Here is a 144,179-nt window from a genome sequence, read left to right on the forward strand (position 1 = left end):
CTTTACCATCATCTATCGCTATACCTCTTGTTGCAGCTGAATAATTGTGCTGATGTCTGAAACAAGTAATTAATCTAACCAGCTGCTAAATCGAGGCTTCGTTGGTTTGCTGAATGAGCCCCCTCATATCGGCCATCCTGTCTAAAAGCAGGTATCTGCCGAGAAGTAGCATCTCTAATCCTTTAAGAGGATAAACTGTGAGATCCAGAGGGAGGGATTCAGGATTCACCGACTGTCTACGGTGGCCGGCACAAGGCATTTCTGCCAACTTAGCAGACTGAGTGTGTGTCTGGTTGAAACCTGCTGCTGGAGTCTTTATTATTATGCCTTCATGGAGCAGGAAGGACGATGCAGGCTGAGGAAAACTCAGTGCAACTTGAATCTGAGAACTGATGGAACGGGGAGTTAAGGTGAGTCAGAGACCCTTTTAAAATAAACACTTTGGGTTCAAAGATATGCACCCAATTTTTGAACCCAAAGATTGGGTTCACCCTCCACCCCCACAGAATGATGTTGTTACTGTGTTGCCATAAACATTTGTTTTAAAGAATTTCAATAGAAAAGGTTGATGGGAATGTTGTCAGCAACATTTGAAATAACTTCCTTAATTTTGCAAAAATTAAGGAGATTTTGCAAAAATTAAAGAGACTCTTCTCTTTTTTTGTAAAAAAGTTTTCACTTGAAGGGGTTTTTGGCTTTTCTGAAAAAAAGCTGATGTGGTAAAGAGGAGACAGAAAAACATTTGCTAAATAAGCTCTGACGTAACAAACTTTCCCATCCACTGGTGGGTCGGTGCCTAACCAAAGGCACGAAACTCCAAACCTAAGTTCTAAGTCCATGCCTATTATTGAAAATGAGTATGAATCTTCCACAACTGCAGTGCATCTGAAAATTTATCTAAAATTTTCTAGAAAAAAATTGAAAATCTGAGTTTGAAAAGTCGAAAATTTGCTAGAAATAATTCAAATTTTGAGAATATTCTCAGAAAACACAAGTATATTTCTGAGTCAAAAGTTTTAAACTTTTGGACTTTCAAATTTTTGAAACTCAGAAATTCACTTGTTTTTTTTCTAGAACATTTCAGAGTTTTGGCAGGAATTTACTCTGTAGATTTTTTTCCAATCTACAGTGGCCTTAATACGTCATTATACATTTGTGTGGGTTAGTGTGGATGAAAACCGGTCCGAAACCGATTCTGTGTGTATTATATTAGCTTTTAAAATTCATCCATACATCTATTTTCCTTACACCCTTGTCCCTCAGTGGGGTCAGGAGGGTTGCTGGTGGTGCCTATCTCCAGCTATCGTTCCGGGCGAGAGGCGGGGTCACCCTGGACAGGTCACCAGTCTGTCACAGGGCAACACAGAGACAAACAACCATGCATACACACACTCACAGCTAGGGGCAATTTGGAGAGGCCAATTAACCTGATAGTCATGTTTTTGGACTGTGGGAGGAAACCGGAGTACCCGGAGAAAACCCACACATGCACAGGGAGAACATGCAAACTCCATGCAGAAAGACCGGGGCCAGGAATCGAACCCAGAACCTTCTTGCTGCAAGGCAACAGCTCTTGGCTCTACCAACTGCGCCACTGTGCAGCCAGCTTTTAAAATTATGTGAAGAAATTGTTTTTTATTCAGGTGGGTGTGTACATGGCCTGGGGATCTGATGAGGTCACAACTGACCAATTAGATTAGAGCGTTTTGAAAGCCTAAATATATTTTTTATATTTCCCAAAAAAAAGCTATATTGTAGTCTATATTATAGGTGAAATTTATCATCTTTTAATCAACTATATGACATCAAAACATGCCAATACTAATATATCTTTGTCCATGTCCAGTCTTACGTCCATCCAGACTGCCATGCCTGCATTGGAAGTGATCTGCAGCCTGATTGGCTGGCTGTGCCTCTACCTGTTGTTCTGCTCCACCTTCTCTCAGCGAGGGCCTGAGTGGAACTGCCGCTTGGTCACCTTGACCCATGGGGTCATCATAGTGCTGCTGACAGCATACGTTGTGTTTGTTGACGGTCCCTGGCCCTTCACACATGCAGGTCAGCAGCGCAAAACACAGAAACTGTGATGTGATGATTCAGTTTGAAGGCAAACATGGCGGATTGCTACTCAGAACAACAAATCCAAAGCCAATTTACGATGGTTCTCTTTGTTTAAACCAAATATTAAGTGGTTTTTATTAAGAATGACTGAGATCATTTTGGAAGTCTTATTCCCAGATGTTCAAAAAGACCAGAAACCATTCTGCTGCAGTTGAATCTGTAGACATGCTGAGAATGGACACAAAAACCGGTTTGGTGGGTGTAGCTTTGCAAATAATAGGGGTTAATAGTACCACACTAAACCTGTAGATCTCAATAAATGATTTGGAGACAGATGTTATCGGTTAAATGGTAACATTAAGACTTTTATATATATATATATATATATATATATATATATATATATATATATATATATATATATATATATATATATATATATATATATATATATATATATATATCTTCTCTGCAGGTACAGAAAACACTGACCTCCAGATATTTGCCCTGGCAGTTTGCCTCGGCTACTTCTTCTTTGACCTGGGTTGGTGCGTGTGCTACCGGAGCGAGGGCCCAGTCATGCTGGCGCATCACGCCGCGAGCATCTTGGGCATCTTCCTGGCGCTGCTGATGGGCGTGTCAGGCTGTGAGACCTGCGGGGTGATCTTCGGTAGCGAGATCACCAACCCGCTGCTGCAGAGCCGCTGGTTCCTCCGCCAGCTCGGACTCTACGACAGCATGCTGGGCGACGCCGTGGACCTGCTCTTCATCCTGCTGTTCGCCACGGTGCGTGTCGGCGTGGGGACCGTCATGTTTTACTGCGAGCTCACTTCGCCCAGGACTTTGCTGATAATGAAGCTCGGCGGCGTGGTCATGTATTTGCTAGCCTGGGTGTTCATGGTGGACATCGCCAGGTTCGGCTACAAGAAGACCAGGGCCAAATACAGGAAGTGGATGGAGAACCACCAGCTCAAAGGCACGAGCGAAGAAAAACCAGTTGGGCACGCAGACAAGAGTGATTGAAAAGACTAACTCAACCGCTTTCACATGTTTTTAACACGCTCCATGTTTTTTTGTTTTTTGTTTTGCCCGCGGTACAGTGGATTGCAACTTTTTTAAAGTCTGTGGGGGAAAAAAATCTGAAAAACCTTGATAAGTACGTTTATTTTGCAAACCAACTAACCATTTAGGGCCCATGTTCTGTCAGATCAGCATACGTTGTCAGAATAATATACACGCAATGAGTACGCATGCGCATTAAGAGGTCCGACCTTTAGAGGAGCTGCCATTTCAGCATACGACACCAGGTCTTTGAGTTAGCTAAATATTTACATTGCAAACTAAGTATTAGTCGGCTTGTAATGTGAATATTTAGTTTGCCAACTAAATATTTAATTTGAAGATAAATATTTAGCTTCAAGCTAAGTAGCTAGCATGCTAAGTATTGCTGATAACAGAACCTCACTTTAAGTCTTCTGTATGATTGCTATTATGGTGCTAAAGGTGCTATGTACAGCTTTGGTTGACATAAAGATGATAAATAGTGTCATACTTTCATTACTATAAGCTTCTATTTGCCAAAATTGTTTTATGTCCATCTTGTGGAATCAAACACGCCCTGAGTTTTAAAATATTTGCCAGCAGGTTGATTTTTTTTTTTTTTTTGCTACACAGCAGATTTCAGAAGACTAAAGTGACCAAAGGGTGAAACCAAAACCCAAAAAGGGACAAGGATGTATAGAAAATTGATGGATGGATTTTGGACATTTAAGCAAACCTTTTCATACCCTTGTACTAAACAAATGGCATTTGTACTTGTTTTTGTAATTCAAAGTGCAGCAGGTAAGTTTTGAATCCGACCTAAAGAACATGCCCAGAAAATGTTGAAAAACTCATGTCCGAGCCAGAGCAGAGGAGAAACTACTGTTATATTATGAAAAACAATAAAAAGCAACACTTGTGGAACAGCTTAAAACAGTTTGATAATAAATCTTCTTTAAGTAGTTTGTGTCGATACATTACATGACATCATGGTGCAAAACAAGGAACAGTGGATAAAACCACGGAGCTGATACACTTTAAGCATTTTACAATAAACATCTTTACAACACGTCTCTCCTCAGTCCATCTTTGCTTTATCATCCAAGAAGTGAAAGCCACAGTGTGATCGGCGCAGTCTTGGGGCCAGTGAGTCCAACCTTTAAAAAGAAGTAATCAACCAAACACATTAGAGGGAGCCAGTAGCAAAAACAATGGAGTTTAATTAACTCCACGCAACTGGACAGGAAGTAAACGGCATCACTGCAAAAACACAAAATATTACTGTTTGTTGGTTTTTTGGTCTAGTTTCTGGTGCAAATATCTTAGCACACTTAAAACAAGAAAACTAACTTACTAGTAGGAGCTTGTTGTAATTAAAAAAAACTTAATACATTATAGCAAGACATTTCCCTGTTATATGTTTTGTCTTCCAGTGGAACTAGTACTTTTTAAATCAATATTAAGGAATTATCTTATTAGCCCCCGTATCTTCCTGAAAAGCTACTTTTAAGTTAGTTTTGTCTCATTTCAATTTATTTGTAGTAGAAACCAGACCAAAAATATCTGGTAATATTTTGCGGTTTGTAGTATTTTATTTTGTAGTACATTACTAAGACTGCACTGATTCAGGATTCTGCTTCATTTGAATGCCTAAAACCAGCCAAGTAAATATAAATTGCTTCCAAATGTGGAATGTACAGTAGCTGAGACTTTTTCCGACAATATTCATAAGCTAGAATGCCTAAAGTTTTCTTCTCCACTGTCACTGCATGCTTGTCCAGGAGGAGTAAATGCAATTTGCCGGGTTTTTTTACACAGAAAGTTTTTTTAACTACCGTAATTTGAATGCACTGCAAAAATCTTACCAAAAATATCTTACCAAATATTTTTTGTCTCGATCAGGGGTCTGCAACCTTTATAATCCAAAAAGCCCATTCTGGGTAAACACAACCAAAACAAACGTACATGTCCAGCTCTAGTGGAACAAATGATTTGTTGTCTTTTACCAACAACAAAAGAGAAATCCTACAACTGCTAAAATCTGACGCCACTCCATTTTTGTTTATATTTTGTGAAGAAGAAAGTTGTGCTCAGTGTCTTCTTCAGAGTCTTTGTGTCATTTCCTTCGGTGGTTCTTGGTGCAGCGCCACCACAGGTGAGGAGGGGAATATGCTTTTCAAAGGAAGTGTAGAAGAGAATCACAGCAGCTGAAAATGTAACAAATGTTGCAATTTTGGTCCCAATCAATCCAAATATATCAGACTAGGAGGTGTAAAAAAAATCAGTGAAGAAATGTGGAACATGCTGGATCAGTTAAATTAGTTCTGGAAATGGGATTTTTCATACAAAAACCTGGAAATGTCCATGTTTTGTCATCGGTGCTCGTTGTTTGTTTGAACGATTTCACCAAACCAAACAGTGAAATAAAACATCCAAGAAATCAGAGTTTCTGTTGGACATGAAATGCTTTTCACAGTGACTCTCATTTCTGCTTAACTCAATGCATTAAAAACAATATTTTAGTTTGTCTGCCTCTCAGTTGTTGAAAACATTTGTGGCTTGGCAGTAACATCTGAGTATCTTTATCTTGGAGGAAATATCATTACGAGATAGCACTTTTACTTCCATGCTGTTGAAGCATCCATGGAGTCCTGAACGCCTCACCATACCTCCCTTTTTCCATTTCATACATCCAGTGTTTACGATCAGTTGATTGTTTTTATAGGGAAAAGTCTCTGCAGGTAAAACATGATAATCATCCTTTGCCCAGTAGAGCTTCCATTATCGGTGGGTTAAAGTGAAGTAAAATCCCCCGTTTGACTCAGATCGGGTCTACGATCACTGCAGTCCCTCTGAAACAAAGCAGACAGGGTGTTTGATGACAGGTGGAATAAAAACAGTCACATGTATGCAAAGAGAGCTGAAACCCACCGTTGTTATCATCTGAGTCTGTAGATCTGTTGTTGTGGATTTGCTGCAGTTCGTTGTACTTCAGCTCTACTTCCTGCAATAACATAAATACAACAAAACACTGTTATAAAAAAATCATCAACATAAACAACAGGATCCAGCATGCGAAGATGCAGAAGCTACATGAATATGAAACTGGACACATTTTCTATTTCAAAATTTCAGGTGTTTTGACAATTTTAAAGAAATAGGGACCAAAATGTTTGGAAAATTCTATTACCTCAGACCTATAAAAAATATTTTTATGCAGAAAGGTAAACATAATGAAAAGCATGTTTAATACCTTCTTAATTTAATAAATGAGATTCACTGGAACACATATTAAAATGTATTGAATTTGATTTAATATAATAGCACTTTGCACCAATCTGATGGTTAAGTAACCATCAGATTGAAAACAATAAATATCCTGATTGTTGAGCTCCCATGTCTATTAATTCTAGTTACATTACACTACATCAACAATTCATTTTTTTATATAAAGAAAAATATAAGCAAAAACATCCTATTCATTCATTTTTCAAATCAAAGCAATTAGACCAAACTTAAACACTGCAGGTAGCTTTACTACCAAACAGGGTTTAATCAGTTGAAACACATTTAAAGATTTTTCCATCATATGATGGAGGTCATTTTAAAACAAACCCCAGTGTGTTTTACCTGCAGGTACTGCAGGTCAGCCTGCAGGAGACGCAGGTGGGTCATCAACTGCCTGCTCAGATCAGGACCGTCGCCCCCTGCCTGTGAGGAGGAGGACAGCAGCTTCCTCATGTCAATTGCGACATCGTCGTCGGTGCTGCTCTCCCCAGAACCGGCTTCAAAGTCCAGACCCGCAAAACCACCTGGTTAAAGACCAGAAGATTTCAGAATCTGGACAAAAACATCTAAACTTCATTAAGGATGCGTTTACACCGGTCCTGTTTAGTCCACTTAAACCAAACTCAAGTCCATTTGTCTAGAAAGTCTGGTTTGTTTGGGGAGATGTGAATGTGTAATTGAACTCTGTTTTGGACAAAAAAGCAAACTCTGGTCTGCCTATAAACCTCTGTCTCAGTTCGGTTGATGTTAACTCGAGTGTGGTTCAAATGCCAATGTGAACGCCAAGAGGACCAGAGACCACTTCACAAGCAGGAAGCGGACTACAGCGCAGGGCATTTTCAGTAAATACAACCAAAATATGGTCTTAGAGCTATCAATAAACTTCGTGAATGCACTGCTGAAAGCGCTAATGACAGTCGAACAACTTACTAACTTACCGTTATAGGAAAATAATTATCTTGCCATCAGTGGTGGCTATGCTAACTAGCCTTAGGATTTAGTACAGGCTCTGCTGACAGAGTGAACACCAGTATGACTGACAGCATGACTGACTGGCTCTGATTGGTAGTTTCTAGTTAGCAATGGGAGCATTGAGAGTAAGAAGAGGAGCTCGACTTTGACACTTTTAATGAACTTTTAGTGCAAATTTCAATAGAACTTTGTATTAAAAGGGTCATTTTTCGAATGACACTTTATGACAACAATTGTAAACATTCATGAAGACTCCTTCATGTTCATGACCATTGTGTTATGTCATGTTTATGAAGGTGTCACGTCAGTCTTATGCACACCCCTTCAAATAAAGTGTTACCAAAAAAAGTCTCTGGGTCTCAAAGAATTTGGTCCGTTTGAGAAAAAGAACTACAGCAGGTAAAAATGTATCAAATGTTGGAACTTTGGTTTCCAAATTGAACCAGGCCTATCATACTATCAGGTGTAAAAATGGCTTCAGTCGCTGACTCACCATTAGGTTGTGCTGACTCAGACACCCCGGTGAGGCCAGAGCAGAGCTGCAGGTCGTTGTTCTCTGGTCCTGCAGAAGACGGTTTGTTCTCTTCTGTCTCCTTCTCTACTTCTCTGCTCATCATGTGGGAGTAAAGCGTCTCCTTCAGCATGGCCACTGCAACAGAAAACTTTGGTTATTATCTACTGGCTTTTCCAGTTTGGAGTTTAAAGGATCACTGTCAGCTTACGAGTCCGCAGAGCCTCTTCAGCTTTGGAGGAGGGAAAGTTTGACTCCATGTCCTCAACCGGAAGAGCGATGCCCTGGCGGGATCCTTCCTGTAGGAGTCTGTCGGTCAGCTGGCCATCCAGGAAGGCCTCCAACTCAGCTTCGTCCACCTCCTCTTCTTCCCCATTTTCCTCCTGCCTGACAGTAGCCGGCAGCTCCTCTTCCTCATCTTCTGATTTCAAGCCATCAAAGGGGTTGATGGGAGATTGAACATCAGGAGAACATGGAGCGTCTTTGTCTAGGACACAGAACAAAACTATTTTGAAGAGCTTAATAAAATAGTAATTTATTTGTTATAATAATATAGTGTCCAAACTTTTTGCCATGGGAACCAAAACTGGCAGATTTAAACTGACAGGTGAGCCACACAATTCATTAGATTAGAAATGCAACAACTAATTTACTGTGATTTAAAAATCTTTTTAAATGACTGCTGACCCAAAAGGCTATGATTGTAACTAATAGGAAAATTTTACTGCAGTAGCCACCATTCAGCCCAGAGGGGCAGCAGTGAGTTGGTTTTAGGCCAAACATTCTTTGAACAAAAATGTCATAAAGATGGCATAAGACCCAATTTATACAGCTCATCTACAAAAAAAGTTCAATTCGGGGTGTTATTAGTCTTTAAAGAGCTAACTTCTAGATCAGGGATCTGCAACGTGTGGCTCTTAATAACTTCACCCAAAACTGGTAAAGAATTTAGCAATATTTTAAAATGTAAAGGTAATTAAGCTAAAATGATATCTTTAACAGTTTTTCCTAAGTGTTTTAATGCAATATATGCATAATGTTTTTTTCTAAATAATGGCACTAATAAAGTAAGGAACATTCTTTGTTTTATGAAATTAACTTTGTCGTTAAACCACTAAACAAAAATAAAGTTGTTTAAAAATCTGAGCAAATTGCCTATAGTGGGTATTATAAAAACAAGTTATCTTGTCTGGAGGAGTCATGTTGCTTTTGGGTAATTAAAATATTTTAAATAAAAAGAAATTTGTGACACTGTAGTATCTCAGCGCACTGATTCTTTACACGTTATTGACTGGAGTTTACACAGCCAATCCAGGAGCAGCATTTAATTTTCCTGTCGCTGATTGGCTGAACCCTCAAGAGTGGAAATAAGGATGATTGTGGATGTTAGTTTCTGTGGTAGCTAATATATTAATCCCTATTAAGGTATATTTGTTGTCTGCACTATGAAAATAGTCAGTTATATACATTTTTATTTTTTATTTCTGCCACAGAAATCGGATATTTATTAATGCAGATTCCAACTGATAAGTTTTCAATCTAATAATAAAGTGTTAAAACTGAACAGTTTTTTTCTTGGATCCACAGATACCAGCTGAATGTATGGTTTCAGTCAGCGTCTCGCTCTGTTTGGGCATCTCTTGGTTCAGGATCTCAACTGCAACCCGTTCGGCTCTGAAACCAAACCAAACAAAAACATACTGTGAGCAGAGACAAACAAACATCACCATGGAGAGTTGAGGCGGATTCAGTGGACTCACTCTGCCTGAGCTGGAGGCCTATCGCTGGGGTGAGCTTTGGCCTTCATGGCGTCAGCGCACTGCGTGATTAGACACTGCCACCTGGATGAGCAGAGGTGAACCACATCCAGGTGAGACAGAAAAACTTTAAAAGTGAAATTTTGTCTAGGATGAAAACTCACGTTCTCCTGTCGGACACCTTTTGCGCCATTAGCTCGTACATCTGGACCCCATTCTCTGACATGGACAGGACAAAGAAGGCCTTGTTGTCTGAAGACGACAGCCAGTCAGTCAGTTATTTCTCTTCTAAAATTAAAGAACAAACTGTGCTACCTGCACTGCTAATCTGCATTTTTGAATTATGTTTTGGGGGACAAAAATCCAGTTGGCAGGAGAATACTCTGGTTCCTTGAAAAAACAAGCAGAATATCAGTACATCTATATACATATACTACCATTAGCATCCTCCAGGGGGCGCTGCTGACTCCTCTGCACCAGGAATAACCAAAGCCATATGCTCTGTATTGTTAAATTTGTAGGCTGAGCTTGCAAATTTGAGTCAAAAAAATCAACTGAAACGTCTCCCGAAGTCTGACTTCCCACTTTGAGAAACTCTTGAGATCCAATATGGCCGCTCCTTCAATCAACAATAGTTAGCTGAGGTGGAAACATCTTTATTTTGCAAGACAGACTTGTAAGAGAAATGAATGTTACATGACGCATTTGCAACTATAAACTAAACCAGCAGTAGGACTCCAAAAAAAATATTTCGGCTCAAAACTTTTGTTTGAAAAATTAATTGTGTTCACAAATTTCAACATGTTAGAATTTATGTAATTGATTAACCAAAATTAACATGTTTAAGACCTGGCACTAAACTAAAGAAATTAAAAGTGGTGTTTGTATGTGGAATGCACACCTTAAAACAATATTTATAAGAGGTAATATGAGCAATGACTCCTTGGGTGTTGCCATATCGGAATCCCGACTACTCCAACTATGCTAACTGGAACGTTGTTAACTCGGGCTTTTGAATCATTGCAAAAATTCCAGGTATTTGAATTTAAGGTATTTGGATTCAAGGTATTTGGATTGACTGACAGCCTTACCGGTTGCTACAGGACGAACCAGGACAGTGCTGAGCTTGATGACAGGGCTGAAACTATGCTTGGCGTCCGGAATGCTGGTCAGGTTCTTCCCATGGAACTTGAGAACCAAACGCTCATCCTGTTTCTGAAGTAGAACCATGATGTCCTCCAAAAGAAGTGTGTAGAGCTCTGAAAGGACGTCATGAAACCTCATTTTCATTTTTAGAAGGTTTCGTCTTTGACCACTAATTTAAACACAAATAAATCTAACTAAAGCTGTATTCTCATTTAAGGTTGTTTATATTTACCAATGGTCTTGTCTTTATTGACTTTCCAGGAGAGCGGGCCCTCATATACCATCTCCCTCTTGGTCAAATCCAGATTCTGCAACAAAAAAAAAGTTCATAGTAAATACTTTCATTGACAATTAACTGATCTACAACAGTGGATCTTCAATTGTTTCTTTAGTTCATATATGAAATGAAAAGCTGTTTCACAAATTAGTAATGACAAAGGTCTCTTTTTTATTATATATTGTTGAAAGTTTTCCAATGTAAACAAATGCACCTAATTAAGGTTTCAATATTAGCTATATATTTCAAAAAATCATAGGCTCAGTTCTTTGGTTGATCTATCATTGCCTTGAAACATTAAACTAACTGAACAATTAGGAAGATGACACAAAAAATCTGGAATAAATGGTGAAGAAATGCCAGATTATTTATTGTGAGTAAGATGGGCATGTTTCAGCTGTCAGTCACTCTTTGTTGATTGAAAATGGACTCCAATGGCAATATGTACTGGAAATCCAGAAAGGGACCCAAGATACCTTGAGGAACCCTAAAAGTAAGTGGAGACTGATGATATAAAACAGGCCTGTTTTTGAGTAAAAAAAAAAACAAAACAATAAAAATAGTCTTATGGCTAAAATCCATCAATGCTTAGACCTTTTTTCATTGACCAATCGTTTCTCACCCTGAGCTCCAGGATCATGGGGTTTTCAATTTGTTTCAGAGACGAGACGTCAAGTCTTCGCTGATAATCCACTAGTCTCTGTTGAGATAAAACAGAACTCATTAAAAGTTAGTACTTACATTAGTAGATCAAATTTATTTTGTCAAATCGTAGAACTGTTCTTTTTAATTTATTTATTGTATTCTTTTCAAATTAAATCAAGATACTTTGTTTTTCTTTTTTCTTTTACATTCAATTGCTTAATTGTATATATTTTGTCTTATTAATTTTACATATATATTTTTCCTATTAATTGAGAAACAATTAGTGAAACATAAATCAAGTTAATCTGGGATGAAATGGCTACGAAACACAAATAACACCCAACCAATACATGTAAACTAAAAGAAGGAAGTGATTCAATGAAAGCCATATTGACAATATAGTTTAATTAATGTGAAAATATGACTTTTACTTTGAAAACAGTGATAAGTGACAGATAAAACTCCCCCTGCTGATTACTGAATATGTTTCATGAATATTCTGATGTGTTAACCTGTTTGTTTTCAGCCTCTTTCACAGCCTGGTTGACGTGGTTCAGGATCTTCTTGCAGCATTCTCCAGCTTTCTTCACCTTTTCCTTCTCTTCACCATCCTCTGTGAAAACAGACAAAATAACTTTACAAAGAAAGAACCAAAAAGTTCCCCTATTAGAATATATATGTATCATATTCATACCAGTGTATTGTGCAATATTGTCCAGTAGGAGCGGGTACTTTGTCATTCTTTGCATTTCTACAGGAATTATGTCTTTTAGCTGCAGCCTGCGACACAAGCGGTTGCTCTCAGCTTCCTGAAAATCAAAGATTGGTAAAAATATCCTTTACAAAATAAATATAGTAATACTTTGTTTAATCAGAAATAAAGCCAGCATCCAAGGAAACCACTGAGGTGATGATGTTGTGCTGACCTGCATGAATAGGTTGAACCTCTGGTTTTTTTTCTGCCTGGTCTTGATGAGCTCCAGGGCATACGGCTGGTTGCTGCAGAACGTTCCTGTCGCTTTTTTTATCTTCTCCTCTTCCTCCTCGCTGAACTAAAGCACATTTATATTCAAATCATTTAATGCTGCTGCATTTTATGACACAACATACCATCATTTTTTCATGGGGATCTTAAATGTTTCAACTAAAACTTATGGCAAAAAATAAAGTAGGTCAAAGTTACTTCAGTGGAGTTTGACGTTACTGTAAAAAATCTTTTAGATTATTTACACAACTGAGGTCACTTTTTAAGAAATGAAAGGATGCTTTCTAGACGCTACTTTCCTGAACTTATAACAAGGTTTCCAGCAAAGTTGAACTGAAATATAAAAAATGCAACTGAATTAAATAAAAACAATTATTAATGGGGAACAACCACATTCCGCATTAATAGAACTAACTAAAACATACTGAAAACATAGATATAATATCCTTCGTTTTTGTGTTTATAAATCTATTTATTATCCGTCTGGCTTTTTCTGGAGCAGAACTATGACTCATGTCTCACACAAACGATATAAAAGTCAGAAAAAACTTTGAAAACTATCCAAAATGTATCAGATTTAATTCCACATATGGAAAAGGCACAAATTTGATATATATATATATTTTTTTAGAAAAAAAAAGTCACATTTACCAGCTGTGTGAACGTAGCCTTACTTTCACACACAAATATTCTGCATATGTTCAGGTATGAAACAGCGCTATATTTGTTCGGTCCTAGTATTTACAGTAAATTCTAATTATTGCCAGTTGTCTCTGAAAAGGTTTTCATAAGGCCAGGAAAGTAAAAAATACTACTGAGAAATGATAATGTGAATCATTAGAAAATGTGTTCTAGTAGAAACTAAAATTCAAAAATCAAGTTAGGATTTTGCAGTAATATGTAGTGTCTGAGATTTCTACTCATTTTATATAGAAAGCACTCTGAAAATAGTATGGGACTCTGTTTTTTATAGAAGGAGTCTTACCCATGCCAGGAGATCATCTCCAATCTGACCAATCACAGAGGTCTCACTCCTCTTCCTGACGGCGGCCATTTGCTCCGTTATTGAAACTATCAAACAGTGAGAGGAAACCTCATTGTTACTGGTGACATCTTTATCAGCAAGAAATACACAAACTGCACAATACGTGGTCAAGTTTGGTTGTAACAACTTGACTTTGTAAAGGTTTTGAATGTTTCTTAGCAAGCAGAGTTGTTGAATTGAGCCATCCATCACCAGGAAGCCTCTAATGTAATAAAGTGACATTACAATGCAGCTGAATGATTTCCTCCAGGTTAATGAAGATGCGCTTTATGTCATCAGGCGGAAGGATGCCGTGTCTACTCAGTCTCTGGCAGAAGACGCCGTCCAGCACCCGCAGCTTACGCAGGTGAGCGCGCTCAGTGATGAACAGCTCTAAGAGATGGAGAGATGAACTCAGTCAGGTTTGGAAATAAACACGCTGCATTTCGGATGGTTCAGTATTAGAGATGCACAAATATGAACATGTAGATACAGTATGAATAGAAAGTGGGAGTAAATAAGTTTGTCTTCTTCCCACCTGTTTTCAAGCTAAATGCATTTTTGTTTGTGTCTAAATACAGTGTTACTATATAAAACATGAACTGGATAATTCAGATAATCTCTTTACTGCATGTATATTACTGTATATATATATATATTTTTTTTTATATATGGGCACGTATATATATTTTCTTAAGGGGAATAATATGCATTTTGTTCTTTAATATGGTTCAAAATAAAGCAATACATTAAACTAAATATGAAAATTTAAGCTAATATTGATATATAAAATTAATGTTCTGATATGGCTAACAACCAATATTTAGTAATATTACATATTTTAAGGCTGCAACTAACAATTATGATTAGTAATCGATTATTCTGACAACAAATAAGAAAAGTTAGAATTTTGTGCAGATTTTTTTATTTAACCACTTACATAGTTTTTATACAATATTAGAAAGATGCAAATAAACGCATAATTTATTTTTTTAATTAAAATAAGAAAACATATTTTATTGCTTAAAATGCAATAAGACATCATTCCTTGGTCAAGCTTGATCCTTTGTAGCAAAGGAAACACAACATGTGAAACACTCAGTCATTTCTGCTCGACTTAACATCATTGATTATTTTTTGGATTACCTAATTAACAATCGGACAGCAAAAGGTGCTGAATAGAAAACATTATCTTTATTTTGATTTCTTAAAGAACTTGAGCCAGGTGAAGTTAAAAGTGCAACTTGAAGAGTTCTGGGTAGAACATATGTTCAGACAAAAGATTTTTTTCAATCTTAAAATGTATATATTTTTTGTACAGTTCTGGCTCATTTACAGTTCAGAGTGTATTGTTCTTTCAGCAAATGGCCCTTTTTATAGTCTGTGTACTCCAGTTAACGATTAATTGAGTACTAAATTAGTTGACTATTACTTCAACAATTAATTCATCACGATTAATCAGATGAATCATTTCCCGACTATTTTGTGAAAAAAACGACTCCCCTGTAGAAACACAACAGCAACAAGATGGAAATAAACATCTGTTTTTAATAACGGTCCAGTTTTACTTCTGGGACTGATGCTGATATGTTAAAAAAACTTACCAACATTGCCTAATTCTGATGTTAACGATGCTTTATTGTGCATCCCTACTGAAAATGCTGTTGCCTCACCGTTGATGACTTCCTGCCGATTGATCTCCTTTGGAGTGAGACTTGCCAAGACGCCTCGAGGGACGAGTTTCTGCCAGTTCAGAGGGTCCTCCTCACTCTCCACCTCTCCTGCCTGGTCGTCCTCGCTCTGGAAGTCAGCTGAACCCACCGTGGGCTGAATTTCCATCCTGTTGCCAGACACAAACTATTATAGAAAACTTTACAAAAAGAAGACATTAGCTGATAAAATACTTTAGGGCTGCAGCTAATGATTATTATAGTAATTCGATTGATTATTCTGATGACTAATCGGAGAAAAAGATTTGCACATGCTGCAGATGTTTCATTTCAAGCTTGTATTATGCAAAATTTAAAATACATTAAAAGATGCAAATGAACAAATAATTCAATTATTTTTCTAAATAAGAAAATAAAAATTTTATTGCCTAAAATACATCAACATAGTATTCCTTTAACACTTGATTATTTGTAGCAAAGGGTGCATCTGCAGCTAAAAAAATTCTAACATCAGTTTCCAACTGATTAATTTTGCATAAACCGATTAATACTTGAATAGTAAAAAGTGCTTAATAGAAGAAACCAAGTGAAGCTAAAACGTCCTCTTGAGGAGTTCTGGTTGAACATATTTACAGATAAAGAAAGTTTTAATAGATTAAGCCAAATCACTTAAAAAAACCTTGCTGTTTTGGGCAACAAGTTAATGTTTGTTTGTGTCTGGAAAATGAGCCGTTTCAAAAAACCCCAAATTATCGAGTCACATTGTGCCGTTACCTAGCAACTCATTCGAGTTGCTAGGTAACTGGTCAATGGCTGCTGGAAAAGACAAGTGTTTTGTACAGAAACCACTTGGTGCATTATTGTTGGTTGTGTGGGAGGCTCCACTAATGCTTTTCAAAGATGTATGGTTGTACAACTGTACATCTGTTTGCAGCCATTTTCACGTGAGTACAAACAGAGCCCTAAAACAGCTCACTGTGAAAGGACCTCACAATGAAAAACCGGAAAAGAGCAAACACTAAATTCATTATCTAAGATTGATTTTGTGCAAAAAAAATGTAATGAACATGTTTTGCATAGTCATTATCTTTTCAAGGAAGCATGATAGATCACTTTTAAAGTAATGATATTCAAAAGTTTCCTTAAAGGTGTAATAAACATTGTCAACTTTGTCTTAGGTTCACAGGAATACATGTTACCAAAAGACCTGCTGCATGTCTCATCTATTAAAGACTGCTCAGGGGAAAACTTACCTGAAGGCATCCTGGTCGTCCTCTCGGTGGTCAAGACCGGACGGGCTGAAGTCAAACTGAGTGCTGATTGGACTAGAGAGGCCGTCCTGGTGTTCTCCAGCCTGCAGACCGTCACTGAGACTCGACTGGATGCAAAATGGAGAGACACCTGCATGGAAAAGATAAAAAAATACATAAAAACCATATGGTCCAGAATGGGTTTGTAGCTTCTGTTTTATTAAATAATATCACAGTTTTTATTAACCAAAGAACATTAACTTTAGCATTGATGTAACTGCTGTAATCTTCTGTAACTCAGAAAATTACAAGTTTTCTTAAACCTGCAAATGAACAAGAAGCAGAGAAATCTTACTGGAGTCTGTTTCTTGTCCAGTCGAGTCGGCGGAGCTGGGACCCAGGGAGGCGACAGAGATGGTGGACTGGGTGCTGGTGTCCGACCCCTGGCTGAGCTGATTCGCTCGGCTGCGTCCAGGGTTCGAGGCAGGATGGTCGGCTGGTTCAGGGATAACAAAGGCCGGCTGAGAGAACTTTGGAGAGCGCTGCTTATTGAGCTCCACAGACTTAACCACTGCACAGAGACAAAACATGAAAACAAGTAGAACTGCAGTATGTTTGTATATATTAATAATTACAGTTAATGAAACCAATAAAAAAAGTTTTTCCTTACCCAAAGTGGAGTCTACTCTGCTCAAACGTCGAGGAGGAACAAGGATGTTGGGAAACCGAGGCTTCTTCCAATCACCATCTTTTTCAGGTTTGCTTCCTCTCTATGTGCAAAACAATAAAAAAAATAAAGATCTGATCATAAGACCGTTGAATGAAAAGGTGAATTCACTTTCTTCACTGAATCAGTGAAAATTATGAGAATAAGGAGGTTGTACCTTAATCTTAGGCAGGAAGGTGATGCGTGCACGTTTTTGTTCAAGGCCGCGAGGCTCCTTCACTTTCACCCCAAGATGCTTCATGTAGGTCAGAATCACATACTGCATAGCTTGGCTGCACAAATCAGACAGAAAACACAATGTTAGGTAATATACGGAAATCAAATACTGTGAAAAAAAATATTTGTATCTTTAAATACTGTTTTTACTGTTTTGACACTTAAATGTTTCAAATCATCAAAGATAAGTAGAGTATCCACAAAGCCCTGTTTTCAAAGTTTATGTAATTAGATTTTTATCAGAAATCAAGGAAAACGCACACATTTATTTGATTCTTGTTTTGTAGCGCAGGTTGTTTTTCTATTAGTAGGGTCCAAAAAACATATGACTAGAAGCTCAAAATGTCTAAAATTTAATTTAATGTTAAAAAACACATTAAATAACTATAGAAAAGACCAAAAAATGGCCTAGTCACATAATTCTGTGACTGTCGTAGCTGTAATGTGACTGTAGAGACCGCTGTTTCTTCTGCAGAAAAAAATAGAAAGACAGACAGAACAGTAAAGCAAGGGATAGAACAAATGATAGAAGAAACAAACTATATAACAAACAATCAAACACTGGCAGAACTAATGAACAACAGAAAGAACAAACAGATAGAAAAAAAACAATGACAGAAAGAACAAATGATGGATAGTGGAAAAAAGTGGGACTCTTTAAGCCTTTAAGAACCTCCTACTCTTTCCCCATTCACATCTCCATCACTACAATGCTTGTCCATGATCCCACAGCTGTTCTTAAGGACTCACCAAACTTGGAGTTCCACCAGGTGTTAGCTAATGGCTGCTGCCACTAGTCTGGAGGAGCTGAGTGTGGGAGTAATGGTCAGCGAGGCAGAAGCCTCGCTACAGACTGCAGGTCTGATGGAAATCTTTGTGTAAATAGGCAGCACTTTGTGAGAGCAAGCGCTTAGGCACCCCAGAATGGTTGCCATGGAGATTAAAGGATTTCTCAAACATACAGGAAAGAATCAAGGCAACATTCCAGATACGTTTTTGATGCAAGGCTAAAAATACTTCATTTTACATAATAGCCCTCATTAAAAACTACTGTTTTCTGTTAACTCAGATTATTTGTGTAATATTGAAATATTTTTGTTGATCTCAAGCATTTCAGTGTGATAAAAAAGCAAAAAAACCACTCCTTTCTTTAAATTTTTCTTCTGGAGCGATATTTAGCTGGAATTAAAAGTGCTTCTGCACAGCACTGTAGACCAATATATACAGGTAACATACACAGGTATTTATAAACAGGCATTTCATGCATAACAAGATAAAATTTGCAGCGCCTCAATTAGAAATGAAAAAGCAGAACAGAAACTAAGATACTTCGCAAAAACAGATTTATCTGACTGCCCAGCAGCTGTCTAATGATGCATGAAAAGAAAAAGTCCCTGATCTCACCACTTCTCCTCTTCTGAGGCTTGAGTCGTGGGCCTGCAACACCACACACACACACACACACGCACACACACACGCACATGCACACGCACACATACATACACATTAAGGTCTGAGGATAAATGAATGTTTTTTTATAGAGTTTACACTCAGACACTCACAGGATATCCTCAATCTTGGCGAGGATGTGTTCTGCACAGGCGCATTCCTTCTCCAGCGCCGGCTGGTCCGTCCCCCGCTCCAAGTCCAGTTTGGACAGCTCGTCTTCAGCCAGGGTCAGACCCATGCTGCGCTTCTGTCTGCAGCGCAAAGACCACCGGTTTAACTCCTTCTGTGTCTCTGAGGGAAACCTTTCCATTTCTCCTGCAGATGTTACCTGAAGTCCTCCAGGTTCTTGAGCAGGTCTGACAGAAGAGAGTCTTGTAACACCTGAGTGTATTGTTTACACAGATCCTCTGGGATCAGCTCCAGTCGTCGCTTTTCTAAAACACAAACAACCAACAAGAACTGTCAACAGTCACATCAGTCAGGTTGTACTTTCACAGAAAGAACTGGTGAGGTTAGAACGTTAAATGCAATTTTTGGGAAGACAATGCACTCATCCATTAGGGAGGCAACATATTTAATCAAATATTATGTAAAAGTCAAATTTTGCACATTTTTGTACTTTCATTTTGGACTCCACTTCTTCTAAAAATAACCAAAACTTTAAAAAAAAAAAAACACCCAGCCATTTTTTGGCAATAAGTTAATGTTTTGAAGTGAATGTTTTGCACTGTCACATAGCAACCCAAGTCCAGCCCCATTAACTAGTAACACAAGCTGAGCTACAGTATGTTTGGTCAGCTGTTTTTACAGATGTATGTGCTGTACAATGGCTGCTGGAAAAGACAAGTGTTTAATTGTTGACTTGCCATACAGAAACCACTTACTGCATTCTTGTGTGTTGTGCAGGAGGCTCCATTTCTGCTTTTGTAAGATGTACAACTGTATAATTACGCATCTGTTGCAGGAATTCTCACGAGCGAGTGCAAATGTTGAGTATGGTAAGTAGGAACTTGGATTTAAAGTGGCAAGATGCTCTAAAACATCTCATTCTGAAATGAGCTCAACATAAGCAGAACTGAGCAGACTCAAATCTCATTGTCTAAGAATGATTTTCTGCAAAAAAAATGTAATAAACATGTTTTGTGTAGCCCATAGATCTACCCTAATTTGTTCAAGGAAGCATCCTTTAAACTCCAAAAAGTTAATTTATGATTTACCAAGGGGGGAATTACAAACATTCCAGTTTTTTGCAATTCTGCAATCACACAAATAAATGCAAAAATCAACAGAGCCACACAGTTTTCTTCACTAATAGATAATTTTGATATTATTGCAAATTTTCCACAAAAATGATCAAAAACATTGGATTTAAGTGACAGCTAACGCCCACCTGCAGAAGGCAGTAGTTCTTACTTCTGCTACACTGCTGCCTCAGCCCTACTTGATGCAACTTATAGTCTGTGATCGTAATGGAATGTGACCCATTTAAGTTCTTTAAAAATGTCTGTCTGCTTGTTATTTTCTCATCTTTTTTCTTCTATAAGTAGATTTTGGAAGAGGTTTTAATGAGTAAAAAATATTACAAATATTTCTAAAGTAGAACCACAAAAACAGTGATTTTGATTGCAAAACAATCACAAAAAAGCCTGGAAGGACTTGCATTTTGTAATTACTCAGCTTATTTTTCTCTTATACAGAGGAATCCAGGTATTCATGGGGTTACCACAGCTGCCAGTAAATACCTAAAATCCAAGAATACCTAACAGTCTAAAAAAGACTTATATAGTTTAAACATCAGATATTTTTTAATATGCGTTATATTAATGTTGGGTTCCCTTACCTAATTCTGATGCTATTGTTTCAGGAACTGGTACTTTTAGATTCTGGAAAAGACAAAAATGTAAATGAGTAAGAATTATGTCAACAATCCAGAGAATTAAAATAGAAAAAAGGAGAACAGAGATTAAACTTACTGATGTTCTATCTAAGAAGAGGGAGTGGAACTCCATAAAGAAGCGCCGACTCTCCTTGGAGCTGGTTTGTTTGTGCATTTCTGCGTAGAGATAACAAAGCTGACGGGGAAAAAAAACACTGCATGAGTTTTAATTTATTCCACTTTCCAGCCTCAATTAAAAAAACACATTATGTTGTCAGGAAGTAGCATTTCTCCATTAATAATGGTCTCCCATAAGGCTTTATATATGGTACACTTACTTTTATAGGAAAATTTTAGTTCTTTAAATATCTCTGTTTAATTTGTCATTCCGGATTTTGTTTTCCAGTAATAAACCCTGGAATTTAAAAGGTGTAATTCACACATTAATCTGAACAGCAGGTCATATTTCTAGATTCTACCAGAAAAACACATTTCCTGTGTTCAGGAAATGTTTTAATGTTGACAATTTGTTATTTCAATTTAAATCTAAAATGCCATCAGGTTGTTAGTTTTACTCAGGATTTGGTTACATTATGTGTACCTCTTTATGTTTAAGCATCACAAAGTCATGCTGCACACACAATACTTTTAAAAATGTTTTCCATTAGTTATGGAGACCCAAGATGATATATATGGATATCAAAAAATATTATAATAATTGAAATTATTTAGTCACACAAATTATACATAATTATTAAGGCATTTCTGTAATCATTTTCCATTCATGGTGCTATATTCAAACTGCCATATGATTGGTCAAATCCCTCAGCAGTTTACCTGCAAACCAATCACCTTGTAAAAATCAGTGTTAGACCCGCCCATTTTAAAAGGTTAGGATGACAGAAACTCATAATATTCTGCAACACAGTTTTATAAAATTATGATATTAATAATATTCTATCCATCCATCCATTTTCTGTACACCATTGTCCCTAGTGGGGTTGGGAGGAGTGCTGGTGCCTATCTCCAGCTAACGTTTTGGGGAAGAGGCAGGGTCACCCTGGACAGGTTGTCAGTATGTCACAGGGCAACACAGAGACAGACAGGACACACAAGCATGCACACACACCGAGGGAGAATTTAGAGAGACCAATTAACCTGACAGTCATGTTTCTGGACTGTGGGAGGAAGCCGGAGTACCCAGAGAGAACCCATGCATGCACTGGGAGAACATGCAAACTCCATGCAGAAAGACCTCGGGCCGGGAATCAAACCCAGAACCTTCTTGCTGCAAGGCAACACCTCTACCAACTGCACCACTGTGCAGCCCATTAATAATATTAAGAAATTAATTAAAATTATTATATAAAAAAATTACAAATATATATCTACATAAAACTTTGGTGTGCAGTGAAGATAAATTTAGATCTTTTTTTTCATATTTACTTAGTATTTCACAAATTGATTACTTGTTGAGTATTATTGATCTACTATGCACAGTATTTATTTTTAGTCTTATTAAATTATCACATATATTCATATATGAACTTATTTAGTCATTTATTGGTGATCAGCATGTGGATGGAAACTTAGAAGTTTACAAACAAACATTGCAAATTCTTCATCAAGTTCCTTAGAAGGTCTTTGGAAAATAATGCAAGATATTCAATATAAAACACCAAGAAGCTACAGAGAATTAACATTATCATTTCTCTTTCCTTTTCAATTCAGAAAGGCTTTGAGAAATTAAAGTTTAAGGTTTTGAAATTTGTTGGCATGGAGAAAATCATTAGATTATTCTTAAGAAAAGTTTTTCTAAATCATACATTTGTCGGATGAATTACCATTTAATGTTCTACCTCTGTATGGCTTAATTTTATAATCAATTATTAATATTATTGTCAATATTCTGAGTAAATAACTGCACTGTCAAATAATAGGTAAGGCAGTGATCTGTGTTTATGAACGTACCAGAGGAGCAGCCTCGAACTGGGACACCACATGATGGAGGAAGACAGCCAGATGAGCCGGTCGAGACTTAAGCAAGTCAATACTCTGAAAACAGCTGCACTCGCCGTTAATCTGAGGACAGAAATATATTCATCAGATTAGCATCATGTGGTTCATTTTCTGTGAAACGTAAAAACAGGTTGTTAAAACTTTACCTGTTCTTGTTGATAGTCAAAGTAGTCGTCCTCCGCTCCAATTATCTGGGGGTTTAGGGTGTATGGAGGGCTTGCCACAGAAGAATGAGGACTGGAGTCCTAATTGACAGATTCAAGAAGAAATGCTGGGTTAAATATTGTAAACACACACACACACAAAAACAAGACATTCAAAAACAATGGGCACAAGAAGGTTGCATTATACAACAACTTAAAGGTTTCTTTGTGGAATTTTTAGGTTACTTTCCACAACTTTTTTCTGAATATTGTAGGTCACTCACTTTCTGAAATACAGTGGTAACTTTCCAACAATTTCCTGGAACTTGAAAATGCATCCATTGATCTTACAGGTTACTCTCATCAAACTGCAAGTTTTCGATCTTGAACCAGTTTTAATTCTACAAAGGCCAAGTACATGGTTCTATTTCTGGAACGACAACAGTTGTTTTTCTCCTAGCAGGTTACTTATATTTCACATTCCCTGGTATTGTAAATTACTTTCCAGTATGCGCACAGAATTTGTAGGACATTTTCTAAACTAACAGATTGTAGTTACTTTCTCATAACTTACAAGATACTATCCAGAATTTTTGCTGAACGTGCAAGTTACATTTTGGCCTTAAATATTACATCTTAGTTACTTTCCTTTAACTAACAAGTTACTTTCCAGAACTGCACACATGTTATATTCCAGGTCATTTGCAGAACTTGCAAGTTACATTCTGAACTAAAATGTTACATTCTACTTATGTTCTTATAATTTACAAATTACTTTCCAGAACTTCATGGTTATATTCTAGAATGTTCACTCAAATTGTGTTTTGAACTTCATGGCTACATCCTAGTTCCTTTCACATAACTTACAAGCTACTTTCCAAAACTTATGCGTTATATTCCAGAACCTTTGAATAACTTGCAAGCTATATTCTAAACTAAAAGGTTACTTTTTACTTATTTTTATGTACAAACTTAGAATGTTTGCTGAACTTGCTAGTTACATTCTGAATTCACAGGTCAAATCCAAATTATTTTCTCAAAACATTAAAGTTACTTTCCAGAACTTACATGTTACAGTCCAGTGTGTTAGCTAAACTTGCAAGTTACATTCTGAACTAATAGGTCACCTTCTAGTCACTTTTCCACAATACATAGGGTTCCTTCTAGGACTAAAAGCTTTATTTTATAGGCCATCATAATAATGAATGGATTCTGAGGATATCTGGAAAACACAGACTACATTCTGTAAACCTTAGGCACTTACAGGTTTTTTTTTATTTTTATTTTTTTTTACCAAATTTACCAGGGACTAACAGGTAACTTCATGACATTTACAGGTTACATTCCAGGACATTGAGGTTGCATTCTACTTACTATCCCATAACTTGAAGGTTATGTTCCAGAATTTTGTGGTGACTTTCAAAGAATACATACATTAATTGATAGAAATTATCAATAGCTTGCAAGTTACTTACCAAAAGATTACATAACAGTAGTTTTCCAGAAATGTACAGTAAAATATCAGGAATCTAGCATGTAAATTTTGTGGGACTAACATGTGAACAAGATGTGAGGACTTATAATGTTTTTGCTAACCAAAACTCAGCTAGTTTGTGTTATTTCATTTGAAGTAGAAAAAACAAGTTTTAATGTCTTCATAAAACTTTCATGTCAAATTCAGAATCTTCAGTGGTTTACAGTTTAAGACAATGAGTGACTTTCAGCAGCACAATTTTTTGGTTCAGGTTTTTCTTATCTTTTATTGTTATAAGTTTTTTTCCCTAAAAGACAAATAAGTAAGGAGAGTTCCAGAATTTAAACTTTCAGACCTTTAGGTGTACTGGCCACCCAAACTACTGTTTTTGTGTGATTATGTATTGTTGCCAGGGCAAACCCAGGAAAATGATTAAGCATCAGTCTGAATCACTCTTATCCCACTAATCTCTGCTCCTAATTGTTGCTGCTGATGTTTGAGCTGTAGCCTTGCAGAGCAGAGTTGCTGTTTCTTTTGGAGCTAGGCAGTGTTTGATCACTTCACTGGAGCTGACTAATTAGGGCACGCTGTGGGCTTTTCGGAAGGGGAGTAGGCTCCCTAGGTCCTGCTTTTACAGGAAGTGTGTAAATATGCAGAAGCAAATAGTACTTCCCTGGAGATTTTATGGGAACTTTCAGTTTCCTGATGTTTATATGCAGTCTGTACTAATGGCCATCATCTAACTCTATCTGACTTTCTTCTGCCTTTCTCAAACGGCCATACAGTATGTTGCACATCTTTCTGTAGATGTCAGTAATTTACATTCCTAAATTGAAGAATTAGTCGGCAACCAAACTATCTAAAGTTCTAATTGTTGTAACATTAAGCTGAATGTTTAAATAATATTACTTTTATGAGTACCACAGCAGAAAGAAGTATATTATACTACTCAATAAAGCACACAACACTAAATTAATGTACAAATATCTGCTAAAAATGATACTCAAAAGATTGAAGAATTACTGTCACATTTTCTTTTTTAATTGTTAATGTTAGATTGCATACAAGGAGCCAACTAAAAATGGCAAGTCCACCAATCCTATAATAACATGGTGTATTTATATTACATTCTTTATCACAGGTGTAGTTATTTGTTACTAGTGGTTTTCCATAAACCCCAATTAATAAGCCATATCTGTTGCACCTTCCACTTTTTTCCATCCACTCAACTTTCAATGAGTATGTTATAACTTTTCGCAATATTAAAATGTTCTGAGACATAAAATTTAGAATTTTTATTATCTCTAAGTCGCAATCATAAAAACTGTATTAAATAAAGACGTCATGAACCTATTTATAGATGAATTTCACTTTCTGAAATGAGTGACAAAAAACATGGACAGAAATGACATTTAAGTTTTTTTATTTTTACGTTGGGAGACATTAATCAATCATGTATTAATCCTCAGATTCCCTGACATCTAAATAAGCTGTTAGTGGCCACACCTGCAACCTCAACATTTACACTTGCAAGTGAAAATGGCTGCAAACTGATGAGCATTTATATAACCGTACATCTTTGAAAAGCAGGCGTGGAGCCTCCTGCACAAACAACAAGAATGCAGCAAGTGGTTTCTGGATGGTAAGTCATCAACAAAATACTTGTCTTTTCCAGCACCCATCAGTATGTGTAAGCTCATGCAGTGGTAGGACCTGCTGACCAAATGTTGTGGAACTCAGCGTGGGTTGCTAGGTAACGGGGTGAGTTCCACTGGGTTGCTAGGTAATGGGAAGTGCTTTGCTGAGGTTGCTAGATGGCGGACAGTGCCTGCTAATTTTTTATATTAAATGTGGAAGGTTTTTGAAACGGCTCATTTTCCAGACGCCAATAAACATTACAAAACAGAGCTGGGTAGTTTTTTAAGCACTTGGGATGTTTTTAGATGCAGTAGAGATCCAAATGGGGAAATAAATTGCAAAATGTGAATTTTGTAAAATTAAAAAAATATATACTCCAACTGTTGTTGAATTCCCTCACTTGCAACTCACCCTTAAGAAGATTCTCAGTAATACTGAACATGTATTTTCAAAGTTTTATTTTTAAACTCAGAATTGGGTTAAGATGGAGAAGGAGATGGGAAATGTGTGTATGTAGGTGTGTCTGAGTAAATCTTACAGTGTCAGGAGCGTCTTCAGTGTCAGGGGACGAGCAGAAATTCAGGTCATCCTGTCGGCTAACGTCTGGACTCTGAAGTGGCGACTCTCTTTTTCCAGACGCCTCTGGAACGGGAGTACTGTGTGTCTAATGCACACACACATGTATCACCACACGTAAAAAACACAAGAGCTGAACCCAAGTGATTGTTTAGTCTGGTGCTGAATACTGGGAAATCCCCCAGAGATTGCTAAGTAGGACCATTTCTTCGCTATTTTTAGATGCAGTAATAAAAGGTTTTTTATGATAAAGGAGTTTGTGTAAGCAGTGTTTCGCTTCAGAGGGGCTTCAACTACAGCTTGTGACTAACATTAGTTCTCGGCCAGCAGAGGCACCTTTTAAAAAAGTCACGCTTTAAATCTGTAGCAGAGATTGAATCACCAATGTGCCTCTGAACTTTGTCCATAAAATACTTCAGTGCAGAGCAAGAAAGAGAATGTTAATATATACAAAAAGCATTTTTTACATTTTATTTAATCAAGAAATCACTTGATGAAAGACATTTTAAATATCAAACAATAAATAAAACGGAAATAAAAACCACACACAAACAAAACCATAAAAACAAAATTCTCCTTCAAAAATTACTACTCAGAATGAAAATTATTAAGCTCATTTTTATTTATCATGCCATTAATTGATTAATTGCTTATTTATTGGGACAGGCTTATATTTACATACTAGAATATGTTACTGACTTATTTCCAGTTAAAAGCTGTACTTACAGCACTGCTGTTGGTTGGCGGCACTTCTTCACCGGTCTGTTCCTTCAGGAGAGTCCCATCATCTCGCTCGTCTTCATCACGAATCCTGGACCCTATGGTCCCGTCCTGAAACATCAACGAGTCTCAGGTGAAGCAACAACCTCCACTAATGTCAAATATGTGTTGTCATTTGTTGCCTGAAATTCACTCTCTCTCCAGAATTTATTTTATTTAATTTAGATACAGACAGTTGCTTTTTTTCAGTCTTTACAACTTTATAAGTTGTTCTATTTCTGTTTCATTTCGTTCATGATAGGTCAACTATATTATTCAGTTGTAACCATGGGCGTAGGTTTGGGTAGGGACGGTAGGGACATGTCCCGACCAATATTCACGGGATATGAAAAAGTCCCGACCAATTTTTGCCATATTGGCTCAAAGAACGTGGATCTACGATCTTTGATTAGCAGCAACAGGCGGTGCGCGGAAAGGAAGCTTCTTAGTTTGACATTAATTATGAGCCTCCGAGACCGTGTCGGAACGGTGCTGTCGGGGGGTGGGGGGAGGGGGAGTCAGTTGAATCGTCGGACGTTCTTTGATTAGCTGCAAAAGGCGGCGGCTAGCTGGGCACACGCGTCTCCTTCTGAGTCTCCGAGACCATGTCGCCACCAAAAAAGAAAAGGACAGACATTAGAAGTTATTTCGCTACGTCGGCTGTAAGTACAGTGAGTGGACCCATAAGTTAGATATCTATCACGCAACGCATTTGTTGTAAAGTCCGGTGTTTAGTAAGGTCAGCACTGAATGTGAGGTAGAATAGGTCTGTTAATTATGTAATATTTTTTCACATAGGATGCTCAGACAGCAGAGCAAGGGGCAGAGCAGAACGATGGAGAGGTGGCTGGAGCTTCAGGGCTCCAGGTGAGGTGTTAGTTCTCAGATATGAAATATACTGTGAAATTATCTCAGTAAATATGGCATTTGAAGTGTTAGTCTTAAATTAATTTAAGCTAGTGTGAATACAAACCAGGTTACGCTTTGTTTGCTCTATAGGAGGCAGTCAGTGTGAGTGCCAGTGACCAGGGAGTATCCAGAGGATTTCTTTTGATCTTACTTGTAACATTTGCTGAATTTTGTAAAGGAAAAAGTAAAGTGTTCTTGAACTGATCTGCTGAGTATGACTGTATCTGGTTGTATAAGATGTATGATATGGTTATGGTTGGGGGGAGGGGGTTATTAAGCCAATGTGGTTTCCCCCCTCTTCTCAAAAATGTTCGGTGCTCTTGGGCATTTCACTGTGCTGCCGGGGGTTGTCAAGGTTGTCAAGGTCCCCACCAAAACTTAGACCGAACCTACGCCCTTGGTTGTAACTGTAGCTTAGTTGGGTGACAGCAACTTCATTGAGTAATAACAGTGCAGTAGGTTTGTAGCAGAGTTGGATAGTAACTCTGTTACATTTACTCAGTTGCATTTACTTGAATAACTTTTTGGAAAATATGTATTTTAGCACAAATAAAATCACACATGACTAGGTTTGTTCAAGCAATAAGTCATTTAAAAACATGCCATGCCATCATCCTCCAGCGACTTTCTGTCGTTTTCTTCGTCTTTTCTGCCAGCAGTAACATCTAGTTGTTGATCACATGACTTGTGTGATGTGAAAAAAGGTTTTATGACATACACTAATTTTGATGCAGCCAAACCTCATCCTAGTGCAAAAACTTTTTATCGAAAAATATGTTGTTTTTTTGTTTGTTTTTTTGTTTAAATTGCCATATTTGCATCAAGCAAATTCATTTTCATAATTCCAATTTGCACAATTATATGGTGAACGGAAATGCAGCTACAGTCATACAGTTACCTAAAACAGATCTAATAAATAGTTCTTATTGTCACGTTTATCATTGTCACAATAGTGCAACCAAATATTGAGATAAAACTAAGTCCATATCAACCTGAGTACTGTCTCTGGGTACTCTGGTCTGTGGTTTTACACCATCAGACAGAGTGCGGTTATTGTGGTTCTGGGGGCTCCCACTCAAAAAGCTGCTCCGCTCTGCGCCGGACAGTGCAGGTGAGTTGGGGGTTGAAAGAGGAAGAGGCATGCTGACTTCTTCATGTTCTTCCTGCTCCTGCGTCTCCTCCAGGGGCATTTGGGAAAGGCCTGGAGGCCTCCCTAGCACCGTCAGCGCTACATAGGAACCCGCTGAGAGACAGTGAGGAAAACATCTGATTAAACCTTTAACAGTTAAATGGCTAAAAGAAGTATATGTAACTTGCTGCACATTTAAAATGAACAGTGTCTATATCGTATCACATAAAGTGGTTTAGATAGCTGCAAGGTGCTGAAGGTTTTCTACATGCTTAAATATATTTGAACTTCTCAGACGCAACTGAATATTTAGCATCATACTAAGAAATAACTGGATCTGTTTGTTTGATTGACTTATTTCTAAGAATAGTTTTTCTATGGAAGTGGATTAGGGCCACCAAAACAAAAAATAAAAAAATAAAAATTCTAACTTTGAGTTAGGGTTTTTGTTCTGGAATTCTGACTTTAATCTCAGAATTCCAATTCTGTGTCAATATATGTCAAAATCTAAATAAATAACAACATTCTTAGGAATATGTCAATTATTTTGTTGGTGAAAGCCTGTCTCAAATTGATTTGGTAGACTTGAGTATTAAGACTTAAATAGTGCATAAACCAGTTAAAAGTCAGAATTCTTTATTTTTTCAGTGGCCCTAATCCTCTTCTGTATTTTTCTTGAAGGGTCATCATAGAAGGGAAATAACAGGATAAATAATAAACAATAGAATCAAGTTTATATAACATAACACAAGCCAGTTATCAAATCATAACTGTTTCTTTAACCACATTTCTAGCAAGTTTATAATTTACTTGCAAGAAAATTCACTAATAGGAGACGTATACTTACATTTTATTAACTTCACAACCTCTTTGTGGTTTGAACGAGTAACTAAAGTCCCGTTAACCTGTTGAAAAAGGAAAAACTAAGAATTAATTTCTAAAAGTGCTGACTCTGATGTGCATGCAGATGCATTATTGATGCAATTACACATAAATCAAATAAAGACACGCTATAGATTTTAGCATTAAGCATATCAATGGAATAAAAAAGCCTGGACAATGAGGCTGTTTTGTTCCTCCATTCTTGTCCAAAGTGACATCATTTGAGGTGGAAATCAATTATTTATGCAACCTGTTGAATAAAATAACCTGCCTCAAAGTTAATCAAAGTCTCTGACTTTGATTAGCAAAAACAATTGAATCAAATGAGGCAACATTTAGATTTTAACAAAAAAGTGTTTTGAAAAACAGAGCTCAGGTAGGTTCATAAAAAGTTTAATTTAAAGAAAGAAAGAAAAAAATGCTAATTTCTAACTTACTTTCAGCATTTTAAACAAGTTGTTACTGGGCTGAAATATCAAGAAAAAATAAATAAATAAATAAAATCCATGAAACTAACAGTAATGATTGTATTATGTTTGGACACTAACTTATAAACAGAGTTTACTTAAAATTGGTGAATTCATTAAAAGGTAAAAGCACAAAATGGTGGAAAAGTGAAAACAGTCCTTTGTTAGGCTAACAACGTTAATACAAGCTAATGCTAATTTATTTGGTTTCTAACTGTATTTCAGTATTTTAGATAAGCTGCAAACAAATGAAATAGAAATTAAACAAAACAACATTAATAACTATCTGAAATGCCTAATTTGATTGAAGCCTATTTTGACACATACAATGTAAATAGTTTACTTGGGTTTTCTAAAATCATCTATCCATGATGGCTGGGGAGGAAAAACCCTTTTTAGAACTTGGAGAAGGAAAATGGCTTAAAGTGACGCATGACGCCCACCTTAATGATCCGGTCTCCTGTTTGGACACCGGCTCTCATTGCAGCTCCATCTGCATCAGAAAAACAAGCAAAGTGAGAGACGCTGCTTTTATAAATGTGCTGTAATAATGTTTGTCTACATCTCTTCCAGCCTTACCTTCCTTCACCAGCTGCACAAATACAGGGTTGTCTCCACTAACTGTCAGACCAAAGCCATTTTTATCTCTTTGGATAATCACACAGCGCTGGACCAGACCTGCCATTTTTACGACAAATGAATAAAAAAAATTGGAACAAATGCTACAAAAGCCTCTAAAATTAAATTATAAATTAAAAAAATCCATCCTGTATGTAGCTGAGATCCCTGGTTTTTTTGTCCCTGTGGTCTGATGGTGTTACCGATTAGAAAAAAAAAAAACTCTGCAGGAAATGACAAATCAACAGCCTGAAACAAACAGAGCTTCAGAAAGAGCAGCAACAAGAGCCACCGAGGATCAATCACACCGACATGCACTGAAGAAAGAAGTTTGCTCAAAAATGAACACCTTCAAGGTAGACTTAAACTTGCAGCTGCCTATGTGGATAAGCTAAATGTCCTATTCTTATTTCTCTAAAAAGAAAATAAACTTATTTTACATTCAAACCTGAACCGTCAAAGACATATAAAAAAGATTGCAAAGTCGCCTTTTATTACCTGCATAAAAGGCCAACTTCTTGTTAGGACTAGAGAAACTTATCCAAGTATTTATCTTTAGTCAAATTGATTACTGCAATCTCGCCTGGAACGTTAGCTGGAGACAGGCACCAGCACCACTCCCGACCCCACTAAGGGACAAGGGTGTAAAGAAAATGGATGGATGGATGGATGGATGGATGGATGGATGGATGGATGGATGGATGGATGGATGGATGGATGGATGGATGGATGGATGGATGGATGGATGGATGGATGGATGGATGGATGGATGGATGGATGGATGATTACTGCAACAGTGCCTTCACAGATCTGCCTAGAAGACCTTCAGTTGATCCAGAAAGCTGCAAAAACCATTTGAATTTTGGGATCTATGATCTCTTTCCCATTTAGTTTTCAAAAATAATATTTTTTTTCATCTGTGAGAACTTCTGAGCTGACAATTTTGGCCCATGTGACAGGACGTTTGGACACCCCTGCTCTAAACATTTACAAGTCTGCTGATAAAAAGCAAATGTCTAAACTTCCTTAAATCTACAATATAATGATTAAGAAAATATTATTTAGACAAACTAGAGCAACTGAAGGATTTCAGTTATACAGACTCCTGTGAGAGCTGAGTGGATAATTGGTTGTCTTCTGGACTCCATGAGAAGCCTCAAGACTTCAGGGTGAACAAAAGGGCAGGAAGGATTAATGTCAACCCCGTAACCCAGGCAACCACCCTAACAACGGGGCCAACACTTACAGCGTCTCTGCACATCTGCACAACAGCCTCACAGTCAAATACTGACAGATTATTCATTTCATTATTCAAACTAAAGAGACAGTGGGAAGAGTGCAATGAGCCAGTTCTTTAAAGTGAGCCGTTAAAGTAGAGTACAGAGATATATTTGTGTCTCACCTGTTGGGTCAAACTCGTGTTTAAGAGGATTTCCCATTCTTTGTGTTTTTGTCTGTGAGAATGCTCTGGGTCCTGTGAAGAAAAGAAGACAGATGAGAAAGAGAGAGAGAAAAAAAAATCAATGACAGAAACGATGTTCTAATTTTTTTTCCCAAATTAAGGCTGTTTTCACACCTGATAGTCCAGTGGACTCGGTTTGATTGGGGACCAGAATCACAACATTCATTACATTTTCAGCTGTTGTGGTTCACTTTTACACTGCACTGCACTGGGTTTGGTTTGTTGATTTGATTATGCTGTTAAAAATCTGTTTCCAAGTGTTTCCAAGAAATTAGAACCTTATTGCACTTCATCCACCCTACATTGAAAGTGAGCTCAACCTTTCTATCTTTTAAATGATGTAATTAGAGACACATTAAACAGTATTACAGTAACAATTTAAATGCATGCTATATCTTGAAATGAAGTTCCCATAAAACACTAGTTTTATAATCTGTATAGGTACTGCAGAAAACAACACAATATTTACACATTTTTAAAGTTTTGAATAATTCTTAGCAGAACAGATTTACAAAGATTTTTCTGTGTCATGAATATATTTTCTAAAACAGCTTTAGCTTAATTAGTACTCTGTGTGTTGTTCTTTCAACAAATGGTCTGCTTTAGAGTCTGTATACTCATTTAACGATTCATAGATTATTACATTAAGTAACAATTATTTTAACAATTGGTTTGTCACAATTACACAGATTAATCATTTCAGCCCTACAAAATAGCATACTATGATTTCCTGTTTGAATTACTTGATAAAACCTTAATTACACTAACAAGGACCTAAACCATCTCCATGCTCGTCTAATTTGTTGTTTAACTGACTTAACCTTTGTGAGAATTTAAAGGTGGAGGTTCATTTATTATTAGCAGAGGCTCCTTCTCTCCTCATTCCCCTTTGCTGCTGCTGTGTCTCGTTCCAAAAGGAGGGGGGGGATTTTGTTTGTCCAGCAGCTCCTCCCTGGACAATGGGGGCCCTGGACTTTAAACAATGGCTCCCACGTCAGAGCCTGCTTACTATACGGAGACTTTGTGGGACAGATTCCCGGAAACAGCGACCAGGGTTTTTGGCACGGCTTCAGCTTCCTGAACATGGGAGAAGGCTGCAAAATAAAACGGAGGGGAAGGAGGTGTTTGTGAGGGAAGGCCAAGGGCTATGCTGTGGAAATTTTAACAAAGCTTGCAGAGTGAAGGATCCTGTCTGAATGCAGGAAAGTGGAGGGAATGAACAAAATGTTGAAACAACAGATTCAGGGAATTAGAATGATTTTGTTTTGTGATTAGACTAAACATTAAGCAAATGTTTAGTCTGGATTTTAGCCTCGCAATCATAGGCCGAACCAAGCTCATGTTGGTTCGGGGAATAAAAAGGTGGTGACCTTAAAACTCAAGAGAGGCTCCTTGCTATGGCTGGAGAAGATCAGAAGCTGATAAGAGATGCAGATAAAAGGACAGACGACATCCTGCTCAGTGGGTGGCGGCTATAGTGGAGCAGCGTCCAAGACATGAAGGAAGCTTCCAGATTCATCCATTCATCTATTACAGGGTCCGCAATCTGCAGGTCCGGAGCCGTAAGAGGTTTTTGATAACTTTGGTAAAAACATAACAAAGAACCAACTTTAGGGGGCATTCCACTTTTTATCACTTCCGATACCAATATCTGAGGTTTACCGGATACCAATCCAATACAGATAAACAGTACTGAATTGATTTAAAACATTTCTGTTTTTAAACACAGACGTAAATGTACTGAATTACAAATGTATAACTCTGCACCAGTACACCACAGTTAAATAGATCGACAGCTTTACAAGCTTGATCAAACATGTAAGACCAACATAACTTGTTCAGCCACTGCAAAATAAATAAGAAACTGACACTGACAAAGACAATAGCTTGACTAGCTTGGTCAAAATTGCAAAAATAAACTGCAACAAACCTTTTAGCAAGTGGTTCAAAAAGTGTAATTGGGAATTCTAAATATAATGTAAAATAAATAATGAAGCATGATGTCACTAAGAGCACAAAGACAGGATAGATCTGCCCTCCTGGATCAACACATAGCCACCGATACCCAATCTAGAAGTTTTTCAATATCAGGACCGATACAGATATTACTATCGGATCACTGCACTATATTAGTGATCTAATAACAAATGCCAGTTTTAGCAGTTTTTCAGATGTTTTTTATTTTTTGAATAATTGCACTAAACATCCAAAACAACCAGTCATGTTTTTTAGGTCTTTTTTTGTTGTTATTTGGTCAGAAACTATGGACTTTTTCAGAATCAGCTTTATAGGCCAAAACTGTGTCCCTAAACAAGAATTTCGACTTTGATTTCAAGTGCTCACAGCGTACAGACATTAGGCATAAATACCAGACATGTAATGTGGTTGTTCGTCTGTTGGGAATAACGTCAAAGGATATTAATGAAACACAGGGCCCTAATATCTCTTACCCTTGCATGTAGAAGAACAAATAAACTCAGAAATGTTCAACTACTCCCTAAGAAATACAAAAACAAACAAAAACACAAACTTGCAGACAAACAGAATAAAAAAAAAAAAAACTTCATTTAAATTTAACTTAAGTTTACTGTAAAAATTAACATTCATGTGAATTCTGCCCCGTTTACTTAATGAATGTTCTTAGATTTAGCTTGTTGGACTTCCAGCTCTCCAGCCGTCCTTCCCTGTTATCATCCCAGAGGAATGGTTTGGTATTTTTGGCATCCGAGGCAGAAAACAAGCAAAGAGAATCAAGACCAGCAGATACAGCTACAGACTGGCACCAGGAATATAACTTAAAGTTCGTAATTATCCAAGTTCCAGACTGAATGAAGGATTTATCCTTGAATCTTTAGGACATTTTTCTCAAACATAATAACCATCAAAATGTCCAGATTTGTTCCAATTGAGTTAATCACATAATATCACCGTGATTTTATGAAATGTATTGGTTGCCATTTAATGTTGGAAAGTTACAACCAGGAAGCTTTAAACTGGTTTGATAAAATCATAATTGACCGCTTTAAAGTTAAAAAGAATTAACATTTTTTTCTTCAGGCAGAACTACAGGGCAAAAGTATTTTCACAAACTCTGAAGACCCTAAATGAAATCTGTTGCAACTAGTTGCCTTCAGCAGCCGGCTAACTAGCATGTAGCAGTAATCTGCCTTGATGTGATTTTTAATTTCATCCTGAACGTAGTTCTCACCATGAAACACAGTGGCGGTAACGTCATGCTATGGGGATGTTTTCCTACAGTCCACATACTTAAAAAAACATAACATTTTAATTAAAATATTACATCTGACCAATAAAAAAAACATTAATACAGAAATAAAGCCTCAATAATGTATGTTTGAAACCTGCTTAAAGTTTGTCAGTTTTCAAAAGGTTCTTTTAATCTGTCAAATGAGTTTCATTGGAACGGATATTTTTAATTTAATAATTTAAATGGAATGTGACTGAAGGCACTTTGCATCATTTGATGGTTGAAAAGCCTGAATAACAGATTAAAAACAATAAATATATTTGTTGTTGAGCTCATATGTTTATTTATTCAATAATTTAGCAGCAAAATTGGTTTTTTAATTGAACATTTTGCCTATTTTATCAAGGATCCACTTTAAAAAAAAGGTTTTTAATCTCAATTGGCTTTTTATGCTAGTAAAATAAAGGTTAAATAAAAATATATACATGGTTTTCAATAGAAATGTAATTCATTGTTTACAGACCATGCAATTAACTTGATTAAACATTTTAATTGAGCCCCATCTCAAGTCGTAATATGACAAACTTACTTAGATTACTTCTGTTTATTCTTAAGCAATTTCTTCACGTTCAACATTGGTTGGTTTTTCTGTTTGCCAGCTTTCTCTCGTTTATTTTTCTCCTTCCAGTGACCTTAAATCTTCACAGATTGTAATTTCAGTCATGACATTTAACAACAAAGGCTTCTAAATTAAGTAGGAACTGTTGTTTTATTGTGTTTTTGTTGCAAACTGCAGCTGCCTGGTTTGATTGTTGTCTAATTATGGATTGTCCACTCAGGTTTCAGTTATACTAGCGACATAATACGCAGCAGAAGCAGTCATGCAGGTTTTTAAATGCCATAGAACAAATACTCAGCTGCATTGTGTCATAAAAAGCAACAGTCATCTCACCAAAAGTTATTTAAAAACATATAAGTTAATGGAATCATGTCGCTGTAGTCAAGTGTGCTCATTTCCTTTGTTTTGACTTCTTGTGCAGTTTTAGTCGTTCTAATGCATCACAATACATTAGTGCCTTCTAACCTTCCCATATTTTCCACAAGTGAATTTTTCATATGAAAATGTGATTTGGATGCGAAGGACCATGTGTTTCTTTAATTTATTTTTTATGTTGTTTTTAACACATATTTAGAGTTTAAGACTTTACAGTTAATCGATTAAAAAATGTAATCAGTTTAATCAAATCAAACTCTGTAAGCTTGAAATATGAATATGTACGCAGTTGTGGTTCATGCAGGAATGCTGCCTCTTTTTGCTGCCCTCCAACCACTTAAAATTGAGCATTATCTGGGTTTAATTACAGCAGAAATGTTGTCTCTCAATACTCAACAGCAACTAAGAGAAAATTACTCCTCTACAAATGCATACAAGTAGTAGCAAATTTGTTCAGGGGACAACTGACAGGTAAGCTATATTTTGTTTTCTGGTTTTTGGGTGCTCCACCTTTGTCTGATGCCACGCTGGGCAACTGCCCATAACACCCATGTCGAAAACTCGGACTGTATCCATATTTTCAGAAAATGTTTTATCTCAAACCAAACGTGTGTAAAGATTCTCAGTTTTCCAGGTTTTTACATTCAGAAAAGTTTAAAGAAAGTAATTTTGCTCACTGAGAAATGTTCCTCTCCATTCATTTTCTATGGAACTTGTATAGCAAGGCAACAGTCATGTGGCCGACACTGCTATTATGACATCAGTGCTGGATGTGTAGGAGAGTGCTTCAAGCAAGAAATCTTATTTGAGAATCTTATTTTGAAGAATAAAAGGAAGAGTATCTCTGTTGGTGCAAAGTTGTTACAGCAGAATCAGCTGAAGCTGTCTCCAACACTTACAAATAACTGTGTCACCATTTTGGGAACGTTGGCTGAAACCAACACATTGGTGCATTTGCCACTGCACTGTACTTGTTCCATTTTCTGATGATAAATATTCAAAGTGGATAAAGTTGTTTCCCTTTATTTCCATTCTTGAGTCAAACTCAGGGCTTTCCCTAAAGACCGTGACGGTCCAAATTATTAACAGCTGGTTATAAATTAACAATGAGGTTGATTATTAGAGCTTCCCAAAATGAATGTTGACATGTTAACTCTACCATCTGACATGATGCAGCTACCACTATGAGCATCTAAATTCAATATAAGCTTGTGAACTCAGCTATAACCTCATAGAGAAGCTGTAAATCCTAGATAATCATGCTCAATGCATGAAGAGCTGGTGTTTGATCATTTCAAAGGTAAAAACAAAAAGAAAACAGAAGTTGCACTGTGTTCACTCTGAGTTATTCAGGAAGGGAGCAGATCTGATGACCCTTATGGACATTTTTCAGCTGTGATGTCACCACTTCCTGTCATGAGGAGGGGGGTGCTTTAAAAAACAAAGATCCTCTGAGCATGTCTGGCTGCCTTTGAATGAAAAATAGGATTATAGATTCAATCTGACTCCGTCTCTCTCCCTCCTCACTGACGTCTTGCTGCAGGAACACATCAGGGAGGATTGATGCGTTTTATTTATTTCACTTCATGCAGTAATTTCATTACAGCTTCCCAGAGTATCCCAGGAAGAGCAGTGGTGTCCCAGCAGGTTCAGCTCAGAGACACAAGGTGTTGACTCAGACATTAAAGGACTCAAACCTTCACTGACTAGAGAACAGTGGACCCACTTTCTATTTACAAAATATTCACTTTTTCTGAACAGCAAATCTAAAATATCTGAAAGAAAATGCAACTTCTGAATCTGTAATACTTAAGCGCAATACTACTTGGCCCACTATTGGCTGATGTTTGCAAAGCACCCAATCCAGGAGCATCATTCTTTTCACTTGGCTCTGATTGGCATAGCTTTTCTCTTATGTGTTCACTGGCTGCTTTACCTAAAGGATATCTGGAAACGATATCCTAATTGCTTGACTGACTTTAATAAATCAGGTTTGCATGAGGCATCAAAGTTGTTACATTAATAATGCATGAGTTTCAGATTTTAGACTATTTGTATGACTATTTGAGTGTGTGCGTGCTACTTTGTAATCTAGAATTTCGAAGATGTTACAATGATGTTACAATGAAGCACTCAGCACCCAGGTAGCCCCAACTCCCAAAAGCAGACCAAAGAAAACAACAAAAAGTTTACATTTGACCAAAATGCCTTCTCTCACATGTTTCCTGGATCTTCTACACTGAATGAGTCACACTAAAAACAAGACTTCTTTAAACAACGGATTTATTTCTGCCACATTAAATGTCAAATTAGTGAAGTGCATGACTAAGGGAATTTATATTTGGTAATTGCTTCAGATTTGTCATTTAAGTCACACATAAAAAGGATCTGTAATCAGATTAAATGTAACCTCAGTAACTTCAGACATAGTCATCATCAGATGTCCACACAGACATTAAATGTACATGCATACTAGGATTTTGTCACATAGCACTTGCTGTTTACCCATTTGATTGTAACAACACAAAAACCACTGCAATCGCTCTATAAACACACTATAACAACTCTGGATTTGTGAACAAATATGTATGATCACTGTTAAATATCACAAAAACACAGCTTACTCAATTGGGAAAATATGATTAAAGGAGACCTATTATGCTTCCTTGAACAAGTTAGGATAGTTCTATGGGCAATAAAAACATGCTAATTATTTTTTTTAACTAAATCATTCTTAGATAATGACATTTTAGTTCTGCCTATTTTGAGCTCCTTTCAGAATGAGCCATTTTAGGGCCTCCGCCACTTTAAATCCAAATAAGATGCTGTTGGCCACGCCCCCCAACTCAGCATTTACACTTACATGTGCGACTATGAACAGATGGGCAATTATCTATTTACAGATAACTGCGCAAACAATTTTCAAAATTATCTGTTTGCGCACTCCACTTTTGCTTTGAAAAGCAGACATGGAGCCCCCTACACATCCAACAAGAATGTAGCAAGTGGTTTTTAAATGGTAAATCACAAAAAACACTTGTCTTTTCAGGCAGTCATTGTATAGCACATACAGAGGTAAAACAGCTAACCAAACATGCTGGAGCGCAGCTTGGGTTGCTAGGGAACTGGCTGAGCTTCACTGGGGTTCCTAGGCAGCTGCTGATTTGTGATGTTGCATTCCAGAGGTTTTTAAAATTCAAACATTAACTTATAGCCAGAACCCAACTGGGTGTTTTTTTTTGTTAAGTTTTTGGGCTGTTTTTAGAAGCAGTGTGACCCAAACAGAAATACTAAATCGGGCAAAATGTGAAGACCTGACAGGGGTGAAAGTTCACAATTCAGCAGGAAAATCACGCTAAACATGCAGCCAGAGATGCATTAAGATTTAAAAATCACACGCTGAGGAAGAAATAAATTCTGGAAGAGCATTTTAAGAGTAAAAAATGTCTAGAGAGCAAGTCGTGTCAAGACTATCTTGACTATCTGAAGTATATGAAAAGGAAAATACAGAAGATAGAACATCAAAGATAGAACAAAAACAAAAGACATGCAGAGACATGGCAGCTTGTTTCATGTGAAAATAATCAACCCATCTTGTTGAGTTTCCCTGAAAATACATTACAAAAAAAATGTACAATTCTTCCAAATACGATGCGTACAAGTGGCGCAACAAATATCTCAAAAGGCCAACTCAGACTCAATTCTCCTCATGTAGAGGCTCTTGAACAAGTTCCAAACTGTGACCTAATCACCCCTGGAGTTCAGCTGTAAATGTAACTAAGTAACAGCAGCAAATCTCTGCAACATGAGCTTGTGCAATACTTTAAACTTACTTTGGCAAAATGAAAAATTCATGCAGGTATTTTTATAGATTCAGAAACACAAAAATTACTTTCTAAATGCAGAGAAGAAAAGCTGATCCTTTGAAGACAAAAGTCCAAACAAGTCAACAGATACAGACTTCTGTTATTTATCTAAAATCCCATAATGCTTCCTTATAGGCAACAAAGACAAAATAGTTTCACATCAGAGTGGTCTGACGTTGGAAGTTGTGGATACACGAGGCTACCAACAATCATTTTCCACCATGTTGTAAAGAGTCCGATATCTGTTTCCAGACGTCACAGAGTTCTGGAATGGTTGCCACACAATTCTTTATTGTTCCCTTTGTTTGTCGGTAACCTTCACAATGTGTCCAGCTGCCCTGACAGTCACTGGTTCCAACACTGAACCCCTGTGACATCTGTTAGTCCAACATGCTCAACAACATCCCAAACTCAAGCAAACCTAAAACCTGACCCCATCAAACTCCAACGTGTCCAGGTCAGTGTGTGTGAGGTTTCTCTGCTGCTGTTATTAAAACTCCAGTTGTCTTGGTTCAGTTGGGGAAGTTATAACATTGGTTACATTTCCAGCTGGTGCGGTTCACTTTCATACTGCACTGTGTCAAACAAACCAAACCCTTTGAAAAACATGTTCCCCCACTCTCCTGTGGTGGCGATCATGCAACAAGAACCACTAAAGGGAACCACACAAAAGCCTCTGAAGAAGACACCGAAAGAATCTTCCTTCATCACAAAATATAAACAAAAATGAAGTGGTGTCAAATTTTATTAGTTCTTAGATTTCTCTTATGTATTTTGGTTAAAATAAAAAACATAAAACATTTATCTCGCTAGTGGTAGACACGTGTTTGTTTTGGTTATATTTACCCAGAATGCCCTGCGCACGACTTTGATTTCTGCTTTTGGAGTGGTCTCTGGTTCGCTTGGTGTCCACATGTGCATTCAAACTGCACCATAGTTCACTTCAACCGAACTGAACTGTCGGTTTGTAGGCAGACCAGAATTTGCTTTTTTGGTTTGATTATGCATTCACACCTCCCCCAACAAACTGGACTTTTTAGGTAAATGAACTAAAGTTCAATTAAAGTTGACCAAACAGAACTGATGTGAATGCACCTCAGGGCGTTTTCACACCTGAGGCATTTAGTCTGTTGAAACTTGAGCTTCGGCACATTTCTCCACTTGGTGTGGGATCGCAGCTACCACACTAGGGTGCAGTGCAAAAGAACCATAGCAAGACCATTTCAAAGAGGTGGTCTTTGTATGGTTCCTAATAAACTCTAGAGCAGTTTGTTTATGGTGTGAGCGTGATATGACCTTAATCTAAAACAGCTACCAGGTATTTGTTGCAAGATGCCTTCTGATGTCCAGATAACTATTTGATTGTCAGATGCGGTAGAATAAACAAACAACTAAAACAACGGCGATGTATCTTTTTCTTACAGAGTAAAGCCTGATGCAGCTTTCAGGATGTCTTCTCAAAATCATTCGGTTTACTTCGCTGATAAACATGAAATAAAAAACAAAACTGGGTCAGGACACAGCATCTGCTTCATGAGTTTACATTTTGTTCTCCAGACACGGACACATCTGACCATTAAACAGACCGAACCTTCTCATGTGGTTCGTTGTGACAGGTTCTGGTCGGCATGGCATTTTTTCCGTGGGAAAAAAAAACAATGAACCATCAGAAAAGTTACACTCCTAAACTGATTCAGACACTTTAAGTCGAGGTATGAGATGAGACACGCCATTGAGTTCACCAAAAATTAGATGACATTTTTAAAAAAAAATTCAAAATTAAGAATTATAATTGTTTTGTTTTGGGGTTTTGTTATTGTTTACATCCAAAGAGTAAAACTTATACAGATCACAAACTATGTAGTAGACTGTGCAGTAGTAAACCAGCACTGACTAATCAATGAGTCCTGTTTTGATTAGTCCACATATTTATGTTCTGATGCTTGTCAAATTCTAAATTGTTTGTAATGCCAGAAAACTGTTCAACATTCTCACTTTTGTGTTTTATAAAATAGAATACAGGCTGTAATTAAATTTTACTTTAAGGAACCAGCGTTCTTCACTACACGTGCTTCAGGTTTTGAACTGGATGTTCAAATGCAGTCACACGCTAAAACCATGGAATAGCCCTTTATTAAAGCCAGAAAGTCGGCTCATAGCAGTAGTCTCCACTCCTTGTGAAACGTCCCAAAACTTTTTGGATGGATTTTGCTTGACAATCCTCTGAAGGCTGCTCATGCCACTTTTCCTACCACACTTTGTCCTTCCACTCAACTTTCTATGAAAATGCTCCAACTTTTTCACAATATTTTCAATATTTATAAGCTATCAATATTACATGAAGTAAAGGCTTGAAATATTTTGCTCTATGTGTAAAGAACCTATGTAATAAACAAGTTTCACATTCAGAAATATGTAACAAAATGTTGAATATTTTCACAACATAAATTGTTTTTTAGCTGTACATGTATAACATAAAATCTCAATAAGATAAGTGAGAGTTTGCATTTGTAATATGACCAAGCATAAAAACGTGAATACTTTTATGAGCAGCACAAACCTGTCAGGGAAAATCAGTTTATTACTGGGTGCTTAATCGCTTTTGTTAGGTTGAATTGTTTTCTCCATTCAGCTTAAGTCCGACAACCTGGAAAGAATGAAGAGACCACGACAATCAGCCTCACCTTCCTGCTTCAACTCCTCGTAAAGTTGTCTGGATCAGTACTGTCTGTACACCCACAGATATAAATTAAAGTTAAATAGAGATTTCATTCTTCCACCATGTTGAATGAATGTGTCTTGAGCACATTTTCACTCTTTTTTTATGAGCACATAATGTCTACCAGGCAAAAATATATTAAAAAAGGGTGGAGAAGCTGAAAATGAAACCTCTAACTGTTTTTCTTAGAGCTGCGATCCTTAAACGTTCCACTGGCTTTTAAAAAGCAATAATTTAATTCTACATTAGAAGGGACACATAGACATTTGCCATATCCTAACAGAGGTAATTTATGATTGAATCATGCCATTTCTTAGACATATAGAAATGCACAAATATAATAAAATAAACTAACTTGTGATGCATATATTGATTTTTAAAAATTTTTTTATCTTTAATAAAAAATTGTTGGATTTTCCTTGGACTACAAAAAAGGATCTGGTACCAAACCTTGACAGCCAAATAAATCTTTCCAGCTAAACCCAGGAAGAGAACAATTCTCCGCTGGTTCTGCTCCAGAGTCAGATCGGGACCAAACCATCCACAATCTTTATGTGGAAATGTGTGACGAAAATCAGAAGAGACCTATTGTTGTGAAGAGCAGCTGAGCGGACGACCACCGAGCTTCTTCCTCCCGGCTGAATATATGAAATCAAGTGACTTTCTTTGACTTTCCAGGGCCACCACAATAAAAATTGAAACTCCAATTTTTGGGGACTTGTTGTTCCTCTAGGACAGAATTTGACTCATGGGTTCAAAAGTCAATGTTGCTATGGTAACTTTGTAACTTTCCAGCAGACAACATTTGAGTTTGATACAGCAGATTTGACAGATGATCCACTTAACTCATTTAATTTAGAAGTGTTCAGCTCTGTCTGTGTGTCATGCTGCTTCTGTTAGGAAACATTTGATGAAAATCCACAGCCAACTGGGCTCTAATTTTTCATATTGTGTAAAACCTATGCACAAACTTTGAAAACATTTTTGGAAATGTGGAAAAACAAACACACACCTGTTTCTTTAAGTAGGTTAGCTTTGCAAAGTTCTTAAGTTAGTCATTTGAATCATCTTTGTGCACATACAAGGAGTCTTTTTTTGCTCTCAGGAGACAAACGTTGAATCCATGTAAATATGGGTGCACCAATGAATATTTGTATATTCAACAGTTCAAGTTTTAATGGTAGTGGTGCTGGAGTGGAGGTTGATTTGTTCTCATAAGACTTAAAGATGATAAACTATGGATAGCTTTTCCCTCATAGGTCGAGGATTCCCTCATAGGATGGATTTTTTTAAATGGCTTTTTAAAAAGTCCATTACAAATAAACAGCAAGCTAGTAGCAAAATAGAAAAAAGAAATCCTGAAATGTGGAACACAATTGGGCTGCAACTAACAATCATTTTAGTAATCAATTATTTTAACAATTATTCTTTGGATAAAATTGGATCAAAAATACTGGCACCTTCTACATCTTAAGCCACTTTATATGACATTAGAAGTACATTTTAAAAGATACAAATAAACAATTTAATGCCTTTCTTAAATAAGAAAAAAAATCGTATTGCCTAAAATGCAGTATAGTTGTCCTTTAAAGAATTTGAACCAGGTGAAGCTAAAAACCTGCTACTTCAGGAGTTTTGGTAAGACATTTACATGCAAAGGTATTTTTGTCTTAAACGCAAAATGTATACACCGTACATTTTAATCTTCTTAATTTAGGACAATCTTTAAAAATTGAGGACATATCATTTTAAGGAGTTATAGCAACTCACAGAGTGATATTTCGAATAGAATAGAATAGAATAGAATAGAATAGAATATACTTTACTAATCCCCAAGGGGAAATTGCTTATTTGTTGAAAGCTACTCCATCTTAGGTAATAAATACAAAGTTTGTAAAGTATATATACCTAAGAGTGATAATTTCAAAATGACTAGACATATGTAAACAAATAAACAAATAAATAACAAGCAGTCACATGCAATATATTAATCAATACATAACCTATAAATGAGCACAGATAATTTTTTTTATCAAATAGCACAGACTTGGGCATTAGAAAGCCTGATGGCAACAGGCAGAAATGACTTTCTGTGGCTCTCTGTGGTTATCAGTTCTATCTGATCCCGACTTAAAATGGAGAAAAGTGGACAAACTTATCCTCACTCTTATAATTCACACAACAAGACTAAATTGTTTAGTTATACAAACGGCTGATGATGTGATAGGGGTTATTGATCCCTCAAATGATATTTAGATCTTCAATGAATGTTATGAACATCTAAGAAAAAGAATAACAATCGAAAGTTCCTCTCCTGTTCGCTCTTTTCAGCCCAGATCTGATGTTGTTAAACTGAGAGCATTTTAATTTCTGTGTTAACATAAAACCCAAAGCACTGCTCATTCCAGTGGGGTTCTTCTGGTAATTAAATATATTAATATGCATTTAAAATCAGATATTAGCATATTTTATAATTACTATTTTATAATTATTTTATTCACTGTCTCACTAAATCAGACAATAATCTTCCAGTTCTGGGTCAGTTAGGATTACCAAAATTATTTCCATCCAGAATAATGGAGGGGAATATATTTTTGGAGATTTGTACTCTGGCAAGTTTGTGAAATAAATTTCCTAAATATTTGATAGAATTGAATGACTCGGCTCAAACGTTTAGTGTTGCTAGGATTCTGGCCCATTCCTCCTGACTTAATTGGTGCAACTGGGTCGGGTTTATGGGCTGCCATGCTCATACACAGCTCTGCTTAATCTCAAAATTGCCATAACATGTTTAACAAACAATCTTTGAGGAATGTTTTGCATTCTTAGCAGTTAGAATAAATACCGGTTAATTTACTAAAATGAACTGAGATGCAGTTGAGGGGCGAGTCGAGTCATCTTGAATCTGTTGGTGCTCATGTATCTGAACCAGATTATACTTATCTTTATTGAAACTGGTTAAAAAGAAAACCATAATTGGCACTTTAGAAGTTCCGTACTGAATGTGTTTTATTATGGCAGAGAGATGTTAAGTTACTGAGAGCTTTCTGAGCAATAAAAAAGGAAACTTTGACACATGAAGCCTTATCAGGACAAACAGATTTTTCCCAAATATAAAAGGAGAAACTGTTCTATTGTAGATTTTTTACAGATTCTGACACTTTTAATTTAAAGATTTAATGCTTTTGGGAATCTATCATGAATTAATTTAGGATGTATAACCAGGGCTGGCCCAAGATTGTACCTGAATATTTTGATTCAACCCAGATTTGGTGAATCTGGGAGAGGTTTGTAGAGTTTACCTGGTTGAGATTAAAACCAATCAGGGTTATTACGAGTTGAGATGTATTTCAAAACAAACTAAAGTTCAAACGTAAAGACAATATTGCAGATTGTAACTCTGGCAAGACAACAATTACACAGTGAAGATTATTGTGTGTACTTTTCCACAGTAAACTTATCAGTTTCTTAAAAACCTCAAATTTAAATGTTAAACAATTTAAAATATTTTAAAATGTTAAATAAAATTGTATTCTTGTCATCTGTAAATAAATATTGAAATTTTAGTCTGTATTTAATCTGTGTTAACAGGATGTTGCAATTATTTTGGGGATTTTTTGGAATCAAGATCAACGATTTTGTGGCGGTACTTTGGAATTATTTGCAATATTTTTCCTTGTTAAACCCCTTCCAAAATCTGAAAAGAAAAAAAAGTATGTAATTATAGTGTGAATAAAAAAAAAGTAAAAAAATCAACTAGCCTTAGAATTCACAACATGCTATGTTAGTTACAGCACAGCAGAGAGAGAGAGAGGGAAGAGGGATGAGCAACACCACATGGAGGATGTTTGATAGCGCTAAGACCCTCCTCCTGGCTCTGATTGGTTGTTCCTAGTTGGGAAAAGGCAAAGGAGCTTGATTTTTTCAGATTGTCTGACTTATATCATACTGTCATTGCATAGTATAATGCATACTGACACTTTCAACAAATATGTAAAAAATATATATATACATTCATAAGTTATGTACTGCAGCTTTAAACCCAAACGATTTTAACTATTTTTGCTGAGAATTTGCAATAACCTGAATTATGCAATAGCAAAAAAATAAAATAAAATAAATAAACTGCAAAGATCTCTTGATTTTCCATGAAATTCCACGAAAAACTGGAGGGACTGGCTTTAGTGAGTAGCTTAGTTTGCTTATGCCTTAGGTCGAGTCTGTGCATAATTACAAGAAATGCCACAAAAGAAACGTTTTTCTTCATCCAATGGATCAAACAATTTTAGTGTGATTAAAAACAAGTAAAAACTTATAAAATATGAAGTTTTGTATGTTAAATGTAGATGGAAGCATTTTGTCCTACCTGTCACTGAGTTCTGGCTGTGTGCCACTCATTGGGCTTCCCTTGTCAGCTTTCGCAGGCTTTCACCCAAATAACATTTTTATAACAGCTGCTTTATTTTGTCTCCATCTGCTCCGAGCACGTCTCAGTCAGCAGGCGGCTTCACCATGAAGGTCTGAACAATCCAGCTCCTTTCAGCCAGGAAGGTTGTTTTTTCCTCTAAAATCCATGGAAGCGAAAGTAGCGGTGATGCTGCTGCTGAAGATCCAGGAGAACTGTAGGGATCTCTGGGGTGTTTCAGAAAGCTGTCGCTGCTTGCATCAGAAAAGACATCTGGAAAACTTTAAGAGCTCCGATGATCCTGTATTATTTTCCCGTCCTCAGATAACCTTGGAGTTGTAAAAGAGAAAATCCTTCATTTTTCCGCAGGAAATACTTCCATGTTGACCCTCCTGTCTTTTCCTGGTGTCCCGGAGAAAATTACGTCAAACTTTGGCTTCTAAAAGCCCAAATGAACTTTCTGCTTTTATTTCCGCTGGTCTGCAGGCGTCTGGTTTCCGGACGGCTCCTTCAGCAGATGGATGGTCACTTTAAAGTTATTCTCAATGTTCAAGCTGCTCTGGTTGTTGCTCCGATAAAGCATGATGCAAATGGAAAAAAGGAAACGCTTTGTGCCCCCTCCCCAAAACACTGAAAAGTGAAGAAACCCACCTTCCTTCCGACGCATTCAGGGCCTGCTCGTATTTTTCTAAATTCATAATTATCCTTCTCTGTTGAGCTTACTTTCGGTTATGGTGATTAAACCCATTGTCTTTGCGCATAAAAAAGTGATAGAAGCAGAACTAATAATTATGTAATAATAATAATAAACGGCAGATATTTAATCTTAAAACAACTTTTAGAGTAAATATGACAGATGTTTTTTTTAATTATGTATTGTTATAAGGGATATTTAATGAATACACATCAATGTAAAAATATTAACATTTAAACACAGTAACATAAAATGTATTTAATGTTAACTTTACTGAGCTTAGTTGATATATTTTTCATACATGTTTTTCTAAATATTTTCTAAACATTTACAATTTTCATAACTGTTTAAGTTTTAATATCTTATAATAAAATTGTAACAGTACTTACAAATATTATAGATATTATGTAATTGTTTGCTTAATACATATTAATCAAACAATTACATAATAATATAATAATAAATTATTATGTCTTTATGACAAATCAGGTAACATCTATCCATTTTCTACACACTCTCATCCCTTAGTGGGGTCGGGAGGGTTGCTGGTGCCTATCTCCAGCTAATGTTCCGGGCAAGAGGAAGGGTCACCCTGGACAGGTTGCCAGTCTGTCACAGGGCAACACACAGAGACAGACAGGACACACAACCATGCACATACACACTCACACCTAGGGAGAATTTAGAGAAACCAATTAATCTGACAGTCATATTTTTGGACTGTGAAGAAGCCAGAGAACCTGGAGAGAACCCATCATGCACAGGGAGAACATGTTAACTCCATGGAGAAAGACCCCAGGCTGGGAATCAAACCCAGAACCTTCTTGCTGCAAAGCAACAGCTCTACCAACTGCACCACTGTGCAGCCATCAAGTAACATCATAACAATAAAATTATGTTTAGCAGTTTTTAGAAGTTTTTTGGTATTAAGTAATTTGTTTTCATTTTATAATTAACATTTGATACAATTTTAATAAGAAGAATAAGAAATTTTGATGAAATATTGCGTAACTTTTCCTCTTCCGACTTTTTTGTGCCTACTTTTAAATATATACTTTTATGAATTTTTATTACAAATTATTCGGTCAAAATAAATACAGAAATTTTGCAGATATTTTATTCTATAAATTTTATTGTAAATTCTAGTTTGCTGTTTTTCTTAGCTCAGTGTTTATCAATATCTTCAGTATTTAAATATCTTAAATACAAATGAGTAAATAACTGTATTTACTCATTTGTATTTAAGATATTTAAAGATATTTATATTTATACTTTAAGAAAAACAATTCCCACAAATGCTGATAATAATTTGTATCCTTTTGTCCATGTATCCTTTTTCTTTCAGTTCACAAATTTCAACTACTTTGTAGATCTATCTCATATCCCAATAACATATGAAGTCTGTGGCTGTAAAAAAAAAAGTTAAAAGAGCATGAATACTTTTGAAAAGTACCAGTCTGTGAACTTAATTATATAGGGGTATCTCAATAAATTGAAATATGTGTTCCAATGCGGCTCGTTTGTCAGATTAAAAGTACCTTTTGAAAAATAAACTTTAACCAGGTATACTTGCATTTGGCCCAAATGTCTGTATTGAACTGTTTTTATTAGTCTGCAATATTCTTATCTAAGAAATTGAATGGAAAGTTTTCAGTATCTGCAAAATCGCTCTAAATAGAAATAAAAGTTTGAAAACATCAGTCTGTGTTCAACCAGAAACCGTGAATCATACTGGTCAGTACATTAACCCACCAGTAGGTGGCAACCGAGCGTTTCGCCATCACAACAAATCCTCAGCATCTTCACGTGAAGAAGACATTTTCAGGCCAGCCGCTGAAGCTGAGCAGTCAATATAAACATTGGGACGTCTTCGGGATATTTGCGTATTTTTAGCAGTTTAGGCTTTAAATTTCTGCCTGTTTGTTACAGAATTGCAACATGACGTGGTAAAATGACCAGGTTTTCGTATCGAGTCCTGATTGTGTGGATTATAAACGCACGAAGGCCTTGATGTTGTCCTGCTAACGGAAGGTAAGAATTGATTTGGTTCATAGAAACAGCTAGCTGGCTAACCAAACGGCTAAAAACTGGTTTATGCTCAGGTTTGATTCATTGGCTGAAGACTTGTCTTGTCTTTTCCTAAATATAAGATCAGATTTTTCAATAAATGCGTATTTTCTGGTGTTTTCTGCAGCGCAGCTGAGGTTTCGAAGCGTTTTGACTCAGCTCTTATGTGGGGGTCGTTGTTTGCTGCAGAACTTCACCCATTGGATTCTATTTTTTAAATCTTTTTTCTGTGGTTTATAGTCTAACCCTTGCAAGTCAACGTTTATAAAACTGCTATTATTAGATTGTTGTGTGACTTTGGGGCTAAATGTTTTGGTTGCAGACAGCTGTTGAGCTCAACAGCGTCTCTTTGGGCCTGGTTCTACTACACCAGAGAGGCCCAGTTCAGGGCTTAGCACCATCAGCTGTCACACAGTTAAAACCTGCTGCGAGCAGGTAGCTCTTATTGTGAATCTGGGCTTTGTATTATACATGGGCATGAATGTTATATTAACTTGATTTATTCCGATCAATCTATTTTCAGAAATGGTAACATTTATTTAAATGAGCTGGTTTTCTTGACACTGAAAAGTTTTCTTGATGCTAGTTTAACCATCTAATTGTTGATTCGAGCTAAAGTTAAAGATTTTAGGGGTAGTTTTCCTTCATTATTCTCTCTACTTTGTGCAGTGAACCAACCAGTACCACTGGCAGCAAACCCACACTGCAGCAGAAAGTTGGTACCTGATTCTTTAGAGATGAGATGATCAGGTTTTTATTGCCAATACATTAGCCAAACCAAGGAAAGGCAAAAACGTACTGCAATGCAACAGAAAGACAAGAGAGTACAATACTATTCAATATGTCCCTAAACTCCTATCTAAATTTTGCTGATCTCAAACCAAAATACACAGAAGACACTGCCTGTTGAAGTGATAATGAAATGAAAAAAAGTATTTTTTTAAACAAAGAAAAGCAGATTTTTTGCTAATGCTATCTTTTGATTTGAAGTCTTCAATTCACCTTTCTCATTTAAATATAGTAAGAGACTATAAATTAGATTTGGATTTAAATTAGTCAAACAGTCAAAACTGACAGAAGTATATTAATTTGTGTAAGAAATTAGAAAAAAATACACAGAAAAATACATTCTGAGCTAGGGTTTAAAAACAAAATTGCAGTTTTGGATGCAACAACAGACCATTTCCAAGCAACGTTTCTTTCTATCAGAAGCTGCAATCAATAAAACTCAATGACAATGCATTAAAATCCATGGAGGTTGTGATTTTTATTGGATTTGTTCCACTTGCCTTTCAGTGAAATAATGATTGGGTGACTGACCTGTGTCATTGTTCTCTCAGCCAATGATCCAACTGGAGAAACCAGTTCTGACTGGTACCATGCCGGTGGTGTGGCCCACCATCCTTGACCTGGGAAGGGATGAGTGTAAAAGGATTCTCCGTAAACTTGGTAAGTTTGACAAACAAAGAATCAGAAGGAAATTATCATTGATAACAATACATAAAGCTTTAGTTGCTGCTGTTTCTCTAAACTTTTAATGTTTCCATATCCAGAGCTGGAAGCATATGCTGGAGTTATTAGCGCCCTGCGAGCTCAGGGAGACCTGACGAAGGACAAAAAGGACCTGTTGGGAGAGCTCACTAAAATCCTCGGGTATTTACTTCATGCAGCTTTCAAATGTTGCACAATGACCGAAAAAAAAATCCTGAATTTATCAGAAGAACTTTTTATGGATTTAAATGAATATATTTTCTTTGTCTTCCTCATTCTCCAAGCATCTCGACGGAGCGCCATCGTGCAGAAGTCCGCAGGGCCGTTAACGATGAACGCCTTACCACTATTGCGTATCAGTAAGTTTAGATCTGTGTGAGCTTCAGCTGTGTTTGTGTAACCATTGGAGATGCAGCGTGGAGCCAGTGTCTGTTAATCGTTGAAGCTGCAAAATACTGCAGATGTTAAAGAGCAACATGTTGTTATCGCAGATAAAAAAAAGCCTTTAAAAATTTTTATTTTATTTTTAGTGTTTTCCAGTTGTGGATAAAGACACAAATAAACCAAATATAATGTAAAAAAAACGGTTTCTTTCTAGACTCCTCCAGTTTTTTGTTTTTAAATTCACCAATTATTGCATACAAGACAAACAGTACAGACAAGCAAAAAGAGGTATTGTTTTTCAAAAACAGTAAATATGCAAAAACAGAGAAATGAAGTGAAAAAGTACCTCTGATATAAACACATGCAAGACAAAGACAACACAGAACATAGCTAAGTGTCACAACGTAATGTTATATTTTGTAATTTGTGTGTTAGATTACATAGATTTTTTATTTTTTGGCAGTTATTTCTTGCTGGTTTTTTTTGTTTTTTTTACTTCAGTATTTCTTGTAGTTTGTGTTTCTAAAACTTTTCATTTTTCCTGATGGGAGTCTGTTTTTCCACATATTGAAACACATTTGACTGATATTTTGAACTACTCACTGTTGCTCTGCCTTTTCTGCAGCATGTCTGGTCCCAACAACTCGTCTGAATGGTCAATCGAAGGCCGTCGGCTTGTTCCTCTGATGCCCAGGTTGGTCCCTCAGACGGCCTTCACCGCCACGGCTAATGCTGTGGCTAGCGCCACAGCCAATCAGAACGCCTCCCTTTTGTTACCTGCTGAAACGGGGAACAAAGAAGGTAAAGTTCTGAAATCAATTTGTTTTATGTCACTTTTCAAGGGCAAAGTTGATTTCTTTTTTTTCTTTTTTCTTTTTGTTGTAGCTTTATCAAATTTTTAGTTTTTGAAGATTTAATTTTTGGGAAATCTGAATTTTGTTTCACCAAAGCATGCCTTTGCTCTCCATAGTTCAGAGTGATGTCGGTACATGTGAGACCGCCATCTTGTTTGATAAGTGTGTTTTACAGCTTCTGTTTATTTGGACTTTCTAATCAACTCTACATACTAAGTTTTTGTTTTTTTTTTCATTAAAAACAAAGTCATGATATTACAAGGATACAGTTGTAGTAATACAACAATAAAGTCTTAATATTACCATAATAAAGTTGTAATATTTAAAGAATACAGTAGTGATTGTTTGAGAACTCAACAAAAAAGTAATAAAGCCTTTTGTTCTCATCAAAATGACCTTTTTACTATAATTGTAAGACATTCTGGGAAAAAATTGTGCCATTATTTTGCTAATTTCTGATGGTATTCTCATAATTAAACAAAATTTCTTGTAGCCATTGTAGCTAGGAGTTGAACCATAGTCCATGGTTCAACTCATAGCAGGGATGAGTGAAATAAATGCCACTTTTTGAAAATATTTTCTGTCATTTTTATTAAAATTGGAAATCAGAACTGGTATCTGAGATTTTATTTTTAAGCCATATGACCCAGCCCAATTATGAAGGGTTTAACTACTTAGTAAAGACAAAAAGATAAATCAGTTTGGTTAAAAACCAACTAGATTGAGAGATAAGATATATGGGGTAGAAATAATGCAGCACTCTAAATGTGGAAAAACAAAAAGTAAAACTATTTGAAACTTGCTTATTTTTTCCAGTTGTTGTATGTTACTCCTACACGAGCACCACCTCCACCCCCACCAGCGCCACAGCGTCGAGCGGACCTGTTGGAGCCACCGTGAAATCCCCAAGACCGGCCAGCCCGTCGTCTAACGTGGTGGTGCTGCCGAGTGGGAGCACTGTCTACGTGAAAAGTCAGTGTTAACGTCTAGTCCACGTGAATACTGTGGAGCAACAGTACGGCCTCTGATGCAACAGAATCTATAAACTGGAACAATCAGAGCAAAGAAAACATTTTCAGTGATGGATGGAAAATTTGTCTGATCAGTAAAAACAGTCTGAAGGGATAAAACTGGAGCTAAAGCCAGAATCCTCCAAAAATTACAACTGAAGATTTCCATCCATACATACATACATACCTCTCCAGAGATATCTACTATAAATTCATTTTTCATGTTTATATTTATACTTGAAAGATAGATTGGAACAATGGAAATGTAAGCCTGGAATTCTGAATGGAAATATGTAGGAACTCTGTTTAACTCATTTATTTTTTCCTTAATGCACATCCAACTCAAGACTAACAGAATGAGAACCTTCTTCTTTTATCTTTTGTGTTTACTTATAACAGCATCAAAAAAGACACTAAACTTAGTCTAGTGTCTTGTTCAAACTTTTTTGATGAGTGCTTGTGTGTTCAGACAAATCTTCTGATTGGCCTGCAGAGGGCACTAAAACCTGTCCTATTTCTCTGGGGATTTTGAAAAGTTTTCTTTATTAGCTCAGAAAAACAGTCAAAGTAGATTTCTGATGCATAGTGTGATATGAAAAGTTGGTGAATTTCTAGACAATCTATCTTGAATGAGTATAGATGACAAAACTGAACCGTGAGGAACCCCACTGGGCAGCTCAGCTATATCTGACATGACAAACACTAAATTTCTGTCTGAAAATGAATATATCCAGACAGAGCACCATGTTATGGTTAGTTGTATCAAACCTTCTGCTCCTCATTCCTCACAGGTGTGAGTTGTTCCGACGATGATGAAAAGCCTCGCAAACGAAGACGCACAAACTCATCCAGCTCGTCGCCAGTGATGCTGAAGGATGTTACCAAGGTTTCCCCACCGGTATCCAGGAACATCACGGTGCCGGTGAGCGGCAGCCCCAAGATGAGCAACATCATGCAGAGCATCGCCAACTCACTGCCGCCTCACCTGTCTCCCGTCAAGATCACCTTCACCAAGCCCACCATCCAGACCACCAGCACCACCACGCAGAAGGTCCGCCATGTCTCTCCAGGTCTTCATGTTACTATGTCTGATTTTTCCCAAACATTCAAACCTCTCGTGTTTCACCAGGTGATCATCGTGACGACTTCCCCGAGCTCTGGCTTTGTGCCCAACATCCTGTCCAAGTCTCACGCCCATAATGCTGCCGCCGCCGCCATGGCTAAGCTGGGCTCCACCTCCATTCTGACAACCCCCACCCAGAAACAGACGGTGGTCTTCCCATCCAGCTCCAGCCCCTCCCCCAACACTGTAGCCGTGACGACAGTGGTGTCCTCTACTCCATCGGTGGTGATGTCAACTGTGGCGCCATGTAGGTCCCTTTACTTGAATTGACTTGCTGATTATACATCTAGACTAGCAATGCGCCACACACAGGTTTTCTGCAGGTTTCACCAACTCAAATTGACAGCGGTGTCGAACTCAATTCATGGCTGCTAGGAATGATGTTTATTGCACGCAGCTTGGTCACCCAAACATTTTGCTAGATTGCTGCTTTTAAAACAAAGCTGTCCAAAAATGATGAATATCTTCTGACTAGTTGAGTTGAACTGATTTGAAAAACAAACTTGAATCCAAACTTATTCACACAGATTAATGTATGGGTCAGCTGCTTCCAAACTAGTTTTTCTCCAATGTTGTTGGTGGTTGTCTATGCAGCTTCTGCTGGAGTGAAGGTTGCGTCAGCAAGACTCCCGTCGCCAAAGACCCTGGTGGGCTCCCCCACTCAGATCCTGGCCCAGTTTCCCAAGCAGCAGTCGCCCAAGCAGCTGCAGCAGAGCTCACCTTTAGGAGCCTCCAGCATCAGTCAGAGCCAGAGCAGCAGCACCACTCCACCGGGAACCAAACCCACCATTCAGATCAAACAGGAGTCCGGTGAGCTGCTAACTTCCCTCTTTTCCTGTTCATTCTGTCTTTCTTTTTTCACCTCCTTTTATCTCATGATTTATTAGTCTTTCCATAGGTCTCTGAATATTCTGCTGCAACAAAGAACTAAACCCCTGAATGAGTTTAATAGTCAAACATTCTTAATTTTTTAGTCAGCTTTTTCTTGAAATTGTATCTTTTATCTTTTTTGCTTTGCCTCATATACAAATTAAAAGTACAAAATTTAGCATTTTACTTAGTTTCATTTTTCTTATTCTATTTTAATTCACAGAAAATTCATGTACTTAATGTTCACAATAAAAAATTATTTCAATAACATTTACAGCATATATAAGTTTTAGTAAATTCTGTGTTTCATAATAGCTACATGATAAAAATATTTACTTCATAGGTATTTATTTTTTTATTTTATATTATTTCAATGTTTTTTAAAGTTTGATATTAAATGTATTATTCTAATATTTAAAATGAAAGTTTAGATCTTTATTTTATTTACAAAAGTTTAGATTTAAACATATTTACATAGATTTAAATATATTTATGTGTTTCATTTACATTTTTTTACAGATTAACTAAATTAGTAGATAATTAAGTTAACACATTTATTTATTTATTTTATCTGTTGCACTGATATTTCGATCGTATGTTGTCTGGTCTGATAAATTTCTCCTCTGAGTTTATAATCTGTACAGCGGTGAGTTTGTCTGAATTGGTGCATTTTGCATCTCCAGGGGTGAAGATAATCACTCAGCAGGTACAGCCCAGTAAAATCCTGCCCAAACCGTCCTCTGTGGCTCTGTCCAGCAGCAGCTCTTCACCCATTATGGTCGTCAGCAGCAATGGCACAATCATGACCACCAAACTGGTCACACAGCCCACAGGTTAGAGTCCAAACCTACTATTCATCTATTTGATCTTCAGATCCGGAAAGTATGTTCTAACAATTAGAAAGCCTTTGTTCATGCAAGGTTTCTAATAAAGTAAATTAACCCAGAGTTGCATCTACTTGTGCAGCTACACAGGCAACATACACAAGACCCACAGTTGGTCCCAATATTGGCGCCAGGATATCTGCCTCCAGTGGAGGGACCACCTACGTCAAGACCACCAGTGGGAGCATCATCACTGTGGTTCCCAAGTCTCTGGCCACGCTGGGAGGGAAGATCATCAGCAGCAACATTGTGTCTGGTGTGTTTACAGTCTCCCCATTCAACGTGTCCGTCAACCTGTTCTTGGATTCCAAACAAAACTTCTTCTCTTTTAGGTACGACGACGAAGATCACCACCATCCCCATGACGTCTAAGCCGAATGTGATTGTGGTGCAGAAGACGACAGGCAAAGGAGCGACCATCCAAGGACTGCCGGGCAAGAGTATGGTCACAACATTGCTGAACCCTGGGGTGAGTCAACAGCCAGAACTAGCAGCAGAACTGCAATACACACTTGAACTCTGATGTGGACCAAAAAAAGGGGAACTCTGGTCAAATCTACGTCTCAGTTCAGTTGAAGTGAACTCTGGTGCAGCTCGAATATGAATGCCAAGAGGACCGGAGACCGCTCCAAAAAATGTGATCAACAACCAGATGTTGCCAATGATGCATATCACAAAGAAGACAACAGGAAGTAGTTGGAGGATCATGGTGTGGCACCGCGAAGTAGCACAAAAAGTCAAAATCAAAAAAAGAATCACAAAATCTTTGAGGGACTGCATTACAAACACTTGACTGCAGTTGTTGCTGGTAATGGTGGCAGAACCAGTTGTTAGGTTAGTTTTCTATTGTGGGGAGTTTAGAATTCATTTAAGTTAAGTTTAGATCCAAAATCTGTAGTTAATTTGTATATTTGAATTGATTAGATTATGTTGGTAATTGGTTAGACCCTCCCATTAATTTGAGTAATTAAAACACACCGGGTGCTGAGTGGAGCGATTGTTTGGCAGATGTTTGGTATGTGGATGGGAGGTTTTTTGTAAATGATTTTTTGACCACTTTCACTTTTCATTTTTTTGTACTTGAAACATCATATTAAGTTTACTTTCATTTTTGACTAAGTTGTAGGACATTTTTGGTAATTATTTTGTCGCTATTTTTTACAAGAAATAAGGAATATATTTTTTCAAACAAATTAAGTCGGAAGTGCGTTCAAATCAAAAACCACCTGTTAACACCCACGGCCTTTGTTGGAATATTGTTTTTTGGAAACGAGAAGGCCGCGACAAGGTTTAACAACTGGTTAAAATAGTACAATTACTATTTCACATTGGGTCAGGTCGATTTGGATAGCTTTTTACAATTAATGTTTGAAGTTATAATTTGAAATCTGCATTTTGCATTTACTCTGGGTTTTTTTTTTTTTTTTTTTGAGCTAAGAATGTGTATTATCTGAAAAATTTCAAATGTGACAAAAAAAAAAGCAGGACCTTGTGACCTTGTACTCTTCAAACAGAGAATGAATGTTTTATGCCAACAGTAGCATGTCCAGCTAATTCCTGAACAAACAGCAAACTAAAACCCTCTCATATCAACCTGTCATTTGGGACTTTCTTTTCTCCTTGTGCTGTTTTGTATGTAAACACATTATGTAAGGTACTTATCATTTTGCCCAGCTCCTCAGAAACCCCCTATTAGTTCACACATGGAGGCCTTCCTGTGGAACGTCAGTTTAATCTCCTGAGACTGGGCAGAGTGGGGACTTAACTGTATCTCAGTGGAAACCCACCATCTTTCTTTCACTTTGCTAACTATTTCCTTCTGCTGGTCTCAGATGGCTTCCACTTCAACCTAAACAGACAGGATTAAGATGATTCACGGATGTTAGGAAGAAGATGCTCTCACTTCATTACGCAGCCATGTACTAGGATGTGATTATATATTTTTTCTATTCTTTTTCTAATTGATCATTGGAATATTCACATTTTTGAGACATAATTTTTGGCATTCATTATCTGTAAGCCACAATCACAGGAAATAAATTCACTGAGTTTAAAATATTAAACTTTTTCACAATATTCGGTTTGTTTTAGCTGTAGATATACATACATTTGTTTTAGCTGTAGAAATATATATTTAAATATTTATGTAATTAATTTCACAGATAGGATTGTATGTGAAATGACAAGTTTCAGAACTTTATCAAGTTCAGAACTACTGAAACTTTATCAAGTGTCATAAAAAGAAACTAAACTTTTAAGTTACATTAAATCCCCCAAATTTTACCATTATTATATAACTTTGTTTAGAAGCCTGACATTTCTGCTTAAAATAATAAATACGTAGATTTTATCGATATTTTGTAATTTTCAGAAATTTTGAGTTTTTAATTATTTGTAAGCCATAATCATGATAATTTCAAGAAATATAGGCTGGAAATATTTCAGTCTCTGTGATAAATTGACATGAGCTTCACTTTCTGAAATTAGTGACAAAATATCTTAACAAATTTAGCTGCATTTGTAGATGTAGCTGTATCTATAAATATATATAACCTCTTTACAAGTATAGTTAAATTGACTGACCACTTTGACTCTAATATTCAGGCTGACATAAAATATTTTTAAATGTCTACAGGAAAATAGGAAGCTATAGTTCTCCAAATAAATACTGTTGCCATTTTCTCCTTGAAGTCCTTGAAATGTTTGGGTAGCAGCACAAATCAATGCTTACTAAAAAGTCAATATGTAATCCAGTCACTGAAAAGTTCCCAAAGTTCCTTTTGTTTTGCGATATAGGAAATGTATATTCTCTTTTAATCATAAATGAGCTAAACGGTTTGTACATTTCAGGGAGAGAAGAGCCTGCAGGCGGTGCAGGGAACCAAGCCGGCCATCATCACCACCTCCAGGCCCATCACTAAGATGATCGTCACCCAACCCAAAGGCATAAGCTGCGGATCTCAATCCACCGCCACCAAAATCATCCCGACCAAGATCGTTTATGGCCAGCAGGGCAAGACACAGGTGGGAGCTCCTGTCAGTTTAACATTCGTAATGTCACCCTTACTTGCAGGGTAACCACAAACACATGACGGCATGTGGACATTCACATCATCGGCCGAGTCGCTTTCTAAAGGAAGTGACTTTAACTGTAGGATGAGACAAGACATTTATTTTTGGCAAGTGCTGTTTTCTGTAGAAAATGACAATTTATGAAGCAAAATGTCTGTAAAACGCAAACTTCTTGAGAAGTGAGTCTCTGATTAAAATTACCAAGAGGAAAGTCCCCCGTTCTATAAGTCGGCCAAAGTATGGTGGTGCTTAAACATTTTCCTCTTCCTCCTTCTACTTCCTAAATTCAGAGAGAAATGAGTCACAGATCGGACTTAAGAGTGCCGTCTGTCTGTCTGTCTAATGTTTGGTCCACTGTGTGTTGAGATTCACGTAGTATGGCAACCTTGAATAAAAATGTTATAGTTTCACAGGACTCAAAAACTTCAAACATTTGTAGCACAATCTGCAAAACTTTGTGTACTGACAAGATAACAAACACAGTATTGGTAGTATGACGGTATGGAGTTGGTGTGCTGCTTCAGGACCTTAGTAACTTAGAAGTTTTTTGCCCTGTTAAAATGAAATAGTCATGTTGAAATTATCTTTAAAACCTTTAAGGGTGACCAAAAAAGCCAAAACAATAAAACAATTAAAAAAAAATTGAAGCTGAAGTACAAAACACATACTTCAGATGAACTCTGGGATGCAAACTGTTCTTTCTTGGAAATGTTTAAACCAAGAACTTAAGTTGGGTGGTTGAGAAGGTTACATCTCTTTGTAACTAAACAAGAGTAGACCAGGGCTGATTGAGGGTTTACGCCTGTAAAATGCAAACTTAATTAGCGGTTCTTCAACCATTTGGAGTCCATTTGGGAGCTTGATCTCTCTGTAAAAGGGACACTGTTTTGCTGTTCAGAAAATTTTACTTAACCAGTAAAATTCACACTATTTTGTAGTGATCCAGGTTTGAGCGCAGAAATCTAACATTTCTTCTCTCATCTGGATAGTTTTAGTTTTCTTTTTCTCTAATTACACACTTAGATCTACATACAAGGACTCAGGAATCAACTACAATTGCAAGTCTTTCCTATTACAAGTTCACATGTGAAAACAATAGCACAGAAAATGGCTAAATTAAAAGTCCAAATGACAATACTTAAAAATGTGCATTAAAAAATGTGTAAGAATAATACGACAAACAGTGGATATGATTGGGTCTACAGAGACCATAGATGAACCCGATTAGTTGAAAGACGTGTCACTTGAAAGAAGAGAAACTGGTGGCCATTTTGGCTCACTTGTGTTGGATAATAAAGTTTTATAAAGAAATTATTACTTTTTAAGTGCAAATTGATGTATTTCTGACCCACCAACACCTAAAAAATTACAAACTATGTGGGTTTTGCTGTTCAGAAATTATGATGTATCCCTTATTAATGATCCTTCAATGCAGTCATTCTTTGGGATTTCACAACAGAAACTAGTTTCACGTAAATGTTTTCAGTGCTTGCACCACTGAAACTTTATTAGGTTCTGTAAGAAGAAATGACAACTAAACTTGCAACTGTAATATTAAATCCCCAAAATGTTACTGTTATACGTTGTTTTTGTTTCTCTAAGGGAATTTCACATTTATGACAGAGCTGTATATTGTGACAGGGTAAACCCCATCATGATACGTTCTTGCTACTACACTGGAACATCCTTCCATGTCTGGAAGGAGAATAAAAACAGTTGGTGCTAAAATATAAAATGTTTTATCACACACGTCCCCCCACCCCCTGTTTTCTGCAGACAGGAAGTCCTTCTTTCAATATCAGACTTGCAATGGAAGTCTAGAGGTAAATTTGTTTCAGTTTTTATTCATGAAGGAAAATGAGGTCACTGAGTCAGCTGGTTGTGCAGACTGGTGTACAGTATAGTATGAGCCGCCCACAACCACGAGCCACCTCCTCGGTTTCAGTCAAGCCAACGTTAAAGCTGGTTAAAATCACCTCAGATGTTTCTAATCATTCTGGGTTTTGACTACACAAAAGTACTTTCAGTGACTAAAACAATCTTAGATTTCAGTTTCTGTGATATTAAAACAGAATTTCACACAGATAATTTACACTCATTTAGACCCATGACTTGACATTTAATAGCAGACAGACGTTACTGGAGGAGTCGGTAACGTCGGTTTTTCTCCTTATGTTACGTCAACGATCACCGGTAACCTCATTTCTAAAGAAGTTTAGTTTATTTCCCAGTGAATTCATGTGACTGGAGCACTTTAGTGAAACTTAATGGACCTCTGTTATGTTGCCTCACATTACACAATATAAATGTTCTTCAAAAGGATAGTTCCCGTTTTATTCAAGTACCCTTTTGTTATCCGCTTTCTGGAAATGTTATGTTGGCTTGTTTGTAGACTTTGCAATTTTTATTTTATTTATTTTTTTGCTTGAGTCATTCCATGTTTGGGGGATCATTCCCTCTGGTTTTAGATGCTGTACAGTTGAAAAGATTTTTTTTAACTTTCTGACAGTCATTAGCATGTGTAACCATGGTGAGAAGGTATTGTTTTTCCAATTTTAGCAGCTGACTAGTATCTCAAAATCTCAAATCTCAGAGGAGTTGAAAAAGAGATTTCATGGATGCACAAAGAGCTAGGACGAGGAAATTAAAATAATCTCTTTCATCGGGCATGATGGGAAAAGATCATATCCCCTACTCCGTCTGTCTAACCATACGGCTAAATCAGATGGATTAACGCCATCAGTGCCAACAACCGATGAAGTCATCCAAGATGTTTACTGTGGAATATCATCTCTGCTGCCTGGATATTAAGCTGTTAGCATGTCATGAGGCTAATATACAGAAACAATTTTCAGTCAGAGACCTCTTCAGATTAGTTGCGAGACTGACTGCTCCTGCCACAGAATTACCACTGGTAACGACCTTTTGAAAATATGTGAATGATACAAGTTACATTTCATTTTCCCTTCGGGATAATTCACATGAAAAAGAGACGGTTGGTTCAAGATTTGAAAAACAAAATGCTTTTACATGTTTGTTTTGTTTGTTACCTCTAGTTTATATTCGGTTATTGTGGGTCGAAAGATCTGTCTGTTATTTATCCATTATGTTTGGGGGTTTTTCTATAGGAAAAAAAGAAAATCAGGTTTTTCATTGGGTTGGGGGTAAATTAATCTATCGATATTTATGTTTATTTAATGAAATGTTTCATTTTTTTTAATGAAAGTTGGATTTTTTTTCACCAATGAACTCTTTAAATTTCAATAGTTCAGAGTGATGACAGCATCTGCCATCTTGTTTTAAAAGCGTTTTTACAACTTTTTATTATTTGCTCTTTTAATTCAAGTCAACTCTGTGACAAAATATCAGGGACAGGCTGTTTTTTTTTTTCTTTTCCTTTTTTACAATAAAGTCATACCGTTACAAGAATATATGTATATGTGTCATAGTAATATGAGAATAAAGTAACCAGAATAAAGTCGGAATATTAGGAGAATGAAGTAGTAATTATATGAAAACTCCTAAAAAACAAATTATCCAAGGTTTTTTTTTTCTTAAAACAAGACAAAAAATATATATATATTTTCTCGTAATTTTAAGACGTCTTTCTAGTAAAATTGCATCTTTATTGAGCTAATAAGAGATTACATTCTCATAATTACTCCATTGTACAACTCGCAGAGGGAATGATTGAAATAAAATCTACTTTTTAAAATATTTTAGCTTTAAATTCTTTTTTTTAGAAAAGAAAGCAAAGAAAAAAATATTAAAACAGGATCTAAAAAATAATCATTTTGAATTTTAAGCCACATCGTCCAGCCTTAATTTTTCAGTATTCAACATGATCAGAACTAATCGAGGTAAAAGTAGCTGGTCCATCTGTTAATAAAGCGACCACTCTTTGTTTTGTTCCAGGTTCTCATCAAGCCAAAGCCAGTTTTCCAGGCGGCGGTGGTGAGTGAACAGACCCGGCAGCTGGTCACCGAGACACTGCAGCAAGTGACCCGTTCTGCAGAGGTCAGCCAGGCTCAGACCTCCAGCCAGGACGGGTCAATGAAGGACGATGCCGCAGTTCTCGCAGAGGCTACCAGCCTGAGCAGCGAAGTGTCCAACAGCGGCGCTCAAGGTACCGATCCATCCCCACCCGGGTTTGTTTCAAACCCACTGACCAAAATGTCCTTTTGGATCCTCAAAAACCGTATTTACTTGTTGATCATCAGATCTGCAGCCTGTAGTGCACCTCGTGTCCTCTAGAGAGCAGGATTGGACTGAGCAGGAAGTAGCCATGGAGTCCATCCCGACCATTATCTACCCAGATGTGAGCGCTTCGGATTCCCAGTCCGCCACCTCCACCATCAAAGCCCTGCTGGAGCTGCAGCAGACCACAGGTGAGGGTTTACGTCACAGAAAAGCGGCAGGTGAGAAACTGAAAGAGAAACGGGAGGTTTTTACCTCCTGTGTTGACAGTAGACCTGGATGACATCATCCAAATAGGAAATCTCCTGATCCTTTTATGTCATCTCATCTTTCCATTCACCCTTTTATGACTGCTCTCAGATTGAATTTTTTATTTTTACACATTTTTATCTTTCAGTGAACTGAGGGGAGGTGCAGAAAGCTAAATGTTCTCAGATTTGATGGCTCAGAAATTTGCAGATGTGTTTTTGTTCACACCAAAGTGAAGTCAGACATTGCTAACTTTTGAAACTGTTAGCAATGTTTATCTAAACATGGCAGAAAAGTCCCCAAAAAATGAAACTGCTTGGTAAGACCCAAAAGCTGTCCTAGCATTTATTTTAAATCCTGACATTGACATCAGCAGTCGATATTTGCTTTTTGTGAGCTTCTTGCTTTGGTTTGTTTGTGTTGGATTAGTAATAAGATCCACCTTCTATTTGTTTAACCTAAAGTTGGAGTTGAACTTCAGCTCAAAACGCTGAAGTTCAACTCAGAACTTCCAAAACTCAAAAGTCAGATCACCACTGAAAACAATAATAAAAATTTTGGGGTGGCCTAGTGAAAGTCGGTACTTAGATCTAATTGATGTGCTGCGACCTGGCCTTTAAAAAAGCCACTCATGCTGGGAAACCTTCCAGTTAAATGTAAATAATTCTGCAAAGGATGGTGGGCTTAAATTCCTCCACAGCAACGTAAAGATTCTTAGGCAGATTCTGCAAACACACTTAAAAGTCCATTTTGGAAATCTTTTTCTGATTTTGAAAAACCAAAAGCAAATGTTGTTTCCAGACACTCTGTAGTTTATGAAGTTCTATGTATATTTTTAAATATAAATTTATATGGTTTCTCATCTCTATGTTTAACTTGCACAATAAAATCACCCCAAAAACAATTCAGGTTGTTGCATCTGAATTGCTGCTGGCTTCGACCCCATATATGTTCATAGAATGACGTCAGAATTATGGCTGAAACTATTAATCATGATGAATCAATTATTTAAATAATTGTCAACATATTTAGTAAGCGATTAATCATTATTTAGAGCATACAGACTCAAAAAAGGCCAGTTGCTGAAAGATGTTAGAGCAGTAATTAATTAAAAACTGTACATACAATATATACATTTTGCATTTAAGATACAAAAATCTTCTTTGTAAATATATTTTACCAAGAACTCCTAAAGTGGCACAGTTTTAACTTTGTGCTAATTAAATCTTATGTTAAGCATCATTTGTTATTACATTTTTAATCAGTTAATGTAAAAATAATCAATTAAAGGTCAACAGCTCAGCCCTACACTGTGTTGATAAGTCAAGTAAAAAGAGATTAATTCACATGTTGATGTTAAAAGGATATTCTTTTAGTTGCAGATGCATCTTTTGCTACAAATGATCAACTGTTCATTAAAGGAATACTGATATTGAATTTTAGGCAATAAAATGTATTCACTAATTAGAAAAGGAATTTAATAATTTGTTTATTTGCCTCTTTTAATGTATTTCTAATTTTATTTTAAAAAAAGGCTTAAGGGGTAAAATAAAAATTCTGCTGAATGTGCCATTTTTATTTGATTAATCATCAGAATTATTGATAAATAAAATAATTGTTACACCCTGAATCAAATCTAGTGTGATCTGAAGACCAGAAAATGTTGACCAAAAATAAGTGCTAACTTTCCTGTTCCTGTAGTTCTGTAGGGAGCTGTATCTGAATTTTTAAAATAAACACCAGTAAAACCAAAGATCTGGTAGAATTAAGTGTAAATAACATCAGTTTAAAGCTAAAAGACATCATTTTTCTGTCAGCAGTGAAGGAGAAGGCAGAGTCCAAACCGAAGCCGCCCACCATCGACCTGAGCCAGATGGCCGTGCCAATCCAGCTACAGCAGGAGAAAGCCGGTCCAGAATCTCCGAAACCTTCGACCTCAGAGACCGAACCCAGCTCTGAGCATGTCACAGCAGGTGATCCTAACAATACATACTTTACTTCCTTCTTCAAGCTTTGCCACATGGTGAAACTTACTTCCTTTGTCTGTTTCCTTTTAATAATAAGCTGCGGTTTGTGCGTGTGTGTGTGTGCATGTGTGTGCGTGTGAATCATGTCATGCCTTTCATGAAGTCATCTGACCTGCCTGACTGTGGTTTCACCGCAGGTAAAACCAGCAGAGCGGGGGCGCCCTCGCAGGATAGCGACACCATGATGTCGTCCGCTCAGCTGCTAGGGAAGCCTTTCAAAAGCAGCAGCCAGGTTACCGTGGTAACAAAACCTGCCACAGCCGCTGCCTCTTCCTCCTCCTCCTCCACAGCTGCAGCATCTCACCTGGTAAGGGTGGGAGATTACACACAAGTTGTTGGTTTAATATGAGCCGTCAGGGATTATTAAAGTAAAAGACAGAACTATTTTCAAGCTTTTCAGTTCATTTTTGTAGCATCAAGTCAGAACAAATATCTAAAAATATATGATCAAAGAAATACTGAGTCGAGTTCAGTTACAAATAGTTAACATCTAAATATTTAATAAATTTAGATAAAATAATTTTGTTACAGCCCAAATCAAGCTATTATTAGTCATCTATAATGATTTACAAATATCCTTGCTTTTAATTTCCTTACTAGTAAAACAAAAGAAAGATTTTGTGAGCATAAAAATTAGGTTAAAGGGAGCTAATATGCAAAATTAATATTTTGCATGTTTTTGTATTTCCGTTAAATGTTTTTGTGTCTGGAATATGAGCCATTTCATAAACCTCCTCATTATTGAGTCACATTGCGGCAATACCTACTAACTCAAGCAGAGCTCCAGCATGTTTATTCAGATGGTTTTATCATCTGACCAAATGTGTTGCTCCATGTGCTGCAAGTGTTGTACAATGGCTGCTGGAAAAGACAAAAGTTTTGTTCTTGACTTACTATTTAGAAACTACTTGTTGCATTCTTGCAATAAGAGGCTCAACTTCTGCTTTTCAAAGATGTATGGTTTATAATTGTACATCTGAGTGATTTTCAGGTGTGAGTGTAAACGGTGAGTTGGGGGGCCGTGGCCAGCAGCAGGTTATTTGGATTTAAAGTGACAAGATGTCCTAAAACATCTCATTCTGAAAATAGGCATAACTGAGCAGACTAATCTCATTATCTAAGAATGATTTTGAGCAAAAATGTTTTGTATAGTCCATATACTTATCCTACACTGTTCAAGCATATTATGTTACTTTTAAAATATGGTTTTACCAAGAAAGGAACTCTAAAATCTTTATTTATGGCCAACAGTTTCCTTTTCCAGAACAATAGAGGTGAACATGATTTTGGCTAAATTTGTCAGAACTACAAAACGCCACAAACCAATCAGTACAGTCCACACAGGAAGCACATTTCTGCTTTCAGGGGAACTGCTTCACCACTTCAAATGATGTACTTTCATTATGGGGTCTGTGAATCACCATCTGTGCCAAGTTGAGAAGAAATAGGCCAAATTTATAACCTGTAGTTCCTTTAAAGTACACAGAAAGTGACATCTCTGCAGGGTCATAATATTCTGAAATATATTCTGAAGATGTAAAGCTTAAAAAGGCAATTTTACCAAATTCTGAGTGAATTATTGATATTTTAGGAGTAGAACTAATATTAGCATGATGGCTGGTGAAATAATAAAGCATTATATATATATATATATATGTATATATATATATATATATATATATATATATATATATATATATATATATATATATATATATATATATATATATATGTATATATATATATATATATGTATATGTATATATGTATATGTATGTATATTTTTTGGGGTTTATATTTCTCATTATTAAAGAAAATGACAATGCCTCTCTACATCATAAACATGCTTTTCTGGGGATGACCAGCATTTTTAAAGAGGGGGCCCAAGCCCCCCAGCCACTTTTTGGGGTGCCACTGGTTGGAGTGTATCTCATAAAACAATCGATGAATACCAATAAATTTGAAAATCTGATTAAATACAGTTACTGTGTGCAGTTTACTGATCCAACTGGTGTCCTAAAAAAGCAGAATACAAAGTGTTTGTGTGGTTATGATTGCTGTGCCATGCAGTCACAACCAAAGTTACAAAGCATTAATAGTTTTTTTTTAAATTAAGTTATTATAATAGTACCATAAAATATTGTGATAAAACTTTAAGCCCCCTAGTCTGGATAATTGACTATCAAATATGGGGATGGCTAGCATTTTTAAAACGGTAATATTTGATTGCTTCCTGTTTGTTTACGAGTCTGGTTGCTTGTTTTCAGCCTGCAGATCATGGCAAAACGGAGCCAGTGGTAGAGGTGGCAGAGCTGGAAGGCGACACTCTGGACCCCCAGACCGGTTTGTTCTACCGCTCCAACAAGGCTCCCTCCGATCCAGTCAACCCACCAACTCAACCTGCAGCAGCTCAGCCACCGCCACCGCTGCTCGTGAGCCAGGCAGAAGCTGAGCCGAGTCGCCCCGTCTCCTCCCCGACCCAGCAGCAGCAGCAGCAGCCGCCACCACCACCGCCCCCACAGCTGCAAAGCAAACCTCAGATCAGCCAACCTTCCTCGTCTTCGTCAACTCCTCCTCTCATTAAGAAAATCCCCAAACCACAGGATCAGACCGCGCCCAAACCTCAACCTTCGTCTCTAAGCCCTCACAAAGACAGAGCGGTGACCGTACCGACCCAAAACGCGGCGAAGACCCCGACCCCCACCACACCAACCAAGACCCCGGTTACACCACAGCTCCCGAAGCTGCAGCAAGCGCCGTCGTCCCACCACAGGCCTCTGCATGCCCCAATGTCACACCCGCCACCACTGCAGGCACACCACCCAGTCAGCACAGAGAAGCCCGCCTCCAGCCAGGTGAGTGAATTCCCAGAGGCAGCTGACAGCCGCACATATTTACATTCATTAGAGTCACGTGAGGCGAGCGGTGTGTGTGTCACGGTGCTGGAGTTTCCCTAGCTTGCTGCTGAAAACAATAAATCCTTTTCATCTTTATCTGGAATCGGAAACTTGGGAGAAATTTATGGCCTTGTTATACAACATTGTTTTGCTACAACCACAAAATGCAATGTATCTTATTAGGAAGTAAGGAGTAAACCGACACAGAGGTGAATAATTGTGATGTGAAACAGATGGTTTAACTTTTTTTCCTCCCAAATAAAACTCTGAATATTAGAGTGCATTGATTCCCTCAACTCTGATACCCCTAAATAAAAACAATTATCTTCCAATGTTAATAGTAAATAGAAAAACAGCTGTTATGTGAAGGCCTCATAGTTTTAATAGATAACAACCAGCATTATAAAGACTACAGCTGAATGATTAATTGTGATGAATTGATTATTGAAATAATTGTCAACTAATATCGTAATCAATCATTAACTGTAAATATACAGATTCAAAAAGAGTAGTGATTAAGCCAAAACTGTACAAATAAAGCATATTTTGCATTTGTCTGTAAATGTGGAATTAATCTCTTAATACAATAATTTATAAATGGTAATAAATAGTCACCCGATCAGCTCTACAGTGTATTGATAAGTAGAGATGATAAGGCTGAACTTTCACGTGTTGATGTTAGAAGTATTTTTTAGCTGCAGGTAAAACCTTTGCTACAAATTATCAAACCTTCACTAAAGCAGTGATGTGCTCAGCATTGCTGGTGCCACCAATTTTATCAGCTAAGATTGGTGGCACCAACTAACTTACTCTTTGGTTGCCTAGCAACAACCTGTTGAGTAACTTGTACGGTAACGGTTCCAAGTTTCGCCACCATGCCTTATAACTGCTTAAAAGTAAAAAACAAACAGGGTGGAGTGGAAAATTTGGATAAAACAGGAAGTGTCACGCCCCAGTTTAGTAGTATTTCATATATTTCAAACAAAAAACAAATCAAGTTATCTATTGATATGAAACACTTCTATTGTGCTACATTTTTCAGCCATATTTGCAGCAATACCAATATTTTAGACCCTCATTCCTCACCAATTTAGTTACAGTATCACTGTAATGTAATAAACTAATGTGGTGTGTCTGATCCTAAATGTCTCTACCACAGCAGCCAATCATCACTCAGAGTGCCACCGTCACCAAGATCACCTTTGGCAGCTCCCACCACCCTACGCCGGTGTTCAGCAGCGGCGAGGCGGCTGCCAAGCTGCTGCCGGAGTCCAGCTCAGGACCTTCAGGGGACAAGCCATCGGTGTCAGACATCCTCAAGATCTCCATGATGGAGGCAGAGATCGACCCCAGCACGGAGCCCATGGTGGTGGATTCCTCCAGTGACCGCGGCCCTCTGGGGAAGACCCTGGACGTCCAGTCCATGTCAGGGACGCTGGACTCGGGTCAGTTCATCAGCAGCTCCGGGGCCAGCATTCGCCACACCAAGCCCCAGCAGTTCAGCTGCGTGCAGGGCCTGGCAGCACAGAGCAGCAAGGACGACCTGGAGGTCATCGAGGTGAGTTTCTGGTTACTGAGCGGCGCAGGTAATAAATCACCCAGCCGGAGCCTGTCAGCATGTCTGTCACATACTGACTTCTTCACGGAAACCTTGTAGAAAACAGTCAGGTAGCTACGATGCTGACTGGGAAGGCTGACTGCAGATAAATCATGCTGTACTGTAGAGATGGCAGAAGAAGTGTTTATAGATGCAGTGTAAAAATAAAAGCTCAGCTCACTTTTTTTTAAATGATCATCTCGGTACCAAATGTCAACCATGTTTCATAGCAAACCATCATCAAAAATCATTCGGACATTTCTTAAGCAGTTAATTTGTCCCCCTTTTGTCAAATAAGATTCATCCAACAAGTGTTTTCTTTTTAGTTCATAAAATGTATTTTTGAGGTAAAAGCTAGACTTGTTTTCCTTCCTGCTGTCTCCCATAACTTTTCAACTGTTATTAATTGAATTGTGGATAAACAAAGGTTAAAACAAGTCATTTATTAATCATTCAGTCTTTCATCCATCCAACTAACTAACCAGACATCCATCAATCCACTCATTCTCCCAGCACACTGCCATCTATCCATCCATTGGTTCACCCATAGGTCAGTCCAACTGTTTACAACATCCAAATATTCTTCTGTGAACCAGTCCATCTAACTGTTCATCCATCTTGCTGTCCATCCATCCAACTGTCCTACATTCTACATCCATCCTGCCATCTATCAGTCTAATTTTTCATTAAGCCAGTAATCATCCACTCCTCATTCTGTCCTTCATCCATCCTGTCATCTTTGCATCCATCCAAATATTGTTCAATCTCCCCATCCATTCATCAAATTGTTTCTCAAACATCCTGATGTCTATCAATCCATCTTTCCAACTATTAATGAATGAACATGGAACATTCATCCATGTTTCTATCCTTCAGTACATCTGACCATCTACCCACATAAATGTTTTTCCTCCATTTGACTATTCATCCAACCATCAAACCATTCAACCATCCAACTGTTAGCCGTTCATCCTCTGGTTCTTCCAAGTTCCAGATTCAGCATGTAGAAATATCTGCCATAAATTCATAGTGATGGCAACCAAGAGAAATCCTGATATGAGTCATGAAAAGTTTTAAATGTTTACAGAAAAATTGATGGTAGTCTCAGTTTAATTTTGCACCGTGAAAGCAGAAAGTCAGTGTTAGCTCATGGTTGCTGTTGGCAGATCCTGAACTGGAGCCTCTGTGATCCATACAGGTGATCCCTCAGTTCTCCATCCTGCCAGACTCCAGCCAGTCTAACGTTGTGGTGGAGCCCAGCGGCTTCCTGGAGATCACCAACTACACCAGCCAGCAGCTGGAGGAGGACAGCCCCATGGAGCAGGAGGTGGACAGCAGCAATGATGAGGCCGCGGCTGCCAGCCCTGCAGAGCAGCCGTAGATGCTCTGAGGCAGGGACTCCGGCACTCCTTCACTTTCAACCAGCAGACTGATTATCCGTTTCCAGCTCAGACCCAGCAGACCATTTAGTTTTTTCTTGTAAAATATTAGTTTGTTAGTCTTTTCTCTCCACAGCTAACGGCCCATGTGGTTTTTATTGCTGAACATGTGAGCGAGGTGAAAGGATTAGCTTTAGTTCAGAACAGCTGGAAAACGTTCCAGCGTGTCAACTTACCCGCAGGACTTTGAGACCTTTACACATTTATAACCTGGAGCTTTTCAGAATATTTGGGTCCACTTTGCATCATTTCAGAAACATATACTGTATTTGTGTTGACAGCAGTCCAAAGCGACTCCTTTCTCATCAGATAAACTGTATTTTTATCCTGACTGAATTTGTAACCATAAACTTTCCGACACGTTTGGGATTTAAGGATTCAGAAAAGGGAACAAAGCTGGAGCGAATTTAATTCAGAGACTCAAAGCAGATCCAGAAAGAGGCCTGGAGCACAGGTTCTGTCCAACTGATGTTTTACACAAACAAGAAGAAACAAGCGATTGATTGTACCATCGTTTTGTTGTTAAGGTGAAGGAAAAAAAAGCTGCAGTGAGAAGGTATACATTTGTCTTGGTATAGTGTGTTTCAGCTGCATTTCTTTTCTACTTTTTCAAAATAGAGGACTAGCTGTGAGAAATCATTTAATCTGCACAATAAATCAGCTGAATAAATCCTTAGTTTGTTTTAAATGATCCATTTATTTTCACATATAAAAGGCAAAAGCAGAAAGTTTTACCCAGAGGTCGACTTACACGAGCGTTTCTATTGCCAAGATCCTTGTGGACGTTCAAGGATATTTTGTTAAGCCTATGATTTTTCATTTTGGCTTTCTAAATTTTGAAACCTCAGTAGCAGTAACCTGGTGGAAGCAGTAAATTATTAATTCTTTTATCATTTTATTAATCTAGCGGTGACAACTTTAAAAGTAAAAGTTTGAGACCTCTTTGCCCCTGCAAGATATCCTGTCACACTCTTAATAGTTGAGCACTCATCAGAAAATGATCTTCTTTATAATCCACAGAAACAATTTTGCCTTCAGTTCAGCTAAATAAAGCTAGTCTTGAAAAACTAGCTTATGCTTTTTAATATCTACTATAGAAAATTTTATATTAACCACAACTTTTACTAAGGTTGAGGTTTAAAAATAAAGACAAACATTTGAAGGTGGTATACATTTTTCTCTACAGTATGTTATTTGAGGAAAATGAAGTTTCCAGCTGTATGACAAGAAAAAAGTAGTTCTAAAACCTTTACTGCCATTCTGTTGCGGAAATTCAATACATGTACAATTGGAAAAGTACAAAACCGACATTTATTATTACAGCTCTATGTGAAAACTTTGCTGGTTCTTTATCAGTTTTAACCAGATATTAAGAGCCACAGGTTACAATCGCTAGGTTAGCCTGCCTTTTGTTTTATATCTGCAAAAGACAAGTCGGCAAGGAAAGCAATCAGACCTCTGTAAAATCCCGTCATAAAAGCTCGGTTTACTTATTTGGGAAAAAGTTTAATAATTTATTATTTATATTCCCCTTCTTGAAAGTACATGCTGCGTTAATGAAGTCCACAGTCAACATCACCTCCATCGCAGTAGTCAGGAGAAAAACACCTCATTAACATGAATGTTTTAATGGCCATTGTTAGCTAAACTATAGCTAAAAGTTTCGCCACTACTGAAAGTTATGCGTTTTACCCTTTTAAAACATACTAAAGTAAATATATACCGCTATACATATATAAAAAAAGAAAGCTCACCGTTTTCACTTGTTGTATCGTTTTCTTTAAGAAGTTAGCACACAAACCAGCAACCATTCCCTCAGGCCTTGAGTTCAGTTACGTAAGGTGGGCGCGAGGGTTGTTATGGCAACATAGACATGAATACGAGTAGCAGGCTGTGTTGTTGCCCAAATATACGTCTGTCAGCAAAAAGATATCTAAGTATGTGTTATATAATCTTGACACAATTGCCGATATTTTAGAAAATTGGCAATAATCGTCTAATTTATAAGATAATATTGGTCTACATCTGAATTTAAAGTAACAGCTCCGCAGAGATTTAATTTTTAGGATAAAATTTAACTTCTACCTATATTTTGTCTAAATTCTGTTATGTTTCAGTGACTTTTTTGATCAAGGGTATTTTAAATTGCTTTTTATTACGAATTTGAGGATCAACACTAGGGCTACACGATATCAAGGAACTACCTTGTTGTCTTAGCTTTGCTGAAAATTGTGATGATGACTTCATTTGTGATTAACCAACCTTTTCCTGACTTGCATTGTTTTCACTCTCATGAAAAACCGACACAAGTTGAGGTGGCTTTAGGTTTCATCTTTCCAACACCTTATCTGCAGCTCTCAGTCATCTTCCTGGGAGTTTTTCAGTAATTCAAACCATGGGACATCAGATCAGAACGACTCACATGGCATCATTAGGGAGGTTTTTGGAATGTCAAGCAACAATAAACCAAACATTGAGCTGAATAGAGGCAACAGCCAGTATCACATGTATCCAAGATGCCCCATGAGTCGCCTCTAATGGCCCTATTGTGATATTGTTCTTACTACAAATACTCTTGCTTCTGGAGTACAATTGCAGAAGCTTGTTGATGAGAATTGAAATGTCTTCAAGAAACAATAAAATCAGTTCAAGTCCAGTTGCTGAAAACGATAATTTAACTGATTCTCAGCAAACTTAACTCAGAAAGGAAGATCATCTTTTATTTAAAGTGCATGAAAAAAGTCAGAATTTAAAGCTGCTGTATTATTTTTAATCAAAATGGGAAGTTGAGCAAGTTATATCAAACATCTAAATATCTGACCAAAAAAGACAAAACATGTCTCCATCTTATGAAAGAAACACACTTGACGCATCTCTGCATGTTTTTTTCTTTTGTCTGGCTTAAATTTTCAGATCAAAAATGTTTTAATACAAGACAACAATAACCTATGTAAGTGCAAATTACATTTAAACCCTTTAAAAAATTACTCAGACTTGATTTAACAGATAACAGGACATGAACCATTTGGGAGAGGTTTAAATTTAATTCTCCTTTCACTTTATTTCCCTTTGGGATTAATAAAGTATTTTAGAATTTGTTGCTTATGTTTTTTGTTGATTTCCCTGAAGGTCTGAAAGTGATGGCTTCTGATTTAAATATCCAAAATTAATAAAACTTCTGACATCAAGTTAACAGATTCAAAAAATTAACTTTAAGACTCTTAAAAATGTAACATATCATCTGGAAATAATAAAAAACTGGTCCTTAGTTTGCCTTTTGCAGGACATGACAACTAATTTGAAATGCAGAGTAGTTTTTGTCCAACTGGTTGCCACCTATTTTTCATTTCAACTTCAATCACTAAGTGAGGTTTAACAGACTGCAGTTAGGGATCATATATTTACTTAAACCTGGCCTGAAATCAGCTTCAGCAGCCAAAAATATATTTAAGAAGTCTTGAATGCACTCCTGCTGAGACTAATAAAAACATATTTACTGCCGTGGAGAGAGCGGGGTTCATAATGGTTGGAGACTGTGAGCTTGCTGTCAGAGGTTTGTTGTCTCAGCTTTCTTGTAAAAACCTCACTGCACACTACATGCCGGCGTTTTTCCTCCTCAAGCTGAAAGTGATCCAGACTGCAGCGGCTGATGGGTTGACCTCAACCTGCACACATGTGGCTTTATTTAGGAGCATGCTGACTTATCAGCCTGCAGCCCTGAACCCCTGCTTGGAAAACGATGACTGAGTCTGACAGAACATCGCAGTTTACGCACACTGCTGCTGACTCATCTGAACAAGACAAAACTACGCAAGATTGGTAAACATTTGCAGCTGGAAGTGTCACAAAAGTTGAGTCAATGATGTATTAACACAGCATGCCTATGTTGCACACATACAAATGCATTTAATTTCCTGTTTTTTAAATTTTGTAAAAACAGTTTCATCCTTTCATGTCACACGTTTGCAATTTTATTCAGTGTTAATCGAACATGAAATTCCAATTAAATATATTGACATTTGTGGTTATATTGTGACAAAATGTGAGCATGACAACAAAATTCTCTCGATTTTTGAGAAATTAAAAAAAATTACTGTTGAATTTATCTGAAATACCCAATCAAATACATTCAAATATATTCTATTGATAATATAAAATGTTTTTTTATTTCCTGAGTAAAACAGTCAAAAAGAGAAAGAAAAGTAATCTTCCTACAGTAATGCTGCTTTACCGATTCTGATGCCACTGAATGATTAAATTAACTAAATAAATAATAAAATCTGTAGGTAGTTTAAAAGTAAAATTTAATTAGAAAAAATAGCCATTAAGGTTCTTTAAGATTTACACCAATAGATGTGCTTTTAGTTTAGTGTGAAACTAATGCAGTTACTCATGCTGCAGTGTGTGCTAAACAATTATTTAGAGTAATAAAGAAACTATTATATGTCTGCATTTCCAAAGAAACGAAACAGCCAACAGGAGAACGTCAGGGCTACATTGTGTGTTGAGTTACCAACTGTATGGTGAGTTTCTGAACATGTGAGTGCGAATAAAGCAACAGCGTGTTGGTGTATCGTACGATACATTAATAAATTACAAATACGTTCAGGCTTGACGAGTAGATTAAAATGTCTCGCAGGTAAAATACAGCTGGAGACAGTTTGGCGTTTGGTGGTCTGTTACTCTGCAGGAAGGTTTATGGGTGAACCGGATCACAGAATCGAGTAGGAGTTTCCTCCAGCAGGTCTGCCATTTGTCATGGGGGCTAGAGCAGCATTCCTCCAGCTTTAGTTGACTTGATTTACTTTCTTTTTGTCTGAGTGCAGGATTAGCTGCTTGGCCCTCCTCAGAAAGTCAGAGGTGGGCTTAGTCATATTGGGGCCCAAGGGTTAATAAAGACAGGGGTCCCTTAATTTTCCTTGCTTGTCATAGCTTTTATACTCATATCTTTGTTCTTCAACAATGAAATATGACGGTTTATTCACTTGAGCAGTGAATACAACTGCTTTTAGATGCACTTCCTATTGGGCAGGTTTTAATGGAATCACGACATGGTCTTCTCATTGTTATTCAGCCAAATCTGAATGAACCTCATAAGTCAGAATTAACATTAAAAATACTTATTTCAGGATCTAATTACGTAGACATCATACAGCAGTGCTCAGTTTACGGAAATAATAATGGGCGCTGACGTCTATGGATCAATGTTATAGTTTTCAACAGTGGCAGTCGACAGTATCGCCACAAGATCACAAGACGAAGGAAGCTAATAAAGAAACAAGCACAGCTAATACCAATGGCCTTCATTGGATCACTGATTGAAACTTCTGTAGAGAAGTCTGTTTGGATGTGTAGTCAGAACCAGACCAGTGATGTGTTTTCATAATTATAATTTTCAGTCATTATTTACGTCTGGATTTACCACGTTAGCTTCTTCTGCTGCAGAATTATGATGCTTGTTACACGTCAATGACATATGTATTTTGGCCCACAACCATTTAGTGGCTCATGGACCAACAGCAGAGTTTTAACCCTTGTATGTAGAAATGTGGTCCAACCAACCCCACACACGTAAAACTTGTATCATTTGCCATTGTCCTCTATGATTGCCTCAGTCCTCACACGCACAAGGTTTAAAATATAATCTTTTAAAAACAGGAAGCCAGAGCAGTGAAGATCTGGCTCCAATATGATCCATTGTCCTGGTGGTGTTCATTCAGACCAGTGAAGACTCTGTTGAAGTAATCAATTCAATAAAAAATAAAAAAACACACAAGTTTCTTAAAACAAAAAGACTGAACAGGAAGAACAATTTTACAACATAAGAAAAAATATAAAACAGATAAAATATGTTTAAAACAAAATCAATGTGTTGGATTTTAAACAAGAAAACAAACTTGTTTGGAGATAACCAGATGATTAACTTATCACAATGGCCAGTTTTAGTGTTTTTAATATCACTTTGGTACAATCAGTGAGAAATGTTCCTTGATGTGACATCTTCTGCTCCTCTGTCCTGGTTTCTAGGTCAAATTCACGAACAATATTTACCCATTATCTTGGGAAAACAAGTTTTATTATCTCCAGATTATGAGATAAATAGTTCCTCATCTCTAAGTGGCGTCAGTAGTATTTTTCTATGCATTACTGCTCTTGGTTTCTGTAGCAGACAAAAAGAAACCCTACAGCTCAGTTTTTAAACTACAACTTTAGTAGTAGCAGTTTACTTAATTGCTAAATTTATGTACAGAATTCTCATAGTTTCTCTATTACATAAACCAAAATTAAATGTACAGTGCTAAAAAAAATTTTCAGCTCAGATTAGCTTTAGATCAATTCCTTATTCAAAATTGACTTTTTACACACATTTTGTGCAACCATTTGGGCTTCTACTGTTTCAAAAAAAAGTCCAAGTGCTTAAAAAAAGATCCTGCTGTTCTCTGGCAATAAGTTGATATTTTTGGGTATCTGGAAACCAAAATATTTTTAAGTCACCTACTTCATTATTAGAAAACAAACGCATTTGTTCAGCTAGTTTTACTGTACAATGGCTGCTGGAAAAGATGGGTGTTTTGTTGCCGACTTACCACCCAAGAAACCACTTGCTGCATTCTTGTTGGTTGTGCAGGAGGCTCAACTTCTGTTTTTCAATGATCTATGGTTGTATATCTCTGCAGTCATTTTCACATGTATCAGGTGAAGACATTGATTTGGAGGTCATGGCCAGCAGCAACTTGCATATTTGCATAAATGTGACAGGCTTAAAACATTTCATCCTTAAAGGAGCTAAAAATAAGCAGAACTTAGTGGGTTAAATCTCAACAGAATTACTTTGCGCAAAAAAAGTTAAAGAAAATTGTTTTTTTTTTAATAGCCCACAGACTTATAATTTTTTTAAAAGTGTACTGGGTCCCCTTTAAATAATTTCCAGGCTCATGTTTCTCTTCAATCCTGGTTTATTATACTTTGGCATCTCTCTGTGTATCTGATTAAATTGCAGATGTTCTGCTGGTTTGACTTAAGATATCTTCAGGGCAGATCTGTTGGACACACTTCTCCAGGTGAAAATAAGAAACATCAGCTAACATCAAAATTACCTTTGAAGGAAAAAATTCATTTTCCAGCCCAAGTGTTGCAATAACTCTCTTACTTGCCTTTTTCGGCAATAAAAAAAACCTCTTTTGTTTTATGTATGGACAATAAAATGAGAAATCTGCCCTGGATTGTATTTATCTCAGGAGCTATAATCAGCGTCCAGCTCATTTAAAATGCTGAAACAATGTTCTTGGCAGAAGCTCAAAGTAGAGTTTATTGCAGAGTTGTTTTTTCAGTTTGTTGCAGAAGCACAAGATGGCAGATTCATGATTTATTTATGTCTGCTGCCCTCTATACTTTTTCTCCACAGCTTCAGATGCAGGAGCAACGTGAGACTTAATGCAGAATCCATACGAGACAATCAGATTAATGTTCCTGCAGGAAGTCAGGCTGACCTCTGACCTTTCTCATGATCTTTACTGATAAATGGGGACAGTAAGTGCTCTGTGGGAGTGCTGGGGTTACTGAAGATGAGAAATAAGATGTGATCTGAATGCAGTTTCACTAACACTGGAGATCAGGCAGTTCAGGCAACCTCTGAAGATGGAGAGCAATGGGATCATTCATCTACAACAAAAAGCTTCTTCAGATGATGGTTTCTTGACATGAAACAGAAACAGAAAAAATGGGCTGGATTGCATGTTATATTTACATGAACATGCTCTGGTATGACTTGAATGCAGCAAGGATTGGTTTGAGCAGCAGAAGGAATGATGATAATGTAAATATATTAAAGCTGTAGCTACTTTAGGGCAAAGTTACAGAGATAACAGGTTAGAGATTGTGAAAATAAGACTGTTTATCCTCCACATCTGTAAATTCATGCTCCATTACGATCAAACCAGAGGCTGGATTTAACTCCATCATGAGGTCAAGCTTGTAGTTTTAACTAAAACAATTTTTCAAAAGATATCTTTTCCATCTGAGAGAAAAGTAGCATTACTTGTCACAAATACTGGATGCGTTATTCAACAAATACATTTTTTCAGTTTAGAAATGACTAATTTTTAAAAAATGACTTGAACATCTATTAATTTTAGTAAAAAAAAAAAGTTAAACATTTTAGAACAATATAATGAAATCAGTATAGAACAATCCAGCAGTATATATGTTAAAATTGATTCCACATACATGCAGAGTTTAATCCCATTTTAAAAGTTGATAGTGCAGCTTTAAATGACTTTCAATGAAGTCTTTGAAAAAGAAAGCATGATATTAAATAGATTCAACATACAAGAAAAAAAGTTCAAACAAGAGAATCAATAACAAGTAGATTTTAGGGCCTGTGGTACCAATTCAAAGGTGATTTGAACAATTAATTTATGTAAACATTGAATAACAATAGCAGTTATAATGTGCTGACTTAAGAAACATTGTTTCAAGTAACTACTTGATGCAACTCATTTATTGAATCCAAATTATTTTTATCTGGATATTTAGAAAGAAAGCATAATTTTTATCCTCGAAATTAGTAAATATCAATATCAAAACAAAAAAAAGAATCAATAGATGGATTTAATCAACATTGTAATATTAGTAAATCCAACATATTTTAATCAGTGATTTCATCATTGTCTATTTAATGGTTTTAAGTTTACTTAATTAAATCAGTAGTTTTACTTAAAGTCTAAAATCTACTCAGTTATATTGTCACTTTTTGTAATTTTTTTAAGTAAATGACGGTCAAACTTTTTCAGTCTATTTGTTCAGCAACAGAACAAGACCGACAGATTTTCATCTTGTAGCAGAAAATTAAATTTTTTAGGTAAATTTAAAACATTGGAATATCTGAGAAGATTCATTTTTATTTCCTTAAAAGGAAATTGAAGTGTTTTTCCCAGATGCTCAGAGTAATTTCTCACTTTCTACTCCAATGATGGGCCAGCGCCTGAGTCAGCAGTGACTCCTTTGATCCCGTTTCCTCTTACAGCACAGTTCTTCTGATCTCAGCAGGACCAAACCAGAAGTCCAGGTTTAATTATGATTCACTGCCCGCTCACAGGGGAGAGGAAAAGTCACTGAGGTCTGTTTCCAATTTGAGAACCACAAATATTTTCCATTCACTTCCTCTGATTCTATCGTTGTTCATCTAATAAACAACTAATTTGAAAAAAGAAAAAGGTGGTGGGATTTTATGCAAACAGGAAGACGTCCTTTGAAAGACAGGAGATGATGCCTTTGAGTGGAGCAGAACAGCTGTGAAAGCTGGTAAAACACCACCTGAACTCTGTTTTCGTTTCTCCAATCTGGTGCGTATGCTGCAGATTTGGTTTGGGACAAACATGGTTGTAATTCAGAGAGCTTGTGAACCAAGTTGTCCCTGCGGACCAGAGGACCTAGTGCTGGAAAAATACCCAGATTCTGCAGAGGTCTAGTTTGATCTACCACTAGCTCATTTATTGGGAACAAAGTCCAAAAGGAAATAATTTTCTGTTAGTTTCTACAGTTTGTTTGGATGTATTTAGTCTCCGTTGATGCATTAAGACAATTATTTGTGCAATTTAGGAGTCTACTTGTTGCCAGAAGTGGAAAAGAAAGGGAATAAAGAAAATAAAGGAAGAATGTTGGGACAAAACATTAAAGGGAAAGAGGGATACAAAGACAAAGGAGAGAAAGAAGGGTGACCACCTTACAAATCTCTCCTAAACCTGCAGAGAGAAAAAGAGAACAGAAAAAACACAGCAACAAACTGCATGCATACATGTCACTAATTAATAAAGGATAACTGCAGCCCAATAGTTTCAGATCGGTGTACAGAGGTGCCGTGAGTTTCTCCAGCTGTGAACAGAAACAAAGAGAAGTTATCACCTTTGGACCTAAAGAGGAACAATCTGCAGTCACACAGATTCAGTTATTACTTCAGTTATTTAATAAATAAATAGTTAATAAATGAATAGTTATTATTACAACTAGAAATCAGAATGAAATCTGGGTGTGGTGATGAACTCTGACCTGAGCCTTCAGAGCAACATGAAGACAGTTAAAAAGTCGGCCTCCTATCACCTGAAGAACATTTCCAGGATTTATGTCCCAGCAAGATCTCATCCATGATTTATCTTTAGTCGCATTGATTACTGCAGTACCTGCCAAAAAAAAAAAAAAAAAAAAAAGATCAGACAGCTGCAGCTGATCCAGAACGCTCACATGGGTGTTGATAGTCTGAGATTCGACTGGATTTGGGACCAAATTTGCAACATTTGTTACAATTTCTACTGCTCTGGTTCTCTTTCACTTGACAAAATGTTTATTGATGTTTTATAATTGGTTTCTGTATTATGTTTTTAATCACGTAAATCACTTTGAAATGTGTTACACAAATACATTTAAACAGTAGCCTAGCCCACCAGGACAAGAGCTCTGAGGAAACCACCCAATATTTTCATCTCTACCTATATTTTTCAGTTTTCTTTCAGGTTTATTTAAAGCTATCATTTTACCCCCATAGAAATACCCATTATATCCACCTGACAGAGGTAAATCAAGGGCTAACTGTGTTATGGCCTGGGAGAGCCTATTTTTGTTAGTTTTTTTGAGGTTTTGGTATAAAAACCTTGCGGGGATGAGATGAAAACTGCATAAGTGACTGAAAGCCACACCGCAGGACAAACTCAACGAACCAGCAAACCTCTGAGGTTTCGGCTTCCAACAAGCGGTGAACCCATGTCTTGTAGCTCATCACTTAGAAATTATTTTGTGGTTGTGCAATAGTGAATTAAAAAGGAGTAGCACTGCTGTGTGAAACTGAATGAACACCACAAAATTCCCTGTGTTTGTTAATTGAGTTTGCAAAGAGGAATGATCATTACTCATAAACACAGTCTAGACAGGTCCAGATTCCAGATAAAACAGATCCAGATCACTGCCAGTATTTCCCAAAGCTCCACAAAGAAAGAAGGAAAACATACACCCAGACAGTGTTTTTTGTTTTGTAGCTTATTTTAAATGCCTTTATTTAACCATCAAACATTCTGACTGCATCACCGCATCTGGAAAATAAGACATAACCCAAACATGTTTTTCTATTCACATGAAAGCCGGTTTTCTAACGAAGCTCTTCGCCCTGACAGTCATTAAGAGTCGTTTTCCCTTCACTGATGTGAAACAGGATGGCTGGTTGATGATTTCCTGTACCACCCTGGACTGTACATTAGGCCCAGTAAGTGTCTCCGGGGAGGCGAAGCGGGTGGAGGGTCTGACTCACTGACGGTGAAAGCTTTTTGTTTGACAGTCCAGATAAAGCCACTCATGAACAACAGAGCTTTTTCATTTCTTAAAAGCGAAACTCTGAAGAAAACAGAGAGAAGGCGGCCATCAGGGCAGAAATGTTACATTAAAAACAGTTCAATAGGTTTAGCATTAAAACGTTAACCTTCATTTAGTAAATCAAACTTATCTGTGGGGTTAAAAGTTTTGCATCGTTTCCAGACATTACAGGTTGGGTCTGATACGGTTAGTTGAAATAATCGTCAACTATTTGATTAATCGTCAACTGGAGTATGCAGATTCAAAAAGGTAATTTGCTAAAAGAACATAATCAGAGCAGAAATAAGTCAAAACTAAAGATTTTGGCTGGAGATTTCGTTTATTTCTTAGATGCAACATTTTGCATCTGAGAAAAAAAGCCCTTATTTGTATGTTTTCTAAACAGAACTCCTCAAGTGACATTTTTAGCTTCACCTGGTTCAAATTCTGAAAAAAACATCTTCTATTAAACAACTTTTGCAATCCAATTATTAATCAATCAAAAAAATAATCAGAAGGGGTTGAAAGTTTCACAAGATATTTGTTTAGCTGAAGATGCATCCTTTCCTTTCCTGTTATTGCATTTTAGACATCTGGTTGATTGTCTTATTTAACAAGGAATTATTTATTTTCATATTTTAACATATTCCCAATATTGTATAAGAAAGTGTTTAAATAATGCAGAGTGTCCTAATTTTTTCTTAGAATAATTGGTAAAATCATAAATAATTGCTGAAATAATCATTAGTTGCAGTCCTAATTACTAGCATGATAAGCTCCAAATGTATTTAAATGAAACGCGTTCCGATGAAAAGGTGGATCTGAAAAGAGTAATTGTAGGCCTGAATTATGAAAACAAATTTGTAATTTGCAGACCTTTCCAGTCAAGGGGAAGTTATACTGACCTAATTAGCATGAACCATGTTCCTCATAAGCCTGTAATGTATTCAAACACATAATGTCACTGTTATCTAGGGAAATCACCTTCTGTAAATTGATACAGAGCAACATCACAGTGGTAAGTTTACAATTTTCCCATTTAAAACAAGCTACTCAAATGCAGCACCGCAAAGTGAAACCGACAGCTAAAAAAGTACCTCTGTTTTGAATGTTTTGTATTATCAGGAGGTAATACATTACTAAATTCCCAGGCAAAGTATCGACAGCTTCTTGCAAAAGCAATTGAAATAGGTTCATAGGTTCTGAAATATAAAACTAACATCATTCATACCTTTATACCAGTATACCGTATGCTGCTGTAGATCAGGGTGTCAAACTCTTGTCGTCAAGGGCTTTTGCCCAGCAACAAAACCATCCCTCAGGCGAGTCCAACACACCTGAAATGAATGACCGAATCACTTCCTCGTTCAGGTGTGATGACGCACAGACGAATCTATTTTTAAGACCCATTTATATCCTAGCTTCAAATTTGTAGCTGAGGTTTTCAAATGTTGCTTCAATATTCCAACATAATGTTCTTTTCTCATGATGCCGTCTATGAAGTGCACCAGTTTCTCCATTTCTCATATTTCACAGTTAAAATGGCACAAGCAAACCCAACCCCTTAATTTCTAGTTTTATCAGAACCAAAACGTCTCCAAAAAATTTGTCGTATCTTCAGTTTATTTCTCTTATATCTAAAAAATTATTTTCTAGATAATCATCTTCAAAGCAAATGGAGCCAAAATGTAGATAAAAATCATTTTGTTTAAATTGCTTGTGTCGAAACATTTTTTACTGCGAGTCTGTGTCTCCAGGTTGAAAGCATTCAGGTCACACGTTTGTTTTTCACTTTTACAGTAATGAATTAATTTCTTTTTAACTAATTCAGCCTGAAATTAAACATGCCATATCGAAATGAAATAGGTTAGGTTAGAAAAGAACACATTTTTGTAGGTCCGAAAACGAGTTCTCGGATACTTTTGGGTCAATTTTTTTAATATTTTAATGGTCCAGAACATTTTTTTTGCCACCAGCTTACTAGTAATTGTGGGCACCGCTAACTAAAACGTTAGCTGCGCTATCACTAGAGAACTTCTACAATAGCTAAAATGCTATACAAATGTAATATTTAATGCAAGCTAATGCTAAACTGCTAAATTAAATCATGTTTGATACCCACCATGTGTCAAAGACACACCGTGTTGACAGCGTACCACTCAACAAGTTCAGAATTGTACACCTACCTTCACGTTTTGCGCTTCAGGAAGTGATTCTTCGGAACAAAACTTACACTCAGTTTCCGTTTTATAGTTTTGTTAACGCTGTTGCTGATATTTTCCTAACTGACCATGGCAGCGCTTCGATCAGAAAGCACGCAGCAGGACATCAGTAGGTTTTAAGCCTTTTACAATAGGACTACAGCTATGCATTCTGGGTGCAGAATAAATGTCACCCATAGTTTAACACAGGGGTGGGCAATCCTGGTCCTGGAGGGCTGGCAACTCTTAAATGTCTCCCTGGTCCAACAGCTGAATCACCTCCTAAGTGCAGTCAGGTTCTCCAGAGTCCTGCTAATGACCTCATTATTTGACTCAGGTGTGTTGAAGTAGAGATACATCTAAAAGTTGCAGGAGACTAGCCCTCCAGGCCTGGAGTTGCCCACCCCTGGTTTAACATGTATCCATGTTATTGGTTAAAAAAAGGATCCAAAATCATACTTTTAAATTTTTATTAACATGAAGAGCACCAGGTGTGTGGCATCAACAGAACATGCTGTAGAACATTTTAAGTCACACAGTTAACAAAATAAATTACTTTTCACTCATAGAAGGAATACAAACCATAGTTTTAGTGTTTACAGACACAAAAGAGAAAACCAAACAAATACAAGATTAAAGTGCAAACTACACTGAGGGTATATTTCCATTTTAGATTAACACCTTCATGTAACCCTTCTGTAAAACTAAAGAGCATTTTGTTTTGTGTAGATGTGTTTTCTTCATTTTTAGCTGAAAAAAACAAATCATTTTTCTTCGCTGAAATCAATCTCAGTACTGAGCTCCTTCAGTCGGTTTTAGCTCTCAAAGGATCAATTCAGATACTTTGTTTAAACTCTGAAACTTGCTAGATGAAAATATATACCAGTCAATTATCTGTATTTAAAGAAGACCCAAGATCAACTTAGATCTGCAAAAAGACTGGAATCGAAACTCAAACTTAGAGGCGATACTGGTTATATCTCTACAGGTAATGTGTTTACATATGTCTAAAACATTTTGTGAATCAGGCTGTAGGGAAATATCTTGCAGTACACTTTGAATAATAGTGAACCATATGTTTATGTCACCATTAAAATGGTTATACCACCTCTAGCAATATTTATTAGAGAATCAAAGTACTTAACATTGTAAAATATAAGATTGTGAAATATAAGACTCTAAGAAAAAAAGAAAAGTGTTGGTTATGAGAAAAATATCACCTTAAAATAAGCTTCAGGAACATTGTGAAACCAGTAATATAAAACTCAAGAAATATTACTCAATTTTAGGAATGCATTAATTCACCTACAGTTTCAAAACTATGAAAAACCAACCACATCACTGAAATTGCTTCACTTCTCCTGCTAAACATCCTACAATGCTGTCCTGCATCCCTATCACCATCACATGACCAAATAAATACCACATGGCCGCCCCTGCCCCTAAAGCTCTAAAAACACAAACAGCAACAAACTAGAAAATCTTGGCCCACTATACTTCAAAAATGTTTTAAATAATGACTAACATCTGTATGTTCGTAACATATGTATCTGTAACGTCTGTATCAGTAACGACTATCAGTTGTCCAGTGAAGAGTTTTAAAGCATGGCTTTCTGAAATGTTCCATCCAACCAAAAGCTGTTTCCAAGTACTTCTTGGCGATTGATTTTGGACAGAATGATAATCTCGAGTTTAAATAGTGTGATTTTACGACATTAACACAATAATTCAAAACAAAGATGTGTAAAATTGTTCGGCTGATTTCATTTGCAACAGGTATAATAATGTGATCTATTGCTAATATTCTTTTTTTTATTATTTTGCTACGTAGACTAAAGAACATTTGAATAATGTGGAAAACTGTTTTCAAATAAACACCAATTTTTTTAGAAGATTATTGTCCATTTTAGTTTTTCTACTCTTTAAAGCATAATAATACGTAACAAGCCGATATTAGGTGGTTAATTTAACAGACTATCTGCTTTGCTAGCCACCGTGCTGATAGCATGCTAACTGTAGCTAAGCAGGCTAATTTATTTCATTTTACCGTTTATTTGAAAGGGACCAACAGAAGAAATACAGATCAAAACAATCCGATGTCTGAATCACAGTGTTTGTAGCCATGGCTAATTAGCAACACCAGTCCCCTGAAGGACCTTTAACAGCTTAACTTAGCTTAATTGGATTTTTTGACTCCCACACCATGACTCAACACAGTTTTACACAACTGGGAAAATTTCAACACTACCACATATGTAGTAGTCACCTGTTGCACAGCAACATGTGGGGGAGAGGTAACACCTCTGGTGACTCATTGAAATTACTTTAATCTATAGAATCAGCATGATTAAGATGTTTTAAAAACTTTGATACTTTATAACCAGTCCATACTTATAAACTTGGGAATCAATGACAATGTGGTATGCCTGAAATTTGAGACCATTTCAACCTAAGAAGTTCTGGAAAAACCACTTTTACAAAATAAGTACTACTCCAAGTCCCTTATGGTGCTAAAATCTACATTTATGAGTTGATCATTTCAATATTTTTATCATGAGTCCAGGGTACAGCTTCAACAAATGTACCAACTCACACATTTAAAGGTTTGTACCCCTATCCTTCTTTGGTTTTATAGATTATTTCCTGTATTTATGCCAACCTTTTGGTGCTTGCTGAAGTTTTTAAAGCAAGTTTTAGCTTTGCAACAAACTTCACATATAGATAAGAGACTGGTATAAATTTAAATCCATGATCTTCAGAGCATGTTTCTGAAAATATGACTTGCAACAGCAGAAGAGTACTTCAGTCCGGTCTCCTGACGCTACGGTCTACTCAAAGTGGTTTAGTGTTGGTTCTACATTCAATAAATAGGTATCAGGAATGCAACATGGTACAAAAAAATAATCATTTAACACTGCTCCTTCAGGCATAGAGATGACTTTTCTTTGTTCAAGCAACACCCATAAAAATATTGGCTTTAAAGCTCTGCACTGGTGCTGGTGACAGTTTCTGGTTTCTGGTGTAAAGTCCTGAAGAAGTGAGCACAGGAGGATTGAAACCTTGGGTTCCTTAAACAAAGCTGGATGAAACTGACATAAAACTCAGTCAAAAAGTCCAACCTTGTGTTGTAAGAAAATATAACAATAACTAGGGCCTTCATTGGCTTGTCTTTTTGTTATCTAGGCTGTACTCCACAACCACGACTTCCTGTAGGAGATGTGCCTGATTGACAGCTGTGTTTGTCAACTCGTGATGGCTCTTTGTAGTTGTAATCCAAACCCAGAGCGTCAAATAGTCCATGAAGTCTCTGAGAATCTCCAGATTACACATTCACATTTAAATCCTTCAACAGTCTCATTAACTTTTTGACTCTGAATGTGATTGTCTTGCTACGCATGAAAGCCTCTGCTGCGCTTCCGTCTCCTTGATCGAAAACATTTAACCAGCAGCACCAGCAGGATAATCACGACTAACAACGTTATCACAACAACCGCCGTGTAGTTTGGGGCATCTGATTGGTGACACATTTCTCGGGTCAACTTCTCAATGTTCACTGGCTCCGGAGACTCCTCGTGAACACAAGTCACGGTCTCGATGTCAGGAACAACGATCGTGGAGTGCTGCACCGTGTGGAGGAAGCCCAGGTTGTCGCAGCAGCTCAGAGGGTTGGAGCCCATGTAGAGGGTCTTTAAGGAGCGCTCCAAGGCGAGGACGGTGGATTGGTCTAGGGTGACCAGGTTGTTGTTCTGCAGGTTCAAGGACTCAATGGCAGAGTCTTTGTTCCAGGTCGGTAGGGTGTTCAATTGGTTGGTGGACAGGTCAACGTGTTTGAGGCTCTTCAGGGAGGTCAGGTCTGCGTTTAGGCTTGACATGTTGTTTTCCCTCAGCAGCAGATGGACCAGTGAATCTTCCAAGCCAAACAAGGAGTCCTTGTGCATGTCTAATCCTGGATTTAAGGACAAGTCCAGTAATTTCAGAGGGGTGTTCACAAACGCCTTTGCAGGAATGCTCCTCAGATTATTTCCAGAGAGGTACAGGAAGTGCAGGTTATTAACAGATGAGAATGATACACAACCAATTGGATCCTGGTGGTTTTGTTCCTTCAGCATTAACCCATGTTGGTTTTGCTCACTGTTACAGATTTGCAGATTGTTCTGCTGGAGCTGCAGGTACTTGATGCTGGGCAGTCTTTGAAATATTTGCTGGTCTAGGACAGCAAGGTCGTTTCCCTGTAAAAAGAGCTTTTTCAGGGAGTGAAGGGAGTTTTTCCCAAACGTCAAACTTTGCAGAGAATTATGGCTTAGATTGATGACCTTCACCTTGTGCAGAATGTCTTTAGATGTGACTGAAAACGAGCTGATACAGTTGTTACTCACATTGAGGACTTCAAGGGATTCCATATTGGAAAAGAAAATCTCAGGTAAACTTTTGAGTTTATTGTAACTCATGTCCAGGAATTTTAAATCATATAAATTTGTGAGGTTCAGGACACTCCCTGTGGTGTTGAGAGTCTGAATATGGTTTCGCGAAATGTTCAGAAATTCAAGCACATTCTTTTCTGGGAGGAGAGGGAAACAAAGCATTTTGTTTTCACTCAGATCCAGAGAGCGAAGCTTAAAGGAATTATCTGACTTTACACTGTGGAAAAACTCAATGCTGTTCTTGCTGAGATTGAGGACCTCCAAGTTGTAAAGATTGAAGTCTAGGATGCAAGTGATTGAATTCTTAGATAAATCGAGCTCAGTCAAATGATTCAAAGAGTCAAAAGCTCCATCTTCTATCTCCAGGATGACGTTGTTGTGGAGACTAATTTTCCTCAAAGATGCTGATCCACTGAAGGTGTTCTGTGCAATTTTTGTGATGCTGTTGCTGTCCAGTGAAAGGTTCGCCAGAGATGGGGATTCAGCCAGGAAGTAGTCTGACATACCTGTGTACAATCCATTGCTTGAAAGATCCAATGACTCCACGGCCGCGAGAGGTCCAACTCTTATTTTGGAGAGTGCGAAAACATTCAGGTGATTCCGGGAGAGATCCAGGACTCTCAGATCCTTCATGTCTTTGAAGAGTCCTGGCTGGATGAAGTGGATCTTGTTGGAATGAAGGTTCAGTTGGTGAAGGCCAGTGTGAAAGCCTAAAGTTTCCAACGAGAGGTTTTGAACCTGGTTTCGAGAAAGATCCAGCATTTGGACTCCTTGAGGAAGGTTGAGTGGTGCGCTCCTGAGACTTAGATCGCTGCAGAACACATCCATCTGGACCTGGAAACAAAGACAAAAACAAGGGTTTGATTAATTCATCGTAAGGCCAGACTTCTTTACCATGGCGTAACTCAGGCTAAGGCCTAGTCCACATGTAGACGGATATCCAGGAAACCATTTGGCCATTTATTCACACATACACTCCATTTTATTTCACTAAAGCACACCGTCTTGTGTTTTATAAATTTTATATTCTAAAATGGTTATTAAAAGTAGTTTGACCTCTCTGTCAGACCACACAAATGAACCTCCTGGCACCATGTTTCATCCTAACAGGAAGTTGTGTTTTTTTGGAAGCATTGAGATTGGCTAACCTAGGTTTTAGCTTTGCACTCCACTGCCTCCAATGGATTTGGCATGTTTAAAACAAAATTCTGGGGTGTAATTCAGTGGGGTTTTGTGGATGAATACTTTTCTTAAACTAACCAATGTAGCGGACATATTTGCTTTTATAAAGACCCAGCTACATGTCTACAAGGCCTTTAAACGTCTAAAGCAGAACAATAATTTCAGAGTCAATCTTCTGGCAGCTATAAAGTCCTTTGAGACACAAGCTGGTGAGTTAGTCTGAGAAAAAGGACCATTGACTGTTTCTTTTAAACTCAATTAACAGAAAAGGAAAAAAATATTTTTTAGCAACAACAAAAACATGACACATTTTTATTTCTGTCATTATCCATCTATTTCCCACCCTAATAAAATCTAGCATTTAACTCATTAGGTGTAGCTTGTAACAGAAACCACATGGCCCCAAAAAGCCTGTCCAAAAACAGCTCATAAAGCCGTCTCCTCCCCTGTTTTCTCTTCCACTCGACTACATTTAACTTCCTAGCATATTTGCGGTGTTATGAAACGGGCATTCTTCAGGGCTCACGAGATGGGTGTAAACAAACATGCCGGTCTATTTACTCAAGGGCAAAACATCTTGTATCTGTTATCAGGCATGGAGGAACAAACAGGGAAGACTGATGAGAAAATGCCACAGAAAGCTGAGTCCATTCTCTGTGATGATGAAGTATGTTTCTAATCTCAGACAAATTGTATCCACAAGCCTGTTTCTGTTACATCTGATTCTTGGTAAGACGTTACACATCAGATTTAGTCATAGGATCTTTAGAAAACAAAGGGTTTGTGTTTTCTTTTTGTAATTATACATACATCCTGTCCTTGTGTCTCGAATCACAGATTAATTTTAATTAACTACATTCTTTGGAAAGCTTAGTTCAGTTTCATCAGTCACACCCAACTGACAAAATCAAGTAGGCTAAAATATCTCAAAAAGCAGCAAATTATGCTTTAACATAAAGAAATTCAAGAACAGATGCAAAATAAAGCCCAATATTAATTGTAAACTCAACTGAGGTGCTATCCCATGATCTTTAACATGCTGTTCATTCCTGAAAATTCTCCAATCAGTTCTGGAAAGGAGAGTAGGTAAAATTCATTCACATCAATGTACATTTCCTATTGCCAATTTTCACAAAAGCAGCCCCATTGGTCTCCAATTTAAAGAGTCTGCAGTAAATTCCCCATTTTTTTTTTTTTTTTTGCATTATAAAGAAATGTTATACCCTAAACCTTAAATGTACCAGCTTTGAACTGCTTAAAAAGAGTTCAGGTATGGTCAATAGAGACTTGTTTTGCAGCTCTTGTTAGTTGGCAACAGAAATGACCGGACAGGAGGGAGAAAGAGACGGGAAGCAACAGGCAACACAGGACGTCAGACCAAAAAACAAACCAGGAATGCTGAAGGTCTTCCTGACCCCTAGCCATGCAGAGAGTGCCTGAAACCTTCCTGAATATCAATGTCCATATTTTTGACCTATTCATTCCTGATATCCTGCGATTTTCAACTCCTCTCAAAAGTCATAAACCTTGATATTGCATACATTTTACTCAGTTAAGTAGGTGCACAACACTGACACAGTAGAGCAGTAATTGCGTTTTTCCCCTTATTCTTTCCCTTTTCCTTTTAAAAATGACACACTGCTAGTCTGACAAGTGTTATCTTACCAGATCTATTTCTCTGTTTCATAGACCTCAATTGTTGTCTGAAACCCTGGGACATCACCAGCTGACTACACTGCTACAGCCGTGACTATCTTGAACATAAATGCAATTGTTCATTTCAGCTCATTCTCACATAAACTGACCAGGGCAGGTTAAAAATAATCTAAATGCATGATTTACTTCCTGACATCTTATATTCTACTTGCAGAGGTGTGAAGAGAGTTTGGGAAACTACCCAAAGTTTACTTTTTCTAAGGCATATTTGAATATTTAGAACATAAGTTTTGTGACTAATTCAAAACCAGAAGGGTAAGAACAGAAAGTCTGAGAAGATGATGTTAAATTCATTTTACATTATTAGAGATGCAGTTGGTAATGATTGATACTGTAGTCTTGAAAAGTAGGAATTTATTTTTTTAGGTGTGTAAATGCTTATGTTTTCTTCGTATTCCAATATGAATGCAGCAAAATATATAAAGTAAAAATGGTATGTACTTTTTATGACATATGATGAGGTAGCATCAGCGGTAAAGTAAGAGCAGTAAAACTGGAACTGAAATTTAGATATTTATAGTAACCCACACGGTTCACATAAAAGCTTTTGCCTTTCATTTACTTTCTCACGTAAAAAAAAAATTGTCTCCTTGGTTTCAGAAAGAACAAAGCGACTCCCTGGGTGCCTGAACATTTTTTGGTTGGCTATTTTTGCATAACTCTGGATGTCTTTATGCAAATGGAAAAAATGGTGGCCCTGGTTATTAATTTTGGGGTAAATTTAAATTTTCCGAATACATTTGACTTGAAGTCTTCTGTTTTTAAACTACACAGAGGAATCTAATCCGATATAAATTCAAGGGAATATGGGAAGGAATCTTGTATTTTCTTATCAGAAATAAATATACTTTAATTGCTAAACTTGCCATTTAAGAGATTAAAAATGGAGAAAACCTATGAATACTGATCATATGGAGTGCGTTTCAAAAGTAATTAAAACGAGCTGCAACTCTCAAATACTGAATACATAATATTTCTGTTGGAAAATTTAAAAGGAGACAAGTGGAGAACAAAATGAAGAAATCCCAAGGTCTACTGCTAACCTCTAAAGTTATTTAACATGGTGGCGACTCTTTTACGCATTTTATGTTCTTGCTTTACAATTTATTTAAAAAAACTTTCAAATGTTAGCAAATCATGAACTAGATCAATAATATTCAAAAGCCACAGCTAAATTGAATCTTAGCTGAATACTTTCTAATTTTCTGTAGCAGCTAGCTAATGCTAGCTTGTACAAAAACATGAATAGGTGGTGATTTAAACTTTTTTTTTATAACAAAAGAATAACATTTAAATATACCAAACTTTTTAAAACAGAATGTTAAGCTGCTAAGTATTCAACTTGTATATCCAAAGATATTCAGCTTTGCTCTCGTGCTAAAGCTAGCCTGTCAACAGAAAAATCTTAAAAATTCAGTTTGTATTAATTTTGGTTTAATCAAATACATAATGTAATAATAAAATACATTTTCAATTTTAAAATCATACCTTATGGGAGTTTTAAACTGCTATGTCTCTAACTTTCTGAAGCTGCTAGCTTTGCTGCAGTGGTAACGCTAGCACAGCGCTAGCAAACCGTTAGCACTACAGTTAATTTCTGATTAAAACTGAAATAACAAGCAAAGGTTTAGGTTCAGCAATATTGTTTCTCTCTCATTTTAATCTAAATCAATTGTTCCCTTCGTATTAGAGCAAATGATGAACATCCCCATAAATTTCCTCCGCAATTGTCTTAAAAAAACTATGGTTTACATAATGTTTGCAAATACTGTTTGTGTGTTTGGGTTTGCCGGTATTTATCAAATACATAAAGGATAACATACAGAAAGAAGAGAAAGGCTTGTTGAGGTGCTATTTTTATCATGTTGTCCCTGTTGTAAAAATCACAGAAGTGAAACTGGAACTGATATCTGGATAATTATAGCCACACACATGACCTCATCAAATGAAAGTGACAAACATTAACTTCCATATGATTCTGACTTATTCGCATATAATCTTTGCCCTTTAATATAATGTTACAGGTTAAATTCATCATGTGGATTTCTGCAAGAAACCAGGAGTGTTACTGCAGTTCAACTTCCGCAATTATTTAACATCATGACAAGCCTTCTTACGTATTTTCTGTTATTTCCATGGAAATTAGTCATCCTTGTGAGTCGATGTCTGTAGTGACTGCCAATCAATTGTAAAAGTCGATTAAACCACCATATCTAACTGTGCCATTCTAGACATGCCATCTCCTTGCAAACCAAATCCTTTACACACCTGTTGTATGTCTGCTTTTGCAACCAAATTACATTCAAAAGACAGCCTTAACTGTGGTACATATAGTTCCAGACATTTAAGTGCAAACCTGAAACAAAATAACGAAATAACTGATTAAGCTGATTTCCCAGTGTTGAGACAGTAAAATGCCTCAACAGCAAGTGACTTTCTGGATTATTTTATCTTCTAGAATGCAAAAACACAAAATCTTATCAAATATTTTCAGCTTAGTTTCTAGTGCAAGTATCTTAGTTCAGTTGAAATAAGACAAAACTAACTTACAAGTAACTTTTAAGCAAAATATAGGAGCTTGTGTATGTAAGTGATTCCTAAATATTAGGGATGTGCCGATCAGGTTTTTTCCTGCCGATACCGATACCGATCACCCATGAGGGCCGATACACTGATACCGATCACCGATACCGATCATATAATTATTTATTTTATTTATTTTTTTATCATAAACGCTACCGGTTACATTATGTGGAAAAAGGAACCATGAATTCACCTTAATTTAGACAAAAACTTGTTTTTAATAACTTTTTTCAAGAAGAAAACTAAACAAAACAGGCTAAATAATGCAAAGAGCCAAAATAAAACCTCTCAACATTGCCAAAAAAATTCAAGTATAAAACTTAACATTCAAAGGCAAAAACAGGATCCATACAATAAACAATCCAGAGTTACTGAATGAAAACTTCCTGATAGCATGGCGGCTAGCTGATTACTGCTAGCTCTGATTGGCTGTTTCTGACTGAGCGGAGAATTATGCAGAACAGGGAGGAGATCGATTATTTTTTTTAGAGATTATCTATCTCATGTTAGGACAGCGAAAGTTTTAAAACGTATGTAAAATTTATTTTTTTAGGTTAGATGCTGCAGCTTTAAACAGATTCGGTGTGAGAGTCACTACCAGGTGGAGCAGAAGCGAAGCTCCGTCTGTGAAATATAACTACCTGTAGCGTAGCAGCGGTTCAACAGCGAGAGCAAAACCAGCGTCTTACAACGCAGCTTGAAGACTTAAATAATTTTCCAGGTTATTTGTTTAGCTTTCTGACCGTCATGCTAATCTGGGTGAGTGTTTGTAGCTGTGCCCTGCTTTACCTGCTATCTGATCGCTCCGTATGTCTTTTTTACTGCAGTGAGCCTCGATGTAGCCAAACTCCGTCAAGTATGGCATTGTTTTTATGCCATATTAGATTCGTTGTGTTGCTGCATTTTGACCTGCTTCACCCCACGTGCTTCAATTTTCCGCTGCAACACGCAAACTTCCCCATTCACTCAGTGCATTATAGTTCCACATCGCTTAGGATTTGTTGCTGCGCGTTTGCGCAGAGTGAAGGAAAGAGGAGACCAGCTGCACAGGCAGGCTGCGAAATGAGATGATCGGTATCGGCAACAAGAGCCAATGATCGCCGATCACGCACTTTTTCACGAAAATCGGCCCGATTATGATCGGTGACCGATCGATCGGCACACCTCTACTAAATATCGATTAAAAAATTACTACTTCCACTGGAAGATTATTTCACTTGTAATAAGAAAAATATCTAATTATAAGTAAATATACGTTTTAATGAATATGAAGTGATTGTTTCATAAACAAGCTCCTATATGTTCTTTAAAAGTTGTTAGTTTTGTCTTATTTCAAGTGTACTGTGATATTTGCACTAGAAAAGACCAAAAATACTTTGCGTTTTTGCAGTGTACCTCTTAAGAAACATCTTAAATTCAGTTAAAAAAGAAAAAAAAATGCAGATTCTCAGACAATAACAACATTACATAACAACACAGATTTGTACTAGAAACCTGACCAAAAATACTTTGTAACATTTTGTGTTTTTGCAGTGTCTAAAATAATCTGAAAGCAAAGAAACAATCTGCTGGTAGTGTATCTGGAAACGATTGTAGAGGCTTACAGATGAAATATGAGCACTAAAATCTTTCACGTATCAGATAAACATTGAACTTTAAATCTTTTAACAGCGATATAAACACAAGCTGAATTCCTGAAATGCTTACATGACAAGCTGGTGATAAAAAACATGAGATATAAAGTTCAACACTCCAGGTAAACAGAATGTTATGAATGGTTTGGTGGTACAAAATGACTCCAATCTACACAAACAAATAAAAAAAATCATTTTCCAAAGTCAAATCAGCCAATTTTTTCCCCCCCATTTGCCAGGATTGGTACTTACAACTTGGCATGGAGTGATGTGTTGGGAAGGATGTGCGGCCACGGCCACACAGCTGGCCCACAGCGGGAAGAGCAGCTGGAAGGCGGCCATGGTCCTGCAGCAAAGAGAGACCAGATCACACAAATTAGACACTCAGGAAGCATGCTGTAGGTGATACGGCTGAAAAAAAAAAAAAGGGGAAGGAAGCGGGCCTTGCGTAGATCGTGACATGCTGACCTTTGACAGTGCTATTTTTGCGCCTAAAAAACAGAAGGGGCTTTTCTCCTTCGTAGAAACACCGCGGCACTTCTCTTGCATTGCATTTCTGTGGTACTATGGAGAATGACGAAGCAATCAACGGGTTTCCATTGGTTCTCAGCATTTAGCTGAGGCTTATTGTTTTGAAACAAGCTAAGAAGACTGTTTTGTCAGACTATGATGAGTCACGATTTCTGAACAAAACAAAACAACGTGTGACAGTGCAGAGCAGACAGACAATGTGGGAGTAATTAGCACTGAAGTCATGGTAAGTACCCATGGTAATGATACGCTGATAAGCACATGGAAATGTCAGTGAAACAAACGCCTTGTTGTGCTGAAAAAGAAGAACGCAATTTCCTTGATTCACAGTAAGTTAAATTCATGTAAACCGGCAAGCCTAAAAGGAAGAGTAGCACAGAATCAGATTTTATTTAAAGTGAGAATAAAGCCACAGATCTTAAAGCTGGGCGGGTGGTTTTTAATGGAGAGGGGGTTCACAGTTTATGAATCTGATAAAGACCAAAAGTGTCTTCATCTCAAGCTGAGATTTTTCTTAAACCTTCTCAACAAGAGCAATCAGAAGAAATAAAGCACATTTAGAGCTTAAAGTCTTTGAATGAAACAACTTTTACTGCAACCGTGAATTTAGATCAATACACATCTACCTTATTTAAACTGCACACTGCAGACACACAAAATATTATGTAAACTTGAAATAAGACAAAACATATTCAATATGAAAGGAGCTAGTACCTTTCATATTGATGGAAAGGTACTAGTTCTACTGGCAGTTTATTTTATTTAGAACACAGGACAAATGTCTTGTCCTGTTTCAAATGTACTAACATATTTGCCCTAGAAACTGGACAGAAATACTTAGTAAGATTGTGTTTTTGCAGGTTATTTTTTGCAAGTGCATGTTGTCTTGGCTTTCCAATTTCTCAAAGAGAGAAGGAAAAATAAACTAATTTTAAAATTTTAAATATTTGTTTTGCAGCAATTATTAGGAAAATAAATAATCACGCAAAGTTTCCTTTTGATTAAAACATAATTCTTAATGGGGTTTTTTTCCCTTTAAATCCAAATGTGCATTTCTCAAAAATGTTCAGTGTTAGTTTGTGTTGCTGTAATAAATATACAATAAACAAGAACAAACAAGGTGGATAGAGGCTGAAAAAGATTGGAGACTGGGGCAGAGGTTCACCTTCCAGTATGAAGACATATGACAATTAAGTGGATTTGTTTAAAGCATGTTCAAGTGTTAGAATGGCCTACTCAAAGTCTAGACCTAAATTCAACTGATTGTCCCTGGCAAGATGTGAAAATTGATGTTTGCAGATGTTGTCCATCCAGTCTGACTCAGATGAGGTAACATTGCAAAGAAAACTAGACAAAGATTTGAAGACGTCTTTGTGTTGGTTCATCATATTTTCTGTTAAAACAAAGTCAGATTTTCAATCTGAAGACATAAAACTCCATCACAGAGCTAATTAAAAATCAATGTCTTTTAAAAGCAGGTTATTGTTTGAAAAACTCTCATATGAAGCCCTTGGTGGAAGATTTTGATAAAAGCAGAGGGCTGCAACTCATTTTAGTAATTGATTATTCTAATGATGAGAAGATTAATCAGATTCACAATTCCTGTATTTTGAACATTTTTCATTTAACCATTTAAGCCTTTTTTGTACAGTGTTAAAAATACATAAAATTTTAAATAAATAATAATTCAATTCTTTTTTAAATAGGAAAATAAAAAAATTACTGTCTAAAATGCAATAACATAGCATTCCTTTAGAAGCAAAAGACTATACTTTTAAGCTGAGGCCTTATATATTTATGAACCAGGTGAAGCTAAATCTATGCCACTTGAGGAGTTCTAGGAATAAAACATATTTCCAGACAAATAAACTTTTGTAATCTTAAATGTAAAATGTTGTTCTTTCAGTAATTTTTTTTTTTGAGTCAGTAAACTCCAATTAACCATTAATCAATTACTAAATTATTCTTCAGACCTGTAATGTTCAGGGTGACATCAGAGGCCAGTCTGGAAATGATATGAAACCTCCAAATTAAGTTTTCTGAGATTGTAAACTCCAGATAGCAATTAATCAATTGCTAAATTAGCTTGTGGCTATTTCAAAAATCGATTCATCACGATTAATCGTTTCAGCGTGGGGAAAGAAAAAAAAAATCAACATTTAACTATATTTTTTATTTTTGGCATCTGACGGAGTTTCTTGAAAAATCCAAGCATTTCTCGCTCAAACTCTGAGTCTTGGTGCCCTGTGTGCCACTTTCTTAAAAACAAACATCCCACATTACCAGTTTTCTCTCTCTCCATTTACCTCAGCGGATGACTAATCTTCTTCTTTTCAGTGGCTCCTGACCACGCTGGTTTTACATCCTTACGCACCCACTCGCAGCTCGGTGCCGGCACCGCACACCAACGGCTCTCAGCTGACTGCTGCCTCTGCATCGGGGCGACCGCGTCTGCCGACCCGACCGGCCATCGTGTCACTCTGAGAGCCGTGCCGCCCAGTTCCGCCCTCTCGCCACCCGGGGGGAAAACTGCCAAATAAGGGGCTGGGGAAGTCCAGGAACAAACCCCCTAAACTCCCACTTTTCCAGTTTCCCAGTGAGAAAAAACTATTCTCGGACCTCTGCAGTTGGAATTCGGGCATTTTAGCTGAAACTGAACCTTCCCAACCTTCCATGTATTTGCATTCTTTTAAAAAAAGGCGTCCTTATTTGGGGATGTTTTGGTGTCTCCACCCAGAGAGAGATCGACTCCCTTTCAGGCCTGTGGGAGTCAGAGGGAGCCGTCATGTGGCTTTTTCTCTGCCAAAACCACACTATAAACAAACTATAAATGATCACTGTAATACTAATGGGTTACAGTACATAAAAAGAGTCTCAAAGGAGTGAAGGCATGTCTCATCCTGATGGGAAAATGTGATTAAAACTCCCATCATTCCCAGGAAAATCATTAAAATGTTTCTCCTAAAGCCTGAAGCAGCAGAAAGATGTTAAAATAAAAGTATCTTTTATTCCCAGTCAAACCTTTTCTGAGCATGTGGAGATCTGAAACCAGACTTAGAAAAAGGCAGGAAACCCGGAGCTGCTGCCTCGGTGAAGCGGTTTGTGAATTTGTTTAGGATGCCTTTCAGGAGAGGTTTTAATCTAACATTCCAATGAGAAAAAAACCCAAGAGAAAGATCTGTGTGAGAACATGCATGCATGCATGGATGCATGGATGCATGGATGGATGGATGGATGGATGGATGGATGGATGGATGGATGGATGGATGGAGCGAAACAGACAAACAGACATTCAGGTTGCTCCCATCCAATCACAGGTGCTTCATCATTTGAACTGCCTTGCTGCTGAGATGTGCAGTTCAAATAACATTTACTGAGAGATGTACTGACTGAGGTCCACCATGTTCACTCCTTCTAACCACACCAGCCCCATTCAGCTCAGCTGAACCCAGAGGAATCATCTGCTCTGGAAAAGCCCCTCTGCTTCCACCAGCAGCTTTAATCTAATTTGACATTCTTTAGTTTTTGTTTTGCTTTTACAGTTGGGCCGCCTGGACTTTAAGTCGTCTTTTACATTTCAATGACAAGCTCTCATTAAGGCTCTCATAGTTAACTAAAACTAACGAAATAACCAAAACTGAAATTGAGAAAACATTTCCGTTAACTGAAATAAATAAGAACTGAAATTAACGGGGAAAGTCTACAACTAACTGGAACTATAATGTGTGTTTATTGTGCGTTTGAAATGATAGATATAATGTCCTTAATTTGTGTGTTTATGAATCAATTTATTAACTTTTCAAACTGATGTGAAATGTATTTTTTCCCCACACCATCAGTTTTCATCAGCTGTTGGCAAATTACAGCGCTCCATAATCCTCCAGGCAGCATTTACGCTAATTCACAAAAATGGCAAAAGCAACAGTTGGAATAAAATAGCAGAGTCAGCTGGTTGAGCAACAATAACTGAATACATTTTTATGTTGAGTATTCATGACCCATATATACATAATCACAAGACTTTGACCTTTTTGAACTTAAAAATTTCCCAAAGTATGAAAAACAAATAATATTTTTATTATATTATGAACTATAATAAAAAATCTAAAACTATTATAAGCCTGGCTCTCATGCTGTCACTTTATCAACAAGCAGCTTCTTCAGCGATGACATCACGTGTCTGAGCCTACATGACTGTCAGCAATCTTCCTCATGATTGGCTAATATATTAATCAGTTATTCTTATTAACAATTGAAAAATATGCTGAGACTGTATTCAAGTTCCTCTTTTAGCTACTTTAAATAACATTTAAAATATGAACTAATATTGTGGTGCGGTCAAACCCCTCAACGCTGCATCAAGCTGAACTAAAAAAAGATCCATGGATGTGCTGACAATAAAACACAATGACTTAAAAAAATAAACTCAAAGTTAACATTTAATGCAACAAACCGAAACTGATTACTAAAAGTCTTTTCCTGATTGAAAAGTCAAAAGAAATATTCAAAATTTATTCTGATTGGTCTGCAGCTGTGATGTTCAGTGGTGCCCTGAAGGGGCCATGGCACGCTCTATAAAACAAACAAACAAAGACACTTATATATATTCAGAGTTGGGTAGTAACCAGTTAGATTTCCCCGAGTAAATTCTTGGGGGAAAAAAATTGACTTTTAGGAGTTTTTTTTTACTTGAGTAATTTCATTAGGAAGTATCCCTACTTTTACTTGAGTAAAATGTAAGAGTACATTTTACTCTTACATAAAGAGTAAAATGCATAACTTTGAATAACTTTATGGTTATTCAAAGTTATGCATACTTTGAATATAACTTCACTGATTTACGAACAAACTTGTTTTAACCAAGAATTCACCAGAAATACAGAGAAAAAGCATCACTGCTGTGCTGACATTTCTGCTTCAGTTAAAAACCTCAGAATCCTGCTGCATCACTACGAGTTATTAATATTGGCCAGGTTTTAGTGATTGAAGCGACATGCTAAAAAAAAGCCTAACATTGGCCGATAGCAATGTTAAATGTTGATATATCATGCATCCTTGTGACAGTTTAAGTTATTTCATTATGGACTGCAGCAGATGAAACATTAAATAAACAAATATTTTTATGATTTTATGTAATAAATTAAAGTTAGATTCATTTAAACATTTAATAACTTTATTGTGTAAGAAATTATACATTTTTATTTACTGAATGCATTTATTGCAGATTTATTTTAATTCATCACACATTTAAAAATATATATTTGGGATGTCACCTTGGTTGGAGTCAGTGACTCCGCCTTTTCGGCGCGTCGCTAGACGCTCTGACGGTTAAATGGTGCGGAGCCGTGCTGAAACATTTCTGAAACAAACTCATTCGCCGAGTAGACACCAGATACACTTCAAGTTTGGATATTTACCAGTTGCTTTCCGTCACAGTAACATTTCTAAAGTATAATGTCGTAATTTAATCAAGAAGAAATGAGGAAAAAAAAGTATTTTTTTCCCGTTAGTGTCGGTGCAGGAAGTACTCGGGTTACATCCCGCTCCCAACAAACACAACTTGACAAAAAAGTCTAAATAAAGCAACAAGAAGCTTCTTACCTGAACATGTTGTCTGCTGGCTCTCGCACAGTAACAGCTGGTTTGGTTTCATATTCACCCCCCTTTTCTCCATCACCGTTTATCTCCTTGCATCATATTACACCTGTACGTAAGGGGATTTATCCATCCCACCGGGAATCCCGGAGATTTTTTTTTGTTTGTTTGTTTCCTTTTCGCTTCAGGTGCAGCAGCTGTTCGCAGCGACAACTCGAAGACAAGTTTAAGGTATTCCTTCATTTTCTGTATTTCCTAACATAAACACAAAGAGCTGAGGAGAAAGTTCGTCGCACATTTTATCAGTAACTTGAGGAGCAAACGAGGACGATGTGTTGCTCTCACCTTTTGGAGTCTTCTGCCACCTGCTGGTGATGTCCACGCACTGGAGCCTACTGCGCATTTTTAAAAGCACATATTCCAAACCCATTTAATAAATTATTTAAGTTACTTTAAATTAACCACAATATATAAACTAATTACACACAAACTGATGTTTTAAAGTCTTTATTTCTGAACAAATGCAGTGATTGGACCAACAAATAACTTCAAGTCAGTGGGACTTAAGTTTGTTAATACAATTTGTTCCCAATCAATTCATTGTAGAATTTAAAGGGATTTTTTAAAATCCGCATGTCAAAGTGAAGGTCCGTGGGCCAAATTCGGTCCGCCATAAGCATTTCTGTGGCGCTCTGGACTCTAAAAGGCTACAGAAATCAAACCCTCAAGATAACATTTGTGTGCTTATATTTTATTTGATCCATCAAATCAAAGTTAATTTTTGTACACTGCCAAATTACATCAACGTGAAAACATGTTTATTATTTCATTTGTAGATTCAGCAATTTATTAACATTTCAACAGTTTGTTAATGAGTACTTTTCTGAATAATTTCTGCCACTACTTGCCCGTTGGGTACATTCATGATCTTGATTTGACCAAAACTGAAAATGACTTTGGCACTCCTTTAATCCATCATTCACTGTTTCTGGCGCCCCCTGATGGAGAACGTCCACCTGCTTGTAAAACCATTTATTTCTTTAATCATTGTGGGAAAATGTGCCAAATAAGGACAGATTCAACTTTTCTATCTTTAACTGATTATTAAAAAACTTGTTACTGCATCTGATTGGATGTTAGGGCCCCGCCAATATGGCTTAAAATTAACAGAAAAAAAAATTGTCTTAATGAGAAAAAAACTTGAATAGTGTTATAATCTGATATGACTAGCTCAGTCTATGTAGTTCTTCCTTCAAAATACACTGGTTTGGAGTTGACCAGTTTGCCAATGCCAAATACATACAAGCTGTCAAAAAAATGTTTGTCAAACAAGATGGCCGCCCTGGGCGACATCTCTCTAAACTATGGAAACCCAAGGAGTGCATTGGTGGGGAAAAAAAACCCTATAGGTTCCAAAAATGAAACCTTCAAAAACCAAAAATCCAATTAATGGATAAAATTGATTTATATTTTAACTCAAAATGATCTTTAATAATTCAACTTAGAATGTGAAGCATTGAAAACACTCAACACTAGCTGCATTTCTATTAACACTGCGCAACTTGACATTTAGAAAATAAATTTGCTTAATGAGAAACATGCCGATTTTCTTAAAAAACAAAACACTCCATTAAAAAGTTTTGGAGATAGAATGAGGTGGTTTTTCTTGGCCGTATCAAAATTAGTTTACTTCACAAAGGTGCAATGGAAACACTTTTTTCCCGCATCACACAAGTCACATCAACAACAACCGGATTTTGCCACAGGTGCAAACACTGAGAAGACAACAGGAAGTAGTTACAGGGATAGTCGGCAGTTACAGGATTATGGAGAGGCATATTTTTTCATGTCTTATGTGAACAAACTTATTCACATGTGATTTTTATTGTGTTTATTTAATGGAAACGCAGCAATTGGGATGTAGCTATTTTGGACATTAGCAGAATGTTGACAAAGTTTTGCGCACGTTTGAAATGGAAACAGCTAGTGTTCAGGGTTTAACAAGAACCAAGGCAATGGATGAGAGAGCAAAAATAATGAGCAGAAACTTTGTTTTATTGACCGGGAGTAGGTTTTATATAAAATTTGAACAGTGGATACAGAGGCGATATTATGTGTATAAAAAAATACATACAATAAAAGGAAAATAAATGAATCTTATTTTCTATTTTTGAGCAGATGTTCAAGTTAGCTGATGAAATGTAAAAGGCACTAAATGTACAACATTCCAGTTTTAAAGACATTAAACAGAGGCCATGGTTATTTTGAGGAAAAAAACAAAACAAAACAATCACAGGGCATTCGTTGTCTTTGTTATGCAAGACATAGTGCAGATTTCACACAACATACCAAACAATTCGTAAATAACACACAACTATCTAACCATCGAAAAACACTGAGCACGCTCTGTAAGACTCGACGTGACTGAACCGTTCAGCCCTGCGTAAAACCCGAAACCCTGCCGGCCATACACAAGCTCAGCCGGATCGGGAGTCTTTCATAATTTATAGTTTACATCACAATTTTTACAACATCACTAAACACTGCGACAAGTCACGATTAGAAGCCAAGTGACCAGCAGTAAAGGGTTTTGTCAGTATTTTTTTACATGTTTGTTCCTTTTCCTGTCGGGTTAGTCGGTGACATGCATGGTGCCGAGCGGCAACAGAAAACAAAACAAGAACCGAACACTTCATGTTGGGTTCAGGACGAACAAGACGGGTCAAGTGGAAGACAACACAGTGCCTGCATCGTTTGGAGTTAAAATGGACAAAATAAGGATTTCTTTTGTAATTTAGTCGTAAAGGATAGTAAAATGACAAAGGAGAGAAAATAAAATAAAATAAAATAAAGAAATTACACAGCCCTTTTTTGGATCTCCACTATTCAGGCGTATATTACAGAAGAAACACCAACTAAAGTTCAAACATATCTAGGAAAGTTGGACTTTGAGTCACTCAATTTGCATTTGATACCTTTTATGGCTTTTATAAAGTCACAGTTCTGTTCTGGGGTTTTATTTTTTAAGATTTTAGGACGGAATGTTCAGCTTAGTTTCAACCCTGAGAAAAATTCATTTTTTTTTTTTTTTATGTAAAAATTAAAGTTTTTTTCTCCGTTTTCACCCAATACATCTTTCACTGCTAAAGGTCTGATCTATTTTTGTTAAATTTCCCTGGAGTGTATGGCCCAAAAATAAATTGTATTATATCTCTGGCACGTAAGGTTAATTTGAATTGTTTTGGTATCAAAAGTAAGACTCCAGAGAAAACTTAAGGGGTCTAAAAATCTACACTCATATTACTGAATAAAAGTAAATGAGTATGGCACACAGCGGTAATTTTGCCACAAAAAAAAGTACTTTGTGATGATAATATCCTGTTCAAAGTATGCAGTTGCAATCCAAAACATTTAGAAAACCACAGTATATAACCTGACCTCTTAATGCACCAAACTCCAGTAAATAAAAACAGCTAAGCTTAGAAATTTTGGGGAAATATTAGTTGATAAAACTCAAGGTGAACTTTCCAAATGAGCAATTTTGGAACAATTTAGCACCGCCTGTGTCATTTGAAATCTCTCAGGTTATCTCCATACCACTTATATATCATCCTTGGTTCGTCATTCTCTCTAATAACTGCAATGAAACCAATAGTAAAAGAATACTTCTACAAGTATTCTGAGCTCAGCGGGTCAAAGCATTCAGTACTCCGGTCAGACATTGTAAACTACGGAGGGAAATTTCTGGAGTAGACTGGATGATTTGGATGATTGGCACGTCCATTGAACCGTCAATTATTCACAACGTCATTCACCAGTCAAAGTGAGAGAGGTGGATCTGCCACTGAAAAGGGTGAAACCAGTCAGAAATCACACAGAAATAAAAAACTACAGGAGCCGAGTGGAAATATTTACTCCACCATAAATTATTACCATAAAACAGCAAAGGTAGGACGCTATTTATGTTTTTGGCTTTGTGAAATAAGCATTATTTTCCTTTTCTTCAGCTCGTGGTTCAGTGAGTATTAATGCTGTTGGACAGAGGAAAGTTTGAGGTTTAATTTTAAAGTCTGCTTGTGTGGACAGGAGTGTTCTTGCTAGGAGTTTTTAAAGTTTTTTTTTTTTCCATTTGACTGCTTTTTGTTGAGGTAGAAAATGTTGTTTCCATCATTTAGATGAGCCTGTATTGGTTAATATAAAGCACGTAGTTGGACTGATCTTATTAATGCTGCTGATATGCTAGTCTGGTTAGAGGACTAAAATGTTTACTAAACGAAGAAATCTTTAATTCTGACCATTATGAACCATTCACACCAATACTTTATGCAGGCACTGTGTACGTTTTAGTGACTGGTTACAAAGAATTAAGACTTTAAGCGAAAACAACAAAGAAATCAGCATCTTTCTGGACCTCTTCAGCAAACTATCGTCCTTCCTCTGGAAAGACACCCACAGGCACACCACACTGGAATGACTTACAGTAAACGGCACGACATTTTCAACTGTTAAGAAAACAAACACACTTATGGGAACTTACTGCATTCGAGATCATGAGCTGATGGCTTGCAGACTGGCTGCACAACAAAAAGTCAACATAGTTAAAAGCAAATTTGGCTTTAAAATGCTTTAAGACAACAGGAAATAAAAATAATTTGGAATGCATTTAAAGCTCAACACTATCTGTAAAATAAAACCGTTCATATTTGGCCCGTTAATGAGGAAAAACATGATACAGACAAAAAAAAAAAAAGACATTTGGGAAAAAAGAATGCTTGTTGTTAGTAAATTGCATGCAAACCGTGTATTTAGAAGTTGTTTTGTTATGCAAAATGACATCTCCCTGTTTTTATAAAAAGAGAAAAAGTCACCTCGGTGCAACATTTATTAACATGCCTAGTTTATTTAAAAAGCAAATAATTTAACATGACGCTGAATAACCAAAACTCCCCCAATAATTCAAATTAAATTAAACCCAAAATTCTTGATTTTCTTTAAGCTGCTGAGATGAAAATCCAAAAGGGGAGTTTACGTATTATTTTTTTAATTTTTTTTTTTTTCAACGGGTACCACGACAACATGCCAGAACTTCACAGAAAGCTGAAGCATTCACAGCAACACGACGTCAGGCGGCTTCTTCTGCGCAAAAACTAGCTGAGTGAGCAGTACCAACTTCACTTCACTTCGTAGATGTTACTAGAACTGCATGCAATGTTCCTGTGGGCCAATATCTAACTTTACATTACTATACGCCTCTACAACACAAGATCACAATGGAGATGCCCATGATGGAGATCAACTGCGGCTTCTGCAGACTGTTGCACCCGAAAGGCTACTTTAGATTTATTTTACCAAGCTGTACTTTCACTACACTGAATCAAAATTGTCATCAAAATGTCATTGAGCATAAAATAACTACAAACAACAGAGGTATTTTGCTTCAAGTTTGACTAAATTTCGAGTCCCTATAGAAGCTCAAAATTATCAAAATTATCCTGTGCAGCCAAATGCAACGGGATATGTTTTTGTTTTTAGCTATCACATCTTATGAACTGTTGCTAAGTGTTTAAAATAGTATTCATAGTGTTTAAATTCCTGAAACTGTACTGCAAGCCAGAATTAAAAAATTTTGCAGATGTGTTAATCTTTTGGATAAAAACATAAAAACTTAATTTAGTGCAAGTGGCCATACGTTTGGACGGATCTTTTTCTTGCACCGTTTGGTTCTGTTTGTAAGGTGCACAGATGGAAATGCTCTACCTAACGACTGCATTCACTTCAGCCCTGTTTAGTCTGCTTTAACAAAACTGCAGTCGGTTCGTCTAGAAAGTTTGATTCGTTTTGGGAGGAGTTAATCAACCTCTGAAGCGGTCTGGATGTTTATGTGAATGCAAATTGGACCAAAGACTGCTCCAGAAGCAGGAAGCGGACTACAGCACAGGGCATTCTGGGTAAATAAAACCAAATTAAATTGCACAAGTCTAACGGTAGCAGGCAAAGCCATAAGAGAAATCCTACAACCGCTAAAATCTGATGCAACTACATTTTTGTTTACATTTTGTTAAGAAGGAAGTTGTTTTTAGTGTCTTCTTCAGAGGTTTTTGTGACATTTCCTTCAGTGGTTCTTGGTGCAGCGCCACCACAGGCGAGGAGGGAAACAGGTTTTTCAAAGACTGGTTTATTTGAGACAGTGCATTGTTGTTAAAGAGAACTGCAGCAGCTGAAAATTTAGTAAAAGCTGCAATTTTGGTTCCTAACTGAACTGAGTCTACTGGACTATCAGGTATGGAAAAAAACGCTAAGCCACCGTCAGATAAAGAAAACTGACATAAAATAATTGAAAAGCAGCTTCATTTTTACCATCTCATCTTCCTAAAGTCTACATTTTTTCTCTGTAGTTTAGACTCCTCTCACATTTCATCACCAGAGAAAGCACAGATGGTGTTGTGTATTTACAGCGCACCTTTAACTTCTGTACCTTTGCTTTTTTTTTTTTGTTGCTTTTTTTAAAGTTTGACATTGCCTGCATTTCATCAGGGTAAACATTGTCGACTCAAAGCACCATGATGTCAGGATCTTAAATGAGGAGCAGAACCTGACTTTTAGGAAACAATCTGAGCTCGTTTGGCTGAATCCCATCATCCTCACCTCCCTGATGTCCCAGCATGTAATTCAAACAGTATGTAAAACATAACTGGGGCACTCTTTTAAGGGGTTAATACAGCACAAAGATTTTAATGAATTACAGAAATAATCTAAACATCTACCTTGTAATTCAATCCATACTTTTTTTTGTGGAAGATTTTCATCTATTTTGGGTGAGACTGACTGAGTGACCTCGGATTTATTGGTAAACATGTTCTTACAGTAAATTATCAGTATAAAATACTCAATTTGTAGTTGAAGTGGGTATGAAACGTCTCCAAGGTAAGCAAGTTGACATCTAGCTGGTATGGAACATCTTAAATGCCAAACATCAGGTATGACGTGATCAAAACGACAAATCAAAAAGCAGCTAAATATGATTTCCTGTGTCTGAAATCAGGTAAAAACATATTTTATTTAATTGTAATAAATCACAAGGAGTTTCCTGTTTCCTTAGGGTGTATTTTACGCATTTATCATTGGAGGTTGAGTGTTAAACTTAATGGGATTCAGCCCTACTCTGATGTCAGCCGACATACAACTCTTTAACTTAAAAAAATGCATATAATTTTGTATGAAACAAAAATATTGTACTCCATGAAATTGAGATAAATAAGAGTCAAACTGATTTCCATACAGCATGCTCAGGAGTTTTAGTTATGTAGTAAGCAATGCCGTTTTCTTTCACTGAAACTGATTGTTCATTTGATGAAACAAAAATCTCGGCATGACTTTAGCCTTCACTTGTTAAGACATGGAAGTCAGTAAATTTTAGCTGACTTGGTGCAACAGCCTGCAGATCTGTAATATGCTGGGCGTGTCTGAGGCGACTACGTGGTTAAGGGGGGGCACAACAATTTAAGGGTTAAAATAAAATAATTTACACTTGGAATGATGTCAATGAAGGCATTATTTTTACTTTGATCCCTGTGTTGGAGAAATTTTTAAAGGCTGATATGATGTAGTATCAACTGGAGTGTTTTCGTAGCTTTTTTTTTCCTTTAAGTCAACAACTAATACATTAGTTTATCATATAACATGCTTTCATAGGACAAAATATGGAGAAAGAAGAGAGTAGAGAGAGAAACTGCACCAGTTCTGTCCCTGTTAAAACCTTTCCCACCCTTCCCAAGAGCAGCTAAATGAGAGGTCTCATACTTTACTATGTTTTCTTTTCTTTTCTTTTTTTTTCTTTTCTTTTAGTTTTTTTTGTTTTGGTCCCCATCTTCAGTTTTTACGGATGTCAGCGTAGACCACGGGCTCCATCTTATGGAACGAGTTTTTACTGCCTGAGTGATCCAACTGGACGTATATCACCGGGCCCTGAAGCACAAAACAAAACGCACACAACAGAGGAAAACCGGTGAGTAGAAATCAAAACATTCAGATAATCAGAAGCAAATTAACAAACAGGTATGGGGCTAAATTGGGACCAGAAAGTTTGTCATACAAAAAAAAAAAAAACTTTCTTAGCTAAAAAATTATTTTAACCGAAACAAAAGAAAAGTTTGAAACAAAGAAAAAAAATATTTAACCTAAAAAAAGATGTGAAACTAAAAATATCTTGAAAACGGGAACGTTTGATTTTTTTTCCCAACCTTTTTTTCCCAGTTTGAAAATATGTTTAAAATATATATTTAAAAATTTATATTTCATTGATTACTACAACAGTGCATTCAAAGGTCTACCTAAAAAAAAAATCAATCCTGCGGCTGCAGTTGAACTGGAACGCTGCCGGTCATGTTCTCACTAAAACCAAGAAGATGGGGCACTTCATCCCAGTTCTAACGTCCTTACACTGGCTCCCTGTAGCTCAGACAATAGACTTTAAAATAAATCTGTTAGTTTATAAATCACTGAACAGCACAGTACCAAAATAACTTAAAGACCTGTTATTGTATCAACCTAAATCGGTCATTTCAAGAACCAACCTGACGAAGCGGCACACCAGAACCAATCGTAAATCTGGGTCTTCACTTCTGACAGACCTGACAACATGCCTGAATTTACAGAAACATCATTAAAATGGACTAGAACCTTTGAAAGAGTGGCACCCGGTGGATTTCTTCGTCCTGGAGCTCCTACCTGCAGCGGACCCGAGGGGCTGGTCGACCTGGTGCCCTCCCGGCTGGACTCTGCCTTCTTTAGCGGCCGCGGAGCTTCAGAGCTCGCGCCTTCCAGGGACGTACATCTAGTTTAGGGTTACGATTTGCAGTGGTGTCGAGCAACCAGCAGTGCACAGTCAAAGTAACATAAACACACATGACGGGACACAAGACAAAAATAAAAGCAATGAGTGATGGGCACATGAAACAAAGCAGCTGTGAGAAGGTCAGAGCTGAACTAATGGGATTTGGATGGTATTATGGCCCCCCCAAATTAAATTGGGGGGCCACGCTGCACTATATTATGCGACTTGCTGCAGCTTAACATTTAATTTATTCCTTGTTAGTTCTAGGCAAATTTATGGCAGATATTATGCATGTTCTGAAAAAATAAGTTATGTCTAAGTAAACATTACATTCGATAGAAGTTACAGAAAGTAATGTTTAAATTCTGGGAAACCAAAATTCAGAAAATGTAATAGTTCTGGAAAGTAAAAGTTCTAAGAGTAACCTGTAGGATCTAGAACCTAACCTTTAGGTTCTACAAAATAATGTGAAAGTTCTACATGATAACCTGTAATTCTAGAAAATAATTTAAAAGTTCTATAAAGTAACCTGTAAGTTATATAAAGTAATGCCAAAGTTCTAGAAGGCAACCAAGAAGTTCTATAAAGTAACCCAAAAGTTTTAAGAGTAACCTATGGGTTTTAGAAAATAACTGCCAAGTTCTAGAAAGTAATGTGCATGTTTATTAAAGAAACATAAATGTTCTAGAAAGTATGTTTTTTTTGTGTTATCAAAATTTTATACATGTTAGTCCTCAATCTAAAAGTGACTTCTTTGATTGAAAGAAAATGAACTTTCTATGTATCATTTCTAAACTGTTACAATGAAAACAAGGCTTAATAACCTGAGGATGCAGCGAAATGTCTCAAGTCTGAGACATTTTCTTCACTTTTTTTTAAATCATGAGAACAAATTTCTTGAGCTTAAATTTTGTGAATACAATAGATAGTTTATATGACAAAAGATAGGTTGCTAAGGTATCTCCATCAGGGCAGGACCTTCTGCTAATATTTTCTAAGTAAACATGAGTAGATAGAGATGTAATAGTCACATAATCCACACAGGCAGTGATTAAGCATGTTTCTGTGAATGAAAGATGCATAAACATTTATACTCTGACTCCATCAAATTTGGTTCTGATCCACTCTTAGCCTTTGATTTCTGTTATTTTGTAAATGCTCCTTGGCTCAAGACAACACAAACCTTGAATGTATGAAGACTAAATATGGAGGCACGCAAGATATTAGTGGTGAGCAATATGGACTTATTTATCACTTAAAGTCAATATTTTGCGGTACTATTGTGATAACGATAAAAGTGATGATAAGGACTAGTTATGACATTATTTTTAGGTATCTGTATGGCAACAACTGTGTGTCACAGCACTTATAGCCCCACAAACACAAATACTGCTCTTAAAAAACATTCCCATTTGTAATGCACTTCTTTAGGACATCAGTAACATAAAGAAGTGTGATTTGTATCATAGAACTGCTCACAATAACTTTATTTTCAAATTTATTTAGATTTATTGACACTTTTATTGAGCCAACAGTGGGGGGAAAAAATTGTTCCTTAAGGAGAATAGCTGACAGGTTACATCAGGTTACACGACTGCATGTAAGCGAATGAATGACGAGACAATGTGCAGCTTTGCTCACAGCAGGTTTGCTAGTGATGTTAAATGAAAATGTTAGAATGGCGTTAGTTGTTAGGACACAGAGATGGAGAACAATGACTGACACCAGAGCAAACAGCAACCCCAAAGATCGCCAATCAAAGCAGCCACTGCTTCAAACAAGAGACCTTCCCCTCTCTGCACAGGTTTAACACCGTCTATCAAGTGTGAGGTTAAAATCTACATTCAGTGTTGACATGCAAGACATGATCAAGCTACCTCAGATACTACAAAGTGTAGTTTAATATTTAACAATCAAGTTAAAGCATCCAAAGTTTTGTTCATTATTCTTTCCTAGCAAGTGGAGAGAAGATGCAGCTCCCATGCAGAAGGAGTTAAAATCAAGAAGAAGACAACTGTCTTCGGAAAAGCCCACAAAAGTACCCAAACCATGCAGCCAATACAATCAACCAGGCGATTAAAGGCCAATAAATATCTGGATTTACAATTAGAATCAACAACAGTGACAATAACTGGAACTTAAAAACTAGATGAAAGAGTAAAATATTAAATATTCCTACTTTTTCCAAACAATTTGATGAACATGGCTGAAAAAGAAACGTTTCTTTTCTGCACTTTTACAAACCGTTTGCATAGAATAGAGCATCAAGTTGTGTTGGGATCAGGCAGAGCAGCGTTACTCACCCTTCGTAATCGTGCCGGTTTTGAATCACCCGTACGGCGAAGCAGGCAGCTATAGCGACGGCGATGAGCAGAATTAAAGCACCACACACTGCTAAGATTACAATCTTAGTGTTGGTCTGAGGGAGAGACTCTGCTGGAACAGCAAACACAGCAAAGCAAAATTTCATATAAATCTCAAGAAATTTGTTTCGTCTTTACAGCGACTTATAAAAATATTCGTGCCCTTTTTCATAATTTCCTCATGTTCTAAACTTTTTGTGTATTTTTTTGTGATTTAATGTGTTGCACATGAAACACACACAACAGTTCATTATAGTGAAGGGGAAAGGAAAAAATATAAGTTTACAAAATGATTCAATACAAATCTGAACAGATATTCTCAACTTGAGTGGTCTGTGCTTTGACTAGGCTGATGGTCAGCAAACTTTTCAATTCAAAGAGCTACTTTTGTCGCCAGTTCCTGCAAAACATGTTGCCTAGAATTCAACAAATGAGTTTCATAAATAAAAGTCTTACTTTTGAAAGAAACTAAAGTAAACAAAAAGCATTATGTAAATAAAAAAAATAAAGAAAAATATGAATATTTTGTACTGAGATCTCACGTCCTCTTTCTCTGGAAAACTTTTTTTCTGGAACTTATTTGGTGATTTGAAAATTATTTGTGCCTTCTTCAAATGAAGCAGGTTCTGAAATCGTACAATATCTCTGACAAAGCAATCACTATGTTCACACTACTGTTATTAAGTAGACATTTCTAAATGTAACAGTTTGATCATTTCAAAGTAACATACCTAACACCAAACAACACAAAACAGAAGAAATTTCAACCCTCCAGATGGGTCTCCAGATGGTGTTTTGTTTTGACTGAACTGTAACCGTGCATTAACTTGGCTGCAAATTGTGAAAGGTTTTGCCATATTGTGTTTTTCCATCATGTTTCCAAAGTCTTTATTATGCGTAAAAAAATGGAGAAAGACTTTTGGGATAAAAAAACAAAACACCTAATAATATCTATCCCCTAGCATAAATAGCCATCAAAGATAGATTTCAGTCACTAAAGATGCAACAAACAGGATTAAAATAACTCTGAAAATTATATATATCGCTTATGTTTTTGGTGGCTGGAGTCATAAAAGTAAACTTGAACTATTTATTGTTAATTATTCTATGTTAAATGCAGAAAGGTTGAACAATTTATTTAAAAACAAAATCTGCATCAGGATATTGTCATTTTTTAAAAGCCCAGGCTTGAATAAATCACGCTGTAACTAAAAAAAAATAATAATTTCATTTATTTTTTTTTTCTTTAACAAAAATTTTAAAAAACTGTTGCTAAAGCTGGTTGGTAAAAATTCAAAGATAAAAACATTTCTGCTATGCTTGTCGAGCACTGAAGTTAATAATGGCATAAAATGGTGACCCCAGAGGGTTGAACTGATGTGAGAATGATAACAAAATGCAGACGTTAACACATTATAAGAATGGTAGTCAGCGGCGCCGCCAGTTATCTTGAGGACCATGACAAAAAATTTTATCCCCCCACACTGCTAATACTAGCACAACGTTCACTGCTAGTGAATTTTACATGCAACAGTCCACATACTGTATGCAAATAGGTTGCCTATTTTTTTATATTAGTTTTAAATTAATAAAATGTCTCTCCCCACCAGCAACAGTCACATCACAGGCGACGTCCAAAATATACATAAAGCAATTCAGACTTCTCAAAAAAATGCTGTTGTTGCATTTTGTTCAAGTTGCAGTATAAAATGTCAATAAAAAATATGTTTTGTCCATATTTATTAAAGCTGTCACCATGTCGTGACAGTTTGTTATGAGACAGATAATCTGTGAAAAGATCAATCTCCTCCACCCCCTCCCTGAGCTAATATTACTGCCTAAAGTGATGTACTGTTCTGACCAAAAACAGCCAATCAGAACCAGGAGGAGGGTCTCAGAGCTCTCATCCAACCTCATTCACTCACTGCTAAATGTGCTAATGGCTGAGAAACAACTTATTGTTACAGGAAAACTGTTTATCTGCTGACAGATAAACAGTCAACTAGACTGAGCATTTACAACAGACTATGCTAGCTGGGGGGAGGAAGAATGAGCAGCCACAAGATTGTGATTGACAGCGCTAAAACCCGCCTCCTGCCTCTGATTGGTTGCTTCTAGATAGCACTGGGAGAAGGCAGAGGAAATAAATTTTTCACAGATTATATCTCATACCAAACTGTCACAACATAGTGACAGTTTTAAGAAATATGTAAAAAAAAAAAATCTATATATATATTTATAAAAGTTTCACACTGCAACTTTAATTTTACTTAGGATGGGGAAAGATCAGGAGGGATGTGGCAACAGATATCTGTAATTTAAATGCAAGCTAATGCAGGACTGAAGGCTGTTTTTTATTATCATTTTATAAAGAAAGTTTGAATTTCTGTCAGTAATATACATATTGTTTTTGTTGTGTAACTGTAAAAAGAGCAGAGAGGTGGGAAAAATCCACTGGAATGATGCTAACTAGCTTATTATTGATCACAGTGTTGCTCACCTTTTCCACTGGGATAGGGGCTAAGAGTTATGCTGATGTTGGGGTTAGAGCTGCTGCTGACTGACTCATCTGTTGTTAAGTGTAGTAAAAGGTACAGGGACAAGTTAAATATATGAATAAGTTGATTAATTTTTTCCTTCATTAAATGCTAGAGAAATGGAGGTAAAAAGTAGTTTGTAGCTAAGCTAACTATGCTAAATGGTTGATAATCTCACACAGTCTACCCACCTCTCTTGGAGAAAAACTGGGTTACACATTGACACGCGTTTATTTTTCTCTCTCTCTCTTTGAAACCTGACTATTATTTTTCTTGGCAGCGTAGTAGCTGCCGTAGACTTCTTGTCTTCTACTAACTGCTGCTAAACACCGTCACCAGCAGGAACAAACCATTTCATGCAGATCCAGGAGGGTGTTCAGTGCAAATGTGTATGTGTGCCTTTTGGTACAGTAGGGGCAACATTTAATTTTTACTGTTAAAAGCAACTGTAAACAAACACAATATGATTAATTTAGCTCTTGATAGGGCCCCAAATTTGTTTATGTTTCTTAAAAAACAAACAAACACAAAAACAAACTAAAACATATTTTGTGGGGGACCCCTGTCGGTCAGGGTCCCCTGGAATGGTCCTCACTTTCTCCCCTTGGTGGTAGAATTGCAGTTTTCCACCTCCCACCTATTTCTGGTTAGTGCACAGGAAGTCCAGTTCACAAGATTATTTTATGTAGAAAAAAGCCTAATCAATTTAATTTCTATAGGCTATTCAGACATAATTATGGTACAGAAATCAAAAAGTTAACTTTAATCATCAGTATTGGAAAGGCGAGCCAAAGCAGACGCTGTGACTGAAAGAGAAAAGAGGAAGAGAGGCGTGTTTGCCTCCAGCTATCGTTCTATTTTAGCATGCTGAACCAACTCCCACCAGAGCGGATCTGAAACGCCGCTGAGCAAAAAAGATGACAAGTCATCACATGCACTTGTTCGCTTCATGTAGCTGGTTACAAACAACAAGCAGACACATCTGGGCCTGCTTGTTCCTTCCTACTGCATTCCCCCTGAAACAACACGTTAAGTGTTCAAACACAAAAAGGAGCATAACTGAACAAAAAGTTGATGCTCCGTCATGCAGTTCAGTTGAATGAGCACCATTAAGGTGATAAATTAAGGAGCTTTTTGAGTGCTTATATTTCAAAACAGAGTCACATAAAGTGCATTTTGTTTCCCACGCTGGACTCTATACCGTTTGAATTTGCAGTTCTGATATTGGCCCTGCTGCCATCTTTGTTTCTGTACCACAGACTGCAGTTAACCAGCAGCGCCCTCTGCTTGATGGAGGCTGAACTACAACACTAGAAGAAGGTAAGTGCCCATCTTTAGTTAATCAATTGGAGTTAATTTTGATCTAAACAGACTCGTAAGCTGATTAATTTTTCTTCAAACTTTTTTACTCTGACAACCCTAAAAAACATCTGTAAAAATCCAGAGCAAATTCCAGTTAATGTCACAACTGCAAGAATTCTGCAAGTCAGGCCGTTACAAAAGGGTGTCAGAAAGACCCATAAGTTGTCCGGTTCTGGGTCATTATAAGGATTACATTGTTAATATGCTGCTCCGCTCGGACAACAACTTTAAAATCATAAGCTATGCTCCAACGTTAGCATCCATGTTTACTTGCGCAAACACTGAGCACTACTTCTTTTTTATGGTGGTTGGCAAAACACTGTGCACGCTCTCTATGTGTGACGTTGTTGCGCTCTCTACTGTGCATGCGGGACACTTTCAGGTCGTTTGCCATTCACACTGGAGAACACATACAGGTCACATTTGGAAGTGTGAACAATAACGCCAAAAAAATCAGATGACAAAAAAATTGGAATTGGGTCACTTCAGGCTCCAGTGTGAATGTAGCCTAAATCTGTTTAGCCTGCAAATACAGAGAAGCTAGTCCTAAATGTACAGATAGACATAAATAAAATTAAGTAAGACCTAAAAAAAATTTAATCTGCAATATCATGAATACCACTTTTCCCGCACTAAAATTCAAGCACTTTTTAAGCATTTTTAAGGTAAATTCTCCAATACCGAAACAATACAACTGAACTAAAAGTTTTAATTCTCTGCTATTGTCCCTGTCCATTCTAAAGAGCCATTCTTGCAGTTAATTCACCCACATTATGGTTTTATGATTTAGAGCCATAAAACTATTTGTTTTTATAAATATCTACAAAAGAAAACTTTATTTACAAAAACACACCTTATTACTTTTGCATTTTAAGATAAAGAAAAACAAACTTTTGGGAAAAAAGAGGATGATACAATTTAATCTCTGTTTAGATAAATATAAAATATTTTGTACTTTTTCTATCATTCTATTGTTGCAATTCAATGCAATTAATTCAGGAAAAATTTGAAAAAAGAAACACATATATGCATATATATGGCATTTATCGTATTATCATTTGACGCAATAAATTTCTTATTATATTTTTATTTACCACTCATAACAAATTCCAGTTAATGTTTAAAACCCCGAAAACTGCCTGTATTGTTAGTTTTATATATCTAATGAAACCATCAATAAATATCAGTAAATTTTAAAATATGATTAAATGCAGTTACAATTCGTAGTTTTATTATATAAATCTCACTTCGTCTTTCTGGCGTCCTACAGAAACAAATTACAAATGGGAATGAATTTCAAGAGCAGTATTCATTTTACTGAACGCTTTTTGGCTGTATTTTCTTTCAGCTTAACATTTATAGTATGTATTTATTTGCAATAAATCAATAATGGTAAATTGAAATGAGCGAAATAAATCTCATTTGGATGACAATCATCAAAAAGATGCTCCCCTTTAATAATATCACTGAAAAGCCGCCATTTTGAGAAATGCTGTAAGCATTTGACAGCCAGGATGAAGTAGTCAGTCTGCACTACTTGCCATTTTTGCCTGTTTTCCCCATCTAAGCTGAATAATTTTTTTTTTTTAAATACAACTTTGGTTACAGAGACTTCATAATCCATTTTAATTACAGGGTTTCCCCCCCATGTATCATAAACCTGGCAGGCCACCAGGCTTTACTTGGGTCCCCGACATGCTAAGCATAGCTTATTTATTTTAGTTTTTTTTATGTCAAATTTTTAAGACTTTATAGTCAGAACTCAAGTATTAATCTCCTAATAACACATAATTATCAGGTGATATTTTCAAATTTCCTGTCAACTTTAAAAATTTAACTCAAAAACACGACAGGCTACTGAATGAATGACTGCACAAGCGCCCCAACCACAGGGCTTAGCAAGTTTTTTTGGGGAAACCCTGAATTATTATTGTTTCATTTGCTTTGTTTTATTTTGGTAGTTTAAAATGTTTTCTGGTTTCAATGTTAAATGTTGTTTAAAAATTAAAGTTATTCATATCTGAGTGGGTATTCTCACATTATTATGTCACTGTTATATTAGTTGAAAATAGTACTGTCACGTTAAGAACATCTACATAGACGAATACATCTTTAAATCTACCTTTCTGAACGACCCTGAGCTCCGTTCGGCCCTGAGTTCCCGACACGTCGGGCGGGTTCTTCACGTCGCAGAAGAAGGTCCCGTTGTCGCTGAACTGAGCCGGACTCAGCTGTATCGAGGCGTCCTTCTTGTTGATGTCTCCGACAAACTGAACCCTGTGTTTGAATTCTTCTTGTCCTGGATATGCTTTTCCGTCAGAAAAGTATAAAATCTAGAAAAAAGGAAAGAATATTAAATCTGAGACTAAAAACAGAAAATGGAAAACGTCAGATGCAGAAATACCAAAGAGGAGTAGAGCCACTGAAAAACAAAAAAAACAAAATAATTCTGACTTTAATCTTCTGAAATCAAATGTCAGAAATCTTAGGTTAAAGTCAGAATTATTTTTTTGTTGTAGTTTTCCCAGTGGCTCTAATCGTCTTCTTTACCGAAGCAGGACCTGAATTGACACAGTCAGAACGAATTGTCCAGAGTGGCAGACGGCTACTTTTCATATCTGACAAAGACAAGTGCGAAGCAGCTAAAAAAATTACAAATTTCTTTTTAAACCTGTCACTCCTCTACTTATTCTCTACTTGTTCAAGTTCCTAATTCGTCTCACACAAAAACCGCACATTATGCAGGATTTGTCTGGGACAGAAAATGATTCAAAAAGTCAAAAGAAAAAGATAAACGTTTCTTTTGAGATGTTCAAACATCTCCGATTCATGGAGTTCTTAGTTTAGAGGATTTTGTTAAACAGGAAAGTGTTGAAACTTCAGGAAAAAAAAAATAGATGCTTTTAGCTCAGCTCATTGTGCAACACACATTCTCCAGATGCTGACGGCATACATCTGTTCTGGCAAGACTGCCCCTCAAATTAAAGACCCCCAGGCTGTGTCATTACATTTTGCAGGAGATCAGAGCAGAAAGGGAGGCTCCCGACCAGACTTGTTTGTAAACAGAAACGGGCTGCTAAAAAAAAACAAAAAAAAACAGGTTGAGAGTCAGGTTTTCCAGTAACTAGACACTTTTTGGGTTCATTTAGGTTTGCTTTGCTTTCCTTTCAGACAACAGATTCCTGAAGGATATTAGTATTGCTCCAGGTGCTTTAATATTTTTAAATAATGAGTCTAGCATTAGGGCTGAAACGATTACTTGCACTAATTGTGATCATTGAAATGGTTGTCAACTAATTTAGTAATTTATTAATCACTAACTGGAATGTTCAGACACTAAAAAAGCCCATTTGCCAAAAGCATAACACAGAGCAGCAATTAAAACAAATCTGTACAAAAAATATGAACATTGAATTTAAGACAAAAAAAAAACACTTTGTAAATATGTTCTTGCTAAAAATGATCAAACGTACACTAAAGGAGTGCTATGTTACTACATTCAAGCAGTATATTGTAAAAAAGAAATAAAATTAATTATTTGCATTCTTAGTGTTTTCCTAATGTTGTACAAAAAAGTTTAACTGCTTAAATGAAAAAGACTGCAGAATGTACCTTTTTTTATCTGATTAAATGATTAATCATATCATAATATACATTTTATAAAAGGTGTAGACCTTTTTAAAATCATGTCATGAATTACTTTCCACTAATTTTTACAACTCATGTTTAGCAATATGCTGCTATTTGTATGTTTTCTATTTTTTTAGCTGCACCAGAAACACTTGTATGAATGTATGTATCTGTATATGTCTGTACATATATGCATAATCACGTTTTAGACCTTTTCTTGCCAAATTCACTGTTGTGTCTTTATGTAATGACAATAAACCTATTTTACTGTCCCTTCCGACAATAAATTGTCTGAAAAATTGTATTTTTCTTTTAAATCAGTGTCATAAAGCAATTTAACTTGCTTGCTGTGACCCGAATATAAACACCACAAGCAGCTTCAGTTTACATGCAGCTTTATGATGTAAACATGCTACAAAAAAATCTGAAAAAAGCATGCAAAACCAAAGCCTGACACCAAATCATCACATTCATCCCTGAGGATCAGTTGAAGCCTTTATTAACATGTAGGACAGATCGCAGTGGCAGGAAAACATCTTGGGATTGTGGGAAATGTTCCAGAAAGGACACGAGCAGCAGCAGCTGGGACTCACCACGTATGGAGCTGAGTAGTACTGACTGTCGGGCTGATTGGACTGGAAGGTCCAGCTCACACTGGTGGCTTTGGTCACCACTTCACTGGAGTCAAAGGTACATCGCAGGACCGCCGTTGTGCCGTTCTGCACAATCACTTCAGAGTCGGCGTATATGGTGATTGCACATGCAGGTCCTGTGACTGTTTGGTGGGAGAAAAGGAAAAAAAAAAGAAAGAATGGTGTCAGGGAATGCGTTAGTAACAGGATGTCAACAGCGGGTCGGTTGCAGAGCTGAAACAACAACAGCACAGAGCTCAGCAGGTGGTCACTGGGGAGACAATGAGCTGCAGGGAGATTAGGTTGAATTCATAACAGAAAAGAAAAGTTTTTATCTGGTTGGTGTGTGGAAAGGTATCGGCCATGTTTACACCCACTTTGATAACCGAAGGTTTATTTTCTTATCATCTAATCACAGCTTCCAGGACCTTATCTGGTTGCAAGAAACATGTATCAACAAGCAGCTGGACTGCAAAAACAAAATATCTTATCAGATGTTTTTAGTCTAGTTTCTAGTACAGGTAGCTTAGTTCATTAGAAATAAGACAAAACTCACTTAAAGTAACTTCTCAGCAAGATATGGGAGACTGTTTTAAGAAAAGAATTCCTTATTTTTTCTTATACAATGGACTAAAGACAGTATTCTCAGAATTATGACTTATAAACTCAGAAAATTAAAGTCAGAATTCTGAAATTAAAGTTAGAATTGTGAGATTAAAGTCAGATCGTTTGTAGCAATGGATGCATCTGCAGCTAAAAACATACTGCTAACATGTTAGCGATTTCTGCTCGACTTAATACAGCGTAGAGCTGGTTTGTTGATTATTTTTGAATTAACTTATTAGTAATCGCATAATAGTAATTAATAACTTGCCTTAAGTAAGGTTCAATATTTCTAAAGTAAAAATGTATAAAAACAAATCACTTGACATATTCAAACATGTGACTTTCACAGCTTTGGCTGCAAGCAAAGGATCTAAAAAGGTCGATTATTGAGGCTGCAGGGAATCCAGAGCATCAGAAAGACAAACAACTCTAACATCATTAAAGCTTCAGTTGGAGACGATTTCACACAAAAAAAAAACAGAAGGAAGTGTTCGTCATTCATTTCCTCCCTGTCAACTGATGTCGGAGTAAGATTGAGAGCAAACCGGTTCTTATTGCATGCATGCTAGACTTCTGAATATAAGAGTTCGTAAATAAAAAAACAAGACTGCAAGTTTCAGTTTGTTAAGCTGCTGCCTGAGGACTAAAGATCTATTTTCAAACTGCTAAGTATGTGTGGATATGCTGCATAAAATATTCCCAAATGACTCAAGAGGAAAATGCAAGGCGCTGATGTTCCATATTCTGCAAAAAAGACTGAACGTCTCGTTACCATTAAAGCTTCTAGTAAGAAAGGTTTTCAGGCTGTTTTGGATTTGACAAACATGCAGGCAGCAGTTTTGTGTTTACATGTGAGCAGATATTTTTAAAGCTCCTTATTGTGGCTTTGATGCTCAATTTCATTTGATCTTATGCACTTTTATACTTGTGAATATGTTGAGCTGCTCTTTGCAATTCGTGTCAACTCAAAACTACTTTATTTATCCCAAAGGGAAGTTGAATATTATTAGAACTCTTAATCATCCCAGTGTCTTCAAAGAGTTGTTGTGGATGGTGATGCTGTGGGCAGAAAGGATAACCAGTAGCAGTCAGTTTGTAACATATCTCAAGAGGCCTCTGACACCATTAGTTGTTGGCAAGCACTGCTAATCCACATCCTTTGCTTTTGACACTCCTCTTTAAATCATTGTTAGAAAGCCAGGCAGAGAGACGCTTGAGTAGGGGAAACAATAAATTATTAATTGATGGAGGAGTTCGGGTGTTATTTTAGCTTTCAGATGGTAATCAGCTGTTCCCAGAAGTAAAAACAATATCTAGTTGCCAAGGTTACGCATCATGATATGCGAATACCAAGCAAACCGGCGACCGCTCCAAAAGCAGGAAGTGCACTATAGAACATGGTATTCTGGGTACAACCAAAACAAACACGCTAGCTAGAGAAATTCTACAACAGCCAATATCTGACACCTCTCCGTTTTTGTTTACATTTTTTGAAGAAGGAAGTTGCGCTCATTGTCTTCTTCAGAGGTTTTTGTGTCATTTCCTTCAGTGGTTCTTGGTGCGGCGCCACCACAGACCAGGAGGGGAACTAGGTTTTCAAAGGAAAACAAACCGCAACAGCTGAAGATGTAAAAAATGTTGCAACTTTGGACTCCAATCAAACCGAGTCTATTGGACCATCAGGTTGGAAAAACCTTGAAACAGTGGTCCCCAAACTTTTTCCTGTGAGGGCCACATAACTTTTCCCTTCTCTGGTGGGGGGCCGGAAATTGTTGATGGGGTGGGAGGGCTTCGTTTCTCAATTTATTTTTACCCAGAAAGCACATGGGCAAAAACCATGAGTGAAACAGTCACTGGGACTAACTAGTATACATTCCATTGACGGAATGTAACTATAATATATTAATTCCTCATATGTTAACATAAAGGCTCGTTTTGAAGTATAAGTTGCTACTTCAAAGAATTCAACCTGGAATGCGGCGTTCTTAACAGACACGTGCTACACATCTGCTCTACCGCTAGCAAACAACCGTACTGATTAAATAACATAAAAGTCAAGCAGTTCCCTAAAAGTCCAACAGATGGCAGCAATGCGCCATGCAAAACAAAACACCCACAGTTTAGAGGACACACTTCCTGCTAAAGAGCCCCCTGGTGGTTGAAGAAAAATCCACATATAAACCGGAAAATACAATACATGAAAAAAAAATCTGAATGCTCTCTGGTATTGTTCAGGGGGCCGGACCAAATGTGGAGGCGGGCCGGATCAGGCCCGCAGGCTGTAGTTTGGGGACCCCTGCCCTAAAACATTGTCCCATATCTTGCTGAAAATCCTAACTGTGCTTTTGAAATAATTTTACCTGAAGATATCCATAACATCCCCTTGAAAAAATCTATACATCCTCCTTTTGCAAAGATTTTATGTTTTTCTTTATTTTAAAACCCAAGAATGTGAACTAAATAGTTTGTTTTTTTTAAAGAATGCCAACACATTTCCTGTACTAGAATTCAATCAAAATAAGTTGTATTTTTTCAATACATCATGTAACATTATTGAGTATAAACAAATTTTATTTATCTGGAGTGGAGGCTAAAATTGATTTAAAAAAAGTCCAGGCCAACACTTGATTGAAATGCAGAAAAATCTTCAATGAACTGAAGCAACGTTGGAAAAAAGAGCGACCTACACTCACTCCACATCAGATGTTACTGCTAAAGATGGGTTTACAAGTTAAATCGTGGGAGGTACTTAGTTGTTCACAGAGTTTTGGTGTCATAGCAGCATGTTGAGTTAAATGAAATTAGGACCTGCTAATGACTAATAGGATTAATTGATTATTCAAATAATCGTGAATTAGTCAGGTAATTGATTAATCCCTAACTGGAGAATAGACTAAAAAGGCTACTTACTGAAAGAACAACACACCCAGAGCAGAACAAAATATACATGTATTTTGCATTTAAGATAAATAAAAAAAATTGTATCTAAATACACAGATTAAATTCTGTTAAAAAAAAATCTGTTAATCTCAAATAATCAACAGATGAGTGTAGATAATCACATCTTTTTCATGTTAAGTCCAACAGTGAGAGCTGAGTTTTTCACAGGTTGTTGTTGGAAGTATGTTTTAGCTGCTACAAATGATCAAGCATTCATTATCTAATTAATTGATTAATCGTCAGGGGAAAAAAACATCAATGACATAATTATTTTCTAAATTAATCTTCATCCAAACTCTCTAATTTACATCAGGTGCTGGTATTTCAACTTTTAACTTTCTCAGTTTTTCACTCTTCATTGAAGCTAGTTAGATAACTAGGATGAAGTGGAATTACCTTAAGATTAAATTAAATTCACTATTTTTGTAGTGTCTTGAGGTGGAATGTTGTGTGATGTAAACTGAATAAGTAGTGCAAACATTACGCTTAATCTAACTACATCTGTTTTCCGATTTGCAAACAAATACTTTTATAACATTTTATAAAGTTGTATAAATTTGCAATTACTGTGCAACAATATTTCAACCGATTATGCTCCCGATCTTCAGATGTGTTGATAATGACGACATTATAACACCTCAACCTGTGTGAGCCTCAGTGAAAGGACAAAAATCTATTTTATCTTGTAGATTTGCACCAACACGGCTGATGTGGTGCTGCAGTAAAAACAACAAGCAGCTTCTGTGAGTGAAGCATAACAAAATAGTTTATTTAAAATACTGTAAATAAAAGCATCCTCGCTGAAATTAACATTAAAGGGTTTTTTTCCCCCACTGGATGACACGTAGGTAAACACGGCTAACATAAAGCCCCTGTTTAATTATAAAATAGCTTATATTAACAGGTATTTTATTAGTTAGAAGAGATTCGAAAACATGTAAACTACCGAACCAGTCAGTGATTGTATCCGACCTGAATCGTTCTTTATCGTTCAGAGCAAGCCGCGAACAGGGCGGCAGCCATCGTCTGCCACCGAACTCTATTCAAATTTCAGTCAATTTAAAGTTTGTCATCTATAACGTCAAGGCGACCAGCATGTGATAGTTAAATAGGGATAAATAGGCAACAAATCCAGCTCCGGGGTGTTTAACTAACATCGGCTGTTACAGTAAGACTAAACAAAGTCGTTTTAATGCGAAGGTCTGGGGCTGGGGGAGCAACCATGATAACATCGCAGGGCTAGCGAGCGTGATTTATCACAGAAAAAAAACAGTTAACGCTGATTCAGGCGTCACGGAACGGGATTTTAAATCAATTTTAAGGTTTAACACTCACCAAATATAACGCTTAGCAAACACCCAGACCATAAAACGCCCATGCAAACGTTCTTCGACCATCTGGGCTCCATTATGTTGTTGTAAATAGGAGTAGCTCTTCGGCCACGACGATGAAGTTAGCTTCCGACTGAGAGCTTCCGAGCAGGCAGTTTGTTAAAGGGATAGTTCAACACTTTAAAAGCAACGCTTAGGTTAAAGGTTTTCCTTTTTCTTTTTAGCGTCTGAACCACAAAATAAAAATTAAAGAGATTTTTAACGCCATATCTTGGCTGAGTCTACAGGCATTTTTACCGGGTCAATATATTGGTCAGCTATTTATTTTCAATTCCTGTTTTTGTTTAAATCTCATAAGCTCTTATACTATGCATATGTATTCTCGTTCATTTCTGGAGAGAACTGCAGGAGCACAGACTATATGTGACTTATATGCTATAAGAACAACTGCCTTAAATCACCTTCAGTCCAAAATAAATCCAAACATTTGTCAGATCTGACAAATGTTTGGTTTTTGTAAAAGTGCAGATTAATTTAGACACAGCTTGTTCAACTTTTACACTATCTGCTAAAAATAAAATATAATATATTTTGGGAACCTTTGGGCTACCATAGTATTTACTAAAGCTAGGAAACAAGTAGCATAGTTTGCTTATTATTAAGGGCTTGATTTGAGAAAACTGAAAAATATGTCTGTCTCATCAATAAAACAGAATCTGTTAAACTTCACTTTAAAACACTTGATGTCTGTATCAAGGTTTTAATGCAGCAATTAAATGCAACTAAATGTACCAACATGTACTTTTATTTACAAGTCAATAGATATTGTTCTATTTACCATGAAAATAGAAGGAAACCAGAAACCTTGGAAAAAACGATCCCTTTGTGTTGCATCTAACATTTTTCTGAGTACATTTTAAGTTAAAATTTGTAGTTTATCCTTAGACATCCAAGGTCCCACTTTGAACACCCTTCTTCTAGCATATGGGGTCAACTTGACCTTTAAATTACATATTTAAAGTGGATCTGTGCACCACAGATTCTATTGAGCTAGACAAGACAATTTTGCAAAATCTCTTTCCTCAACAAAGAATCAGAGGCAAACTTCACAGTCATGTTCATCCCTTTTTTTGTTCCCCCACCTTCTTCGTAGAGCAGATTTATCCTTCTGACTGTTTGTCGCCCCTTGCAGGTTTCCCCAGAAAGATGCATCTAATCTATATCCACACTGCTGAATCAGACAAGAAAAAGTGAGAATAGGAACTTTACGAGCCAATAAATGACACTGGGCTCTTCAAAATAAAGGAATTATAAACCATCCATCCATCCATTTTCTGTACACCCTCATCCCTTAGTGGGGTCGGGAGGTGCTGGTGCCTCTCCAGCTAACGTTCCGGGCGAGAGGTGGGTAGTTTTTGCCTAACTGTACAGTCTTCTGTGTTACGTTTTTTGTTTTTAATATTTTTAACTATCTGCTTCCATTCACCTTTACCTCGCTGCTTGTACACCTTAATTTTCCCACTGAGAGATAGTAACGCACATTTCTATTCTATTACACCAAAACCACAAGCAGAACAACCTACCAATTCAAAATAAATAAATAAAATGACAATAACTTTTACATTATTAATCTTGCGTTTCAGTGTCTTTCTCTTTCTCAATGTCGCATGCTGTTTTTTATTTTTATTTTATTTTAATTATGTAAAGCACTTTGAAATGCCTTGCTGCTGAAATGTGCTACACAAATAAAATTTGATTTGATTGATTGATTGATTGATTCAGTTGTAGCCGTAACTGGGAAATCTCGACTTACTATTCAGAAAAATCAACTGGAACGCCTTCCGAAGTTAGATTTTCCACTGGGAGAATGGGATCAACTCCAACGAAAGCCGACTTCGCATTTCAATATGGCGGCTCACAGTAGTAAGCTCTGGTGGAAACATGTTTATTTCACAAGATACACATGTAACACGTGCGTCTAAAATCAATGTTACATGTTTGTTCAAGGAAAGTAAAGTTTAAAACAAGAGGTATGTCTATGGGTGTCGCTATATTGAAATCCAACTTTTTTTCAGTTAAATTTATTTTGTTCTTTATGTTACAAGATACTTGTTTGCAACATTCCGAACATGTAATAACAATGAATTCACAATGTCAAATACTGTGAAATTTTAATTACTGTTATCAAACAGCCAAAAATACCCTCCGAAATATAAAGGGCCAATCACGAGAATCAACGTATTTAAAGTTAAAACTCAGTTTCACGTAAATAAAAAGACGGCAACATAAATGTTTGACTTTGAAACTGAAGCGTTCAAGATTGCTATCAAGCTAATTTTCTATTAGCCACTAATCTTTTTGATAAACACTGTATTACCAAGACACATGAAAACAAACCTTTATCTTGTCCTTTCTATATTCTTCCTCTTGCTTTTCTGTGTCACTGCAACATTTTTGAAACATTGTTTTGCTTACGAGTGATTCTTGAAAATAGGGACAAAATGGGTTTTAATTTTCCCATAATTTTTTAAAATTATTTCTCAACCTTATTCAGCAAACACAAGAAAAATATACATTGTTGTGCTCACATGACCCAGGTTAGCTTAGTTAGATATTTGAAAAAAATATATTTTGCGTATATTTTATTCAAATTTGGTGCTTTATCCATAGGACCTGTTTTGTCCCTATTCTCAAGAATCAGTAACTTTATGCACCGCAGCGCACATTACCGGTGAAGCATGACCAATCGCGGCCACAAGGGGGCACCCAAGATAATGTTTTCTTTTTGCCCATATAAAAAATGATTTCTACATCATGATCAAATTTATATTGTTGCAAAACAAATTAACAACTTTATCTGGAAATTGTGTGTGTGTGTGTGGGGGGGGGGGGGTGGATGGGAGGGAGGGGTTAACAACAAAGAAATCATCACAAAAAAAAGAAAAGAAAAAAAAAATCAGCTCCACTTAGGGGGGCCCTCTAGTGGGCCTGGGACCCTAAGCAACTGCTTAGTTGCTCATGCTTTAGAAAACATACTAATAAATAGTTAAAATAATAAAATAATAGTTTTGTAAATAGGAGTAGTTCCTCGGCCACGACGATGAAGTTAGCTTCCGACTGCTAGTTTCCGAGCAGGCAGTTTGTCAACACTTTCAAAGCAACGCTTAGGTTAAAGGTTTTCCTTTTCTTTTTAGCATCTGACATGCAAAATAAATAATGTAAAAGATTTTTAACGCCAACTCTTGGCTGAGTCTACAGGCATTTTTACTGGGCTAAAAAGTGGTACAATGACAACACTAACAGTTATCAACTTATTTATTTTCAATTCCTGTTTTTGTTTAAATCTCACTACTCGCTTATAACATACATGTATTCTCATTGTTAATTATGGAGAGGACTGCAAGAGCACAGACTGTACAGGGTGAGCCATAAGTTTCCATACATAGGAGAATGTAAAAATGTATTTTTTTAAATATATTTCAGATACCCAAGAATATGCGATTGACAAAAAAAGCAAAGATTTGAAATTATACTGATGGCTGGATCGGGAAGCAGTCACAAGATTGCACGAAACTTTAACAGAAAACATGGAACGAGCATCACACATGACACTGTGGCATAATTTATTTGCAAGTTTCAGAAAACTAGAAATGTTGCGGATCAATCACGAAGTTGTCCAAGACGTGCAGCGATTACACGGAGTCCCACAAAAATAAAAACGGTTGTCCAATATAAAATGTTTATCTTTTTCTATGTATGGAAACTTATGGCTCACTGTATATTTGTGACCCCAACTTTAAGACCATCTTCAGACCAAAATACATCTGAATATTTGTCACATAGACACAGCTTGTTCAATCTTTATTCTGCTAAAAACAAAATGTAAAATACTTTTAGAACCTTTGGGCTATCATGTTAATATTTACTAAAGCTAGAAAATAAATAGCATAGTTTGGTTATTATTGGAGCCTCTATTGAAGAAAACAAAAATATGTCTGTTCTCATCAATAAAAATAGAATCTGTTAGTCTTCACTTTAAAACACTTGATGTGTTTATCAAAGCTTGAATGCAGCAATTAAAAGCAGATTTTACTGCATCAACATATTATTCTATTTACCATGAAAATATAATGAAACCACAAGGCTTTGAAAAAGATTATCATTTTGAGTTTCATCTAACATTTTTCTAAGTACATTTTAATGTAAATGTCATAGGTTTGTCCTATTTCTGTGGGAAGCACAAAGTCAATTCAGGGGCCACAAATGGCCCTGGGCCCTACTTTCAACAGCTTTTGGGGTAAACTGGAAGTTTAAATTACATATTAAAGGGGATCTGTGCATCACAGATTCTCTTGGGCTAGATGACTAAACTTTGTAATATCTCTTTCCTCAACAAAGAATCAGAGGCCAACTTCACAGTCATGCTCCTCCCCTCAGAGCATCTAATTTGTATCCACACTACTGAATCAGACAAGAAAATGGGAAAATTAAGATTTCTACAGGCCAATAAATGACATTGGGCTCTTCATAACAAAGGAATTATAAACTAATAAGATCTACATAATACCCATTTTTCTTCCTTCTTTTCAAAGTGTAAAAAACAACTAAATACCAAACTTATAAAAGAAAAAAAAGCCCATTTACCAATTATTTCATAAAGTGACACACTCAACATACCATCAATCCAAATGGTTGAACCTCCTATGAAGACAGGTTATTAAATCAATGAGGCCTACTTTGGTAATTGGTGAAGTATGGTATGGAGGATGGAAACTGACATAATAAAAGATAAAAGCAGAAATATATAAATGGCCCATTGAATATGTCAATACACTTAAAATGTACCAAATGATTTTAAAAAGGGGGAATCTTACCTGATGCTTTAATACATAATTGACCTTCATATTTATTAATTTTTCTTAATAATAACTTCTTCATTATTAATCCTGCGTTCCAGTTGTAGTCGTAACTGGGAAATTGCAATTTACCAGTCAAAAAAAAAAAAAAAAAAGCAACTGGAAAGCCTTCCGAAGCTGGACTTTCCACTGGGAAAGTGGGCTCAACTCCGACTTTGCGTTTCAGTATGGCGGCTTGTCAACAGCAGCAAGCTCTGGTGGAAACATGTTTATTTCACAAAACACACGTGTAACACTGTGTCTAAAATCAATATTACAAGCTTGTTTATGGAAAGTAAAATTTTAAACGAAGAGTTACTGTGAACAATGTTGCTCTGGTGTGATGTTGAACCATGCTATGGAAGGTGATATCAGTCAAGCTGGGAGAAAACTAGGAACAAAATGAAAGGAAATCCACCTTTACAAACCCCTCGCCGTCATACTCACCTTTAAATGTGTCTGAATAAACCCTTCAAAAGCAAAGGTGTGAGGGGTTGGGATGAGCAGAGGACCAATGACGGGTGGTCCTCTGCACCTATATCAGGTCCACCAATCACAAAGAATCACCGGCACACTCTAATTACATATTGAAAATAAAAATGCCTCTTCAATAGTAGTCATAGACAATGGTGACTCAATTAAGATTTTTAATCCATTCAGACATCCATCGCTGTTGTCTACGGATGCTGCTTGTGGGTCAGATTTACGGGCGTACCAGAAACACAACAGACGTTTCCAACTGGGGACAAAAACCTGTAATTAATTAACGTGTTCACGTCCCGTTTCTGATTATAACACTTTTACTTGTAAGTTTGCTGCAGTGTAAGCTGGTAAGCAGGTGAGTATTGAGTTAATTTTATGAAAACAAAACCAACACGCTGAAAGTTCTCACCTCTATTATCATAAATAAGATGGTTGATGTTAAGGAACGTTTGTATTTTTATAATTTGTATTTTTCTGTTTTTTCTAAATGTATAGAAACTCATTATTCCACAGAGGAATGAACTATGAAACTTTTGAGGTCATTTAATTCAAATCAGTTCACAGACAACAGAAGTTCTCGTAGTGACAGACGAACCATTTCATGACAGTTTAGTGAAGACAAGCAGCCAGAGGAGGGAGGGAGAGAAAACAGCTCATTAAGAATCCACTTCTTCTGCCCACTAACATTTAAGATCTTCAAAAAGACGTTAAGATCATCAGGTCAAGAAATACCTGAAAAAAGGAAACCATAACAGAAGCAAATTAAAATCCATTCCATCCTATTACGATGTCTCATTGTCTTTTTTTTTTTCCTTCTCTAAGTGTTCCTGGAGTTAAATAGTGTTTTCTGACTGTCAGGGAAAAACTAAAGCCCACAAATTGAGATGTGAAAATGTTCCACACAAGCTCTTAATGATGAAACATTTTTGTTGGACAATATGAGCACCAAAAACAGGAAATCCTTAAAGAAATAGAAAGTATTGGTTGCATTATGATCCTTTTATCCCAGTTAAAGTTTGTGCAAGTATTTCATCCTTCATTATTTCAGGGGGCAGAGAAAAAGACAAAAGAATGACAAGCGAGTGGATTAAAGAAGCGATTATCAAACGCCTTGAGCACAGAGGGAGATGGAGAGATGAAAAGTGCATTAGAGGACAACAAACCTTTGTTTTTGGTTGAGCTAATACAGACAGTCGTATCTACAGTAGAAACATGACACAGGCAGACCCCTCCCATCACACAGAGAGGGGCTTCCAGCCTCTCAATCCACAGTCACACATCAAGTTATTTACATGTTTTAGTAGTGTTCTTCATTATTCCATCAGAGGCTTGAAATGTACACAGCCAGCCAGGACTTCCTGTCATTCCAAACTCTTCCAGTGTGGTTATGGGTCGGATAATAACGTTAGCAGGTCGGTGGGAGGGGCGGAGAGGGAAACCAAACTGAAACCAGTCTCCGGTCTGAGGCCATCATGTCTCTGGAAGCTGGTTGATGTCGGTCAGGTTGGTGTCATTCAGGATTACTTTGATCCGATCCAGGGACTCAGCCTGTCGTATTCGCTCCAGCTGGACCTGCGGATAGAAAACAAACGCTGATTCTGATTTCATTATTTCTATCTGGATCACGGTTCCTAGGCGCTTCTAGAAAACGGTGTGAGATTCCCCCTGCCGGGTTGTGCAAAAGTATTCACACATTGTCCACATTTTCTCACATCTTATTAATCGGTCACTAGGCCTGTCACAATATTAAATTTTGCTGGATGATAAATTGTCCCAGAAGTTACTTCAATAAATGATAAAATGGCTGTTTTGAGACTATTTTCAAGTAACATATAATAATGCAAGAACACATTCTCAAAGATCAGTAAACTTTAAATTCCAATGAACATTTAACACTGGAACTGGAAGACATTCTAAATACCCCAAATAAATAAAACAACAGGAACAACATATAAAATTAATTATGAGGTTTTCAAAAACGACCAAAGCACCAGACTGAAAATTTTATTCATCCAGTTTTTGGTAGAAATAGAAAAACATGCAAATGGAAATTATGGTGCTCATTATAATTTATCATGTGATTAATTAATTTATTGCTTATTGCAACAGACCTTTTAATTGGATAAAAAAAAGGCATAATTTTCATTTGCACCTTTTTTATATATTAGAAATACGTTGAAAGATGGAAATAAAGAAATAATACAATTATTTTCTTAATTAAGAAAATAAATATTAATGTAATAACATTCCTTTGTCCTAGCTTATTTGTTGCAGAGGATGAATCTGCAACTAAAAAATACTTCAAACATGTGAAAAGTTCAACCCTTTCTATTTGACTTAACGTCGGTACAGTTTAGGGCTGATCTGGTGATTATTTGTTGGATACATGGATTCATAATTTGAAAGCGAAAGGTGAATTTGCATCAGGTGAAGCCGAAGCTGCCACTTGAGGAGTTCAGTGTAGAAGTGGGGGGGGTGAGTAGAGATCTGAAAAGTCACTAACAGGCAAACTGTTGCATATGTCAGGACCAAAGCAAGAACTAAACAGCCTCTAGTTACCTGAAGCGTCTGAGAAAGCTTGACAAAGTCCTTCTGGACCTGCTCACTAACGTCCAGCTCAGTCTGCAGCCGCTGGGCTTTGTCTCTCTCGTCCAGAACTTGACTTTCTAATGCACTCTATGGTAGGCACACACAGAATAAATGGAAAAAAAGACACAAAAGACTTCACATTTCACCAGTTTCATTGAGAATATTCAGTTTATTCAATTACTAACAGATTTTTTTCCCAAAAACATGTCATGAGTTGGATATAACAGCAGCACAAACCTTTGCAGCGGCGACTTCTCTGAACTGCTGCTCCAGGCTCATCTTCACGGCCTGGAGGCTGTCCAGCATCTCCGTCTTCTCAGCTAAACAGCTCTGCAGCTGCAAAAACAAACACGATGACATCAGAGGGTCAGGAGGACACAGCTGGCCCAATCACAGCCTTACTGCAGATTTAGAACATCAATATTTCAAACTTGGATGGATGAATAGAGGTGGGTGGGTGGATAGATGGATGGATGGATGGATGGATGGAGGATATGTTCAGATGTACAGATGGATAGATGGATGTACACATGAACACATTAACACAGAGAGGCTGAGGGAACCTCACCTTGTCCTTCTCTGCTTTAACCCTCTCTAGCTCCATCTTCAGGCTGGAGAACGACGCTGCAGAGAAAACAGAGGCATCATTAGAGACAGAGACGCTCATCCTCAAAGGAGTTCTGATTCATGAATTATTTAACCAAGCGGCTGCAGTTTGAGCTCTGCTTGTTAGAAACACACTAACAGACCAAACACAACGAGCTGCTAAACACTACCAGACCGACCGGACCTCCAGAACCGGATGGGCTGGAAAAACAACATCAACACAATCTGGGGTTTAAAGTTGATGGACCCTCAGAAAACAGGCAATTAGTTTAAAAACATGTAAACTCACTTATTTATTTTAGCAAAAAAGTTCAGACATCAGATTTTTCCAGAAAAATATTTTCATAGAGGAAAAATTATTTAATTAGTTTTTAATAATTTGTTATGTTTTGGATCATTTACAATGCTAAGCTGGGAATTCAATCAATCAATCCATCAATCCATCCATCCATCCATCCATCCTTACATAGATATAAATACATCCATGTATTTATTTTAAAATAATTAATGAAATCTAATAGTATAAGCCATAAGAAAAAACAGATGAAGTCATTTTCCTGAATTTAAGGATCTTTGTTGTTGATCAATGTAACATATAATACCATATCATAAAAACATATAATACCCTGAAATACTGTTAAATCCCACTTTTGGACATGCACATTTGCTTCTCAACATGAAATATAAAATCACATCTAAAGCTACAGTTCTGTGCAAAAGTCTTAAATCATCCCACACTTATTTAATTAAAATAAATGACATTATTATCATAAAACTAAAGAAAAAGAGCAGAAAAAAACAGAAAATTTTCCAGAAAGTCTGCAGAACTCCTGATCAAATTTGTTTTAGTAATTCTGTCTTAATATGAAAATACCAAGAAATGAGGGGAGGGTTTAAGACATCTGCATTGTACCGTAAAACAAACCGGTACAAATGTCAAACACACAGTGAGGTGAATTTTCTCACAGCAGAGGACACAAAAGGCCCATCCCTTTGAAGCCTGCTAGGCTCAATCTGATAATTACAGTGCCTTGCAAAAAGTTTTCACACCCATTGAACTTTCTCACTTTCTGTCGTCACATTGAAACTGCAAACTTCATGTGAGAAACCCAGACAAGAGTGCATGAATGTATCATGAAATTAAATAATTTATTGCTTAAATATTTAAAAATCAAAAAGTATTGTATGCATTTGTATTCAACCTGACTTCACTTGAAGTAATCCCTAATTATAGAGGTCAACTTCAGTAAATTGAGTCTATTATGTCAGCTTTATTCTAAACTTTCATATAAAATACACAAAATGTGAAAAAGTACAAAGGCTGTGAATAATTTTGCAAGAAACTGTGTGCTGCTAACACACACAAGCTGTTAAGTTTAGCCTTTTCATACCTTCCAAGATGTCTGTAATACAATGATCAGTGGAGGTAAAACAAAAGCAGAAACAGAGGAGAGTTTTTTAAAATAAATGCCCAGCAACAGCAGGATGCCTGACGTTTATGCTACAGATTCTCACCTATCTCCTCCTTGCAGCCCTCGATCTCCAGCTGCAGGGTGTCTTCCAGGTTCTCCTTCAGACACTGCTCCGCCTGGATCTGCTCTTTCAAGAACAGGATCTCAGCTTTTAGCTTCTCCTCCACGTGATCAGCTGCCGTCCGCAGCGCCACAACATCGTCCCGCAACTGCAGCACCAGGCCCTGCAGATCCTGCGGAACAATCCAGTTGAGAACTTTTTAACTTCTTCTAATCTCAAGATGAGAAGTTTGGGTTGAACTAGTTGCTTCACATTTATTTTTCACATGTTTTAACAATGCAGTTGTTGTATCTTTTTATATTTCCTATATTTGTATTTGTTAAATCATTTATCTGAGAGATTTCCAGGACATGAGCAGAAAATCTGACTGGAACATCTACACCTTTCCACCTCTGTTCTTCTTTTATATTGCAGGAGAAACAGCTGAAACAATTAATTGGATTATTCGTGATTAATCAATTGATGAAATAATTGTCAACTAATTTAGTAATCAATTAAACGTTAACTGTATTGAGAGTTCAGACTCAAAAAGGCCATTTGCTAAAACCCTCCCCCCCAACATATTAGCAACCAAAAAATATGAATTTTGCATATAAGATAAAAAAAAGCCTTCTTTGTCTGTAAATATATCCTTTCCAAAACTACTCAAGTGGAATAGTTTTAGCTTCATCTGGTTCAAATTCTGTAAAAAAAAAAATCTATTAATCACCTTTTGCTATCCAATTATTAATCAGTTAATAAAAAATAATCATCAGATCAACCCCACACTGTATTGATAAGTCAAGCAGAAAGGTTTGATGTTAAAAGTATTTTTTAGCTGCAGATCCATCCGTTGCTACAAATGATCAAGCGTTCACTAAAGAATTGCAGTCGTTTCATTTTAGGCAATAAAATGTTTATTTTCCTATTTAAAAGTGAATTTGTTTATTTGCATCTTTTAATGTACTTCTAATATTCTAATAGCTTAAACTGTTAAATGAAAAATCTGCAGAATGTGCAAATTATACTATCCGATTAATCCATTAATTGTCAGAATAATCAATTACTCAAACAATTGTTAGTTGCAGGACTACACCAGTCCAATTAGATAATTATTTTTTAAGTAAATTAACTGAATTAGATTTAGTCTGTGAGGTGCACTGAAGGCGTACCTGCACAGTGTTGGGCATCTGGAAGTCTTCTTGCTGCTGCAGCTCTAGGTGCAGTCGGTGCTTCCCCTGCAGGCTCTCGTTGTCTCTCTGTAGTCGGCTTAGCTCATCTGCCACCTGCTCCCTCGACTTCAACAAAACCACCTATAAAGAAAAAAAAAAGAAAAGAAAAAAAAATATTCTTCACATCTGCTTGGATCATCATTTCCTCCAGGGTGTTGCTTTTCATTTATGGTGTGATTTAAACTCATATCTTTCGGCTTAAGCATCATGAACAGCAACAGATTTTCCAACTATTGAGCAGGAATGATTTTTGCTCTTACTTAATTTTATTTCTGTAACCGTGGCAACAAAGTTGGGTTGTTGTTTTTTTTTTTTTTTTACAACCTGGAGCAGCTGAATAGTCTCTCTAAAGCTCACCAATCCCAGAAGAGATTAAAAGCCAGAGAAAGGAGGAGGAAGTTCAAACCATCTTCCGATGATCATAGTGGGTAAGGATCACATCCTCTACTCCAACATCTTTCTATTTACAGTTAAAAACAGATAGAACTGTTATTGTCTAATTGAGCTGTTAGCATGTTATGACACCAATGAGACTGCCACACAACAACAGTCTTCAGTCAGAAGCTTCAATTTGTTGCAAGACTGACTGCTAGTGGAGATCCTGCCTGCCCATAGCTTCATCATTCACAGCGACTCTTTGAAGATACTACAATTCATAAAATACTTTTAATGTCACAAAAGAAAACTAAATGTTTCTGTGACTCATATCAATCAAGTTTCTTCTGAGTTTTTTGTTGTTGTGGAAAGTGTTTTTCTTCGTCACTCCCAGTTTATATAGTATTAATAAATATAATTTTCCATTTTACTCTCCAATAGGCCCTCCTTCTATTGTTTGAAAACTTTTTGAAAAAAAGAAAAGTAAATTCTTAATAATAAAGTCCAATCAGTAATAGGTATAAAGGCGTGTAGCGCATCCTAAACCCATTAACCTCGTCTTCTTATCAGTTGGTTGTGAAAAGCAGTGATTAAGTGGAGTAATAAAACCAGCAGACAGGAGCCACAAGCTGCCGCTTAGCTTGGCTGCAAATGATCAACAAAGACAAACTGATGAAGCTTTTCAGGCCGGCTGTCATCTTTTATATGCTGACAATAAAGCCATCAGGCGGGGACAGGCGGTGTGGCGTTAACAGCTGAACATGCTGCTCACCATCTGCTCCTGTGTGCTCCTCTTAGCCTCACTGAAGGCCTGCTGTAGTGTGCTGAGCAGCGCTTCTGATTCCTGGACTCTCTGCATGAGGGCAGACACCTGTGAGGAGAAATCAAAACACGAGAGACTGCTAATTTACACTCATAAAACCTATAAATAGAGAGGTTATGAAACATAAATAAAGAATAGCTGGCATGTTTTTGGCAATAAAAAAAGGCTCTGTAGTTACATCTCACTTCAGAACAGGAAGCTAGTACCATAGCTACATGATAATGGACAATGTGGGTCAGCGTTGGTGGATTATTGTTGTAAAATGAACACAAACTGTTTTCCTGGAGAAATCTGTCAATAGGACAACTCTTAGCAGGCACTCTTCACCACAGGTGTAGTTCACCTGCACTGAAAAACAGGCTGAATGAGTTGGCAAAAAGAACTTTTTAAGTACATGGGTAGGGTGCCAGATCACTAAGTCTCCAAGTTAGTGCCTTCAGGCAGGATTTCACCTCACTTCCTGCTGCTCTCCAGACAAACCACCACATAAATCTTTGCCATCAGTACTTTTGTCTTGGATATGCACCAAAGCACAACGCTTTGACAACTTTCAGATGTCATGTTTGCTTTGTTACATATTTATCCATTTATCCATTATGAAAATGAACACGCCTATCATCAGCTATAACCCTGAACACAACTGATGTAAAAATGTAAAAATGAACAGAAATTCCTTTGAAATTAATGCTTCTTCATAAACTGCAGTCATCAGATTGTGATCTTTGCAGAGCAGAAACGCAGAATATGACCCAGAGGTTTGTGGCTGGCCACAGCTCCATCACCCATCTTAAAGTAACTTCTCACTTACAAACTGACAAAACACACATGCTATTCTAAACTCTTTGGTTTGATTATTTTTTGCAGTACAATGTTGCAATGCAGATACGTCTGCAGATTCTTATCTCTCTGATTTCCTTTTCCACATCAGAGAGCAGCAACAGAATGTTTTTGGTGTTGGAGATTAACTCGAAACAAAGCAGAATCTGTAAAATCCTTCATCACAAACAATCAGTCGGCATGTTGGTGGTTCTCAGGGGTTATTAGCAAGAAATGCAGATAATATCAGCTGCTGCTCTCCTGTTTTAAAGCTGCTTTCTTCCCACTGTGACACCTACAGCTATCTGATGTGAGAAAAGTTATTCAAGATGTCTTGTATTTTCTTCAGAGATAATGCTGTGAAGTGTTTTGTCACATTCTCATTACTAATAACTTTTTGTCCTTTTTTGCTTATTTGCCAACTCAGGCTTTAACTAAATGATTTAATCGTAGAAATTTAAGGACAATTCCTACAAGGTCTGTTGGACTAATTAATAGCATTTTTTCATCTTTCACATTCAACAGATTTGTTTTCAGTTGAATTCTACATAGGTGAGATTATTATTCATTACAATTAATCATTTCATTAGATTAATCGTTTCATTAGATTTATAGGACACATACCTTAGCATCAGTTTCCTCATTTCCTACTTTTACCGATTCTTCTAGACTTTGTTTCTCCGTCATCGTCCTCTCCAGCTGATCGTTAGCCTGACGCAGCATGGCCTGCAGCTTCTTCACCTGCATGAAAAAGAAAAACAGTCAAACTATGGAGACTTCTCCAACACGAAGCATCACAGTTGAATTACACCAATGCTTCTTCAAAATAAACAATAAATTAGGTCACAAAATATGATGGTTTCATAAAAAGAAAGGAATCTGGATTTTCTTTGTGAAAGCAGAGAAGAGTACCTGATCTCGTGTTTCGGCCTCCTGTCCTTGAATGGCCTGCAGCTGCTTCTCATAGTTGGAGCACATGTCGCAGCGTCGGCCGAGCTTCCTGCCAGCGTTTTTTACCTGGTTCAACAAAAACGTTCATGAATGATCATCAGTCCAGATCAGCACTCAGTACATCTGGAGTTCCTCAAGGCTACATTCTGAGCCTTCTCATGTTTTATTTAACAAAAGCATCTTTTCTTTTACAATGTGACCCTCCCCTTCAGCATAAATATTTAGTAACTTTATAGCTTCTTTTGGACTAAATAAACTACATGAAATCACTGATTACATCCAGATGAAGTTGATGTCACTGAAATGAAACGTAAAATTGTGGACACCCCGAGGTAGCCGTTGTCAGAAATCACAAAAATTGGAGACCTTTTTTTAAGAAGTTTATAACTACCTATATAGTTCAAACACCAAACAGTCCCTCCTGTATTCAGCAATTCCACATGGAAATTCACAAAAGAAAATCAGTAGATTGCCGCATTTTTTCACAAATACGTAATTGTGAGCTTAATGCAAATCTTTTGCAAAAATTGCCAAAAAAATTGGGTTTAATGACTGTAGACTCCCAACTGCAGGTGGCAGTATTTCCTACTTCTACAGCACTTCTGCCTCAGCCTAAGTCAATGTCAAGTTAAGTTATTGTACGTAAAGTCACATTTACTGTCATATGTAAACACAAAAATAGCAAAATCTCTAAGGGAGCAACACAAGACCTGTGTTGACTCTGTTTGGTCAAATCCTCTGTTTGCTCAGCATACTTGATATGCATTAATGCACAGAGTGGAAAGCGAAACTCAAGTCCAACATCTTCCTTATTTCTGCTCTTGGGGGAACAGCCAATCACCACAAAGGAAAATGGCTTCCTTGCAAACACAACTAGCATTAAGAGGTATTTCAGCTTCCCAAGATGCATTTTTTTTTTAGATATTTTCGACATGCTTTACAAAAAAACTAACAAAAAAAAGGCAAATAGATGAATTTCCAGCAATAATTTGGAACATTATGACACCAAAAAGTCCAAAGAGCTATTAGTCTATTTTTTAATCACTCCTAATATTTTTCTGAGAAAACAAAAAACTGAATATTTATCTCTTTTGAAGTTCATATTGGGAAAAATACATAAAACTCAACAAAACTACTTTTGATGAGTATCAAAGGCTTAGTTATTATCATTCCATATAATTTGGGATTATGTTCCAAACTGGAATGGATACGGAGTCGCAAATAGGTGGGGGTTCACTGTATTGGTAGAAAGTAAACAGGGAGCTTAAAGCACAGAAAACCAATCTGTGCACCTCTTGCTGCAGCAGGTTCCACTCGGTGTCGCTGACGAGCCGGTAGCCGGACGGCGGTAAGTAGGCAGTGTCCGGAGCGTGGGAGATGCTGGACAGCAGCGATGCTGTCTCCTCCTGTTCTGGCGTCATGGCTTTTATCGCTTTCTCCTGGTC

The 144,179-nt window shown here is 36.8% G+C and overlaps 6 protein-coding genes and 1 long non-coding RNA gene across 13 annotated transcripts in view; 2 read left to right on the forward strand and 5 right to left on the reverse strand.

Annotated features, from left to right (window-relative positions):
• The first annotated feature begins 257 nt into the window (after positions 1-257).
• Positions 258-4,171, forward strand: tlcd5b (TLC domain containing 5b). The gene is made up of 3 exons (XM_014968028.2): positions 258-410; positions 1,847-2,058; positions 2,537-4,171. Exons 2-3 carry the CDS (start codon positions 1,869-1,871, stop codon positions 3,082-3,084), a joined length of 738 nt encoding a protein of 245 aa, XP_014823514.2. The 5' UTR covers positions 258-410; positions 1,847-1,868; the 3' UTR covers positions 3,085-4,171.
• Positions 3,971-48,791, reverse strand: arhgef12b (Rho guanine nucleotide exchange factor 12b). Its single transcript, XM_014968020.2, is given in 37 exon segments — positions 3,971-5,954; positions 6,034-6,106; positions 6,733-6,914; positions 7,856-8,011; positions 8,085-8,360; positions 9,465-9,547; positions 9,634-9,714; positions 9,795-9,882; positions 10,722-10,889; positions 11,009-11,084; positions 11,676-11,753; positions 12,211-12,311; positions 12,393-12,507; positions 12,625-12,750; positions 13,669-13,754; positions 13,954-14,100; positions 15,381-15,547; positions 16,631-16,778; positions 16,983-17,198; positions 17,298-17,397; positions 17,512-17,626; positions 18,975-19,007; positions 19,133-19,270; positions 19,348-19,453; positions 20,860-20,902; positions 20,993-21,091; positions 22,867-22,977; positions 23,061-23,159; positions 26,708-26,833; positions 27,472-27,576; positions 29,406-29,656; positions 30,390-30,447; positions 31,335-31,384; positions 31,471-31,569; positions 32,912-32,937; positions 32,939-32,983; positions 48,125-48,791. Coding segments are annotated over 37 exon segments (4,017 nt in total). The 5' UTR covers positions 48,157-48,791; the 3' UTR covers positions 3,971-5,940.
• Positions 48,792-50,676: 1,885 nt separating this feature from the next.
• emsy (EMSY transcriptional repressor, BRCA2 interacting) lies at positions 50,677-73,694 on the forward strand. Of its 2 annotated transcripts, none has more exons than XM_014968023.2 (20): positions 50,677-50,888; positions 52,265-52,373; positions 52,478-52,577; positions 52,700-52,774; positions 53,425-53,600; positions 54,470-54,625; positions 55,455-55,714; positions 55,793-56,033; positions 56,381-56,596; positions 57,340-57,489; positions 57,623-57,796; positions 57,873-58,009; positions 60,391-60,564; positions 64,528-64,738; positions 64,833-65,000; positions 66,876-67,031; positions 67,223-67,392; positions 69,353-69,940; positions 71,142-71,540; positions 72,778-73,694. In XM_014968023.2, exons 2-20 carry the CDS (start codon positions 52,268-52,270, stop codon positions 72,958-72,960), a joined length of 3,840 nt encoding a protein of 1,279 aa, XP_014823509.2. In that variant the 5' UTR covers positions 50,677-50,888; positions 52,265-52,267; the 3' UTR covers positions 72,961-73,694. The 2 variants fall into 2 exon arrangements, with proteins under 2 accessions (XP_014823509.2, XP_014823510.2); XM_014968024.2 differs by having other exon boundaries at positions 66,879-67,031.
• An 8,845-nt stretch (positions 73,695-82,539) lies between these two features.
• On the reverse strand, positions 82,540-83,521 carry LOC148155617 (uncharacterized). The gene is made up of 2 exons (XR_015765265.1): positions 83,066-83,521; positions 82,540-82,891 (listed from the first exon to the last, which is right to left on the reverse strand). It is a non-coding gene; the product is annotated as an uncharacterized LOC148155617 (long non-coding RNA).
• Positions 83,522-84,030: 509 nt separating this feature from the next.
• lrrc32 (leucine rich repeat containing 32) lies at positions 84,031-106,140 on the reverse strand. Of its 2 annotated transcripts, none has more exons than XM_014968172.2 (5): positions 104,225-106,140; positions 98,345-98,438; positions 86,542-91,811; positions 85,587-85,692; positions 84,031-84,397 (listed from the first exon to the last, which is right to left on the reverse strand). In XM_014968172.2, the coding sequence occupies exons 1-3, from the start codon at positions 104,230-104,232 to the stop codon at positions 89,946-89,948; spliced, it is 1,968 nt and encodes a 655-aa protein (XP_014823658.2). In that variant the 5' UTR covers positions 104,233-106,140; the 3' UTR covers positions 84,031-84,397; positions 85,587-85,692; positions 86,542-89,945. The 2 variants fall into 2 exon arrangements, with proteins under 2 accessions (XP_014823658.2, XP_087868568.1); XM_088012442.1 differs by lacking the exon at positions 104,225-106,140 and adding an exon at positions 100,930-101,520.
• A 4,554-nt stretch (positions 106,141-110,694) lies between these two features.
• On the reverse strand, positions 110,695-128,568 carry mpzl1l (myelin protein zero-like 1 like). Of its 5 annotated transcripts, XM_088012445.1 has the most exons (7): positions 128,457-128,568; positions 123,537-123,718; positions 121,436-121,646; positions 115,355-115,487; positions 112,946-113,051; positions 112,792-112,860; positions 112,028-112,183 (listed from the first exon to the last, which is right to left on the reverse strand). In XM_088012445.1, the coding sequence occupies exons 1-6, from the start codon at positions 128,527-128,529 to the stop codon at positions 112,834-112,836; spliced, it is 732 nt and encodes a 243-aa protein (XP_087868571.1). In that variant the 5' UTR covers positions 128,530-128,568; the 3' UTR covers positions 112,028-112,183; positions 112,792-112,833. The 5 variants fall into 5 exon arrangements, with proteins under 5 accessions (XP_087868570.1, XP_014823652.1, XP_014823653.1 ...); XM_088012444.1 differs by lacking the exon at positions 112,792-112,860 and having other exon boundaries at positions 110,695-112,183; positions 115,355-115,484; XM_014968166.2 differs by lacking the exon at positions 112,792-112,860 and having other exon boundaries at positions 110,695-112,183; positions 112,898-113,051; positions 115,355-115,484.
• A 5,790-nt stretch (positions 128,569-134,358) lies between these two features.
• Positions 134,359-144,179, reverse strand: part of rabep1 (rabaptin, RAB GTPase binding effector protein 1) — a 21,784-nt gene continuing 11,963 nt past the window's right edge. The window contains exons 9-18 of the mRNA XM_088012446.1: positions 144,027-144,179; positions 142,696-142,800; positions 142,408-142,524; positions 140,917-141,015; positions 139,710-139,850; positions 138,541-138,730; positions 136,988-137,043; positions 136,657-136,755; positions 136,390-136,506; positions 134,359-135,402 (exon numbers count right to left, since the gene is read on the reverse strand). The exon at positions 144,027-144,179 is cut by the window's right edge and continues 309 nt beyond it. Of these exons, the coding sequence (XP_087868572.1) occupies positions 135,301-135,402; positions 136,390-136,506; positions 136,657-136,755; positions 136,988-137,043; positions 138,541-138,730; positions 139,710-139,850; positions 140,917-141,015; positions 142,408-142,524; positions 142,696-142,800; positions 144,027-144,179 (1,179 nt within the window). The 3' untranslated portion in view covers positions 134,359-135,300. The remainder of the gene's footprint in view (positions 135,403-136,389; positions 136,507-136,656; positions 136,756-136,987; positions 137,044-138,540; positions 138,731-139,709; positions 139,851-140,916; positions 141,016-142,407; positions 142,525-142,695; positions 142,801-144,026) is intronic.

The sequence above is a fragment of the Poecilia mexicana genome, unplaced genomic scaffold, assembly GCF_051168715.1.
Source record: "Poecilia mexicana isolate PSO_F unplaced genomic scaffold, ASM5116871v1 scaffold_14, whole genome shotgun sequence".
Lineage (NCBI taxonomy): Eukaryota > Metazoa > Chordata > Actinopteri > Cyprinodontiformes > Poeciliidae > Poecilia > Poecilia mexicana.

Excerpts from the sequence above, each read along its gene's own strand:
- lrrc32 (XM_088012442.1), bottom strand. The coding sequence starts at position 101,060 with ATGCAGAGGCAGCAGTCAGCTGAGAGCCGTTGGTGTGCGGTGCCGGCA. Across the intron at positions 98,439-100,929 it reads AAGATTAGTCATCCGCTGAG|GACCATGGCCGCCTTCCAGC; the intron begins GTAAATGGAGAG and ends TCTTTGCTGCAG. Across the intron at positions 91,812-98,344 it reads ACATCACTCCATGCCAAGTT|GTCCAGATGGATGTGTTCTG; the intron begins GTAAGTACCAAT and ends CTTTGTTTCCAG.
- emsy (XM_014968023.2), top strand. The coding sequence starts at position 52,268 with ATGATCCAACTGGAGAAACCAGTTCTGACTGGTACCATGCCGGTGGTG. Across the intron at positions 52,775-53,424 it reads CTTACCACTATTGCGTATCA|CATGTCTGGTCCCAACAACT; the intron begins GTAAGTTTAGAT and ends CCTTTTCTGCAG. Across the intron at positions 57,797-57,872 it reads CAGCAGCAACATTGTGTCTG|GTACGACGACGAAGATCACC; the intron begins GTGTGTTTACAG and ends CTTCTCTTTTAG.
- mpzl1l (XM_014968165.2), bottom strand. The coding sequence starts at position 128,529 with ATGGAGCCCAGATGGTCGAAGAACGTTTGCATGGGCGTTTTATGGTCT. Across the intron at positions 113,052-115,354 it reads AACCGGCACGATTACGAAGG|ATGTACGTCCCTGGAAGGCG; the intron begins GTGAGTAACGCT and ends ACCCTAAACTAG. Across the intron at positions 112,184-112,897 it reads CGGGTGCCACTCTTTCAAAG|GGCCCGGTGATATACGTCCA; the intron begins GTTCTAGTCCAT and ends TTTGTGCTTCAG.
- tlcd5b (XM_014968028.2), top strand. The coding sequence starts at position 1,869 with ATGCCTGCATTGGAAGTGATCTGCAGCCTGATTGGCTGGCTGTGCCTC. Across the intron at positions 2,059-2,536 it reads CTGGCCCTTCACACATGCAG|GTACAGAAAACACTGACCTC; the intron begins GTCAGCAGCGCA and ends TCTTCTCTGCAG.